This window comes from Ursus arctos, unplaced genomic scaffold (assembly GCF_023065955.2).
Source record: "Ursus arctos isolate Adak ecotype North America unplaced genomic scaffold, UrsArc2.0 scaffold_1, whole genome shotgun sequence".
Lineage (NCBI taxonomy): Eukaryota > Metazoa > Chordata > Mammalia > Carnivora > Ursidae > Ursus > Ursus arctos.
In genome coordinates this window covers 88,242,581-88,386,759 of record NW_026622763.1, presented here as the reverse complement: position 1 = coordinate 88,386,759, position 144,179 = coordinate 88,242,581, and the positions used below count along the sequence as shown (strand labels likewise).

The following is a 144,179-nucleotide window of genomic DNA, read 5'->3' as shown; positions in this document are numbered from 1 at the left end:
GCTTCATTACCCACTTTTGTATGTTTTATGAAGTTTTTTTTAAAGAAGAAAGAAAAACTCTTTACATTGACTTGGAAATTTTCCTCTAACTTGAACCTAATAATTTACCTTTTGTAAGTTCACAGTCCACTTCTCAAGCATCGGAAGCCACATCCAAATTCGTTATCAAATTGTTGTCCCTGAGCATAAACTTTCCTCAACTTGGTGCCTTTGTTCAAGTAGGTTTTCTTTCCTGGAACGCTCTTCTCTCTTAACTTCACTTATTTGACTTCATTTGCTGAGCCCGGGTCCCCTCTTCTATAAAATGATGGTGTTAGACCAGATAAACTTCCAACAACTCTTCTCTGTGTTGAGGGAGCTTCGTGGACGACTCACTCCTACAGAAGAAAGATTGACTTAGGAATAAGGGACTGAGGACCCAACTAGCCACAGCCTGCGTTAGGACTGATAAACACCTGCAATATCACGTTGCTTGGGGATGCTTGGATCAAATGAGGTTTCCCTCCTTTCTTATATTTCATAATTATTAACTTCTTAGAAACATCTCCCAAATGAAAGCTGTTTTAAATAGCCTCTGAAGTCTACTTAGCAGTACATCAGATGATTTCATGGAATGAGTGTGCCTTGGGGAGAGAAGTAGTTAGAGACGATCAGATCCTAGGGACTGGCGACAGGAATTTGGCTCAAGAGCGTGCAACTCTATGAAGCACAGAAAGGAAGAAGGCCTAACTTGACTTTAGCTTTTCACATATTACTTCAGGACTATTCCCCCTGTTTCTAATGACTTAGAGGAGACATTTTTGTTGCATGGATTTCCATTATTAAATGTTAACTAAAATTATTTGAAGAATAAAAACTCCAAACAGCCACCGAATTTAACAAAAGAGCAAGATTTTTTTCCTTTTTTAAAATAGATGTTCTTATTCTCTGATTATAAAAGTCACACACATTTTACTTGTTATAGTTCTATGATAATTAGAGAACATACCCTTTAACGATTACTCTTTTCCAAAATGTTCTTAGAGAATGAACCAAATGACTTCTGGTATATATCTCTGTCCCTTTTTGATGAAAAGTACCTCTCCTTACCCACACACTGGGGTAAGCACTAACAACAGGCATGTTTGTGCTCTGTGAGCTTGTCTGATACTAAACACAATCAATTGGACCAGGAGATAAGGTTGTGTCCACCAGGATTCTATAATTGGGACTGAAATTAATTAGTCAGTCTGGATGGGTGATGTAGCAATATTAAATGTGAATTAGAACATGTTTGGTTGATAGTAACAGAAATGAAAATTCAGATGTGTTTAAACAACATATAAATAACTTACTAGCTCATAACCTTAGAAGTCTAGAGGGATGATGTTTACTGCATGGCTGGATATAGGTGTTCAAATGACATCTTCAGGACTGAGTTTCTCCAATTCTGAGTTTGTTTTCTTTGGGTTGTCTTCATTCCCAGGCAACCTTTTTCACTAGAGAGGAAGTTACCCACCAGGAGCTTCATACCTATATGCTACCATTTTAGCAACCCTATAAGAAAGTACAATTGCTAACCAGTTCTATAAAAATTCTCAGGAAAGATTTCAGTGGCTTAGTTTGGATTGTGAGTCCATGAACCAAGAGCAAAGGCTAAGGTATTTCAATGCTCTGATTACCCAGAGCCAAGTCGAAATCCCACACTTGAGGTCAGCTATGCCTGAAAATCATGGATGGAAAGTGGAGAAGGAATGGTTCTTCAGAGGAAAGTCAAGGTGTTTTATCTCCTCATAGCATTATGTATTGGAAAAAGAGGTGATTGTTAATTGGTTAATTGGATATTGGTTAATTGGTCTATGGACTCGCCATTTAGGGCCAGTCTTGGATTGGTCAGTTCTTGAATAGGAAATATATAAGCAAAAGGTTCTTAGCAGAATGGGTGGACTGGATGGCTATAAACCTAGGCTTTTTGTGATCTAAATGGCTGTGATGCTTTCCCAATCTTCTGACTGGAGGTCGAACCTTGCTGATTGGTCATTGTTCATCTTGACATGGGTTTTGTTGGAAGGGAATGACTAAGGAATTTGGGCTAATCAAATTATGCTGAAAAACATATATAGCATATAAATCTTTCCTTTGATATAGCATACCAAAACTTGATTTACCAATTTCCTGGGTTAAGTCTCATGCATGGGGAACAAGTCTGTTTATCCAATATAACATGGTAGCTTATTGATCCAGTGGCCTTATTGGTTTGTTTGCTTGTTGCTATGGTCTGAATGTTTATGTCCTCCCAAAATTCATATGCTTAAATCCTAATGCCCCGTGTAATGGTATTTGGAGGTGATTAGGACCCACCCTCATAAATGAGATTAATTCCTTATAAGAGACCAGAGAGAGATTTCTAGTCCCTTCCACTATGTGAGAACACAATAAGAAATTGGCAGTCTGCAATGTAGAAGAGGGTTTTCACCAGAATCCAACCACACTGGCACCCTGATCTTAGACTTTCAGCCTCCAGAACTGTGAGAAATAAATTCTTTTGTTTATGAGTCACCCAGTCTGTGGTGTTTTGTTACGGCAGCCTGAATGGACTAGACACCTCTTTACTTACCTTTGAAGAAAATGAAATTATACCGACCTAGTATTTGCCAAAAAGCAAATGTGTGGATTGCCTCTAGTACCAGTCACTGTCCAAAGAAGCAGTTTCTTATTTCTACAAAATAAAAACTCTTTTTGGTAAATTTGAAATAATTTAGAATGAATGCAGACCCTTGAACAACATGGGGGTTAGGGGTAGCACTTCCCACGTAGTCAAAAATCCACATATAATTTTGACTCCCCAAAACCTTTACTAATATCCTACTGTTGACCAGAAGCCTTACTGATAACATAAACAGTCAATTACAACATATCTTGTATGTTACATATATTATATACTGTATTTTTACAATAAAGTAAGCTAGAGAAAAGAAAATGTTTTTAAGAAAGTCATAAGGAAGAGAAAATATATTAACAGTACTGTACTGTATTTATGGGGGAAAAATCCACATATAAGTGGACCCACACAGTTCAAACTCATGTTGTTCATGTTCAAGGGTCAACTGTATTAAAACTCAATTTAATTCCATTCAAGTCAAGCTTCATCTCCTTTATAAATCCTTTCTTGATCACTCTACCTGTATGAATTTCCTTCCATCTTCTTTTCCTCCAATAATATTATTAAATGTGTTACTCATTGAGCAACTGTTATGTGCCAGGCACTGTGCTAAATATTTTTCATTGACAGATGATCTAATTTAACCCACTCAACAAGTAGGTTATTGAAGATGATGCATATTTCCCAGAAACAGAGAGGCAAAAAAAAGTTGTCCACTATGACATAATTAGTGATCAAGCCTAGCTTTGAACCCAGTCAGCTTGATTCCTGAGCCCACACCTTCAGCCACTTCCCTGTACAACCTCTCACAGCACTTTAGGCTATGCCCTTAACCTACAGCCCAGTGCCCGGCACATAGAAGGCACTCAATAAATGGTTGTCATTGTTTTCTTTATTATTACATTACAATGTTAGGTTCTCAAAAAAACGTCCTGTATTTTCTTCTCCCCATTGCACAGCCCCCTACAACTTGTGAGGCATGCATAACACTTCATGTGTTATTGAATTTAATCTATCAAATAGACCAGAAGTAGAAATCTGCCTAATATCATTAAGTCGACTAGTAGGAGTGATGCACACTTTTTGCAAATTTAGAAGCAGAGATCTTTTGTAATTTCTTCAGTTTCGCAAATGTACTAATTATTTCAACTCTTGGCTTTTTTTTTTTTTTACTGTTAGAATTGCTGTTATTAATTATTGCATACATGTTACCTCCATTGCTCAACTCTTCCAGTTCTTTTTTTTTTACGTTTTTATTTAAATTACAGTTAGTTAACATATAGTGTAATATTAGTTTCACCTGTACACCATAGTGACTCAACACTTCCATACAACACCTGGTGCTCATCACAGCAAGTGCGCTCTTTACTCCCCATCACCCATTTTACCCATCCCCCCACTCACTACCCCTCTGGTAACCATCAGTTTGTTCTTTATAGTTAAGAGTCTGTTTCTTGGTTTGTGTCTCTCTCTTTCTTTTTTTCCCTTTGCTTGTTTGTTTTCTTTCTTAAATTCCACATATGAGTGAAATTATATGGTATTTGTCTTTCTCGGACTGATTTATTTTGCTTAGCATAATGCTTTCTAGCTCTGTCTGTGTCTTTGCAAAAGTCAAGATTTCATTCCTCTTTATATGGGTAACATTCTTGGCTATTTTTTTTTAAGTGGTGCCAGGTAAAAAATATAGGATGGATTCTCTAGAACACATTCTCAGATTCTCATCAGATTTATTGTTATTTCATTTTATTTTATTTCCAGCTTCATCGAGATTTAACTGGCATACAATATTATGTAAGTTTAAGGGGTACAATGTAATGATTTGATTCACATACATATTACAAAATGAGAATTATTTTATTTTATTGAGATTAATTTTATTTTTATCATAACATTTTCCAACTATTTTTAATGCTGACTCATGAAACAATGAGTATTATTTTATAATTTAGAGTAGAACTAAGATTAAAATTGAACTGTGTTAGGAGAACACTGACTACATTTAATGCACTAGAAAAATCCTTCAAGATTTGTCATTTTTGAAAATACACCCCATCCTCTCATGGACATCTTGTACACGGAGAAAGATCCCAGGTCACAGATAACACAGTTATGGAAACTGAGGACTTTACATCCAAGACATTTGGGGTCATGTTTAATATATGTGGTAGGCAAAAGTCTAAAATTATTCCTTAAGATTCCCCACTCTAACAAGATGAGCCCCGATTAGTTACATTACATGTCAAAAGGGATTTTGCAGGTATCATTAAGGTCACTAATCAATTTTTTTTTAAAGATTTTTATTTATTTATTTGACAGAGACAGGCAGCGAGAGAGGGAACACAAGCAGGGGGAGTGGGAGAGGAAGAAGCAGGCTCCCAGCAGAGGATCCTGATGTGGGGCCTGATCCCAGAACGCCAGGATCACGCCCTGAGCCGAAGGCAGACGCCTAACGACTGCGCCACCCAGGCGCCCCAAGGTCACTAATCAATTGACTTTGGGTTAATTAAAATGATTATCTGGGCAGGCCTAATCAATCATGTGAGTCCTTTAAAAGAGAGTGCTTTCTCAGGCTGGTGGCAGAAGAAGTCAGAGATTTGAAGCACAAGGATTCAACACATCACTGCTGGCTTGAGGACGGAGGCGGACACATCCAAGGACCAAAGAGCAGCTTCTAGTTTCTGAGACCAGCACCTGGCAACAACCGCGAGGAACTGGATTCTACCAATAATCTGACTGAGCTTAGAAGCAGGATCTTCTCTAGAGCCTCCAAGAAAAATCCCTGCCCTACCTTGATTTAGGGCTTGTAAGACCATAAACAGAGAATCCTATCAAGTACACCCAGACTTCCGATCTACTGAATGGTGAGACAATGAGTATTATTTTAAGCTGCTAAATTTGTGGCAATTTGTATACAGCAATAGAAAACTAAGGCGGGCTTTTTTTTATTATTATTGGTTGACCCATATAAAATTGCCAATATTCACCAGTTTTTATCTACATACATAATGATCTCATTTGATTCAAACTAATATTTTTTGGATGTGTTTAATCTGATATTATTTGGCTGTTGGGTTCTTAGAGCCTTGACATCTTAGGAAGACAGACAAAAAAAATTAAAAAAATATATATATACACAAACTTTACTCATTCCCTATCCTTTACTCTCCAAAATGCACACATCAAAACATGTATGTATGTTGATCATTTCATCAGTCTTATACCAGAGAAAATGTCTCCTACCTCTAATTATGTTGTTTCTAACTACTGCTATTACCAATGTTGAGTCATAGTAAAGCTTTTGTCTGTTCTCAAATGTAATCTTCAAGTATTTGAGGTCAGAAACTGTATGTTTATTTCTGATATAATTTTTATTTTACATAATGCTCTCTTAATAAATGAACATTGCAATGTTCAGGTTTCCAATGATGACCCTCTGAAATTCAAAGGGTATATGACTCAGTTATGTAGAGTGATATGGGGGATTTTGTTTTGGCATGACCTTGGTGGGGGGGGGTGTTTTATAGTTTAGAACATAGGTTGAAACTTAATTTTTTTTTCTACAAAGTAAAAGAGCAGTTGAGGAATGTAGTTAAGTTCCTGTGCACAGAAACAGGACTCTAAGAACTGATGATTGAGCTGAAAATTCAACAAACCATCCATTCAAAATAGCTCATGAAAGCATTTAAGAACAAAAAGGGGCAGAAATATCTTCATTGGCAGAAAGAATCCCAGCAATTGTGCTTTCTTTACAAAACATGTATTTTTCTTTACTCTTTACATATGTGAACCAAAAGACTCAAAAGGTGAACTCCGGGCCATTAGATACAATGGTTTGTTGCCACAGTAAGGATTTTGAGAAGAGTAAAGACCAAACAGCTCCTCCTAGTTGTCACTGAGGGTGTGGCATTTGTTATCAAATCAGGAAATGTTTTGTGGAAGCTTAACTCTGAGATGCAATAAAGAAAGTAGTCATGTGTTCTGACCATTGTTGCCTCGATGTCTCTAAATCAATGTTGCTCCATCCACCTAGATAAAAAGAAGCTGTGGTTAATTTATAAAACTTATGGCCAATACAGTAGAATCCATCTCCTTAGCAAATCCTCAGGACCATACTTCCAAATTAATAGTGTCCATTCTTTGGGCAGATTTCATTCATGAGTTTCCTCTTAAAATTTTTAGAATCTGCCAGGTAATTGCACCAACAAAATTTTGATCATTTACCGTATTATTTAAGGGTTATACATAGAAACTATTTTCAGAAGTAATAAAGGAATACTAAATAGAATAAGATACTTTACACTTAGAAGAATCTTTTTTAATCTGTTAGAAAATAGATATGATTCTCAATACTTTAATTTGTGAAAATTCATTTCCAATGATTCTCTTCTTCCCCTAGCTATTTTAAATGTTTCTGATTCTTTACTATTACTGTAGGCAGAGGCATGTGGTTAGTTTTTGTATATTCTGTTAACTAATATAACAGGGAAAAAAAACTCTGAAAGAGCTGACATCATTACGTATTTCAGTAGCTGTTACAGAATATTGGAATTGGAAGAGAATTTGGAAGTCACCCAACATGATATAAGCATGAATGATTCTCCTTCAAGTACCATCACCGAGTGATTGTACAGCCTTTTTGCGACCACGGCAGCCCATTTCAGTCTTGGATAGCTCTTACCATTGAGAAGTTCATCCTTATGTTGAAATAAAATCTTTACCTCCCTATAATTTCTCTCCATTGTCGTGAAAGTCAAACTGTACTTAAGATTGTAGCTATTTTGTTCTTAACTTGCTAGTTATTATTTCATTATAGGTCTTTATCTAGTCACTGAAAATTCTGGCCAACACACTCATTCGATCAAACTACATTCTACATTGTACACTGACATATATTTCCACAGAAGCAATTCCCACAAGTAGGATTTTAATTTCCAAGTGGTATAGTCTTCAACATTGTCTCTGAAGCCATTTCATTCTTGAAATTCATGCAAAACCATTTCTCAAGTTTCTTCTGAAACACTCACATGAACTCAGATTGTGAAAATGAGTTATAGTGCCTTTGAAGTCAAGGGTGTTTTAATTCCTCCAAATAGAAATGTTAAAACTAAAATGTCAGAGTAAGCCATAGTAATGCTAACACATTTAATATTGAAGATAAATGTTAAACATGTGCACACATTTCTTTGCAAAGAGCATCGGCAAATGTAGAACCAAGAGTGGTTCATTATGGACAAATCTACCTGGAAAGTTACATTAAATTGCTTTACATGCCATATCTTGGCATTCTCTAAGATTTTTTTTAAAAATCACAAAGGTTTATTTCTAGAGAATGTAGCTAGTAATGACCGTGGCTGTAGATTTAGAAAAGAAGCTTCTTTACCCTATTCCTGATGATTTTCCATAGGCACGGTCATTGTAACTCTGGTTGACTTTTTCTCATTTTATCTCTCCTCTGGAGAAGTGAAGTGACTTACTGAATCGGTAAATTTGGAAAGAATAGCCAGGCAAGCCAGCTGAACTCTGCACTCCTTTTACCCCTAGGTGTGGAGCCTGGTCATTGAGATCTTTATTGCTTCTCTGTTCCTCCATGCATCTGGTCTTGCTGGGACAGTCACATGCCCTCTGTGGGTCACTCCAGTCCCGTGGGGCCTTCAAGGGGCAGATGAGCCTCCCTAATTCCAGGCACCGTTAGCAGGGCCATGTCAGTCCCATCGTGAATCACTTCCTCCAACTTAGCCCTCATTGGCCATCTCTTCAGGATGCAGGCAGGGAAGAGATGGCTGTTTTATGAGCTGCACTGCCCACCTCCAGGGACCCCAAGAAGAGGAAATCATGAAGTAGAGTAACAAAGACTTTCTGATGACTCAAACAGAGTGGAGAAACGAAGTTTTTATTCTTGCTAGAGATAAAGCTTTATTTCTTCACCTTTTCTCTTACTTAGAAACAAAGCAAGTCGGGATGCAAGCCCATATTCCTTGCTAAAATATATATTTCAATATTCTGGGCATATGTAAAATATGTTAATGAATACTTAGCAAGTATAAATATGTCCTTATTTTATATTCAGCCATTGTTGAAAGTGAAGTTAAAAAATTGTAATTGATAAGAACTGCTTTGTAACAATGTAATTGTTTAACCCAGGAGTAAGAAATGATCTAATTCAACACATTACTTTTACATATAAGGAAACTGAGGACCAGAGAGGTTTTTTTTTTTTCCTTAAGTGTAATCAAGGTGACACAGATATATGTACTGATAAATCAAGGACCAGAGTGCCAATTATATAAAACTGCCAATTGATAAATATGAAACCAAAAGCAACCTTAAATGCCACTCTGCAGACCACTCTTAATGGATCTTTGCAATATACTAATGACGTAGACAGACCCAATTTTATCCAGTTTTTACAAAAGAGGGTGATTCAGTAATAAAAATCAGTACTTCTCTTGAAATCATAAGGCAAATGAAGAATAAAATTAATAACCTAATTTTTATCAGTGCTTTCTATACCAGATTACGCATACTTAACATTTGACAGTTCATCACATATTGAGTAATTACACATTGAGATATATACCTTGTATATATACAAAATGTTGCGTTAATTTTCAACACAAAAGCATTTTCCTCTTAGGGTAACAAGGACCTTTAGACTAGGCTGCCAGGACCATAGATTCTTAATCACATTCCCCAGCAAATAAAAATGAAAACAGTTAAGGCAAGCATTAAGCAAATTATATATAACAATGGGCCTTCAACACGTTTGGTTTTTTGTTTTGTTTTGGTTTGGTTTTTTGCTGTTGTCACTATTAATGACATCTTGTAACTCAAGCTTTAGGGAGCAGCAAGCTCTCCCATCTCACCAAAACTGAGCAAGCTTTCCGCCACATCCCCAGCTTGGTCGTGAACAATAAATAATGTGCCCGTTTTCACTCACATTGTTTTATGCGCTATGAAGTCATTTGAACCTTACGGTCTTCTTTCACATCAGCAATTCTGACAGCAGACTTTTCTTTGATTTTCGCTGCTTAGGCAAGAGTCCAATATTGAAGCGGTAACGCGAAAGCATAAAAATGAATCAAGAAAACTGAAGTGTCATTTGGGAGAATGGAAAAAAAGAAATACAGCATCGCAAATCAAAACAGATCGAGGGCCTAAAATCAGTGGGTGAGCAAACCTTTCTCTGTGGCTGTGAGAACTGACTTACCCAGGAATTGTCACCTCTGGCTTGCGGGCGCTTCACTGTCTAACCTCCCGTTGGGAGGCTCTGGGCTCCGTTCAGCACTCCAGGAGGAGTGGGGAAAGGATACAAAGGAATGTGAGGACCCCCTGCCCTTTTGGGGTTTATACTTTGGTTGGGGCCCGAAAACTAACCAGCTAAAATAACCAGACCACAATTTCAGCGTAAAATCTCTTAAATAACTTCCACTCAATCCATGCACCACGGTTAACCTGCGCTCTGCTTTCTCTCCGTAGAACTTAACGGTGATGCCGCGCATGCTCAAAGCCCATGGTCCTGTCCAGCATGCCGATGCTCTTCTCCCATCAGCTGGGTTGTGTATTTACCAGGGGTCAGTTGTCAGGTACCAAACTGTTTATTCCACTTGTACTTGTCTTTATAATCACGCAATTTCAAAATACTTTTGAACCTTTGCAATCGAAGTGTGAAAAGAGCATTTTCCTTGAAAACTAATTTGAATTCCTTGGGAAAGACATAATAAAGTGGATAATTTCAAATACTGTTTTTGAATTGGGTGTGGGCAAGACAACTTAAAAAATTAGAAGAAATAGTATAGTAATCTGGAAAGATACTTCACTCAGATGGTCTACATCAAGGGTCAGCAAACTTTTCCCTAAAGTGACAAATAATAAATGTTTTCAGTTTTGCGGTTCATATGGTCTCTCTTGCTGCGTAACTCTGTCACTGTAGCAAGAAAGCAGCCATAGACAATATTATAAAAAAATGGGCATGGCAGTATTCCAGTAAAATTTCACTTAGGAACACTGAAATTTGAATTTCGTATAATTGTCTCATACCATAAAACAGTATTCTTTTGGTTTTTCAACCATTTAAAATCTAAAACCTGTTTTTAGCTTACAGGCTGCACAAAAACAAAAGATGGGCTAGATCTGGCCCCTAAGTTTGCTGATTTCTGGGTTAGGTTAGGTATCTTAAAAAAAAAAAAAGACAGGAATTTGGGATTGTTGCATGAAAAGGCATATGCATTTTGTTTTTAGTGCTTATTTAATTTCATTTAATGCAGTATAGCTATGGTAAATTTTGAATACTTTTAATAGGTATACATTAGATCATCAGCACATTCTAGAAAGAATTACAAGTCCTCCCTTCGGATTTCTGATTTAGTGTTTACCATCCCTTCGTTGTTCAAACGTCCTCTTGGTCAGGACATGTTGAGGTATCTGAGCTCTAGGAACAAGCCTTTTGTTTCCTTCCCAAGGAGCTGAAATAAATCTTATTTGCCAAAGACAGTTTGCAGCTTGGGTTGTGGAATTCTCTTGCTTGTCCTGCCCTCTCATTGTCCTTCCAACTTGGAAAGCTACTGAATCAGAGAAAGTACAACATCTATCTCCAGAACGAGAATAATTAAGAACATTCAGTTTAAATCAAGTGTCTTGACAGTTCTTTTTCCTTATTATTTTGCATTTTTATAATTATTATATTTTTATCAAGATAATTAGTACAAAGTTAATAATGAAAAACAGCTGTTCTTACCCCATCACTCCCCATCTTTCCTTCCTCCATCACTTACCCACTCCCTTAAACACACTTTCTTTTCTCTCATCTTCCCAAGTCCACCATAATTTCTAGTAAAATCAATAGTCAGAGTTTCTGCTACCCTAGTTCTTTAATTTGAGTGTTACTTCTTGCTCTCTGAACGCCCATGCATATATAAATACTTTTTTTATTCATACAATAAATCTCTTCTCTCTCTACAATCACTGATTTTCAGGTTTTCCTTTATTTTGTTTTTCATTTTCTTCTATTTCTTGCACTGTCACTCATCCAAATCTTTTTGTTTTGTCTTCTGTAAGTCCTTTCTGATCTTTCTTCATGCCAGAGGTTTTCCTTAAATGTTTTGTGACCTTCGGCTGTCTATTTGGATTTAGAATTGAGGCACCAAAGATCTAATTGGAAACCGTGCCTGTGATGGAGCTTACTGACCAACTGGCATCACTGTAGGTGACTCGGTTGGCGTCTGACTATTTCATTATATCTACAGATCACCCTTTCCAAAGAGACTCAGTCCAGACAGAAATTCTCCCATCTGCCACATGGAGAGTAAACATGTAGACTTGCAGTCAATCCTCCTGTTTCAGCCCTGGGTTTCGCCTCTACCAATCTTCCTGCCTCTGTGCTCGGTATTTCTGGCCCCATCTACACAGTCAGTCAGATTCCTGGCTCCTGCCTTGATGAGGTGAGGGAGGGGTGGATGGGTCCTTGGCTGGTGGAATAGGCGAGAGATTGAAGAGGGTGTCAAGCTCCTGCTTACAGAGAGACGTTCAGATCCTTCTCAGTCCTTCTTTTCTTCCCCACCTTCAGAGGTATCCGGCTCAGCTACTCACTGACAAGGGTTCTTGAATGTGTCTTGAATATAAATCAGCTTCCTTCTTATTGGCTTACAGCCATTTATTCTCTGACTTTAATTATCACTTCTCCATCTGCTTTCTTTCTTCCAAAATGTTGCTGATTTCTTTTATCTGCTGTCTTCATTTTAGTCTCTTTATTCTTGTGGTTTTTTACTGTTTTTCTCTCTGAAATATCCTACGAGCCCAGTTTTAGGAGTGTGTACAGGAAGTGCATGTGCTCTGCCTACCATGTTTTACTAATGTGCATTTTGAGTGTTACCAAAATGCCCTTTGAAAAGAATGCACCAATTTACACTTCCCAAATCTGTGCACAGGCATACCTTTTTTCAAATAACACACTTGCCAATAGTATATGAATCAAACTTTCTCATCCCTGCCCATTTGTTATTAAATTTTATGTTCCTTAAGAGTCAGACCTGTATCTTACCTGTTTTTGTCTCCTACACACAATGTTTGGCACAGAAACATCTACGGGAAAGAGCATGGACCAAAAAGTCAACAATCCCAGTCCTTCAGTGACTACGAATCTGCCTTTGGCCACGTTATGTCATTCCTCTAGAGCTCTGGCTATTAATCTGAATTCAATGCTGCATTCTTCTTAGCATTAATACTCTAGGTGTATGCCTTAGTTTGCTAGGGCTGCACTCACAAAGCACACACACACACACACACACACACACACACACAACCTGAGTGGCTCAAACAACAGATAGTTATGGTCTCCCAGTTCTAGAAGTCCAAGATAAAGGTGTCACAGGGTTTGTTCCTTCTGAGGGCTGAGAGAGAAGAATCTGTTCCAGGCCTCTCCTCTAGCTTCTCGTGGGTTGACGGCCATCTTTGGCATTTCTTGGCTTATAGGTGCATCCCCCCCATCTCTGCCTTCTTTTTCACATGGCATTCTCCCTGTGTACGTCCATCTTAAATTTTCCCTTTTCACAAGGACACCAATCGTATTGGACTAGGGCCTACCCTAATGACCTCGTTTTTAACTTGATTACCTCTGTAAAGACCCTATTTCCAAACAAGGTCACATTCTGAGGTACTAGGTGTTAAGACTTCAACATTTGAATTTGGAAGGAAACTATTCAACCCATAATAGTGTTCTAGGCAAATGCTCAAAAATATCTGATGGATGACCCAAATCTAGTACTTACAAATAAATGGGAAAATATCAGACGAGTTTATCATAGGAGCTAAAATTCTCCGTGTACATATGGATAGCCAGAAAAAGGGAAAAAACTGAAGCTGATGTGCAAACAGCAATGCAAAGTAAACCAAGCCCACGCGGTCACCAGCAATGGGGCGACTCAACTCCTGGCCATGTAAGGAAGACTGACACAGACCTCCCCATATTGGCTAATGTGGAATTGGGCTACTAGGAAAAGATGATCAACCACACAGAGGCTTAAAGAATAAAGGAATGCATTTCTTTCTCATGCAACAGTCTCAGTATGAATGGTCCAGGTCAGCGGCAAAGCTCTGCTCTTCCTGATGATTCAGGTCCCAACCTACTCCCAAGAAATTTTCTTCATCTGCATGGTAAAAGCTGGATGTCTTCCATGCCTGCATTTTCAGCTGGGGGGAAGGAATAAAAGAATCTGGAGGAGGTATGCCCATTGAATTAAGTCCCAGACCCCACAGTAGGAACACGTCACTTCTCACATTCCACTGGCGAGAACTATTTCCATTGCAATTCCTAACTGCAAAGGAGGCTGTAAAATGTAGTCTAGTTGTGCACAAAGGGACTGACTGTGGAAGAAGAGAATGGATCTGGGTGGACAGTCTCCACCATATTCCTTATAGAACCTCAAATAATAGAAATACACTTATTTGTTTTTAAAGATTTTATTTATTCACTTGAGAGAGAGAGAGCATGCAAGATAGAGAGAGCAAGCAAGCACCAACTGGGGGAGAGGCAGAGGGAGAGGGAGAAGCAGACTCCCGCTGAGCAGGGAGCCTCACGCAGGGCTCCATCCCAGGACCCCCAGATCATGACCTGAGCCGAAGACAGATGCTCAACCATTGGAGCCACCCAGGCACCCCAAAATTTAAAAAGTCTTTTTAGTAAGAGTGAATTCAATGCCTACCATCAAAGAGTTTACAGTGCTATTGGGGAGAAAAGAATCCATGTAAACTTATTTTTTAAGGAGCCATGACAGTATGCGAGTCTACATGGAAAAGAATATAAGCATAATCAACATGAGAAGAAAAATATCAGATTAGGCTAGAATAATCAAAGGAGGCCTATAATTATTATCATTGCCACTAATAATCATTATTTTCTTACTGGTTTTCTCACTTGCGCATAGAGGTAACAGTCACCAGTAACAACTCCACACAGAACACAATTTATATCACCTTCTTTACACACTAATTATATTAAATGATAATAGATGCCGAGATTATCTACCAGTTAGCTTAATAACCATTTAATTCAACACCTAGGGAAGCCATGGTTATAGCGTTTGCTTCCTGTGGTGTCTTTTCCATGGATTTGCGCTTAGACTTTCTTTCAATTTCACTCTTTGACATCATGTTCCAAGAGAAATAAAATTTTTTTCAAAGAGCAAACTGGTAGAAAAGGAAATAATATCTTATAAGCTAAAAGGAAATGTTAAGACAATAGTAAAAGAATCTGTATAATAGAAAACTGTCAAAAGTAATACTTATATTGGGCACGAAATAAAAGAGACACAAAACTATGTAAAAATGCACAGTAGAACTCCAAGTTATATTTGAAGGAAGGCATAGTATTTTTTTTCAACTTATTGATTAATATATTTAAAATATCTGAAAACTGAAGAGGACTCCCACTTCCAGCTAACATAGGATCATAGGAAACAAATTTACAATCTCACTTGAAATAAACAAACAAAAAGTGGGGGGAGAGAGAGATTGAGAGAAAGAGAGAGAGAAAAAGTATATGAAACCATGGTCTTCAAGACACTGGGCATCAGGCAACAAGGGACAGTGACCTTTAAGAGACCCAAAACAGAGGGTCCCTCTCCCTCTGCCCCTCCCCCTGCTTGTGCACTCACACTTTCTCTCCCTCTCAAATAAATAGATCTTTTAAAAAAGAAGAAACACACAATGAAAGGACAAAGACTTTCATAAGTAAAGGAGAATACCTTCTAATTTGATCAGATAGTGTGCCTAAATTGAAAAACTCACTTCCTCAGAGAGGTTAGAAAGTATCAGAACAAACTTGATGTTCTAATTATAATTCATACTTAGTATTGCTCCCTTCTAAACTGAAATGAATGTATAATTTGGGTCTATAAACATTTGTATTATTTTGCTTTGAAATTTAATTGGACAAAGAAAATGGGAAGATTAATTGAATGTGTAAGTGGATAAGCTATCAGGAATCTTTCTAGAATTGTGTGCAATCGACAAAAATGTGACCAATATGCTGTAAAAAACAGAGGATAAACTATCAGGTATCTTTAAGATGAGCTGTAACTGATCACACAGAGCTGACAAAGACATTATAATGACTTTAATTTCCAAGTTAACCTAAAAATTAATGGATTCTCTAGTTTTTTAATGATGAGTAAATTGAAAAATCAACAGAACATTATGGGATTTTCAAAACATTTTACGAAAAATTGTGTTCCTAAATATCATGTTGTATTCTACAGTTAAAGATATGACAGACTATTGCTTATTTCTGATGAAAGGCATAAATGATTACTGATCCATCAGGTCTGCCCAAGAAAGTTTTGTTTCCGCATAAGGAATTTATGTACACTAAATACTTTTTAAAGATTTTATTTATTTATTTGACACAGAGAAAGAGAGTACAAGCAGGGGCAGCCGCAGGCAAAGGGAGTGGGAGAGGGAGAAGCAGGCTTCTGCGGAGCAAAGAGCCTGGTGTGGGGCTCGATCCCTGACCCTGGGATCATGACCTGAGCTGAAGGCAGATGCTTAACAGACTGAGCCAGCCAGGTGCCCCATATGTACACTAAATATTGATAAGACTTTGGAGGTTTTTGCTCACAGAAGTAGAGCAATCCGCATAAGCTTTCCTTGACTTTACAAGCTCTCAGCTAAATTATTTCAGTACCTAAAATGAATTCAAAAGCAAAACTCATCTTTCCACACATGAAAAATGTGTAAAACTCTTGAGCTTTTACATATATGACATTTGTAGATTCATGAGGGACTTTTAAAGATAAATTTCTGTTTCTGATGTGGTAGGGCTTTTGATTTCAACTTCTTTGTATAAACAGATTACTTGGCGGATAAATCAAATTATTTCCAAGGGAGTCAAGAAGTTACGACATGTATACTTAAAAATAAAATCCTGTTTTCTTTTCTTTATAATTGTATAATCATTAGATCATTTGTTCCAATCATGAGAGCATTCTGCTCTGGGAAAGATAGAGTAGTTGAGGGGCACATATTTACCAGAGAGAGAGAGAGACCAAAAAAAAAAAAAAAAAGGTGAAGACATGGGAAAGACAGGGAGAAAGCACTGAGTCATATTATTTGCTAAGTTTGGAAAAGAATTCATGTGCCCTAAATCTATTTGGCTATAATTTACAACTTAGCCCATAGCTTATGTGAACTATTCATGTCATTGTTAGATACTGTTGGAATCTGTATCGTCAGAGCTCACCAGGAAACAGAATTCAATGATTTCCCCTGAAAGGTGTTGGCGAAGGTCCTGGTAAAGAGGTGTGGGCACAGCCAAGGGATAAGGGGGGGTTGGAGACTCCCAGGGACCAGTAAGGTGTGAAGTTTTGTCACTTCTAGAGTTGCCATCATAGGAGGGAGCCAGTGACAGCTGGAGCCTCAGAGAACAGTCTGGGAGGAGATGTGGTTCCAGTGTCCCCCCCGTTTTCTTTTTAGTTATTAGCTCTACCTCAAGCTCTGACCTCCCTGGAAAAATTAAATCTAATTCAAATTCTACCTAATGAAATAAATTAACAATGAAGAAATAAAACTTTATCAGGTAGGGTTGAGTTGTTAGGGTTTTTTTTCTTTTAACCCCTACCCACACCTCAAGAACCAGTTTTTACCCTCTTGGGGACACTATTGCCTCCTCTGAGAATGTTCTAGAGAGAGAGGCAGCTGCCACCTGAGCTGTGGCCCTGTAGCAGGGAGCAGGCTTCAAAAGAAGCACCCTGACCTCTCTGTCCTGCTCTCCAGCGAGCAGAGGGTTCTGCCAACGGTCAGCCCCCAGGTGCAGAGGAAGGCAGTGAAGAGCACAGCATGGAGATCTGGGGGAACTAAAAAAAAGTTACCATCCAAGAATGTTTCCTAAAACTTATATGAAGCAAATCTCTTTGGGAGAAGCCTAGGGCGTCCTGGCCAAGAACATGGATTTTGTGTCAAGAAGACATTGATTGAGGTTCCAGCCTTGTCCCTCTCTTACTGCACAAGCTTAAGGACCATCTTCAAACTCTCGAAGCCTCAGAGAGAAAAACGGGGCTATTTATATCTATTTCTGGCAGTTGCTTTGACAGTAAACTACAATAACATACGCAGAGCACTTAGTAATGTGACCGGCTGGATAAATAATCGCGAAATGTGAATTCGAGAGCGCTTCTCATCTGCCCTTCTTCCCTTTCATCCCCAGGTGCCAAGTACTTAACCAACGGTGCCTGGTGCTCCGTGCTGGGCACCCAGAGTAAACTCGACAGAGCTTCTGCCCCACCACGCTCGCGGTCCAGTGGAGTCCGACGTAACCGTCCTCCACGTGCGACTCAGAATATCAGAACACAGACCGTTTGAAGGAAATTGGTTCACAAAAGAATGGCCCTGGATGCCACAGGTGACGTATCAGGAGCAGCGTTGTGTTTGACATCTTCTGAAGAAATGAGTCTCAGGCTGAAGAAATCATCCACTAAATTCTTGAGCCAAGGGCTTGACCCATACCTTTGTGCCACAGGGAGGGTAAGTGATACCACAATTTCAACAAGGCTGGTGATTCAGAAAACATCATTCAAAGCCTCAGACCCTTGTCTGTAAGAGGGAGTGAGTGGAGGACAGTATTTACCTCAGAGGGTTGTTGATGGTTAAATGAAAAAAAAATGCATATAAAAAGCACTTAGGATGGGGTCTGGCTCAGAGTAAGTGCTTAATGAAATCTAGCCATTTAAATATATTTCTCTTCAGGTGCTAGAATCTTTATGACCTGATGCAGGCACTTCAGCTTGCCTTCATTTTCCATGTTTGACCCAGTAATGATTTCAGAATTTTCTTTCTTTTTTTTCCCAAGGTTTTGTTTTTAAGTAATCTCTACACCCAACATGAGGCTCAAACTCACACCCCCAGATCAAGAATCACACACTTTTCTAACTGAGCCAGCCAGGCGCCCCAAGGTAGTAATGATTTTAAATATCTATTGCATCTCAATAAAATTTTCATAGTTAATGAGAGTTTCTTAAATTTATCCAGAAAATGGTTCGGCATAGATTTAGAGAGAAATATACTTTCACTTTTATAATTCAGTTACATCTCTTTAATGTATTATAACTAATTAAGCAATAAAAAAAAGTCGATAGGAAGAGCATCTATTGACTACCTATATCACAGTATTGTGTTGTTGGCTTGAAAGTTTATTTCAGAGATAATGCGTACAGCAATTTTTAAGCATCTGACACAACCTTCACGATTAGCCGCATATGAGATACTGAAAGTATATGAATGTATAAGGACAGAAAATAATTTAAATAGTGGAAATCCTTTAAGTTTTTAAAAAATATTTTAAGTTTGTAAAAAAAATTTTCAGCCTTTCAAAACAAACCTTTAGGGACACCTGGGTGGCTCAGTCGGCTAAGCAGCTGACTTTGGCTCAGGTCATGGTCTCAGGGTCCTGGGAATCCCTGTTTCGCGGGGAGTCTGCTTCTCCCTCACCCTGCTCTTGTGTTCTTGCTTGCTCTCTCTCCCTCCCTCTCAAATAAATAAATAAAATCTTTTAAAAAACCCAACCAAAACACAACCCTTAAAGCCACCAACATAAAATAAAATAAAACTGGAAAAAGGAGCAACATACAAAAATTAAAAATTTCCCAGAAACTGTTACCTATCTTGGGATGCTGAAATGTCCTCTATCATATTTTCGGTGAAGTGTTCTAGTTGCACTAGTTAGCTGCATCTTACTGGATGAATTAGATTCTTTTGCAAAGCCTTTTGGGAGTTTCTCTAATGAGAAAAGAGTACTCCTGTTAAAAAACAAAGGGCGTAGATGAAGGCTTTTCAAAGTGCTGATCAAATAATAAAGTAACTTAAAATATAAATAAAATGCTTATTAAGTGGAAACTGGCTGGCTTTCAAGGCATAAATTAAAGCCCTTATCACGTATTCTTCCCAGGTTGTAGGTGCCCTGTCAATTGCAGACAAACTGCTCATTCTACCCATGAGAGCCGCTCATGGGGCAGTTTATTTTTCCTTCTCACACCTGTGTTTAATGAGTAGCAGTTTTGCAAGCTTGGCCATTTTCAAGGGAAGAAGATGGGTAGGATTTCATGGTGAAAAAACACAATCAAGAAACAAAACTGCTGCAACTTACCTCCATTCCGCCTTCCTATAGAAAACCATGAAATAGAAAAAGACACTATGGTCTCTGAGGGCAGAGAGTTCCAAAGGTCACTAGTCAATGGCCTCCTTCTAACCAGCCGCAAAGAGATTAAGAACAGGATAAAAGCCAAAGGTTTTCAGAAAAAAAACAGCCTATCTGCCTTTAAAGTAAACTTTGGGTCAAGGAGTTATTTCTTATCAGGGGTAAGACTTTTTTTTTCAAAAGGCAAGGGTTTTGACTAGGAAGGGTAGTGTCTACAATATATTACTCTTAAAGGAAACTCATTTTCACTTGGAGAAAAATTGCCTTTTAAAATTTATCCCTTAAATTGTTTTAATTTCAATCGTCTTTAAATGACTGGATCTGATAAATTCTTTTTGTGCTTCACCATAATCTTCAGCTAATGAAGTCAATTCAGCTCAGATTTCCATAACTGCTCATAATCCTCAGTAAACTCTCAAAACAAAACATCTAAATAACAACTCCGCCCCTCCCCCACACAAACACACGTGTGCCTTTTTGTTACTGAAATTTTAAGTTGTTCTAAATTCTAGGAAAATCCTATCACCATGCCATTTCCATGGAGAAACAAGGCACAATTGTAAGTGAGGATTTGGTCTGTCTCCTAACATACATGTCATCACACAAATACTGGGCTTCCTAAGGAGTTTCAGGTATCGAGGAAAGAATCCGCTACTTATTAAAGGCAAACGCTCTCAGAAAAACGAAGAAATGAGGCTGCCTTGTGTGTGCTGCAGCCTCTTGGGCGTATGTTTTTGAAACAAAATCATAAGGGGTACAAGTAAAAAGAACAAAGAAACACGACTTTTGAGCCAATTTTTTAAAACACAACGTTGTTGAGGTGTAATTTACATAGCACAAAATTTCACCCACTTGAAGTGTACAACCCCATGATTTTTAGTAATTTTACCAAGTTGTGCAGTTACCATCACACTCTAATTTTAGAACATTTATTTTCATCACCCCAGGAAGATTTCTTGTGCCCATTTACGGTGAATTCGTGGGCCCAGCCCCAGCCTCAGACACCTGTGAATTTACTTTTTGTCTCTTTCGTCACACTTCCTTTTCCAAACCAAGAGGAGAAAAAGAAATCCAAGGATATGTCCTACAAGTAGAAGGACACTGCTTACTGAAAAACCCACCCTGTCAAAATAGTCCCCAGAATTCTTAAGAAATGCAAGGGAATCTTGGACCCCAGGCGTATCAGTCGAATTAGAACAGAGTCAGTGAGGTCTTCAATATTTAATTATCTCTCCAGTTAGAGATAATAGACTTACATTGTTACAAGGGATTTCGATAATGAAAGAATACCAAAGTAACCCTTGTTATCTTCACTAAGGAAATGTCTGTCTGCAACGGGTAAGAAAAATAACAAAAAATTTCAAGTAAAAGGGTAAACTTCCAAACATTCCTATAAAATCCAGTCAAATGTTTGTGTATTTTTGCTTATAATTTATAAGAGAAATGCTAGTTCCTTAAACAAATTATTTTTCAATGGGATTGAATATAAAAGTTTCTTCTGAAATGTAAGGTAGTCCTTTTTCCTTGGAGCTCTCATATGTATATTATTCGAATGTATTTTGAGTACAGTAAATATATCAAACTATCATGGTTTTTGTTGACAAAATATTTTTCTAACCACTTATTTCCTTCCCCTAGAATCTATGTATTTTAAGAAAGCTTTAGCTTCAGGTTTATCTTGCTTACATCCTGATTTCCAGGTATCCTTCCCTCTGGCTTCCCAGAAATTTGCTAGGAATTTTACAAGGGGCCCTTTTATATTTGAAAGAGAAAACTGGTTTGTCAAATGATGATGAGAAATAAAAAAAAAAATAATAATAATAAAAAAAAAAACCCTCTAACCCAGACAGGACTCTAAATTTGGGGAAATCCACAGCACTCTCTCAACTTGAAATGTTGGTCACAAAGATTACTCATGAAGTTATTTTATACTACTTGTAAGAAACTGATATTTGCTGTGGGTTGTTTTTTTTTTTTTTTTTTTTTAATCTGTGCGTTACTAAAAACAAATGTTAGTTTTGTGTCTTTGATGTGTTGGGCATTTTATAGACCATAGAGTTCTTTACCCTGTGGCAGTTACTGGTGGTGGAACTTTTGGAGAAAACAAGTACTTGCAGAAATAAACATTTTGCCAGTAGCTTTCATAAGTTCTCAAAGCAAACAAGACGTCTGTACCACTAACGTAACTGGAAGGCAGAGCTTTGAGTTGGGGTCTCATGGGAGTAGCTGAAGAAAATTGTGGAGTCCTCCTTTTGAAGATCTTTTAAAGCAAGTGTAACTTGTGTTTGTCTGAAAACAGACTGATGTGATGAGTTGCTAAATGCTCTGAGTCTGCTCAGATTCCCTTTCAACCCTCTGCATTTTAGGGAAAGAGGGAGAAACCTTAAATGGGAACTTTCCACATTCTTGGAATACATAACAATTGAGGTATTTAAAAAAAAAAAATTGGCAGCAGGGCCTGGGGGAAGGGCATTGTGATGAAACTGATGTCTACCAAACGAAAATGCCAAATAAAAGCCAGGAAGGGGCTATGGGAAGGAAGCCTGTAAATGGTCTTTTCTTGGCTTTTAGTGAGTCAAACAAGATCTCTGCTTTGTGTGTAACGGTCATGGTGAACGTGGGCAACGACATAAAGACCTTTCTCTCTCCATGGCCGGTCCAACCTTCCAGGTTTCAGATCGTCCACAACCGATTTCACTTTGAGTGGAAACAGGCACCCCATCCCCAGGAAAGAAAGACTCCTGCACATTTTAAAAAGCAAACTGCTGCTTTGTCCTTCCAAAAAGAAAACTGAATTTTCTGAATTCTCTGAATTTCCCCCAGATCCTCCAAGCACCCCGTAGAACTTAGTAGAAGCTCATTAAAAAATCGCTTTCCCCCCAGTTCCCCAGCTAGCCCTTCCTCAGACCCGGGGAGGTACAGTGTTCAGAAGGGGAGAGGTCTTGAACGGGAAACTATTAAGGCAAAGAAAGTGAGTCCCAAGTCAGTGCACATCAGACCAAAGAAAGGGAACAGAAGGAAAGCCAGCCCCGCCCTGGGACTGCTAAGTCTACATTCCTACAGCTGCAAGGTGGTGGCTACTTTATGGTTTTTCCTCCCCCCCAAAAAAAAATTACACTCCAGTGAACAGACTTTTTTTCCAGAAGTGACGCAATTCCTCAACTCCCCGAGCCCCCAGTAAAAAAGGAAAGGAAAGGAAAGCTTGGGGGGGGGGGGTGTCTTGCAAACCCCTTCGCCTAGCACAACTCCAGCCCCTCCCTTTCCTCCCAGTCTACCCCTTTCCAGCCGCTTCCCATCCCTCCCCCTCAGCCCCAAGAAAGTTTGACAACCGCAAAGGAAACCGAAAAAAAAGTTCTCTAGCCCCAATCCTGGCGGGCGATCAGCATCTCTTTTGTTCGCGGCGAACCCACAGTCCCCCTGACGTCACCGGGAGCCCGAGCCAATCCGCGCGCGGTCGGCGGCGGCGGCGGCGGCCCGAGGGTGGGGGGAGCCCTGCCGTCCCTCCTCCGCGGCGCCCAGGGCCTCGCGGGGGGCGGGAGGGGACCGTCCCATATAAACCCCGGAGCTCGAGGCTCGGCCGCCCGCGCCGGCTGCTCTTTGCTGGGGGAGGAGAGGGAGCCCCAGGCGCGAGCGCGGGAGAGGGGACCTGCAGCCACAACTTCTCTCGTCCTCTCCTTCCCCTCTGTCCCTCCAGCTGTCCCCTTCCCCGTCCCCTGGCCCCAACTTTCTTGGGGGTATCAACTCGCAGGAGGCACTGGAAGGGAGTTCTCCCGCAGGTTGCAAAGGGAGCCAAACTTGGTGGCAGTTTGCCTTCTGGTGAGGGCGTCTCTCCCCGCACCGTCTCAAGATGCTCAGGGGTCCGGGGCCCCGGCTGCTGCTGCTGGCCGTCCTGTCCCTGGGGATAGCGGTGCCCTCCACCGGAGCGTCGAAGAGCAAGAGGCAGGCTCAGCAAATCGTGCAGCCCCAGACCCCAGGGGCTGTCAGCCAGAGCAAGCGTGAGTACTGACTGCGAGCTGAAACAGGCTGTCGCGGGGATGGGACCTAAAGCCAGCCAAAGTTCGGCTGAAGTTTTGAGCGCGCGCGTGTGCGGCGTGTGTGCACGCCTTAATGAGAGCAACCGGCCGAGGACACAAAAGGCTTGTGGTTGGAGCAGGCTGGTTTCGAGGGCTCTAGAATAAACTAATGCATTGGAGGACAGGGGTTTTGCGATGTCCCACCGCGCTCTTGTCAACTCTACATATTCAAGTCTTCCTCCTATGCACTCAACCAAACTTGCCTTTAAAGAGGGAAATGATGTATGCCCTTAAATTTTCCATTTGGGATTAGTGTGGCTTTTACGCTTCTGATTTTTTTTGTTACTAAATAATTGGTTAAATATTTTTTTTTAATGGGGGTAGGAGAAGGGTGGCTAGATAGCTATGTGGTTGCTAACGAACTTGAAAGAGATGTAATTGGTTCACAGTGCTTTGGGGACCCTTCAGGATACTTCTCCAAGAACAGAGACCAGAATTCCTCTTCCAGTTTTTCAAAGACACACCCTCCCTTAGCCTTGGCTAAAGGAGACTGCTTAAAGTCCTTCTTGATTTATTCCCCACTCCCCAAAAAAGCATTGAAGGTCCTCGCATATTTTAAAACGTAATTCCAGGTATCTGCTTTCCAAAATGTTTCCATTCCTTTCATGTAGACCCCTGGCCAGATGGAAATGACATCATTGTATGTAACATTTAGCTATGTTAAAAGAAAACAAAGAGGAATACCTAAACATCTATGTGTACAAATTGTGGTTAACATTTTAGATAGCTAATTTCTATGTATTTTCGTGGAATATTGCTTTTAATTCTGATGACTAACTTATTTTTCTATGTTTGTTGCTTAGTCTCATCGATTTAGTTGTGCAAGAAAATTCCATACTTTGGAAAAAAGAGGGGATGCAGATGTAATCACTTTTTTCTTCGATCATTTATAGCTGGTTGTTACGACAACGGGAAACACTATCAGATAAATCAACAGTGGGAGCGCACCTACCTGGGAAATGCCTTGGTTTGTACCTGTTACGGCGGGAGCCGAGGCTTTAACTGCGAGAGCAAACCTGAACGTAAGTGGTGGGAGCCTGGCAGTTAGTATCTTTTGATATATGGAGAACCGGTGCCTGTTAATTAAACTTCGTATTGGTAATAAATTTTCCCAATAGAATTATCTGTCGTTTCCTCTTTAAAAACTGTTAATGACTGCTTCTTTTCTCCTTTTACATGTTACTTCTACCTTTTAAACAAAAGAACCAATGTGTCCCAAAGTAGTTCCTAGAGTCTTTTTTGTTTGTTTTATTGTCCCAAAGTTGTTGATGAGAAAATGGAAGATTTTGTGTTCTCCCTCCAAAAAATTTGCATATAAAATTTTAATTTATTAGAAAGGAATTTCAGATCTTACACTCTAAGATTATGGGCCAGGAAACTCTTTGGGCACTATACTGTAAAGTGATTTGTCTGCCGCAAAAAAAAAAACCCACTAACCACTGACTTCAAAGTGCCCTTTCTTTTAGGACCATTGTTCTGTTTCTCTTGTAAATTATAGCAACTCCAACAGAGGAGCACTGATGAAGCTAGAATGGAAATCTGTAGGATTAAGAAACGACATGCCTGCTGGGCGGTGGGGCTCTTCAAATTGTTTGCTTTTCATGTGGACCTTGGTTTGACTATCTGAGTCAGAGATCAGAATCTGAAGCCGTCCTTCACAGTCTAGGCAGTCCTAAAGTAGGACTGAAGATGGCTTTTTCCTGAGGGCCTGAGGATCCTTTCCAATAGAAATTCAATTACCGAAAAGTGGAGAACCGGTCAAAATTCAAAAGCTGAGCTTTATTAAAGCCTGGGGTAGACTCTAGATCTCCTGTTTTAATTTGTTACACAGTTGGTTGTACCGTGCTACTCAGAATGGAAGACTGAGTGTTTCTTTGGATGGAATGAGTGGAATAGAAAAGCTTTTACATATGTGAGGCTCACATGGACTTTCCTTCTCTCCTCAGCTGAAGAGACTTGCTTTGACAAGTACACGGGGAACACCTACCGCGTGGGTGACACTTATGAGCGCCCTAAAGACTCCATGATCTGGGACTGTACCTGCATCGGAGCCGGGCGAGGGCGGATAAGCTGCACCATTGCAAGTAAGAAAGACATTCCGTAAAATGATGCAAAAATACCGTGTGTGTGAATTTCTCCATTATCTTCGATGTCACTCTCTGTTATACATGACTGGTTTACTCCCAGGGGGCCAGTCGCTCTTCTGTGGTCACCCAGCTCGTTGCCATGCTTCTAGAAGATGGCTCTGTGCACGGGTGGAAACAGTTAGTCTGTGTGGACTTAGGGGTACCGAGGGGATCTCTGGAGTTCCACTGCAGTAAGACAAGCTCAGGAGAGTTGTCCGTTTTATATTACCTAGGCGTCTTCTCCAAGCCAGACTGATTAAGTGATTATCTGCAGTGATTAGGAAGCTGGTCTCGAAGAGTGAATTAGCCATTGTGTGGTCTGCTTGTGTTTGTGAGGCAGAGACCTGTTGCAGCTCATGGATACACTCTGGTTTCTTTGTAACCTACAGTTTTTACCCAGGAAGCAAATCTCTCTATCGCCAGTGGTACTATGGAATGATGAGCCTTCTAGTGTTTCCAAGGACCTTTGGGGACTGTCTCTCTTTGGGGACTGTTGACTCTCATCAATTCTAGTTTAGCCAAGGCAATCCGTCCACTGTGATTCACTGGAATACCAATAGGCTCTATTAACAAGGCATTTCATTTGTTTAATCCATCCTTTAAGACTCAGTTACTTGAAAGGCTTCTGTCCAAAAGAACAAACCAGTCCCTTGTGAACAGACCCAATCAGCTTTTCCCATACTTAACATTAGGGTTTATTCAAGGTTATTGGCAGTCTTAACGAGTCAGTGGTCCACAGTGTTGATAGTCTAGTGGGCATCCAGCCTTTGGATGTGCCACGGTGTTTAGCAGCTTAGAAGGGTACCCAGATTTCCTTACCTGAGAGACGTCTATTTGATTTCCACCAATATGACATTTTTATCCTCAGGTAAAACATGGGCCCTCCCACTCCAGAAAGCTGGAAAGCTATGCCCGATGTGAGGTGGCCTTTTCATTCAGTCAGGCTTAACCCGCTATGGTTGTGGGGAGGTCATGCCTGCCAGCCTTTCTTTTCTGTTTTAGGACCCAATTTCCTGTGATCTCTCCAAGGAACCAGGATTTATGACCTCTTCTTTGACATTCAGTTTTCTGTGTGATTTCCCATCATGCTTACAAGACATTAATTGAATGACCCAAAGTGACCAGCGCTGTTAACTTTCCCCTGCCTCTGATGGGAAAGCTGTTCTCTGTGTCCTTACTTTGGCTAACTTAAGTACCTACTTAGTACATGGGTGGGGCATGAGAACTTCTCTTTTCTCTTTTTTTCTTTTCTTTTCTTTTCTTTTCTTTTCTTTTCTTTTCTTTTCTTTTCTTTCTTTTCTCTATTCTCTGTCTCTGTCTCTAACATTTGCTTTTTGTCGTGAACAGACCGTTGCCATGAAGGGGGTCAATCCTACAAGATTGGTGACACCTGGAGGAGACCGCATGAGACTGGTGGTTACATGTTAGAGTGTGTATGTCTCGGCAACGGGAAAGGAGAATGGACCTGCAAGCCCATAGGTGTGTGGCTCTGAGGGATGAGTGAGAGGTGGGGAGGCATGGTCACAATGTTGAGGTGAACGAAAAGCCATGCAACGCTAACACAAGATCCGAATTCCAATTCAAAAAAGAATGAAATAGAAATTTTATTTCAAATACTGAAGTAGTTTATAATCCTGAAGGATTAGGATTCTTAGTAGTCCTAAAGTCCTGAAGGAATCAGATCAGAAAGTACTAAGCACTGATGGAAGTCTTAATTTTGTTTCAAAAGCACAAGATAGAACTGAAAGATTTATAAAAAAGTCATTCCTTTTGTCTAATATCTGGTCTCAGATTTCTCCTTGGTCAAGATGTAAATTAGTTAAAAGAAAAAACAATGACGCTTTTTAAAAACATTTATTTATTTATCTGAGAGAGAGAGGGAGAGAGAGAGTGCGTGTGCGCACACATGGCGGGGAGGGGCAGAGGGAGAGGCCGACTCCCCGCTGAGCAAGGAACCCAATTCAGGGCTCGACCCCAGGACCCTGGGATCATGACCTGAGCTGAAGGCAGACCCTTAACCAACTGAGCCACCCAGGCGGCCCAACAATGGTGCTTTTGACATACTTCTTTATTGGAACATGCTGGACAGAAACAATATTGTGTGTCCCCTGTCACACCTTGGTGACTTCTTTTCTTCAAAATAAAAATTTTTGAGCTTCTTTTGGCCGCGATCTTCAGCTGGACTCTATAAATACAAATCTAAGTTTCTACCAGTAACTTCTACTCTGTTTACTTCTTGTTTGGAAATTCAAAGGCTTTTGTTTTGTGTTGTAGCTGTTTTTACAGGAATCAAAGTTTTGACAGCTTCCTTGTCTTTTTTCCCCCCGCATTCATAGTTAAGATTGGAATTGTGCAAGTCTCCCACAGAGGAACACGTACATAGATGGCTTTCACTCCGGTAGTGGTGTGAACAGTGGTCCTCAGAGAATGTACACAGTCCGTGGACTTATTAGGAGAACAGGATTCCTGCCTGCCAGCTCGGCTTGAGCTTTCTTTCGCTTTGGTTACTTACTATGTGCTTAGTTACAGGGCGTGCCTCTCTTTTTGAACAGAGTACCACTTAAAAAAAAATGCGGCTGGATTTTTGCTTACACAATATACTTTAAATTACAAGGAGACTGCACAAAATAACCCTTTTTTTTTTCCCTGTTTTTCGTCCAAATTTCCCTTCAGCTGAGAAATGTTTTGATCACGCTGCTGGGACTTCCTACGTTGTTGGAGAGACCTGGGAAAAGCCATATCAAGGCTGGATGATGGTGGATTGTACTTGTCTGGGAGAAGGCAGTGGACGTATCACCTGCACTTCTAGAAGTATGTTTTAGCTCGTTATACTCAAGATGAGACCAGGTATTGTTTTCTGGATTCCTAGAGAGACTTGTAATGTGATGTCACTTGGCGCACACCCAATATGCCAGCAGGCTTTGGTAACATTTGGATGTCGAGAAAAATCCCACAATCAACTTATTCTGCTTCTTCAAGGAAAAGGAAAAAATTTAATAAGGTCTTAGGCTAACAGCTACTAAGAAGGAACCCAAATATTCATTTAAAGGGCAAATGTACTGTGGACCTGAAGATTAGTTGCAAATGTTTAATCTAAATTATCATTGAGGTATTTTCCAAGTATCAGGAGCAAAGAAATCATTAAAATAACATGCAAACACCTCTTTGGGCATGGAGATGCTATTGACATAAAATGGAGCAAAGCTCTAAAGTCTTAGGTCTCGTTCTATGTTTGAAATTTAAATAAGGCATATTCATCGGCAAAACTGATGAAAATAAAAAGTACTTATAGGTTAAAATTATGTGTCTCCTGGGGTTAAGGACAGTGTCTCTTATCCAAAGCTCCTACAGGCTTATTAGTGCCATAAAAAAGCTGGCCCCTTGTACCCCTTCTGCTCCTTCCAAGATTACCTTTAGGCCCCACTTGCTGCCTTGGGAACTCAAGGCTCCTTTTCTGAACTTTCAAACCAATAGCAACTATAGAATTTATTAAAGTAAAACAGCCATTGACAATTGGTGTTGTAAGTAATTCCTAAATCAAATCTAAATATATTGGGCCTGTTTCCTTTATCTAATTTAAAGTGTTTAGCCATCTTAAAATGTTCATCATCCAAATTTGAATTCTTTGTTAATAAAAAAAGTAAGTCTTTCACAGAAAGTGATAATAATTCTGACAGTCTTTCCCAGAAACTTGCTGGTTCATTAGCTCTTTTGCATTTAAAAAGTTATTATGATTGTCAGACTTTTAAGACCTTGGTGGTGATGACTCAAACCCTCATCTATCATTTAAAGCTCTTCTAATAACAAGTCTGAGAAAAGTTCCTCAAAGAAAAGTCGTTCATTCAGTGACATTTTGTAAGTCCCCACTGTGTACAGGATGGCATAGGAACACAAAACTGAACTGGACATTAGCCTAGCCTCCAAAGAGCACTTAGTGAGTAGGTCAGGGAGATGAGAAAGGCTTGTACATAATTATCCACAAAGTACAATATTAAGGGCTTCAAGACAAATACTGAGAATAGTTCTAGGGGAGGTCAGGGAAAACCGTCCTTTTAGCTGGGCATTTGGGGAAAGCTGTAAGCAGCTGTCATATCTTCATCCAGACCTCCATTCTGGTAGCAGATCAATGTAGGTGTATTTGTGTGGACTTACGTCAACCACCTAATTATTTTCTCTCATCCAGTGTAGTGACTTTCTGATTCATACACCAATCAGATCCTCTCTTCTCTCATTGTAGCATATGGGCAAAACTGGATTAGGACTGAAACAATCTATCTGCCAGATAATTGAACACATAGACTGATGGCAGTTTAGTTACAAATTATAAAATTCCATTTTTCCAGGGACGGTTAACACCGAGCAATTCAAAAGAAGCCATTTTATTGGTGATTTTAAGTAGGTGTGTGTTGGGGAAGGAGAGAAGAGAACATTTTAATCAAAGAAGTTGGTAGTCCCCTGAATTTTCTTACATAACAATTGAAGAAAGAGACCCTGCTATCTTTTCATAGCTTCTTTGGGGCAGTTGGGGAGAACTTTTGAAACCTACTTGCTTCCCTATTGTTTCTTATTTTCTAGATAAGGTCCCTTTGTCAAAAGGCTGGGTCATATACAGTAATTATCAGGAGAAATCGGGGCGAGCCTGTGAAGGAAAGAGAGGGAAAAATAGAAAGCCAGAGAATGAATTTGATCAAAGGACCAATGTCAAAACAACTTAAAAAAAATTAACAAATGAAAAATGATGAAAAAGTATTTTGGCAAACAGGGAGGGTCGGATAAGACTAAATCAGACAAAACTACACATCTCCCTTTCTGCTGGAACAGATGGAATCCCATCTTTCAGAAGGTCGATGCCTGTGACATCAGAGCCCCACATAAACATATCACCAAAGAATAGCTGACCAAACTTTAAACTAGGACCTTTTTGGGTTGCTCTGGCACCTTTTCCCAGTGTGACCTGCTTTGCATATTTAAATGCTTCCTTTCTGATACAGACAGATGCAACGATCAGGACACCAGGACATCCTACCGAATTGGAGACACGTGGAGCAAGAAGGATAATCGGGGAAACCTGCTCCAGTGCATCTGCACCGGCAACGGCAGAGGGGAGTGGAAGTGTGAAAGGCACGCGTCTGTGCAGACCACGTCCACCGGTGAGGCGCAGAGCGAGCGGGGCCGGAAACAGGAAGGCATTTCAAAAAATATTTCTGCAAATCCATCTTTCTTTTGACGTGCCATTTGAGTATGAGTTGCTATTTGAGGATGAGTCGCCGGGTTTCTGCTAATAGTCTGAATTCATTTACAGATTGTTGGTCGTTAAGACGTTGTTTAGTACCAGGTTTTAAATTCAAATAACAATGAAATAAAAATAGGTCTTGGGGGGAAAAAGCAGTTTTAGCCCCAAGAGATTAAACTAACCTTTAAGGAAATACTAATATTATAAAACCTACACAATTTATATAGAGCTGTATATGCGTCCATATACATCCCATGCAGATGCATTTTTAATACCTAAAGGGAATTTTAATGGAAATGAAAGAGTTATGATGAGTTACATGACTACTTGATTCCTCTGCTAGGACAAGGGAAAAAAACGACATTTGTTCTTTTTCAAAATGGAATATATTTCCTTGTCCTGACATTCAGCTCTCTTTATAGCGGAAACAATCCTTTATGTGTGGTTTCCATGCTCCAGCAAACTTTGTTGCATTCCATAAAATAATGCACAATCATTTTCTTCATGTATTGGCATTCACAGTTTGAGAAATTCAGAGGAGGCCTAGAGATGAGAATGAATGACACAATGTCTAAGCATTTAAAACAAAACAAAAAAAGAAGTTTTCATTATTTGTAGTACAAGAATAAGATCTTTGCGTTGTAGCTTGTTCTGTAAGAGTCTGAGGACAGAAATATGACGACCGAGGGTGTGTGCTTGTTACCCTTCTTGATATGGTCTCATCAGGTTTCGCTACATAATGTACTAGCATTGTTGCTTAGCCTTTTATCCATCAGTCATTTAGCTAAAAATATTAATTGTTTGATTAGATTTTTCTCCTTTTGATGAGTTTTCGTCTTGTTCCGAGCATTCCCGGAGGGAAACAAGATTAGATTGATAGTATCTTTGAGTTTTTTGATTATTATCAGTGAAATTACTGCCAACCAAGAAAAGAAACAATTTCAAATATCAATCTCCTGAAATAGTTTAAGAGGGTAGTTGGGGTTTAACGAGGTAAAGATTCAATAGATGTTGTCTATTTTTATTAATATTATGAATAATATAAGGAAAAGGTTCTGTTATTCAAAAAAGTTCGAGAAACATTGGGATAAACAAACTGGAACCTCCTTGTGTAGGATCTTTGTGTTCCTTTGCATCGTGACTCCTCAGTGGAGTATGTAAGTAGAGATGCCGTCTCCCCAGTGTGGGACCTTGGGACCCGTGGTCTGGGAAGTGTCTTTGGGTTCTCGTGTCGAGCTGCACTTAGGTAGCTGCTGAATTCGGTCTACCAGTTATCCTGGCATCAGTTCTGACTCTTCTTCTGTGGGCCTGGCCTTTGCAAGAAGAGATTTCCAAAAGCTTAAAGACAAGATCAACATATCCTGTTGTCTTACTCTGAAAGGAAAGTTGTGTGAGGAGCATTGATTGGTTTTAGAAACACACACACAAATTCCCAGATAATCCGGGGGAGAAACAAAATGTGGAAGGAGGGGCAACTTTTGGAGAATTCCAGGGCATTCTCTGATGAGTTCACAGTTAGACAGATGACCACAGGTCTGCTACAGAGTGGTAGGCGCCTCTCAAAAACAATATCAGGAAGAGAGATGTCCAGTGATATTGAACTTACGGAAGCTGCTAAGAGAGCGAGAGTGAGGTAGACCCTTCCAGAAGGGAGAGGCACGAAGACAGCACAGGGTACGTGAGGGAATGAGGAGATGAGGCATAGAACAAGGAAGGAAGTGGAAGGAACTTAGGTGTGGAGGATTATGAAGGAGTGGACTATGAGTTTCCTGGAGTGAGTGAGGAATTGTTGAGGGCATCTGCTCTGTTGAGTGACAGGATAACATCTGTGATTCAGAAAAAATCCCAGTAGCTCCAGATGAGCTGGAACATGGAGACCATTTGGAGGCCTCATACACATTATTTCCTAGGCCGAGTGTAGAAGCTAATACAGAAAGGGAGGGGCATTTCTTTCCAGTTCCAGTTGGTAATACCATGGATTTCAGAGTGATCTGTATGGGACCTGAAGATCCCGAGTCCAGAAGGGGCTAGTTGTTTTCTCTTATCCAGCTTTATGACTGTCCTTTTTCATGCCCTTAGGATCCGGCCCCTTCACAGATGTCCGAACGGCCATCTACCAGCCCCAGCCTCACCCCCAGCCTGCTGCGTACGGTCACTGTGTCACAGACAGTGGTGTGGTTTACGTCGTGGGGATGCAGTGGCTGAAGACACAAGGAAATAAGCAAATGCTTTGCACTTGCCTGGGCAATGGAGTCAGCTGCCAAGAGACAGGTCTGTGTCATCTTCTCAAAAAACTAGTACTGATAACTTTTGGTTACTTAAGTTTTTAAAGGCAATACATTCATTTACAAAAAAAAAAAAAAAAAAAGAAAGAAAGAAACAATAGAACAAACCAGAAAAGCTTATAATCTTTCCATCCTGTGATAACAACCAGGTTAGGCATTTCATATATTTTCTTCTAATCTTTTTAATCTATGTGTTTTCTTTCCTGTAGTGGGAATTCAACTGCGATATATTATCTTTCTTTGTCTAAAATGTTGTTACAAGAGGGTTGCCTTCTGAATAGCAAATCAACCATATTTTAGACTCTAAATCGCCAATTTCTGAGCTTTGCAGTGTAAACTTCTCTCAATAACCTAATGCATTTTCTCTGGGCTACAAGGTGGTAATAAGGATAACAGTAACAATCGGTACACTTGACGTTTCCCCTAGAATAACCTCATGTGTTAGTTATTAAGGCACCAACAGAGTCGTCTATATCCCTCCAGTAGGCCTTGAGCAGCATTCTTAATGAACCCATATTGATATACCTTCACAAATGGGGCAACTGAGGCATGGCAGCCGAGGTGGCAACAAAGGACATGGGCAAAAGAACTCAGGCATCCATCTATGCGCAAAAGACAGGTTTCCTGAGTAATACATTTTGACTGACATTAACTAGGCGACGATCTCTCCTGGCAGCTTGAGGGCACGTACTCCGTCTCAACCAAGCTAGAAAGAAACAGCTCCTGGTGGGAGAGAAATGCAGCCTTATTTACCGAGACCCTTTTGCTTATGCTTGTAGCTGTCACCCAGACTTACGGTGGCAATTCCAACGGGGAGCCCTGTGTCCTGCCGTTCACCTACAACGGCAGAACTTTCTACTCCTGCACCACGGAAGGGCGACAGGACGGCCACCTGTGGTGCAGCACCACCTCCAATTACGAGCAAGACCAGAAATACTCCTTCTGCACAGACCATACCGGTGAGTCTTCCCAGGGGAAAACCCAGCAGTGAGAAAAAGCCATTTCTCAGCTCCGTTTTCATTTGCCAGCCTCCTAGCCACTCATCTTGAGGCTACCGCAGAAGCAGCACTTTTGTCCCATCTGGACCCAAGAGACGTGAAGCTAACTTAGCCGCTGAAGATCCTTCCGTGTTCCCCAGGCCCCTTGGGAAATGACACCAAAGAGAAAGCCCTCCAGTTCAATTATTTTTGACACAGCTGGGGTTAGGATGTGATTAAAGATACGGGTATATTAAAATCCGTAGGCAATCCCGCAGGGCTCAAGAAACCGCAGGATGGACGCCTGAGAGCTTTTGCAGCTCTTCTGCTCAAAACGATGTTTTATTCAAAGCAGCCATTTGATCTTTTCTTTTTTGGCTGGGAAAATGAGAGTGAAATTGGACTTAAGTCCATTTTAAAGGTGAAGGTGAACACGCCAAGGAGCTTGCCGCTCTGTGACCGGGGGTCCTGTATTCGGGGTAGACTCCCTGTGAATTGGCTACAGAAACCCGGCTCGCTCGGAGCCTCCCTGTCGTAACGCCCGCCGTTCGCTGAGGAGCTCCGTTGTAATATTCGTCTTCCTATTTGTGTCCTCTCCTGGGCAGTTTTGGTTCAGACTCGAGGTGGGAATTCCAATGGTGCCTTGTGCCACTTCCCCTTCCTGTACAACAACCACAACTACACGGACTGTACTTCTGAGGGCAGGAGAGACAACATGAAGTGGTGTGGAACCACGCCGAACTATGACGCTGACCAGAAGTTTGGCTTCTGCCCCATGGCTGGTAAGATGAAGCCCTGTAGACACCCATTTATGGAGTAAGACAGAATAGTGCCCAGTTTCCTCCCAGTTCACCCAGTCTTAATTTTCAGACAGCACAAAACTTCATAAGATATACTCACTATGTAAGTATATATATATTATTATATATACATATATAATATATACAATGTATATAGTATGTAATTATTTATGTAATTTAAAAATCCTTTTGATATAATTTAATGTCCAAAAATATATAAATCCATTAAAAATACTTTTTAAAATATCTGGAAATGCAAATTTTTCACAGGTTTGTCATTTGTAAGGAGCACACAACTGAGTAGTGTAAACCGTTTCATGTGTAACGGCTATAGACACAGACCTACAATATTTACACAAAACTGCGGTTCGACTACAGTAAACTCTATCACTTCCAAAATACCAAAATGTCCCAAACTCTGTGTTTTCTGACAAGTATGGAATCTTTTATGGTTTCAAGGGGGATCTAGTTGGTATGAATGGTGAAAGGGGAGCCAATACCTTTTGTGTTCAAATTTCAGGAACCCCATAGATTACATTTGATCTTCTGTTTGTAGAACCAAGAGCCATGCGCTATCATCAAGTGTCCGTATAAGGCGATAAAACCCAAGAACACTACTTAAACTCACTTTCATCTCTTTCAACAAAAGAGATTGTTGGGTTTAGAAGAAAACCATGCTTTTGCTTGCAATTCTCTACACGAACACATAGTTTCCCTTTGGGATAGAATACACTGGATCTAGAAAACGTTATGGGGCAGTCATAAACATTAGTCTTCTAGAATAATGCAGACCTGTTGTGTGAATGTGTAGGTATTATCATGGTTTAACGTCCCCCCACCTTTCCTGCAATGATTCCCCACAGCATACTTCACCTTTCGACTAGGTTTGCTCTCTCTGGGACTCAAAACTCTACCCATGCCCAGAGCAGCACTGAGACTTCTCTGAGGCATGCCAGACTGCTTCCCAAGTGAGAGTTCTTAGGCTAACCACGCTGGACTGATAATACCATGTATGTTTTTAGACACTGTGGTCATTTCTCCATCCATTTCCATACAGCCCACGAGGAAATCTGCACAACCAATGAAGGGGTCATGTATCGCATTGGAGATCAGTGGGACAAACAGCATGATATGGGCCACATGATGAGGTGCACGTGCGTTGGGAATGGTCGTGGAGAATGGACTTGTGTTGCCTACTCCCAACTCCGAGGTATGCTTGCTCATTAATGAGAACATTCGAGAGGAAAAATAGTGCAGAGAGGACCAAGTTTGTAGGTGAAAATGCACTTTACCAAAAGCAGGAGACGAAGTATGCAATGCCACGCCACTGGTCTCCTGTGCACGCTTAGTTCTCATGTCAGGCAGCCAGTGGAGAAGAGTTGGCAGAGCGATTCTAAAATTCTGAAGCATCCCTAGGATGTAAGTACTTAACGCTGAGGTGAGAAGATGACTCCAAAGGCTAGAACACAATGCTCTGGTCCTTTGAGCTTTTAGTTATCCCATTGGAGTCATGTCTAGAAAAGATTGGATAATTTCTGTAAAGAAAAGAGACTTTGCTGGTTTTTAAAAATATTTTTTTTATTTATTTGAGAAAGAGAGAGAGACAGAGCACAAGTGGAGGGAGAGGCACAGGGAGAGGGAGAAGCAGACTCCCCACGGAGCTGGGAGCCTGACTCCAGGCTCCATCCAAGCACCCTGAGATCCTGACCTGAGCTGAGGGCAGACGCTTAACCAACTGGGCCACCCAGGTGCCCGAGACTTCGCTGTTCTAAGATCAGATCCTTGCAGATCCAAACTGAAGGTGGCAAACTGAGAGACCTATTTCTTTTGCGCAGCTCAATTTTTCTCCTTTGGATCCTGGCATATAGTATAGGGAGGGCGATTTATTAAAACCATTTTAGTACTTCTGTTTCTTTGATTTGAAAACTAAGACTTAGGTGGAACTCTGAGCTAATAAAAAGTTCATGTAACTGGTATGTTGACATTGGCCTGAACGTGTTCTCCTTTTGTGGGTAACACACTCCAGTAATAATAATTCCATATGATGTTGCAGAACTGAAAGGAACCCTAGAAAGACATACAGACCAACTCTTCACTTTCCAGATGAAAAAGCTGAGAGACTCAAAGGGGGAGAGTCATTTTCTCAGGATCTCTCAGAGAGTTAGGAACAGAGTTGGCCTAATTTTCTTTTTAATTTCACAAATGCCACAGATGTTATTTTATTTCCCAAATCCAAGAGTCTCCCCACCCCAGCCGGTACAGAAGTCAGACTGTCACGCCATGCTGGGGGCCGTATAAGTATGTTTGATCTTCCTCCCTATTTCTCAGCGCAAGCAGAGATCTGGAGGACATTATCAACCAAGCAAGAACTTGTCCAAAAGTAAAACACGCATTTGTTCAAAAATTGCCTGTCCACAGGAAGGCATATTTTACCACAGTCTGTAGTTGCATGTACTATGACCTCTGATACTTAAGTTTGTAAGAAAGAGTTTATGAAAGAATTATTTTTTCCAAAAATTGTATTCCTGACCAAGCTTTGAAAAAGTGTTCATTCTATGCTAGTAGAAAAGTTATTTTAGTGGGAAGTGCTGATAATTTAGTGGAAAAAACTGTATGCTTTGAAATGCATGGTATTTTGGGGGCACCTGGTGGCTCAGTCGGTTAAGCATCCCACTCTCAATTTCGGCTCAGGTCATGATCTCAGGGTCATAAATTTGAACGCCAGGTCTGGCTCCACGCTCAGCATGGAGTCTGCTTGAGATTCTTTTTCTCCCTCTGCCCCTCCCCCAGCTTGCACATGCTCTCTCTCTAAAATAAAGCAATCAATCTTAAAAAAAAAAAAAGCGTGGCATTTTTTAATTTCATCATGAAACTTAAAAAAGCTTTCCACCATCCAACTGTTTCCTAAACAGATCAGTGCATTGTTGACGACATCACTTACAACGTGAACGACACATTCCACAAGCGTCACGAAGAGGGACACATGCTGAATTGTACCTGCTTTGGTCAGGGCCGGGGCAGATGGAAGTGCGATCCCATTGGTAATTAGCCCTCACGTCTCTAGATGGTTTTGGCTGCTGCGACTAGTTAACAGGCTTCAGATAAGGAGAGCTATTTTATATGACGTCATTGAAGTTGACTCCAGACTTTGATCAGTGGCTTGCAGAGAGCTTTGTAAAATCTTTTCTCTAATCATGACCCTGTATATCAACTTGATATTGGTAATTATCTATAGTTATTGAGTTTGGTAACCCATGCAGGTTTATTTTGATGGAATAGGTTTAGTTCTCTGGTGCTGAATCATAAAGAGAATCCATGTTATGAAAGAGAACCTTCCTTTGCTGACTGTGCAGATGTCATGCCAGTAAACACCTCCTTCCAAATACTTTATTTTTCTTGGCTGCCCTTTATAATAGATCTAAGCAAATAGCGAAGGTTGAGCCTTCACAGAGTTGTGGGCCAGTTTTAAGGTAACCCATTAATATTCCTTTACTAAAAGAGACCTGCTGCTCACTAAGAAAACAAACTGATCAGTTGAGTTTGTTTGACCTGAGAGGATCAAAGCTGAGACAGAAGCCTGAGAGGTCTTTCCAGAAACTGCGCAGCAAGTATTGATAGTTAAAATCTAGGTCATCCATTTACATATGTAAAATTAAGCCCTCAAAATGTAAAGAGGTATATAAAGTGGTACTTTGTTCTTACTATTCAAATGGTAAATCAGTTGCGTTAATGTAGGCAAAATACAACATCTAACTGAGTTTTCTCAGATTGCTATTCAGAATGTCAGTTTGTACTGACATCTAAATCATACAGTTTTTATTTAGAAATACTGTCTTTCTAGAAGACGAAACATTTCTTCCAATGGGTACTTATTTACTGCTAGTTGTCCTGTAAGGTAAAAGGAGCAAAATATTTTGTAACCACATATATTTGTAAGGACAGTTGCAAGCTTCCATTAAAACTGAGAATGTATGCTCCCTTGCTCCAGCACACTGACATTCAGTTTGTAGCTCTCCATCTTCAATGCTGCTTCTTTCACTTTGTATTTTAGACCAATGCCAGGACTCAGAAACCCGCACATTTTATCAAATTGGAGACTCCTGGGAGAAGTACGTGCATGGAGTCAGGTACCAGTGCTATTGCTATGGCCGTGGCATTGGGGAGTGGCATTGCCAGCCTTTGCAGACCTATCCAGGTAAGTGGCTGGATTAACACCAACTGACAGCTTCTCACTGAGTGGTAAAAACTGGACAGCATCATTATTTTTAATACTCTGATCCCTGCTCTCTCTTTCCCGTCTTTTTTTCCGATCACGATTTAATAATCAGATTTTTGACTCAAATGTTTTTCCTTTCTCCCCCAGTCAAGTAAAAGATGTGTGGGGCTGGGAAAATGTGCCTGTGTCAGTTGGTTTCTGAACACAGCAGAGCATTCCCTTAGGTTAAAACACTCGGGCTAATTTGATCTCCCGTCTGCACATGGAAATAGAAACCATGCAGTGAGCTACTCTGGGAGCGAAGCGTTGGGGTTTTATGGCATGGCTCTTGACAGAGAGGTTGCATAGAGAGATGACATGAAATATAGTGTAGGGTATGCGTGGTCACTCAGCACTTCAGCCAGGGCCTCTTTGTGTCAAAATTTTCATTTGTTTGATCAGTTGGAGTTTAGAACAAAGTCTTCTGGGTCAAGAGTTGAGTAATTTGGTCAATTTTCTGCCCACGCAGTTCAAATACTCCCAAATGATTATTGCTGGGGTTTTTTGTTTTTTGGGTTTTTTTTTCAGGTCACAGGACATAATGCCTAGCTGTAGGTGTGATTAACTCATTTTAGAAAGAAACCAATTTTTTAAAAATTTAATTGTAATAAAACACGGTGAATTATGAAGGTCTCGTCTTTAGGTACAAGTTATTGGAGCAACTACTGAGGTCCAAAGCCTCCTAGACCTCCGCTAACTTTTAGACTTGAAACATGGTGCACATTTAGAAACGAAAACAAGTTTTCAGAGCATTGGAAACTGTCTCTGACAGAAATGAAGATTAAGTAAACTAAATCCCTCCATAGTGTAGTAAGAGATTCACTATCGTAGAGAACCAGGTATGGAACAATTTGGCTAAAGGTAGAGTTTGCCAAAGACGTGGGTCCTGGCTGTACGTGTGCTGTGAAAGAGATTCGCACCAAGCTCCACTCATCATTTTCTCATCTGTAAAATGGGGAGATTAAAGCTGATTACCTTTAAATTTCCTTCTAGCACTAACCATCTAACGATCTCTGATCCTAAATACTAACCACCCAGATACACTCTTCCACAAACTTGGAAGAAACCCGCCTCTCCCCAACCTTCAGTCACTGTCAGGGCTGTCGAAGGTGACCTTGCCTTCACAGGCTCACAGCACAAATTAACCTGGCTCTTAAATTGTATTTCATAGTGGATTTGGGTGTAGGAATCACTTAAAATAATTTTTTTTTGTTTAATAATTTTTTAAAACCTGATTGCAGAAAAACCTTAAGTTCAGAAATTTTATAATTAGTTTTATTCTTTAATGAGGCAACTAAAAGACTGAAACTTTTAAAGAAACGCTCTCTCGTTTCTATGTTTAGGATTGTTATTGGTGTGGCAGTTTGTCGAAAATCGTCCTCAATGATTTAGAGAGAAATTTTTTTCTCACTCTTTTAAAAGCAGCCTGTTCACAAAGCCGCTCCCTGGAAGCCCTTAGGTGGACGTGACGGGGTGCAATCTAGATGGGAAGGAAGGAAGCCTTCTGCTTTGGGGTTTTACAAGTTGACTTTGATCCTACTTTTTAAAAAGGCTCAGAGGAATGCCCAGTGAACGTAGAGGAGGAGATTTAGAGAGGGGGTTGGTGTTTGCCCTCAGTACGAGGTTGGGCGCTTATCTCCGTGTCTGGTTTGCTCAATGGTTCATGCCTAGCACACGGGGCTTCCTGAGTGTGGGAAGGGTAAAGGAGCCTCAGACGACCAGTAGACTGTCTCGGAGCCTTGCCCTGTGGGCTCCTCCTACAGAGGATCTGGTGGAGTTGTTCAAACTAACAGAAGATAAGAGGCATTTGGTTTGTCAATAAACAGCTAGGAAAGCACAGATCTCAGCAAATAAAAGAGAGAAAAAAAGGACCGAGTCACAAACTCATAAATATTTGACTTCCCCAGGGTCGTCATTTATGGAAATGGTTCATTTCAGCCTTACTTTAAACTGGTTTTCCAAGTATACAAACCATGTCATATTTTCACTTAATTGTTGTATGGTTAACCTGATCAGACTAAGAGCGGGAGTCAAGTTTTTACAATGGTAACTGCTAGTATATACCAGTTAGGTTAATTTTAGTTTTATCAAATCTCACTGACGTAAATGATGTCAGAATTTTCAGATTTCCTGTCTTCGGATCATATGTAGATTAAGGTAGAGTGGTCATCAGAATTGAGTTGACCTCACCGATGATGGACAACGGTCACTTTTGTCTCTGAACAAAAATTGACTAAATGCATGAAATCCACACTGCTGTTCAGTGCAGCCCCCTTAAGGGTGGGCTATGGTACAAGCGTAAATTTCAAAACCTATAATCTTGAACCAGTGCTTGAAGTTTTAGAAAGAAAAGAAACTTTTGTAGTTCTGCTCCATCATGGAGGTAAAAACCCACCAAGTTACCTTTTCCTTTTTCCACTCTCCTCCTCATGGACCCAAGAACATGATTAGGGTTAAAGGTGAGCAGGAAAGGAAGTCTGTATTGTCTGTCTAAAACTTCATAGACGTTTTACCATCATAAACTTTTGCTTTTAATTAAAGGCTGTTTTTTTTTTGTTTTTGTTTTTGTTTTTTTAAGGAGCAGTTTTAAGTTCCCAGTAAAATTGAGAGGAAGGTACAGAGCTTTCCCATCTAGCCCCCGCCCCTCACATGCACAGCCTCCCCTGTTTCGGACAGACCCCACCAGAGTGGTGCATTTGTTGCAATCGAGAAATCTGCATCGACACCGTTTTCACCCAAAGTCTATGGTTTACGTTAAGGATCACTCTTGGTGTTGTACATGCTGTGGCGTCATAAACTTCTTCCTCCCTCGAAATCGTGATTGCCACACTAAGTAAAATGCACATCAGGTGTCTCTTTACTTAAGGAAATTATAGTAGGACTTCTTTAGAAGATCAATATTTAAACAACCTTGCGCCAATTATTGAAAATAACTTAAGGACGTGATATTCCTGTATTTACTCATGTTCACAGAGGTCACATCGCTGACATTTTGCTTCATTATTTGTCTTATTTATGTAAATTTATTAAATGAAATAAATGTAAGTGTACTTATTTATATCTGTGAGGATCTTCATGAACAGAAGGGGTAATTTAGAAAGTGACATGCAATTAACTTCTGCCAATCGATTAAAACAAACATCCTGCCACGTTCTGTGAAATAGACACTACTTTAGAATGGACAACTGAGGATTTTATGCCTGGATTTTGGTATTTATCTGGCTTAGAAATATGTGCATTAAATGAAATTAAGATTCAGAGAATATTTGTTAGTCACCAGCCACTTTGAATTATTCCCAGTGTGGAAGTGAGTGTATTATTCTAAACTTCTGAGTCTACACAGATATGCAAGTTTTGTATTTGTTCTGCTATAGAAAACTTTGTTTTCAGAGAGAATTGAACAGCAAAGATAACAATTAAGTTTGAAAATCACTATTTTTTTTTTCTAAGAGCTTTCAGAAAACTTAACTCTGTTAACAATCCGGTGAAATGCTTTATGAAACTTGCAAAATGTTGTACTTTTTTTTTTTTTTTATTTTTGCTAGAGTGGCAGTTAGAAATTCTTGGAAAGGTTATGACAAGGAACTTTATTTTTATTTCTAATAAGTAGAACATTGATTAACATCGTAAAAAAAGGCAATGCTTAGGAAAAAGATGGTGTTCTGTTCTACAAGCTTAAATTCTCTAGCTATTTCATTATTATCCTAAATGGAGTCTACACTATTAAGAAATTAATTCCACTTCCCTTATATGGTTTTTTCTTAAAAAAAAAAAAAAAAGGAAGAAGAAGAACCAAAACCACACTTCAAATTTTGTTGGAAACAGTCATATATCAAGATGTGGAAATACTGAATTTGGTATATACTTCAAAATGCCCTTTCAGTTGGTAACTGGTTTTGAAAAAAAAAAAAAAAGTTTGATCTCTTATCATTTGAGCACTCAATGGTAGAATTTTAGAGTATACTTATTGAGTAAAACAAAAACTAAACCTTTCCTCCTAACTAATAGGATGCTTAGGCTTATCAGAAATAAAATTGAGTCTTGGGGCATCTGGCTGCTCAGTCAAAAGACCATGCAACTCTTGATCTTGGGGTCATGAGTTTGAGCCCCACGTTGAGTAGAGAGATTACTTAAATTAAAAAAAAAAAAAAAGAAATATAACTGAGTCTGTAATTCTTCATCTAGGATTCTACCCCATTTAGAAATATGTGTGTTTTACATCATGTCGTATGGCCTTTGGAATGTTCTCTTCTTTGTGGGCAGATGCATTCTTGATGACAGCCTTCACAGAGGAGAATTTGCTTTAAAGAAGCTTAGCATGATAAATAAATAGAGTTTAGGTTCTGTGTCACTTTATTTGGGTTAGGATAGTTTCGCAATTTTCTCAAAATTCTTACTTTGAAAATGGAGAGGAAAGGAAACTGAGAGGCATTTTTCAAATTTTATTTGCTATAAACAAGTTCTATTTGCTTTTCTCATGTGAGGGACAGTGATCTATTGACTAAGAAAGGATTTTGTTGCATTGATTGCTAAGGTCAGGATGTAAAAACGTAATCCCAGAATTTTTTTTTTTTTTTTTACTCTACTTGCATTTACTGGTAAGTAAAACCGTCTTTTAATGATGGCCATCCATGTGCACTAACTTTTAAGCTGAAGTAAGTGAATACCCAAGATCACCAAATCTCACACTTTCATTTTCAGGCACAACTGGTCCCGTCCAAGTAATCATCACTGAGACCCCCAGTCAACCCAATTCTCACCCCATTCAGTGGAATGCACCAGAACCATCTCACATTTCCAAGTACATTCTCAGATGGAAGCCTGTGAGTATCCCACTCAGAAACTGACCACACTGAGGCTACCGAAATTAACACATTCTAAACATTTCTTTTCCCAGCTGTTGAGCCAACAGATCTGATTAACTATCCATGATGTGACATACAGATTTAGCTTTTTTGGTATTTAGAAGGATTTAGAAAGATTTATTATTTAGAAAGATCTTCTTAACAAGGACTTAGAAATGATAATGCCTGAAACAATTCTTCCCCAATATGGGAAGAGAATCTAAAGGTTTCATATGTCTTCCTACTCTGAGGAAAACAATTACTGGCATCATTTCCATGATTTGAAAAATTAATATTTAGCTCTTTGGGTTCACTTTAATAAGGGAACACTTCTTAAAATATTACTTTTGATCCTCTGAAGTTATTTAGATAAAAGGGGAAAAGATGGTGCAAAGGAAGAATACATGAGGAATGACGGTTTGTTTAAAATGTGAACCTTGTGATTTTCTAATAAGAGCCATCTAGAAATTGAAGAAATCATACAGAGGAAGATATTGGTCTAGTAAGCTTTAGTGTTTCTTATCCTTCAAACCTGCCTGCTCTACCTCCAAAATTCATGACTCGAAACTTGAGAAACAGCATTTTAGACACAGGAGGAAAATGCCCACTTTTAGTCATAGCTATTAAATTCTAGCAATTAAAAACAAAATGATGGGCACCTGGATGGCTCAATTGGTTGAGCATCTGCCTTCAGCTCGGGTCCTGATCAGCAGGGAGCCTTCTCCAGGTCTCTCTGCCCCTCCCCTGCTGCTCCTATTCTCTCTGTCTCTCATAAATAAATAAAAAATAAATAAATAAATAAATAAATAAATAAATAAATAAATAACAAAATGAAAAATTTGACTGACTCATGCAGTTGTATTTAAACTCTTGGGGAAAAATTCAAGCTGTGAGATCTTTTTTTTTAGTATACTCAGTACTCTTTTCTATAGTATGTGGAACAGCCATTTCCAGAACTTTGTATCTAGTAGATGTTTGTCAATGGGATCACTATATTTTCCCCTGAAAACCTTCTTGTCTTTCATCATTTCATCTCATTACGAATTTTATTTACTTTAAAGCTAACTCTGAGGTGTTATGTGAAATGTCTGTAATAAGGAACATTTACAGAGAGATATAGTGTATATTGAATTGGAAAATCTTCAAAGAAGCTGCAATGATGAATTTCTTTGAGATTTTTAACGATTAAGAATTTTCAGGTTTTTCCTCAATGGATGTTACCCGAGAGTTTGTTTTTGAGTATTTTCTTCTGATAGCTAACTGTCTAGAAAAGTTACATTGAATGAAAGATTTATCATTAAATCTGAGCTAATCGTGATGACTAATTGCAGTTTTTTTTTCCAGGGTATTTGAGTTAAAATTCAAATTTAAAATATACAAGGATCCGTTTCGTTGATTTCAAAAATATAAATGGACACTTGAGTATTTGAATTATTGAGGAACTGGTTGATTGGATAATTTAAAAAACTCACCGGGTATTAAAAATATATTTTGACTTAGTTTAGAATATTTACACTTAAAAGGACCTCATCTTGTTTGAAGTACGGCCGTTTCTTTTCCACACATTTTATTGCAATGAGTTTTGTGATCCATGACATGTTAATGAAGTTGGACGGGATGTGAAAATATAAACTGGAATCAAAGATTAAATAAACTGAAATCACATTCTTCTGCAGTCTTGCCCAAAGTTGGGAACTGCTTTTGATGGGGTAATTCATATCCAAGAATGAGTCATACAGCCAGACCAGCGGAACCTTATATGTGATGGTCCCAGGAACTGAGTCACAAAGCAGTATTATACTTTAGACTATTTCTGCAAGGCAAGAAATTTGTATCCTACTAAGTGAAAGACTATATGGCCTTTTCCCACTTCCAGGAAGAATTATCTCTGTTCATTGTAGAAATTTAAAAAATGGAAGAGGCAAAACTTGGGTTCATCATTAGTCTGGCAAAAAGGAAGGTGCCCAGCACCTGTGACTGTGTGACCTAGGGCATGTCACATAATGCTGTTTCTTCACCTGTAAAACGAGGGCAATTATACCATTAACTTGGAGGAAAGCAGAGATGAAGTTTAAATGAGTGAATGCAAGTAAAACAGCACAGAGCATGGCACACAGTGAGCTACCAGTAAATATTATCTATAATAATAATTATTATTAATATTAAACTCTGCTGCAAGTCCCTGTTCTGATTCCAGTTTTCCATGATTCTTCTCCACAAGGGAGCTGCCGAGGTCCCTTGTTCTTTGACTCAAGATCATTTCTGAATGTCCACCCTTGTGAATACTGACATGGTTTCTTTTCTTTGAAATCTTCAGAAAAATTCTCCAGGCCGTTGGAGGGAGGCCACCATTCCCGGCCACTTGAATTCGTACACCATCAAAGGCCTGACGCCAGGTGTGGTATATGAGGGGCAGCTCATCAGTGTCCAGCACTACGGCCACAAAGAGGTGACACGCTTCGACTTCACCACCACCAGCACCAGCCCCCCGGTGACCAGTACGTACACATGGCTGTGCCCGTGTTCCTCAGCCCAAGTCCTCTTCTAACATGGATAGCACCAACAGTTTGTTTTAAGTGGTGCTCTGTAGACGACAGTAGTAAATGTTCTCCATGGCTGAAGGCCCCCTTCCCCCTTTCTGTGACTCTCTAGGCAACACCGTGACAGGAGAGACGACACCCCTTTCTCCCGTTGTGGCCACTTCTGAATCTGTGACTGAAATCACGGCTAGCAGCTTTGTGGTCTCATGGGTGTCGGCCTCAGACACTGTGTCAGGATTCCGTGTGGAATACGAGCTGAGTGAGGAGGGCGATGAACCGCAGTATCTCGGTAAGCTAAATGCGCCGTCATGACAGCTTTGGAACGAACTAGTTGATGGCTCGGGCGGGACGAACTTCCACTGTGAGGAAGGGAAAGAGCTGAGCTTTCTAGAACTGAGCTGGGTTTTTCCTGGGCCATGCTCACATTTTCCTGGTCCCTGATATGAGCTGCATTACCCATTTGCCTGGGCACGGTCTATACAACCATAGTGTTTTCTCTCTCTCTCTCTCTCTCTCTTTTTTAAAATAATTTTTTAAAGTCGATTTTATTTATTTATTTATTTATTTATTTATTTATTTATTTATTTATTTAAGAGAGTGCAGGGAGGGGAGCAGAGGGAGAGGGACAAGCAGATTCCACACTGAGTGCAGGGCCCTACGTGGGCCTTGATCTCAGGACCCTGAAATCATGACCTGAGCCAAAATTGAGTCAGATGCTCAACGGACTGAGCCACCCAGGAGCTCCTAGTGTTTTCTTTAGGGAAGTGATTGCCAGTTTGAGGACCACAGCAGAAAATGTTAGCCTTTGGGGGTGCACGGTACCCTCATTCATGCTTTTTCAAATTCTCATGGTTAGGGGCCTTTTAAAAACTTTATTATAGCATAATATATCATAGGCATAGAGCTTTTTTTTTTTTAATGAATTTTTATAAAGTGAACACACCCATGTGGCCAGCACCCAGATCGAGAAAAAGAATATCCCTCCTACCCCATCGTCCCCTGCCCATAACCATCACCCTGCCTTCTAACTACAGAGAGCTATTTTTAGAAATTGGGGGTAGATTATAAAAATTGTATATCTTTAGAGAAAAAATTTAGAAAAATGGTAAGCAAAAGAAAAATTATCCCATAATGCATTGATAATTATTGATTACCCATTAGTACATTTCCTTCTAGACTTGCCCCCTTCCCTTATGAATATATAGTTTTAAAAAATATCCCTCTTATAGGCTGTGGAGTGATTTCAGGGATTGGTTTGCTCTGACTGGTAACCTTTCCTTTATATTTTAAAGATCTCCCAAGCACGGCCACTTCCGTGAATATCCCTGACCTGCTTCCTGGCCGAAAATACATTGTGAATGTCTATCAGATATCTGAAGAAGGAGAGCAGAGTCTGATCCTGTCTACCTCGCAGACAACAGGTACATGCGTACTACGTGCTGTGAAGAGAATCTTTTTTCTGTAGAACAGGCCTCGAGCAATAGTTCCTGACTGTTTTCCTCGTTTGCTCCTTTCTTTTTCTCTTAGCGCCTGATGCTCCTCCCGACCCTGCTGTAGACCGAGTTGATGACACCTCGATTGTTGTTCGCTGGAGCAGACCCCAGGCGCCCATCACAGGTGAGGTTGGCCTCCTTCTTGGCTGCCATGTTAATCTTGATGGCGCTGGTGGTGGGGGAGCCAATTCTGATCTGTGGACAGGGCTACCACTTCACTCTCTTACGTGACTCTAGACCAGAGTAGAGGTGTGTGTGTGTGTGTGTGTGTGTGCGCATGATGATAATTCAAATGTGATTATTTTCAAGTCTTATAGCTCGACTTTCTTACAGAATATTTCCCATCATGTCCATTTTATTGACCCCCTACACACACACACACACACACACACACACACGCACAACCTCTAAAGCCAGCTCACTGACTTATTAAACCAGGTATTTCTGAGGTCGAAGAGGGGTAATTTTTCTGAAAACCTCACTCTAAGACTTCGTCTTAAAGAGGTAGCTCAGTTGCCTTCTTAGCTCATTAAGCTCCTCAGCTGCCTCTGAAGTTTCTGAAAGACACAGACAGTGCTAGACCATCTCCGCTCAAGGTGGTTCATTAATTGCTTTCACTGCCCAGAGCTCAAAGAGAAGAAATCGTTTTAACATGAAGATTTTCACCTCATGGCATCTCTAATAGACATTTATTAAGGATATCAGGTCTTCAAGGATGACATTTATTATTAAAAAGGATTGCACGGCTGCTCTTATTTTATCTTTGTACTGAATCGTCCTTATAAGAAGTGGCAACATCTAAAGAGTCAGAAAGCGTCACTAGTTCTTAACTAATCAAGCAAGATGCTAAGGGCTTTTCTGAGAAGAGGGATTTATGACTCATTAAACCTCTGTTTCATAAAACAGCGTGGCTAATTTTTTCCCCTTCAATCTGCAGGGTACAGAATAGTGTATTCGCCATCAGTAGAAGGTAGCAGCACAGAACTCAACCTTCCTGAAACCGCCAACTCGGTCACCCTCAGTGACTTGCAGCCCGGCGTTCAATATAACATCACTATCTATGCGGTAGAAGAAAACCAGGAAAGTACTCCTGTTTTCATCCAACAAGAAACCACTGGCGTCCCGCGTTCAGGTACCTTCAAGACTCCTCCTGGGATATCCTATCTCTTAGGGCTTACCAGGGTAACACGTTTAACCTGGCTTTTGTTGGAGGACTAAGACTGCCCTTGGACTGTGCCCATTTCATTAGCCTGCTGGGGCAAACCAGAAGTGTAAGATGAAAGAATGATTATTTCTGTGGGAAGATTGTTTTGTCTCTGTCAACAGTCCGTATATGCAAGAAATCTTATAGATTAGTTTATCCCTCAACTTAAGAAATTTGGCTGAAATGTCCACACTAGAAACGCACTTATCAAAGCTGGCTATTGGCCTTCCTGATTAAAAACTGGCACATAAAGCCTTCATATTTCCCCCCAGAAACTTCAGTGTCTGTTCATCTGTTGCTTTTAAGTCTTACAAAATGGGTCAGTAAAATGCAAACCACATTTTTTCTGTTGTCACAATTAGGGTTTTTTTTTTTTAATTTTATTTTTCATGTGTTTATTTTAAACTCCTTGATAGGACACTTAATACATTGGAAACTTATCTGCTTCACTACACATTTTAGGTAAAACAAAATAAAAAGCTTCAAATGTCATATGTAAGCAGGATGACTGAACCATGAAAATATAAGCAAAAACACATATTCTCTGGTGAGGAGACAAAACTTAGCATTGCTTTGGAATAAGAGGCACCCCGATTTTCCTTATACACATCCGGGAAATGGGCTTAAAAACAATACTCTTCAGCAGGAGTTGTGAATGACCGGTTGGCTCTTGTCTGTTAGATAAAGTTCCCCCTCCCCGGGACCTGCAGTTTGTGGAAGTGACGGACGTGAAGATCACCATCATGTGGACACCCCCTGAGAGTGCAGTGACTGGCTACCGCGTGGACGTGATCCCCGTCAACCTGCCTGGGGAACACGGGCAGAGGCTGCCCGTCAACAGGAACTCCTTTGCAGAAGTCACCGGCCTGTCTCCCGGGGTCACCTATCTCTTCAAAGTCTTCGCTGTGAACCAAGGGCGGGAGAGCAAGCCTTTGACGGCAGAACAAGCAACCAGTAGGTCCTGCTCCTGACTATCTCCACCCCAAATTCTCCACCTGGACTTCCAGTCGGTGGTGAATGTAGAGCAAACCGTTAACTCCTAGGGGTACAGTTACAGATGGGGAAATACCCAGTGGATAAGGGAAGCGTGGTGGACATAAAGCACATTACACTTTGAAACAAAACCGAGACCAGCTCTGTGGATACTAAATGGTGATCCATTTCTGAAATACACGTACCCATGTAATGGCACCGAAAGAGGGGAACTTAAGAGAACCTGATTTTCTTTGCTGACAGAGACATGGATTGTAAATTTGAGGATATTTTCTGTAAACTGAAAATATCTAGATCAATACAAATGTACACTCTTAACCCTTTTATGGCAGAATTATTATATATAGGAATTGCTGAAACAGTTATAGCATATAAAGTCACAGGGCCTCTGCTCAATTCTTTACAAGCAATGTGCTTATGTTTCCTACTCTTTTTGGTATAATGAAAAAAGGTCTTCTTATCTGCATTGGATTCATGAAGAAATTAGAGCTCATAGAAACTTCTGCAGTTTGAAAGTCCCAGAACTAGGAAGCAATGGAGCTGGAACATGGACTTCGGCCATTGTGACTCCATGTCCCATTCTTTCAGTTATTATACTTGACTCCCTCGTAAGCATTTCCTTCATCTGAAAAGGGTTTTAATTTACTGCAGGGAAAGTGCTAGTTATCACCCTCAAGAAAACTCACGGTTTGTGTGATTCTTTCTGATAGTGCGCACTCACCCGTGTCCTGCCATGATTCTGACAGATATGCTTTAATTATTATCTAATACGGATCATGCGAAAATCACTTTTATTTCTCTAGCAAAGGACTATTCATTCAACACGCGCAGACAATATTCTTTATGTTCCTTGCATAGGTTTCATCTTGCCCTTGTTTTATTGGGTTTGTCTCTCATGTTTTAACCTGTTTGGTTCAGAGCGCGTTGTGGCATTCACAAGTGGGTTTTTTTGTTATTGTTTCTGTTTTGATAATGCTATCTCTATAATGTTAGTATAATTTCAGAGGGTGATGGGAAAGTCATGCTGGAAATTTCCACCTTCCTCAGGATCAAAGTCAAGCATAAAAAAAAAAAAACAACCATTTCTCATGATTGACACCATTTTGCAAAGTTCCGTGTAACACTCCATCTCATAATGGCGCCACATTTCCAAGGCTTTGAGTTTTACTTAGTTTCAACCTTAAGAAAGGTTTAGAAAATTCAGTCAAGCTTTCGAGTTTTGGTATGATCGTTACTGAGGGTCAAATATTTCTTGATGTGCGTCATCTTTTTTTCTAGAATTGGATGCTCCCACTAACCTCCGGTTTACCAATGAAACTGACTCGACCGTCTTGGTGACCTGGACTCCACCTCGGGCCCGGATAGCCGGGTACCGACTGACCGTGGGCCCGACCCGGGGAGGCCAGCCCAAGAAGTACAACGTGGGGCCCTCGGCCTCACAGTACCCCCTGAGGAATCTGCAGCCTGCGTCCGAGTACACCGCATCCCTCGTAGCTGTCAAAGGCAACCAGCAGAGCCCCAAAGCCACTGGAGTCTTCACCACTCGTAAGCCAAAGTTGGAACGTCTTATCTTAGTGATGTCGTAGGTTCTTACTGATGTTTATATTCTCCGTGCTTCCTCTGATTTTTAAAAAGGTAACTTTTAAAAAACCGTAGTACAAGGTTTAAATAAAAAGGAAGATTTAAAGCAGTGCTACTCAAAGTGTGGTCATGGACCAGGCCCTTGATCCGTGTGTTTGTTATTGGACACTAAGGAGCTTGTGCCAGAATAGAAATCATGAAGCACACTATTCAGTTCAGTTGATCGTTTTCTGAAGCAAGATGTCCTTGATGAAGGTTAAATTACAGATGTTGCCAAGCATCTTATTTCGTCAGGGACCATGTTGAGGAACATGGTTTAAAGCACCCAGTTATTTGAGAGTCTAATGCTGTTGTAGGAAACGAATTTACCAAACCCCAGTTAAGGCAAGAAACAAAACTAGCACGGATGTCTACGTCCTGCTACTTTAGGTGTTGAGTGATAGCAGTTTACGTGTAGAATGAAAACATTTACCAACTGAATGGAAACCAACAGAACAAGAAGCTAAGGAAAGGATTTCTTTATGAGACTGTAGCAAATTAAAGTATTTCTGCAGAACAGAGTTAAGTTTTTTTTTTTTTCTTTTCATCCTTCTTAAATGACTCTCGAAGTTCCACAGAGGGAAGGAGACTGACAGTTTTTGGCCACGTCTGTCCTTTTTTGCTCAACACTTTATGGGAAGTGGCCTTAAATCTCCTACCTATCTACATCACAATAAAGACCTGTATTCATAAACTAAGTCCTATTAAAAACATTCTCATTTACATTACAAAGAACGATGAGACCCCTAATTTCTAGCTGAGCATCAGCTGTTATTTTTAACTCGCCATCTTGAATTATAGAGGCACCCAACACTTTTCAACATATATTACAACTATGAACTAGTTCGCATTTTTCCAAAAGTGTTTAAAAATATAGGTGAAAGAAGTCTTCAAAAAGTGAAAATAAGTTTAACTGTAAATAACTATAGAATTTACTTCCCAAGGAAAATTCTCTACAAACTTTTCCCAGTAGGAATTCATAATTTACCAAAACTGTATTTCCACTTAAATTTGGTGTAGGATTTTTAGCTGGTGAAGTCTTTTTCCTAAGTAACTGCTAATTATAAGCAAGTAAAATCTTGCTTTTCGTTTGTAAATTAACCTCTAAATTTTGCCATTTTATGTTACATGTTACTAAGATACTCTAGAATCTATTAATGTGAAATCAGTGTCTTTGTATTTCTTGTAAATATATATTTCTTATAGGGCCCTTCATGAATTAGAACGGAGATTTCAGTAGATTTAGCCTTTTACTGACCACATGTAATTCTACAAATGATCATTTTTACTTTTTCATTCCTTAACATGAGACCTATTTTATGTAGTTTCTTTTGTTGGATAGAGTGCCCATAAAAGAAAAAGCATAGTGGCAATAATTCAGTATTGTTAAGTAAGTAACAATTAAGTACGGTGAGTCAGTGTGGACTATTTCAAGCACTTTTGCAGACTTCGATACATTGGCCATATTACGTTGATGCTCTGCACGGTATATTTCTATAAAATACAATTCTATTTGAGTTAAAGTACTGATTGTCAAAACTGATTTTACTGGATAAAGGTTAACATAGTGCTTGCACACAGTCTACCTTCAAAAACTGCTCAGTGAATAGATGATTGAGGGAAGAATGAGAACGAAAACAGTTCAACCAAGCAAAGCTTCAATTTAAATAAACCTACTTAAGAAGGCAGTTCCACAACTTCATTTGAACTTGAAGTACTCTCTGAGGCTGTAAACATCAGGACGGCTTGCATATTTTTGCAATCGCTGTATGTTTCTGTAGCTCTTCACTGTCTTACCACGCTTAATTCTGGGAATAACGTTTCTGGATTTTATAACTCGTGCTAAATTCTGAAAAGCAAATGTGAGGGTGGAGTGGTGGGGGGGGGTGGGCTGTTTCTGGGGAAAATACAGCTTACTCCTTTATAAATAGGGCAAATTTTATTTCTTTAACAGCCAGGCTGTGCTTCACCTAACGAAACCTGCCAGAACCCATAACTCATACTTACAGTCACATCCTTTGTTTGACATCAGTTTGTGGGTTTGTGGTTTGGAGATTTTCCTGTAATGGTCTTCCCAGGCAGAGAGCATCATCTTAAACTTGGGAAGATTCTAGCTGGCTGGCTCAAGCAATAGAAAACACCCAGTCTTCAAGCCCAAGACAGTTGAAGAGAATGTAATTTGTGAAAAAGTTGTGGCTTCCACAGATGTTCTGTGCAAGAAACTGCTTGCTCTCTGGATCATTTTTTGTGGCCATTAATGTGGTCCCACAGGGCAAGCCACGGCATTTTGGCGAAGTCAGCAGCAGCCAAGTGGTGTATGATTTCAGAGACTCTGGGAAGGGATCATGGGTCACCCGTCCTGGTTTTCCCGAAGACACCATTGAAATAATAACGTAGTTAGGAAGCAGCTCACTAAACCTGTAGAACTTCAGGGCAGCCATTAGAGCGGCCATTACAGAGTAGCCCACACACGTATTTTATTTTTTTTCCACAGAGTATTTTCAAAACAATTTTTAAAAATCACACATTCAAGTCCAGCCTGGAAACAAATGGGAGAATTGCAGCGGTGCCCAAATCCCCACATGGTTGAAGGGAAAACAAGTGACTGGAGCTGAGGAGTGAGCAGGGTCTTAAGATTCTTCTAATCTCCATTGTGTACCTCCGGAGGATAACTGTCTCTCCGGCCATTCATAATTTAGCATAAATGCATTTAATAGGTTTTTTTTTTTCTTTCCCCAGTGGACACAGAATTTGGTTGGCACATAAAAAGGAAGGAATTATGAAGGCACCAAACATGTGATCCAGGCTGGCAACACACTCAAAGCCCTTAATTTGACTCACCCTGTTCAGATGTCTTGGCTTCTCAGACCTCACCAGCAACCAGTTATTGAAATGCTTATTCCCTTATTACCAGATTTAGTTGTCCAGCTGATTATATTTTAGCGATTCTAAATCTGTAATAAGATTTGTTGACAGTTGAAAATGTCTGTCTTAAGTGCGTGTACACATACTTTTTTTTCTTCTTTTCTTACTTTTTTTAAAGTAATACTTTCACTGAGAGAAATAACAGCGAGGTCAGGATGCTAGGAGACGCAAAATTAAATTGTTATAATTCTTAATTCCAGTGGCAGAGTACTAAATTTTTGTAATAGGATTCTCCTAGATGGATAATCACATATTTAAGGAATCTTTAGAATTTATAAGTACGTCCATGGTGGCAGATTTTGTTTAACTTTCATATGGCATTTCTCATTGCAACCAAAAATAATTGACCATTGTTACAGAATAACTCAGCATAGAGCTATTTTCAGATCACATTCTATAATTTAACAATTGTTCTCAAATTAATGATTTAAAAAGCAGAATGATAATCAATTTGTGGTGACCAGTTTTACATTTCAAATGGGATTTTATACTGACTGTAGAGGGAAATTTATTGTCATAAAACTCAAATCCCAAACTCGATGAAAAGACACAAATCAAAGAATCCAAGGACTCCAAAGTGTCTTCGGAGGTCATTTAGGCCCTTGTTACTGAAGTATGATTCATGGCCTGGCAGCATTGGCATCGCAGAAATGCAAACTCTAGCCCCACATTGGCCCTGCGTTTTAGCCAGGTGTCAGACAATTTGTGAGGCACATGAAAGATTGGGAAGCACTGACCTCCTCCAAATTCCCACCCAGTGAAGGCTATGACATTCAGGATCCACTAGCTGGGTAAACTGAGGCTCTCTGTACGTTCTGTGCCATCGTCTGTGATTCCAAGATTTGAACACATGCATTGATTCTCTTTCACAGTGCAACCTCTGAGTTCCATTCCACCTTACAACACGGAGGTCACCGAGACCACCATTGTGATCACATGGACACCTGCTCCAAGGATTGGTTTTAAGGTAAGTTGTGGATATTCCTAATCTCTTGTGATACAGCCCTGAAATGCCCTCCTGTTTCTGGATGTGGTAGAAACAGGGTGTCTGGGAGTCAGGAGACCTGGGTTTTGTTAGCTGCCTCTGTCTGTGCCTCTCTCACTGCATCGTCCAGGTATAACATGACCATTACCTCACTGAATTGCTGGAAGGATGGACCGAGGGAGGCCGTGGGAGTGCTTTGCAAAGGATAAAACATTAGTATGGAACTGTTGCTGTGATCTGATTTTCTCTATCCTTTCCCCCAGGGAACTGCATTTTAAAATATATAGGGAAATGCCTTTTGTTGTGTTGTTGTAAATGGGTGTCAACAAGTTCACGAAAACCAATTTAGGGGGACCAATTAAACTCAGAGTCACTTAAAAATCACATTTCCATCCAATCAGTTTCATCTCCACTTGTTCAAAGCCCCTTGGGTGAATCTCTTAATAGAAGTTAAGATTAAGGTCTTCCCTGTAGATATCTGGATTCATGTTCTTTAAAGTAATGATATTAGGGAAGTGATGAATGCAAATGAATATGTTTAAAAGAATTCCTTTCTTTGGCAGTTAGAGTGTGGGGAGAGAAATATTTATTATAATTGGAAATCAAGACTAAATCCCCATGATTGCTTGTTTAAAAAAATACACCAAAGGTCACTTCTTTTTTGAAATATGCAAATGGCCATATTGATGATTATGCTACTTATATATAGAGAAGCCCTTTTTGAAGCTTGCTGTTTTAAATTTCCCTTAATCGTGTCATTCTGACTTTCAGAAGGCTTATAACCTACAAAGGACGTCTCTAGAGTTGAACACTGTTTGATGAGACAATATTACTTAGGTTTTGAAATAAAATATTAAAAAATTGAAAATTATGGGCACATTCACTTTAATTCTTCTTTTATAATATATTGTCCTGCAGTTTAAGCTATGAACATACTTCTTCAAAAGGAATGTTTCTGAAGTACAAAATGTTAAAGCGGCTGCTACCTTTAAGTTGAATGTTCATAACTCATTAAAGAGAGTGCTGGAGGATTTCTTCCAGCAACAAAGACAATAGAAATGAACTGCCATGTGGCCCAAAGCCGCTGTGTACTTCTGGTTTGTATCTGGAGATTATTGATCAAGCAAAACAGCATGTAATGACATTTTTCCGTGACAAGCCAATGTAATGCAGTTCTGGAAGTCACCTCTCCCACTTTGGCCCCCCAGTCCAAGGAACTTCCCGCTAAAGTGTCTAGTAGAGCTAAAGGCAGACCCCAACTTATCCCCTAATAAAAGCACAGTGTGCAGTGTGCACAGGTGTTCATGTTATCTACAGCATATCCACAACCTTTCTGCAGAAATCCAGCTCTGGAAATACTTGTCCTTGGTGTTTATTTGGCTTTCCTTCTTCTAGCTGGGTGTACGACCAAGCCAGGGAGGGGAAGCACCGCGAGAAGTGACTTCAGAATCAGGAAGCATCGTTGTGTCCGGCCTGACTCCAGGCGTGGAATACGTGTACACCATCTCAGTCCTGAGGGATGGGCAAGAGAGAGATGCTCCGATTGTAAAGAAAGTAGTGACACGTAAGAGGAGTTCTTTGCCTCGTTTAGTTAAACCTGGTCTGATTTTTAAAAATAGCTTTTAAAAATCACTTTTTGCTCCTGATAATGGCACAAGGTGAAGATCCCATCCCTATATCTTATCAGCTATTGCTAAATTTGGAGCAGCAAGTTCAACGCATCTCATATATTCTGTGCCATCAGAACTGTTCTTTCCACATCAAAAATATTTATGAACTGGCAAGACAGGAAGAATTTCAATAGCATTGCAAAATTGTTAACTGTAAAAAGAAATGCTCTCAGAGAATCGCTGTCCACCATGGTTTCAGAGTGTAACTTCTATATTTTTACTGATTCTTGAAAAGAAGGAAGGGAGGGGAAAGGGAGAAGGAGAAAGAAAGAAAGAAAGAAAGAAAGAAAGAAAGAAAGAAAGAAAGAAAGAAAGAAAGAAGAAGAAGGAAGGAAGGAAGGAAGGAAGGAAGGAAGGAAGGAAGGAAGGAAGGAAGGAAAGAGAGGAAAAAAGAAAGAAGAAAACTTTCCACAGGTCAAGTGCTTGGTGTTAGCTTTAACTTTTAATTTAAAATTTTGTTCTGCATAGCATTGTCTCCACCAACAAACTTGCACCTGGAGGCAAACCCTGACACTGGAGTGCTTACCGTCTCCTGGGAGAGGAGCACCACACCAGGTAAGCCTGGTTTGTATCAAAGGGCAAGGCGTTGGTGACCACTCCCCTGTTCCAAGAGTTTCTTTAAACCGAGGATATTAATACCTGCCTCAAAGGGTCATTGTGGCACTGAATAACAGGAGAGTCCTCAATAAATGCCAAGTCTTCCTCCTTTCCCCTTTGTGGGTCCATCACTGGAGTCCAGTTTAATGTGCCCTGCGTCACAGATGCTCTGTGCAGTAACTTCCTCCTTTCTGTTTTAATTAGACATTACTGGTTATAGAATTACCACCACCCCTCTAAATGGACAACAGGGATACTCTTTGGAAGAAGTGGTCCATGCAGATCAGAGCTCTTGCACCTTTGAAAACCTGAGTCCTGGCCTGGAGTACAATGTCAGTGTTTACACTATCAAAGATGACAAGGAAAGTGTCCCTATCTCTGATACCATCATCCCAGGTAATGGAAAAATAAGCTGTTATCGTAAGAGTGGCAGTTTCAGTGAGAGGGGGGATTAAGATCTTAATCCCCAGGTGGTTGAGGGTGTCAAGTACATTTGGGATTTAGTTCTGACCTCCCAACCACACTCTCCAAAACCAGGAGGTCAAAGCAGCTGTTTGGACAAATGCTTGCTGTTAACACCGCTTTCCTGTCTGCTTCACCAGGATGCTCTTTGTGGCGATGGGGATGTAATGGACTGGCCACCATGGCATTAACTCTGTACTGTCCGCTCACGTGGAAATATTACTAAAACGATGTCATGTGTCTGTCCTCGGTACTGACAGGCTAAAAGTAATATGGTAAATGCATCCCATCGGCACATTTGTCCCTGATTTTACAGTCCGTATCAATTTTGAACAGCTGTCTGTAAAATCGTACCTGTCTCCATATGTGAACATCGACACAGCACTTGGTTGACATGTTCAATTCTTCATCTTGCAGTTTCAAATCCTTCCTTTATAAAACTGAAAATAAAAGAGAGAAGGAAAGCCACACCTTCGGGTGTTCTTTCTCACGGACTGAAAGACAACATTGAGAAGACCTATCTAGGGATAGGTTTGTTATTTGTCCAAAATTGGATTGTGACAGAATGAAAGCATTGGACAAATTGTGTTCTCCTTTGCACTATTCGGTAGAATGCTTTTACTAATGCTGATTAAATAACTTTGATTATGAATTAAACAAAATATTGGCAGTGGTCTTGGACTCAAGTCTATCTGTCTTCCTCCTGAATGTGCTTTTCAATGGCACATTTCACACCATACTTTCATAATGCATTAGCACCATGGCCATAATGTTGTCTTGAGTTTTTCTATAGGAAAAGAAAGAAAAACTCACCAACCGATTTTTTTTTTTTTAACCTTCTTCATGCAAGCTCTGTTTTCCTACTAAAAAAAGTTTTGGCTTTTTTTTTTTTAAGCATTGTTGATACTTATTACGGATATTATGTCTAGGTTCTAAGAATGGTTTTGACATCCTTAACAGGCCTATAATTTTTAAGAACCTGAGAGGTTCAACTCTACTGTTTAGAGATACTTTTCAAATGCAAGAAAATCCCCAAGAATATTGTAACCTGTTTTATTCTCCCAAGGAAACAAACTATATTCATGATGCTTAGGACATCTTTTCAGAACTTTGGGAAAAGATCGCATATTACCATCATTGCTTTAACATTCTGTCAAGTTTGCCACTAGTAACCTGACGTACACTGCTTTATTTTTTCCTCTTTTTTGCCTCTATCTTCCTTTTGCCCCCCTCCCTTGCTTTGTAACTCAATAGAGGTGCCCCAACTCACTGACCTAAGCTTTGTTGATATAACCGATTCAAGCATCGGCCTGAGGTGGACCCCGCTAAACTCTTCCACCATTATTGGGTACCGCATCACAGTAGTTGCGGCAGGAGAAGGTATCCCTATTTTTGAAGATTTTGTGGACTCCTCAGTAGGATACTACACAGTTACAGGGCTGGAGCCGGGCATTGACTATGACATCAGCGTTATCACTCTCATTAATGGCGGAGAGAGTGCCCCTACTACACTGACACAGCAAACGGGTGAATTTTGAAAACTTCTGTGTTTGAGACATGGATGGTGTTGCATGCTGCCACCAGTCACTCTGGTTAAAGATGGACGTTTCATGGGAAAAGCCAGCAATTTGCCAGCCATTAAGAGAGGAAGGGTGGGTTGGGGCAGGTAAGGAATTGGATGGATATGCTAAACTGATTGGTTGAAAGCATATGCATGTGGTCTTAAATACATTTTCATTTAAACCACACATGTGCAGAAAGCGAGGGAGAGCGGATCTGTTCGATACAAAATGGGAAAGTTGAGATGAGTTTGTAGACCCGGGGTTTCTTTTTAAACACATCTTAATGAATACGAAATTGTGTAATGAGCACCAGTTAATAAGAAAGGTACTTCCAAAATGTACCATTATGCTTTTCTTTCTACTCTTTGATAAACCACCGTGTTCCTTCTTTGTAGTTGACTAAAAGCCCAGTCAAATTTAGGGTGGATTGGAAGGGGGTTGTTTTGACATAGGAGGAAAAGAAACTTTGGAGCGCAGTGGATTGCCTTGCCATGGCTAGGTAAAGAAACTCCTCTTTAACCAGTCTGGGGCTGAGCATGCAACATTACAAAGGTTCTCTGCCCTGCATGGTAAGAACATGCCGAGAACCAATCTGCATGAACCTTTTCACTTGTAGGTAGAATTCACGGAGCGGGATTGTAGCGATGCCAGTAGCTGTAGTCATCTCGTGTCAGGGGAAATTTAGGACCCTCTTGTCTTTTTGTCTGTGTGCATGTGTTTCTTTGGAAAGTACCGCTGTGTTTCTCTTTGCTGTGTGGCAACTTAAGCCTCTTCAGCCTGGGATAAAATAACTGTCAGTGGTATTAATAATGTACTTAAAATCCACATATTTGAAAGTAGATGCAAATTTTTCTTTGATATGTACTGATGGCAGAAAGGTTAAAGGGGCCTAACAGTACTGTGTGTAGTGTTTATTTTTAACAGTAGTGACTGTGATTTAGATTAGATTTAGATTAGACTATTTGCATGATGATGACTCATTTCCTTTATGCATGAAATACGGTTTTTACCTTTCCAGCTATTTTTGTTAGCTTTAATTTTAAAATTCCCTTAACCTGGTCTTCCTTATTTGAAACCAGCTGTCCCTCCTCCCACTGACCTGCGATTCACCAATGTTGGTCCAGACACTATGCGTGTCACCTGGGCCCCACCTCCATCCATTGAACTGACCAACCTCCTGGTGCGCTACTCACCTGTGAAAAATGAGGAAGATGTTGCAGAGCTGTCAATCTCTCCTTCGGACAATGCAGTGGTCTTAACAAGTAAGCACTCAACCGTATCTGTTCAATAAATACTAAGCTAGAGCCCCAGGAGAGAATTCCAAGTTCTCAGGGAGAGGCAACTAAGATCAAGACAGCTGCAACAAGGCTATAAGCTAAACTCCAAATTGGATGTGCAGCTCTGTACCTTTGAAAGATGTCATGTTTATTGCTGTTTTCATGTATGTATCTCCGAAATCTACAACTTTTTAAAGATCACAGTAGAAAAACACCAGCAGCGAACTTCGAAGACTTCAAACACATTCTGCTACTAGATGAGCACGGAAAAAGAAACGAATGTGAAGAGAAAATGTAGGACTAAATCTAAATGTTTGGAGGGAGAAACAATGGGGATTGAAAATAATGTCACCATACCTGTTTTATTCTCATTTTTTAAAGAAGTGTCGGAGCAGGTAATCTCTAGCGTTTGAAAGCGTAGAAATGGTGACTTGTTAGGGTCGATCAGGACACTGTTTTGAAGAAAGAGCCCAGAAGTGTAACTGGTACTTCAGAAAGAATCTGTTGGCAGGGTTTCTCTGAAGGCTGAGGACCTAGAAAAACAGCAACCATTTATGGAAATTGTGTCTTTCTAGATCCTACCTTTTTGAAATAGACATCGTTGGTTAAAGAAAATAGAAGGAGGCTGAGACATGGTGCTGTGATTCCTGTCCATGTCCCTTCTCATCCTTCTCACTGGAATAGTAACACGTGAGAGCAGCATAGGTTTCCACACAGAGAAAGAGCTCACATGTAGGTACAGTACCAAAGGAAGGTCTGAATACTTCCTTTATGTTGCAAACATATTTGAGAGCAGGAAGGGCAGCTCAACATGACCGTAGTCTCGGCTTCTCATTTCATGGCTGAGGGTGAGAACATCCTTCTATATGCATATCAACAGGGCTATAATTTCTGTTCTGGGGTGCTCTGAAATCAGTAGTTACAGCACCACTCAGTATAGCCCCTGCTTCAGGACCACTGGCTGCCCCACCAAGTGGTCTCATGTTCATCATGTGTTCTAGATCCTGCTCTGGATGGCAAGGTAGCCATCCCTCCCCAGAGAAGCCATTATTACTCAGTTTTATAGATGAAGCAACCGAGGTCTTTGGTGGTTAAGCAGATTCCCCCTGGGCAAGCAGGAATAAGGAACGTGGGGTCTGAGCAGCTAAGCCTTGCAGGGGCCTCTACAGAAATGATGTGGAGGGGAATGGGGTCTACCGAGTAAGAATTCAAAGATTAGAAACCTTGCTCTATACTTTTTTGGGGACCTCAAAACGAGAGAAGAGGATACTCAGGAAAGTGTATGTAATTTTTTAAAGTATTTTGTTCTTACTTTAATGTGGCAGAAACAATCACTTTCCCCATGGACTATGACTCTTTTCCAGTAAAGGTTAATTATTAAGACCACTGGTCTTGGCCTGGGTCAAATCCTTTATGATCTCAGGCAAGTATGTCAAAGAAGACAGCTTCTCTGTGCCTCCATTTTCTCATGTGTAAAATGGGGACAGTCGTAAACCAGAGTTTTGGAGGTGATGGACACATTCATTGTCATGAATGTGGTAATGATTTCACATGTTCATACATATGCCGAAACCTGTCAAAACTGTACACTTTAAATATTTGCAGTTTATTGTATGGCTGTAAGTCTGCTTTAAATAGTAGGAAACTACTTCCTAGGGTTGTTGGTGATGAGTCAATGATAATCCACAGTGCCATGGTCATTATTATCACATGCCCTCAACAGACGTAATATTAAGTGGATGACAGAGATCATACTACGTGGCAGCAACCATCTTATCGCAGATCTGGCTGAATCATACTCTCAGAAGAGCATCTGAGGGTGGGGCTTAGAGATGTTAGAGGGCAAGCTGACCTTTCCTTATTAACTCATTACAGCGTACCTCCAGGTAGCAACATTCACATCAGTGTAAGTAGGTTACGGGACTCAGTTTTTGTGTATATTGTTTTATACACTGAAATAGTCCTGAGGGTGCTTTACTTTTTCATGCTTTCGAGCATAATTTAAAAATAAGTCCCCCTTGCCTCCTCAGATCTCCTGCCTGGCACAGAGTATTTGGTCAGTGTCTCCAGTGTGTACGAACAGCATGAGAGCATACCTCTTAGAGGAAGACAGAAAACAGGTGAGTTATGTCAGCAGCATGCTGATCAAATAGCTTTTACCTGCCAATTTTAAATAGCAGAATGGAATGCTGCTTCTAAAAATACATCTCCATTTTTGTGGTGGTAGTGGTGCTTATAGCCTTGTCATTACTTTTTGATCACTGGTCTTAAAAATTAAATGACACTTCTGCAAGTATTACCCTGACTTTCAGTCACTAAGATTATACTCTCAGCTTCCAGAAAGGACTCAAAATAGTCCAGAAACATTGCTGTCTCTCCTTTTAAAAAATCTCCCAAGAATAATATAATCTCGGTTATTTAGAGATGGTGAACATTCCTTCTCATTAGGCAGCTCCTTCTAAGACTGACCCAACGCTGTCATTGTCATGGAAGCCTTTTCTCTCCTTTGCTAAGCCAACAAGTTTATCTCTTTTTTCTGCTTGATGAAATATCCATTTGCTATGTAAAGAAGTTGAATTGAATCCCATAATATTACATTTCTTCTTTAATATGAGGGCTTCTATTAATTTTTCCCTTTTAAAAAAGTGTGATGTGGTGTATCCATTAATTATAGTCTGCTTGGTTCCAAAAATTTGTGATATCTCAATTTATTATTACTAAAATAAAAATGTTCTGGAAGGCCCAGAGAGATTAAGTGATTTGAATTTGAGATAAACTAAATTCTTATTAATTTTTCTGCAGTACACTGAATTTTCAATTCATGAGGATTTATGTGCATTATAATATCTCCAGGATGATGTCTTATTTTAGTTTTTGAGAGTTTTATGTTTGGCATTACTACCCTGTTGACCTATCAATTTCCTCTTGAGTGCAGAAAGCTTCTTTGAGAACCAAATACTTAACTTGAGAGTGGGCATATCTTGCCTTATTTTGAGAGACACACTTACAGAATAGAAACATAGAATACTTGAACACTGAAGCATTTGAAAATAATTCCCAAAATATCTTAAACACCTGTCTTCCAAAGTGATACAGAAACCTTTGGTAACAACATGTATAAACCACTCGGATTACTTAGTGAAAGAAAAAAGAAAAGAAAGCTTGACATGGCCATTTGGAACTGGGTCAGTTTATGATTTTGAAATTTATGTGTCACTTAGAATAAGTGCATCACGACCTGACGTTTATGGCAATCTGTTGTGCTAATGAGAAAGGCCAGAAACACTGGCTGTGTGTTACCTCCCTACATTCTTCCTTACCTCCTAAACTGGTGATGTCTTTTTTTTTCTTCTGGGTGGAAACAACAGGTCTTGATTCCCCATCTGGCATTGACTTCTCTGATATCACTGCCAACTCTTTCACTGTGCATTGGATCGCTCCTCGAGCCACCATCACTGGCTACCGGATCCGCCATCATCCTGAGCACACTGGTGGGAGACCTCGGGAAGATCGAGTGCCCCCGTCTCGGAATTCCATCACCCTCACCAATCTCAGTCCGGGCACAGAATATGTGGTCAGCATTGTTGCTCTGAATGGCAGAGAAGAAAGTCCTCCCTTGATTGGCCAACAGTCAACAGGTAACTTGTTTTCTGGTCTGCAAAGAAACTCAGAGTACTTTCTGGGCAGGTGGTATCTCCTGGGAAACAACTTTATGTTGTCTGAGTCATCATCTCCTAAAAAAATAGATTGTGGTTATGAGGCATGGAGAGAGAAGTGAGAGAATATGTAGAGAAAATCTCCTTCTTAGACTCTATTGAAGATAATTTTTTTTTATCATAAAAAATTTCTTACTGGATATAGGTATTTATGCATTTCTAATACCCAAAGTTTTATTCAAAATATTAAGAAAATCCCGGGGCGCCTGGGTGGCACAGCGGTTAAGCGTCTGCCTTTGGCTCAGGGCGTGATCCTGGTGTTATGGGATCGAGCCCCACATCAGGCTCTTCTGCTATGAGCCTGCTTCTTCCTCTCCCACTCCCCCTGCTTGTGTTTCCTCTCTCGCTGGCTGTCTCTATCTCTGTCAAATAAATAAATAAAATCTTTAAAAAAAAAAAAAAAAAAAAACAAAATATTAAGAAAATCCCTGTTTCAGAGTTCCCTTAAAAACAGAATTATTTTCATGAGATAGTGTCAGTATTTTTAGGAGATACATGCTGAGGTACTTTATTGGAGAAGTAGCATCGTGATACCTGTACCTCGATCTCATATGGCTTAACAAAAAGAGAAAGACACAGAAAGAGAGACAAGCACATGTGGCAAATGTGACCAATAAACAAATGCCCGAGAGAAGGGAATATAAGTGTTCATTATATTATGTTTGTAACTTCTCTGTTTTAATTTTTTTAAGTAGTCTCCACGCCCAGCGTGGAGCTCAAACTCATGACCCTGAGATCAAGACCTGAGCTGAGATCAAGTTGGACGCTTACCCGACTGAGACCCTCTAGGCGCCCCTGTTTTAAAATTTTTCAAAATAAAAAGTTGAAGGAAAAAAATGCTTCAATAAATTTGTAATAGTCATTTTATCATAATTTGAATTGCCTCCTTAACCCCTTCCCTTGAATGGTGCATAATTTTTAATTCTGCTAATTTTGCATCATATTTACATTATTATATGTAGGAATTATAAAGGCAGTTATCTGAAAAATGAGCAGAGTGAATCTGGGCATCGTTTGAAAGTTATAGATGTGGAAACTTTCCCTTGTTTTCCTAGTTTCTGATGTTCCAAGGGACCTGGAAGTCATTGCCGCAACCCCCACCAGCGTGCTGATCAGCTGGGACGCTCCTGCTGTCACTGTGAGATATTACAGGATCACCTATGGAGAAACAGGTGCGTCAGTAAAATGCTATTTCACTGCGATCAAGTCAGATTCTGTCGTGGGTGACCTCAAAGCCCAAGGGCGGGTGAATATTTAAAGAGACTTTAGCAAGTCCATTCAGTGGGAGCCTTGTCTCTTCCAAGAACATGTGAAAAAATCTGTATGTTCTAATTGGTGGCGAAACCAAGATATAATATAATACTACTAAAGGAGGAATAGTAGAGCTGAGGAAGAAAGAATTACAAATTCACAAATAAATTATCAGTGGTGAAATAATAAGTGATTTGTATTTTTTTTCACTTTCCTATATTTTCAAAATTTTATTTAACATGAATGTATTACATTAATATTTTGAAAAAGGAACACAATATATGCCATCCTGTGTTGAGGACTTACCTTTTCTCCTAATGTCAATCCACAACTCAGTGACATTTTAAAGTGGAATGTTAAAATAGCATTAACTGCCATTTTCTCCCAATTTTTACACACTTACTAAGGGTTCACCACATGCATACATAAATACGTTCCTGTGGGGGCCCTATTAATAATACTCTTTTAAAGGGAATGATCAAAGTTGTGACTAAACGCTGTCTTATGTGTTAATGTCGTGACTCAGCAATCCCCAACTATTTCTCAGCCCCTCACGCTTCGAACTAACCTGTTTTCACACAGGAGGAAACAGCCCTGTCCAGGACTTCACTGTGCCTGGGAGCAAGTCCACAGCTACCATCAGCGGCCTTAAACCTGGAGTAGACTACACCATCACCGTGTACGCTGTCACTGGCCGTGGAGACAGCCCCGCAAGCAGCAAGCCGGTTTCCATTGACTATCGAACAGGTACTGACTCCTCCTGTGCGGAGACGGATAGGTTTGCAGTGTGCAACCAAGGTGTTTTCCTCATTGGGGGATTGCTCTTCTTTTTTAATAAGATGAGGCAACACAGACAGCTAACAGAGGTTTGAGCCAGATATTCAAGCTGCACCGCAAAGGGCAGAGATTTTGTCTATTTTGTTAATGGAGCTGTTCCATGTGCCTACAATAGAGACAGACAGAAGGGGTGTTCAGTAAGTATTTGTTAATGAATGAATGAATGAGCTGATAAGGTAAGAAGACAAACACCTACCTGGAATATAGTTTCTTTGTGAATGAAACAGCCATCTTGAAAATAGGTTATGGTATCTAGACGCCTGCCCCACCTCCCAAAGGCAATCTCAGTGTTTCTGCAAAAGAAACACCAGGGAGTTGTTAATAGTAATAAGAGATCTTTCTGTGCCTACCAGGACTGGAAACAAGACTTGTCCATTCTTGTCCCCCATGGACTGGAGCGTCACTGGTTTCTCCTTGTTTTTATTTGTAGAAATTGACAAACCATCCCAGATGCAAGTGACTGATGTTCAGGACAACAGCATTAGTGTCAGGTGGCTGCCTTCAAGTTCCCCTGTTACTGGTTACAGAGTGACCACTACTCCCAAAAACGGCCCAGGACCATCAAAAACGAAAACTGCAGGTCCAGGTAAGAATAACCAGCATCTCGCATACATCAGGATAAACAGAAGAGGGCCACACGGTATGCTTTTTAAAATGCACGGCCACCTAGGTCTGAGTACTGTACATTTTCATTTCATATGTCGGAGTTTCCCCGTTTGTGAATTCAGGGCTTGAGATTGTTACAGACTCCCTCCGCAGCAGAATTTTTAGGAGAAGTGCATTTGATTTTCCATGCATGGTTCTGTTTGGTGGTATGGACATCTTGCACTATTAGACCTCTCTTTGTGGTTTTATTTAGTCATGTACACCAAGGAGAGTGATGGCCTAGCTTTTTAAGATCCTTTTAGCTCTTGTTTTTGTTTTGATATCAAATCCTGGTAAAATTAGGATCCTAAGGCAAAATCTTAAAGTCAAACTCGTTTTCATTTTTTCCAAGAGCAGCATCATTCATTGTTGGAGACATCATATTAAATTTTAGAGTGTATCCCTTAGTCTGACTTCTCTCCAGTATGGCAATTTGTATTAGCAATGAACATATCTGTCCAAGAGAAATCATATCTGACTCATCCATGTCTTCATGGTTATTCTACAAATGAAAAATCCAAGCCACCAGGCATTTATTACCAAACTCGGACAGTCACTTAGCTGGCCTTACAGTGGACAGCACAGATGCTGTATTTGCTTTTCACTCTCTTTGCAGATCAAACAGAAATGACCATTGAAGGTTTGCAGCCCACAGTGGAGTATGTGGTTAGTGTCTATGCTCAGAATCGAAATGGAGAGAGTCAGCCTCTGGTTCAAACCGCAGTAACGAGTACGTAAAGAATTCTTCTTTCCCATTTTCAAAGTCAGTTTTGTTCCTAGGCATCTGAATGCCCTCCTCATGTCTTTTGCAATTACACCTAGAGAAAGCCAACTCGGTTAGTTTGTTATCTTGAGCTGAGCCCTTTACAAACATTTTTCCTTCTTGGTGCCAAGCAATGAACATCTAGGGAAAGATCATCGTGGTTGCTGTGCTTTGAATTTCTTTTGCTCAAATGGCCTCAGCAAAACCTTATTTGCCTATAGCAAACCTACAAAATATTTTGCCTGGACCTTCTTTTCTACGACTGGATGGTAAAGTTGATTGCAGCATGCTTCATGAAGCCATTACTTTTGGAGCATTTGGAAAACTGTCTGGAGCAGCATTTTAATGTAAATGGTAGAGAGGGGAAGAGAAGAGTTAAAGAAAGATTATAATAATCTGAATCTGACATTGAAAATCAACCTTACCATTTCCAAGGTATAGAAAATCCAGGTCTATGAGACTAACATCACACTGCAAAAACGAATCTTGGTAGAATATTGTAAAATTAATATAAATAAATCCTCATTGTGGGGACATTTTGCAAGGTGTCTATGTGTCTCACATAGACCTACGTCTTAATAAGTGATGTAACATTAAATCTTTTCTAAACCAAAAAAAAACTTAATCAAGTGTCAAGTAATTTTCCATTTGATAGTGGGTTAATTGGAATTGAATTCATCAGAGAAAATGGTATCTGCAGGACTGCTTTGCACGTTATAAAAATGCTTATTTCACAACTTGCTTTTCACATAACCTCTTACCATTAATTTGCCTAACAGACATTGATCGCCCTAAAGGACTGGCATTCACTGATGTGGATGTCGATTCCATCAAAATTGCTTGGGAAAGCCCACAGGGGCAAGTTTCCAGGTACAGGGTGACCTACTCGAGCCCTGAGGATGGAATCCATGAGCTATTCCCCGCACCTGATGGTGAAGAAGACACCGCAGAGCTGCAAGGCCTCAGGCCGGGTTCTGAGTACACAGTCAGTGTGGTTGCCTTGCACGATGATATGGAGAGCCAGCCCCTGATTGGAACCCAGTCCACAGGTATATCGTTAACTGCACCACAGGGTGCTCACGGGCGCGGCGGCTTTACGCCCTGCTGAATGAGTTACACTTTATCGGGCTATTGAGTCCCTGTAAGGGGGTTAAAAAAAAAAAAAAAGCAGCCTCTCTATTAGGAAAGACCCTCTTTAGAAAGGAATCGTCATAAACAATAAAGTTTAGGTGATATTCAGATACAGTCTAATAAAGGGAGGTTTTAGAGTGGCTTGGCTTGTAAATAAGGCCATAAAGTGAGACATTTGAAGATGATACTAAAATTGTGGATTATTCCTGAAACCCTGACTCCCTGTGGTTACACTCACTGTGCATGAAGGAAAGAAGTTTGGCATCCTAGAACTTACTCTAAAAAAGGAATCCAAACTGGGCCATTTCCTGGCAGCGTGATTCTGAGAACGCGTAGGTAAGACCTTCCTTCTCTGGTTAGATATCAGGTGCTGGGTGTGTGATTTGCTTAAAGGATTGAGAATCAGACACATAGGAAACAGGTTTAGGGCAAATGCTTTCCACAATACTTTATCCGCCTGCGCTTTGTTTCTGAAGCAGAGTGGAATGCTAAATTTGTGTCCTTGTGACAGCATCAACCCTGGGGGTGACTATCTGTGTTATTGCTCTTTGCTTCTCTTTTCTGCTTCTGTTGTGAGCCAATTTTCTTCTTATGCTGCACCACAGAGAATACTTCAAATTTAGCAGCACTAGCTGCTGTGGGGTTCAAATAAAGAGGATAAAAACATAATTCTATCTTTTGGGGGATGGACTACTCTGTGAAATGTTCTTCCATACAGAGATCATTTATCTAGGAAAAGGGCTATTGCTCATCTTTCCATACAAATGGAAAATCAATCCTAATGGCCAATAAACCATCCTGATGTTTTGTTTTTGTTTTTATTTTTTAAGGGAAAGCAAAAAAAAAAAAAAAAAAAAAAAAAGACTTCTAAAACCTCAAGTCTCTTAGACTTCTGGCATTTACCCAAGTGCCTCCAGTGATTCTGAGAATTGGTGGATATAAAACACATTTTTTCAGCAAACATTTTCTTTATTTTGTATCCTTTCTTGTACTTTCTCATACTGAATCTTTGCTTCACCAGGCAACCCACCTAACCCAACAAGCACAATCTATTCTACTTCTTGGAATTCACTTTATTTTCCCTCTTCCCCAGTTCCTATAAGATAACCTCTAACCAATGACCATCCCGACAGCCATTCCTGCACCAGCTGACCTGAAGTTCACTCAGGTTACTCCAACAAGCCTGACCGCCCAGTGGACGGCACCCAATGTTCAGCTCACAGGATATCGAGTGCGGGTGACCCCCAAGGAGAAGACTGGACCAATGAAAGAAATCAACCTTGCTCCTGACAGCTCATCTGTGGTTGTGTCAGGACTCATGGTAAGAAGTGCCCTTTTTCACTGGAATAAAGTACAGTTGGCCTTGGAACAACGTGGTTTTGAACTGTGTGGGTCCACTTCTAGATGCTGATTTTTTTCTATAGTACAGGACTATAAATGCATTTTCTCTTTTTTAGATTTTATCAATAACGTTTTCCTTTCTCTAGCTTACTTTATTGTAAGAATACAGTATACAATACAAATAACATACGAAGTTTGTGGTAATCAACTATTTATCAGCAAGGCTTGTGGTCAACAGTACAACTTTTACTAGCTAAGCTTTTGGGGATTCAAAAGTTATAAGCAGACTTTCAGCTGTGCAGGGGGTTGGCACCCCAACCCCCATTGTTCAAGGATCAACTGTAGTCATCTCTTTCACAGTTTCAGGTTGTGGAAATAAAATATTGTAATAAATCTAATTGTGTTCTTCGCCTCTGCCACCAAATAATTTATTGTTATTTTGTGTCAAATAGAATTCTCTATATTGACTTAAACTCTTCCAGATGACTGTCTGGAATGGACTTTTATAAATAGTGTTGGATTTTGCACAACTCTTTAAATATATATGCATTTTGTTTATTATAAAAAGGTTTTATGTGTGTATGTGTGTGTGGGGGGGGCAATTTATATGTCCATAGGCTGAATGTATAAATCCACTTTGGTTATGCATTATCTGAGCTCTGTTACCTTGACAAGGAATATTCTCCAGTTTGTACCAACCTACCTGACCCTCCCTTCATTGAAACATTTTTAATCCTTTAGACACGCATGTGGAAAACTAGCCAGGAATCTAGGAAATAGATGTACTTCTTAACATAAGGCCAATTTCAGGAGAAATGACAGAAGGAGAGTTCAGAGATAGAATAGAGCATTCTCTCTGCCTCTCCATGATCAGACAAATTCATGATTGGCACCTGTCAGATCATAAAGGAGAAAAACAGGCTAATACCCACTTTCCCCATTTTGGATCAGCTCAGCGTAAGTATGTAAGTTATAGCTTCCTTGGTGTTAACCCCTAAGCACATTTTTAAATTCATAAAATGTACATGTGTTTTTGATCATCTGTAGGTAGGAATGAAATTCATCTAGGAATTTATAATGCTGTGGGTTTTGCTACGTTATTTTTTCTTTTATAACCATTGTGTCCTTCTAATGCTGTAGTGAAAACACCTGTGCTTTAGAAGATCACGTTGCTGAAGTCTACTGTGTCTTTCTTTCTAGGTGTCCACCAAATACGAAGTGAGTGTCTATGCCCTTAAGGACACTCTGACAAGCAGACCGGCTCAGGGAGTCGTCACTACTCTGGAGAGTGAGTAATCCAGGTTTTTCGTATAAACCAACATTCTCCATAAATGGTAAATGATCTTCTAGATCACCAAGTTAATAGAAGGATTCCCAGCTTGGAAACTGATTTGCTTGCCCTTCTCTTGTTGACTTACTATTGTCACCTTTTATGCCCCCCAGAAAGCGGTATACAGGCACATCAGTGGAATCACTCCAAAGTGTTACCATGTTAGTGTTATGAACTGGGACTGACACCTAGTTTATGCTCTACTTGTTGGAACTTGTTTTCATCATGTTTGGGGAGGACACCCTGCTTCTACTGTACTTTAACAGTACAGTCAGCACTGGACGAAATTGGGCCCAGATTCTGGTTCTGTGCCACATCAATGATTTATGTATGCTCTTTCAGAAATCACATGGGATATTTAAGTTTCCTCATCTATAAAATAGGGATGCCTTTGATACGTTGAGAGGGGAAAAAATGAAGCCCTATAAAAAAGTTCAAAGTACTAACAATGCATATATATATTATTGGTGGCTGGCCATATCATTGTAACTCCTACTACACTTACTTTATGTTAAAATAAATTAATAATTTTCACACTTATTGGGGTATTTGCAGATACTATAAAGGCAGACTTGGGAACCACTGGTAGTATCTGTAAAGGTTTTTGGTTAAAAAAAAAAAAGGTATGTGAGGTGAGTCTTTTCATATTTTTTAATTACTGTCAACCTTTCTTTCTGGATGCCACAGGAGAAAATCTATACATTATTAGTTATATGTAGAAATGGATATATTTGGTGTCTAATAAAAAAACATTTTAAAATATCAAAACCTTACGGAAATGAGTCAGCCAGGCACTAATCTCTAGTTGTGGTTTGTGTAGATGTCAGCCCTCCAAGAAGGGCCCGTGTGACAGATGCTACCGAGACCACCATCACCATTAGCTGGAGAACCAAGACTGAGACAATCACTGGCTTCCAAGTTGATGCCATCCCAGCAAACGGCCAGACTCCAATTCAGAGAACCATCAAGCCAGATGTCCGAAGCTACACCATCACAGGTCCGGGAACTCACTGTACTGACTGTGATTGTTGGGTGCTATTCACAACATACACTAGCTTATCAGTTACTCTACCAGTTACCACTACCAGTTACTCTACCACTACCAGTTACTCTACCACCGATTAAATTTGTTGTCAATGTTGTACAATAATCCAGCTATAATTTTTAAAAACCTACTTTCATACTATAATTCGAAATAGTTGCATTCTGTGAATGCCTGATTTCGTCTAATGTTTACCAGAGAAATGGCGTAAGTTCCATTTATTAAATTTAATCTTTCATCAATGTACCCTTTCTTACAAAAAAAAATGTAACATAATGCTTAAAACCAAAAGAAACTCAATAGTGGCATATAGTTCTTAACATTAACTTAGATTATAAAACAATTAAATTTTAAAATTAAATAAAGATCCAAGTTGGAGTCAGAGAATGTTTGCTATCTGGATCAATTTAGGTCTTTTGAGATTTAAAATTCTGATTCCAGTTACCAGTGACTGATTACAATAAAGGGGAAACACACTCAGGTGTTTGCCCCTCATTCTCTAAGATGTCTACTTCTTCTTTTTTTTTTTTTTTTAAGATTTATTTATTTATTTTAGAGAGAAAGAGAGAAGGAGAAGGGGGGAGGGGCAGCAGGAGAGAGAGAATCCCAAGCAGACTCCACACTAAGCGTGCAGCCCCACAGTGGGGCTCGATCTCATGACCTGAGATCATGACCCGAGCCAAAACCAAGAGTCGGACGTTCAACTGGCTGCACCACCTGGGCCCCCTCTCCAAGACAGCTACTTTTAACATAGCATTTTTTAATTTTAAAGTTTACTTTAGCCAGTATCTTTGTATGCATCAGTGATTTTCTTTTGAGATAATGTTTCTCATTAACAGTTAACACTCATGCCAGGCTCTAATTTATTGCCCAAATGTGGACCACTTCTGTGGTCTGTGTACGTACGGGATGGTAGAGGAACCATGAAAATTACAGATGAGTTTGAAAATGTTCCTAATAAATTAAAATCAGATAAAAAGCATCTCTTCACAAATCGCAGGTTTACAGCCCGGCACGGACTACAAGATCTACTTGTATACCCTGAATGACAATGCCCGGAGCTCCCCCGTGGTCATTGATGCCTCCACTGGTAACTACTTTTTTACAGAAGAAATGCCACCGACTTATATGTGATTGGTCATGTGAACGTAAGAAACAAAAATGAGGCTGACAGAGAATCATTTTTATAGTCATCAGAGCTCTCAGATTCTCTTGAGTCTGTTTCTAAGGGTGGGAAAAAAGTTTGGGAGTAATTTCCCTGGTTATTCACTTTTTAGAGACTTAATCTTGTTTTCTTTTAGCCATTGATGCACCATCGAACCTGCGTTTCCTGGCCACCACACCCAACTCCTTGCTGGTATCATGGCAGCCGCCCCGTGCCAAGATTACTGGTTACATCATCAAGTATGAGAAGCCTGGGTCCCCTCCCAGAGAAGTGGTCCCTCGTCCCCGCCCTGGTGTCACAGAGGCTACTATCACCGGTATGGCTGCCTCCCCGTTGTCATCTTCCTCCAGACTCTCTAGGACACACAAAGTGCCTAGCAGATTCCAACTGTGTCTTTGATGCTGTATCATGAGAACAAGAAGCCCCATTTCTGACAACTTCAAAAAGCATCTTCTATTGAGGAGCTGTAGAGCTCAGTACATCTCCAAAGACATGAATTCATGAAAATACAGTAATTCTAATACTGTCATGATGGCATAAATAGAATCTTTTCATTGGCTGTATGTTTGCCAGATACTTGTAAGTCCTGTCCTAGAAAAACCATTCTTCAAAACTACCTAGCTAATTGTGATCCTGTCCTTCCACTAGCTCTCTAACGATTTAATGATCTTACAGGCCTTGCCAGAGTGCCACATGCCACCGCCGTCATTACCCAGGTTCACAGAGTGGGTCTTGAGGCAAAGTGATTCCCCACCACCCATGCTGGAGAGCATGCGTGGAATGGGGAATAAGCGTTGTCCATTTCAGTGGGAAAGATCATAAGCCTCTGGTATTATTTTTGTCCAGGAGATTAAATTTTTCAACTCTGTACAGTATATCATCTGGACTTGAAAATCCTATGGAACACAGAGACACCAGAAAGAGACAGTGCTTTTTTAGAAATTTCGGGGGCAGGAAAATAGAATCACTTATGGACGGAGTTGAATTGGATACTTCCTACAGGAACCACACGAAGATTGGCCACTCTCTCCTATAGAGTACTTAGCTATAGTCTAACTTTTCATTGATCCTGCCACTGAGGACCATCTGGTTATTAGGCCCTAAGTAGATTCCTGTATACAATCTGCAGTGATCTCTCCCAAATGTATATCCCACTGGCGGTGTACGATGCTGATGGATTTTCTTGAATTCAAAGTGCAAATAAGACCACACGTTAAAAGAATACCCACAAAATGTTAGCATAAAAGTGCTTTCTCAGGTGTCAGATTTGGTAGGAAAGTTATTAATTTACCAAGTGGCCATCATATGTGGAGTATTTGGGTTTTGTGGGAAAAAAGTAAAGCCGATTTTGACTTTCAGGAGGCCACAGGCCAGCTAGAGAGAGGACGCTTGCTTCCCAATAGCATCTCCTGGTAAGATCAACTCCCATTCGACTAGCTGAGCCCACAGACATAACGTGATGATCTGTCCTTCCATCAGGTCTGGAACCAGGCACCGAGTACACCATCCAGGTCATTGCCCTCAAGAACAACCAGAAGAGTGAGCCTCTGATTGGAAGGAAAAAGACAGGTAAAGGGCGCCTTCTGGGTAATAGGAAGATAATCAAGACAAAACTAATCAGAAGTGATCAGTTTTGCAGTGAAAAGGTTCTCCAGGTTTTGATACCTTTCTCATGGAAATTTTTTCTTAAACAGCTTAGCATATATATGTTGTGCTCTTTGATAGCACAAATAACCTAATGTAATCTGTAGCCTTCCGTTTTATTTATTTTTTTTAGCCAATCAATATAAAGCCTTTTATTCACCTTTAAAAAATCTAAGCCAGATATTAAAATGTAGAAACCAGGTTGCTATGATGCTATTCTTCTATACCTTCCATTAATGTTAAAAAAAAAAAAAAAGTAAGGAAAGTAATCCCATTATCTTTATTTATTATTTGGTTTCTGAAACTTGAACTAAATAATCTTACTTTTTCATTTAATTTCAGTTTAATTTGAAGAAAATTCTATATTTACACTAATAGAATTTTATAAATAAACATGTATGTATTTTTATCTATCTTTACCATTTCAATTCATGAAAAACTGGAATTCTCCTACTTCAGATGCTGAAACAATTAGTCTGGATGCTAGTCCTTATAACATGATTCTCAAATGAAGAAAAGAAGAAAAAAGCCTACACATTTCAGTTCCATTAGGCTTAATTTGAGCAGAAATAGCTTCTATGGGGCTTAGCGGTTCAAAGCTTTGTGTGTATGATAAATTCATACTAATGCTTTTTTCATTCTAAACTATAAAGAAACCTTTGAGAAAAATCTTAAAGATTTCTTTTTTGGAAAAAGTGTCTTGTGATCTAAGAACTGCTAATGTTCTAGGGGCTTTGATCAGATTGATAAACAGTCATTGTTGCCTGGATTGGTAATGACTACTGCTGCTACTTTTGGGAGCTTAACACGCTTTGCTTTTTTGGCTCTAACCTCTCTTGGCTAGATGAGCTTCCCCAACTGGTAACCCTTCCACACCCAAATCTTCACGGACCAGAGATCTTGGATGTTCCCTCCACAGTTCAAAAGACCCCTTTCATCACCAACCCTGGGTATGACACTGGAAACGGTATTCAGCTTCCTGGCACTTCTGGTCAGCAGCCCAGTGTTGGGCAACAAATGATCTTTGAGGAGCATGGTTTTAGGCGCACCACACCGCCCACAACGGCTACCCCTGTAAGGCATAGGCCAAGACCATATCCGCCGAATGTAAATGAGGAGATCCAAGTTGGTCACGTCCCCAGGGGAGACGTTGACCATCACCTCTACCCTCACGTCATGGGACTCAATCCAAATGCCTCTACAGGACAAGAAGCTCTCTCTCAGACAACCATCTCTTGGACCCCATTCCAAGAAAGCTCTGAGTATATCATTTCATGTCATCCAGTTGGCATTGATGAAGAACCTTTACAGGTAATTGATTTTCCCCTTACTTCTGGGCAGCCTAGAAATAAGTGAGCTAGGTAACTGAAGTGACCAGGGCTCTCACATAAAGATTCTAGGGCCTCTTAGAAAGGTAGCACGCTTAAGCCCTGGTTTTTCTTTTTTAAATCTCAATATGGCGGTACTTTGGGGGTTGTTACCAGAGAGTAGCATCAGCTTTTCTTTAGTAGAGAGAATAAAATCATTTGTATTATTCTCACGCATTTGAGGCTCCTTAGTAATATAGACAAAGAAATGATCTGAGAAAAGAGAGATAAATATTCTGCTTGAACTTAACATTTGTGCAGGAAGGGCTAAAATGCCATCCTTGGGATGCCTGGCTGGCTCAGTTGGAAGGGCATGTGGCTCTTGATCTCAGGGTTGTGAGTTTGAGCTTCACGTTGGGTATAGAGATGGCTTAAAAATAAAATCTTTAAAAATAAATAAATAAAAAATAAATAAGAATGAAATGCCATCGTTATAGTCTGCCCTTGAAGAATCCCATTGTCTACAGTACGTCCAAGGAAAAAGAACTTACGTGAAGTTGTGCACATCGGCTGTTATAAGTGACTGAGTCTCTAAAACTTTTATTCTTTAATTCGTCTTGCTGGTACCAGTTTTTAGTGGGTTCTTATTTTTAGAAAGTGGCAGAATTTAACCAAAAAAAGAAAAAAAAAACAAAACCTGACTACACTGTGAAAGATTTATGAGCTTAGAAACGTGAGTTTGAGGATTTGCCCAGATGCGTTAGGGACCCCATGTCAGGGTCACATGCCACCTTGCAGAGGATAAGTCTATCTCCCACACAGCGCAGTGTCCATTCCAGGGCAATGCCTTTTAAACCATGTGAGAAGGACATGGCCGGGGGATTCTGGGGGGGCTTGCACAGACCTGCAATCCCAGCAGGTTGAACAGGAGGCTGTTGAATTACTGAGGGCTCCTGGTAACTGTGGAGCACATAGGGTAGATTCTTGGCAGGAAAATTTGGCAGATTGGAAAGATGGCCCCTCACCCAAGTTCCGCTTCTCTCCACGGCTGGTTTGGGACTTTTACACCCTTCTTCTTTGTCTCCCTTTGCTTTATTTACATAGTGCAGGTTACTGGTAAGAGAATAGGGGAAGTCAGGTCAATTCCTCACCATAATGCTTTCTCCCTCACTTTGGATGTGCTGATGATTGCAGTTCCGAGTTCCTGGAACTTCTGCTAGTGCCACGCTGACAGGCCTCACCAGAGGGGCCACCTACAACATCATAGTGGAGGCCCTGAAAGACCAGAAGAGGCACAAGGTTCGGGAGGAGGTTGTTACCGTGGGCAACTCTGGTATGTGAATGTCTGGTTACTCAGGTGCAGCTTCCCCTCTGGACCACTCCAAAGACACTTTTTGTCTCGACAGTTCCTTTGCTGCTCTTGTCTTTTAACTTCAGGAAGTGATGCCATGAAGTAAATGAGCACCTTTAAATTTAGTTATTCTTCCCTCATAGTATTTACTTTCTCTGTAAAATAGTCTCAGGCACTGATATGATAATAGACCTGGAAGGGACCTCAAGCATGATTTAGTCCAACATTCTGACTCCCTGCTAGCGAGCGTCTGAGTTGATACAGGGCACAGGTCTCCCGATCTCTTTTCCTGGACCCTCTGCTCCTCACCACGTTGCTGTCCTCTTGCGTGATTTTTAAGTACCGAAACGGACTACCTATAAAGCAAATTCCCTATCTGCAAACATTCGTGACTGCTGGGTTTTGTTCCTGATGTAAAATGCTACCAACATAGCCCATTTCTGTTCAAAGAGCTATTTTATTCCAATGTTATTTCAATTTCTTTTTCTAATTATATAACCCCAAAGCCAGACTAGAAGTGAAATGATCACTGACTCCTCTTTGTAGCACCTGCAAAGTCCTTTTAAACTTGTAGTGAATCACCTGGCTTTTCAACCTGTATCAGCTGAAGGTTCACCAAGGAACACGGGATAGGGAATCATCAACACCATGAAGCTTCAATCTTCCCACCGGAGGGGTCTCCATCCCCCAGCAGTAGGGAGTGCTAAATTCTGTCTCTGTCAAGTGACAGGCTTTATTCCTAGGGTCGGTCACTGAATGCAGGATTGCAGATGACCGTGCTATCTTACATGAATAAATACCGGTGAATTTGAGCGGTTGGCTATTTGGTGGGGGTATCCTACTGTGCTTGTTGTGGTATGTAGCCATGGTAATGCGTGCCTTCTGTCTTTTGTGGTATTACTAGTAGAACGCCATATGAAAGGAATTTTCAAAAGCACAAAGACTTTTCCACATCATTTTTTTTTTTTAAAGATTCCATCTCTATAACTTAAGTCAGGTGGAATTTTAACTGGTGGCTGTTTTTAGGAGGGTTCCTGTAAGCCCTAGTAACCCTTTAGGTTCCTTTCATTTTCCTTTCTGACCCCGTATCTCCAGCAGCAATATTCTGCATTCTAGCCAGGTTCTCTGGGCTTTCAGACATGTCAGACTTCTTAGTTTCTCCCAAACTCTATTTTCTTCCAGGGCAATGCTTTTCAAACTATTACACACTTCAAATATCTATTGCTTTTGAGCTTTTGATTTTTTGTACTGTAAAAAAGAAATATACACAGTGGGATTCAAAGTCACAGAAATTAGTTTATGTCATTTTTAGAGAACATTGGAAGCATACTTTGGTTGCATAGATTACTTTAAGCTTTCTCAAAACATAAAGACCGATATATTAAGCAACATGAAGAGACTCCATTACTTGGTTTCTCTTATTTGGAACACTTGATTTTAATGATAAAGTGAAACTGTCCTACTACTGTCATACTAATGTACAAAATCTAGCTATGATGCAAAAAATGCAATAATAAAAGTGAATATTGCATTATAATGGTATATAAAAATGGCTAAGACTTTTGCATTAAAACCAAAGGATGCTAATAATTATTCTTTACTTGGTGAGCACTTTCTAAGTGCTGGCAATGGACCAATGCTTTGAATTCATGATATCCGCGTGATCTTTACAAGATCCTGAGCAGGTAGGTATATTATTATGATTTACCCCATATCATAGAGGACGGAAGTAAGGCAGAGAAATGCAGAATAACTAGGTTAAGGTCACTCAGGTTCTGATGGAGAGACATTCCAGCCTTTGCATCCCATTCGAGTTCTTAACTAGCTTAAAAATGCCTCAAGATATGTTCCATGTGCTATAGACTAGTTTCACCAGAAATGATGATTTTTTTTTTTTTAGTAATGATGGCAAAATGAAAGACGGGCTCCTTTTACGGTGCTTGTGGCAAGGGTCCCCTGGCAACAGCTAAGCATTGTTTGTTAGAGCAACTGATGAATTGGTAAAACAGATGAATGTTTCTTAATGCTGCTGGGATTTCTGTTTTAGATTAACTCATCATAACAATAATTCAGTTTTCTTCTTATGGTTCAAATCACCATTAAGATTTTTTTTTTCTTTTTCCTCCTTTTCTTCATGTAGTCGACCAAGGCCTAAACCAACCTACAGATGACTCATGCTTCGACCCCTACACGGTTTCCCATTATGCCATTGGAGAGGAGTGGGAGCGGTTGTCTGAATCTGGCTTTAAGCTCTCGTGCCAGTGCTTAGGCTTTGGCAGTGGTCATTTCAGATGTGACTCATCTAGTGAGTAGCTTGCTTTGTCCATCTCCTCTAGTTCCATGCATTCGCACAAGGTGCCAGGGAAGCATGTTTGGCAGACACAGGCTCTTCCAAACATGAAGCAAATGAGGGGAGACTGCTTGACTCAAAGTAACATTTTGCATCATAAAGAATGATGGGAAATTTTACTTGTTGAATATTGCTTCATTTCAAGGGTTCTGTGTCAATCCGACTATTAATTAAAAATGCATTTGTGACGGTAATGATTTTTTTAAATTTTCTGTTAAGATAATAAAGTCAAACTCTCTGGAGCCAAGTCTAATGAAACGTAAGTATCAGAGACACAAAGGAATCCCAAATCTCTTTTAGTCTTTAATGTTGAATGAGCTCAGAGGTGAACATTTATACGCACACTCTTTCAACACAAACCAAACATACACATATCATAATATATACGCACTCTCATATTACACGTATGCATACACACGTCAGGTAGCTTGAATCTTGCCAAGTAATGTAGAGAGTAGCGATAATCATCTATAGATAATTAAGAATCAACTTCAATGGAAAAATATTTGATTTTCAAACTGTAAAAAGATCTTAACATTTTTAATGATATTTTCAGTTAATTTGATCCTTAGGATAACTTATGCTTTGAGATTTAACATTAGAATTTATAAAACTTTCATTTATGCTTTGTTTTTAGGGGATGTGATTATTATTGACAATTGGTTTATTTTTATAGGTGTTACCCATTATGGGTTATAAACAAGCCTTCTACAGACATATCCCAAAATTATAATTGGGGAAATACAACATACAGATTTTTAAAAGATTTTCACACTAAAATGTAAAATGGTTTAATTCAGACTAAAATATGGAGACAACTAATTTTTTCAAATGCAGACTACTGTGTTTGACCATCTGAAAATGGAAAGATGGAACAGATGTGTCCTATGTCATTTAGGAGTTGGAAGTTTTAACATTTGGCATCAGTTAGGTGCTTTTTCATTTCTGAAACTGAATTATGTTAAGTTTGTATATTTATCACCTAGGTAAGTACTTGGGCACAATGGCGGGAACAGAGCTATAAAGTGATTTATGTGATTCTCTGGCTCAACTGACATATTCTTTGCTTAGATGTCATAATTGTCAAATAACTTTTAAAGTTTAGGAACGAAAAAAAAATTTTAAGGAATGGCTGACTTGTTATACAAACTTCTGAAGTGTGTTTTATTTTAGTAAAAACCTTGGAGATTAAAAAGTCCTCTTTTATGGATAGCAGTTAAAGACATATAACTGCGACTTTAAGATATTCCTCAGAACCAGTTTTATCTGTTGGGATAATAACCAGTGATTTATCATTTTGTTGGTTTTTACTTTGTTTTAATACACAGGTTTATTCCTTTATTCTTTCCATTTACAAGAAACAGGTTAGGGCATGTAGAAGCCAGCTGAGCTCTGTTGGTTAATAGAACTACTTTGTATCCAGGTTCTCTGCAAATCCAAAAAGTGACTTGTCCTCTATGATCCATTCCCAAAAGACTGTGTAAATCCCACTTTGGTTTCCATAATGTTAAACTTTAATAGTGAGAATGCAAATGAAGGTCCCCGACTATTCTTGTGACATGATTATGGTAGAATGAATTGCATCTTAAAATACCCTAGAAAATGTTAAATGATAAAGATAATATTTTTAAATCCAACCAAAAAGTGGTCTGTCATGGAGATCATGACCCTCAACTTTTCTTGCCACTCCTTCCAGGTACCTGGCTTTTAAAATCCCATGACATGTCCCGGAGCACTGTCTTGAGAGTCAGAACACATTGATAACTCTTTGCCTCTGATTTTCCCCACCCCACAGAATGGTGCCATGATAACGGTGTGAACTACAAGATTGGAGAGAAGTGGGATCGTCAGGGGGAAAATGGCCAGATGATGAGCTGCACATGTCTTGGAAATGGAAAAGGAGAATTCAAGTGTGATCCTCGTACGTTCGTTGCCACAGATCATTTTTAGTGTCTTATTAAGCACTCCCACTTTTATTACTGAGTTGTAACTCTCATTCACAGAAATGATTGGAGACTTTAGGTCTCCTTGAGGAGTGAACTGTGGGTTAGTTAATCTTTTGATTTGGGAAAGTGGAGACAAGCTTCAAAAATGAGCCATGATTTAACATTATTACAGGACACGTTAGCATTTTTCCGACCTGAGTATTTTGACCATAATCTGCAGTGAAATATTACAAGAAAGCTTTATGGGTCTCAACTTTTAAAATATGAACCTTTTCCAGTGTATCAGATTTAGTTTTTGGAAGTGCTTCCCTAAGATCTATACAGCAGTACCTCTGTTACCAAGGGGTCCCATAAATGTGTGGGATTTTGGCTGTGAGGATGCACAGTTTGGAGAGAACCAGAACTCACCCCTATATATAAAAGTGAAGTCGGTATTTTTCTCAGTCTTACATGAGCTTCTGACTTGTGTCTCCACGTAGATGAGGCCACATGTTATGATGATGGGAAGACATACCACGTGGGAGAACAGTGGCAGAAGGAATATCTTGGTGCCATTTGCTCCTGCACATGCTTTGGAGGCCAGCGGGTAAGGCCAGCCTCCCTGTAATTGTGATAAGAGAAAGGGGAGACTCCTGCACCGGTGGTTGAGAGGTCAGCTTCCTGTGTGTGTGCTGTACACCGAGGTGTGGTAATGCCCCTTATGAAAGTTGAAATACCTCATTTCCTGTTGGCGGCTCTGTGCCAGCTTTGCTCTACACCCCTTCCCAGCTCTCCCCTTCCATGGCAGCTGCAGCCCCTCTCACACCTACTCTTCTCAGGCTGTCTCTGTTCTTCAGCAGCTTAAGTGTTAAATGCTGGGTAGCATTGGGCCTCTAGACCCGTGCTGATGGATGGGTGTCCCCGTGGCATTGTTGTTAAGATCTGAGAAAGGATCCTAGAAAATACCCTTTCTCAGTCCAGTAATAGATTCCTGCTACAGATCTAGCACTGTGTTTAAGGAATATGGGACAGAGGGAATGAGGAACGGTCCTGGCTCTTAAGGATAGAATTGGAGACATTAAGTTAGCATACATTGGAAGTCAAGGTAATTCAGTGAGTTTCTTAGTGGGTCTGACAGATAGTTTCAAGGTAGGCTGGAATCAGCAAGAGAGGTTCCATGGAAAAGCGAAACATACACTGGCTGGAGTTTGGGATGTTTAAAATAGGTTGAGGGAAGAGGAGGAAGCAGAGAGACCAGAGTAAGCATACCAGCTGGGTTGGGAAGGAGCTGGAATATGTGGGTTCCAGTGAGCCAGCCCTCTGCCTGGTGTCTTGTGGTAACAGATCAGATGAGAAGAAGTAGGGAGCCACTTATGGAATGGCCTGGAAGTCCATTATTTAAGCCAGAAGTTCTCAATGATTTCTGATCTGTGCTCTACTTCACTATCATAAAAAAAAAATGCTGTGCTTTCCTCTAATATTGTTTGAAATTTCAGAATAAATGACTCGTGTAACTCAAAAACAAGAGAACATAACATTCCTTTGTTTTCAATGAAAACATACCCTCTCCAACAGCTCCTCACATTCTGATACATGGAGACCATGCTCCCCACCCCAGGGTAAGATTCACTGGCTGATGCCTTTTGCATTAGCCAATTGTAGATACCCACGAAGAAAGGGAGCATGATGGAAAGTAGTTTTTAGGAAGGTTAGTCCTGCAGCAGGGAAGGGTCTTCAGGGCTCTGGCTCTGCCCCCACCTGAGGACATGGGGCGGCCCATGGAAACTACTCTGATCTCCTTGCATCCCTACTGGTTAGGTGGGGAGGGAGAGGCTTCCCATTCTGATAGAAGCTATGGAGGTGCTCTTTCTGTCTCTCATTAACACTTATAAAGACCGCGATGGTAGAACATTTCTGGTAAGTGACTGGTGTAGAAATGTGTGCTGGAAAGTGAATTTGTAGAATGTGGTCTCACTTCAGCATCTCCTCCGTATTTATGCACACGAGACCTCTCATTTGTGACACCTGTTCTGTTCTAAAGAAGGTGCTAAATGAAACACTTAGGACAGCAGCGGAAACTGTTACACTGTTCTGTGAAAGCAAGATTCAGTGACTCTGTAAGTAGGTATTTACCTGTGTTGTATTAGGTGTGATGGAGAATATGCTTTTAAATGGAGAAATATGTCTGGAATATTTAAGTGACAGTATAAGAAAGAAAGTGGCTATATTTTTTAAGGTTCTTTTGGTTGTAAGAGGAAAGCTCCACTCAGGTTGATTAAGGCAAAAAAAAAAAAGAGACTCACATAACTGAAGAGTCCAGGATCTCCCAGCTTCAGGACCGCTCCAACAGTGGCATTCAGAGTCTCTCACTCTCTCATATGCTTTGTTCCTTTGTATTGGCTTTGTTTTCCAGAAGCTCCTGCTGATAGTGAGAACGATGACCTCTGTCAGCTCCGTGTTTATTCCCTATAGGCTTAGGAGCAACAGTGAAAGAGAACACATTTCCTCACATTTCTAGCAAAAATCTCAGGGAGAAGTCTTGGTGGTCCCGCTCAGTCCCGCTCCCATCTCTTCTCCCGAGTCTGGCCAGATGAAAGTCTACAAGGTACACTGGCCGTGGCAATGTAAGAAGGAAGGGACAGCAGAAGGAGCATGGCCAGGCGTCGCTCAGCTCAGTGGCAGTTCCAGATCCACCAGCGCTTCACTGTGTGGCTCTCCCACTCGCTCCAAGCAAGATTGTCTTTGGGGCTGAGTTTCCTGTAAAATGAAGGTGTTTGTCCCTGTGATCTCAACTCCCTTGTAAAAAGCTCTAGGATTCTGGGGAAACTTCTTTGTGTCTTTGAGTACAGAAAGCGTACTTGCGAAGTTGGGACTGGAACAAGCCTTAGCAGATGGGTGGGGTTTGAATGGGAAGAGAAGGGAGGACATTTCAGGAAAAGCATAAATAGACAGGGGTGATCAGAAGATATGAGTAATAAGCCAAAATGTATTCTGCAAGTTATAAATGCATAAAATCAGCATCAGGGCTTCCTTTGTGGTTAACTACTCATACATTGCCAACGGGTAAGACTTGAAATTCTTCTTTAACGCAAGCACTAATGGTGATGCTCTCAGGTGATTGTAAACCCTGTTTGACTTCATGCCTGTGTTTTCTCAGGGCTGGCGCTGTGACAACTGCCGCAGACCAGGGGCTGAACCCGGTCACGAAGGCTCCACTGGCCACTACAACCAGTACTCGCAAAGATACCATCAGAGAACTAACACTGTACGTGCACCCACACCTTGAGTGTTTCTCCCCTAAACCCGGTTAGGTACCTAGGTACCTTTCTGTAGGTTCCTTTCTTGTGAATGAACCAAGTGTTCTTTATTGTTAAAAACATCGTTTAAATGCCTTGAGTAGAAGACTATACCCTGTAACATAATTCAGGTTCAAATTTATCAAGACTCTTGAATATCTATGTCCTATTACCCAGTATACTGCTAAGTTCTTGAAGCTAGAAATAGTCTCCTATCTGTAAGTAGGTGTCATAAAAACCTCCCCACTTTTTTTCGATATACTTTATAGGATATTTTTGTAAATTTTTCTTCTATTTTAACAATGCTTTTTTTTTTTCTTTTTCTATTTTAACAGAATGTCAACTGCCCAATTGAGTGCTTCATGCCTTTAGATGTACAGGCTGACAGAGAAGATTCCCGAGAGTAAACTTTTCAACCCAGAGGAACAAGCATGGATCTCTGTCAAGGTCCACCAAAACTGGAGTGATGTTAGCAGAACCCATCTTAGAGTGTTTCTTTCTTAAGCCCTTTGCTCTGGAGTAACTTCTCCAGCTTCAGCTCAACTCACAGCTTCTCCAAGCATCACCCTGGGAGTGTTTTGAGACTTTTCTCATAAATGGAGGCAGTACATTGCCTGTTCTGCTCCGAAGTATTCAATACTGCTCAGTATTTTAAATGAAATGATTCTTACTTGTGATTTGGTTTGGGATCGATAGGGAAGCACAGGCACCAACCAACATAAAAATGCGTTGAAATGATATCCTCAAAATTTTGAGTAGGAAAGTTACCCAAACACTTCTGCTTCCACTTAACTGGCCTGCAATGTTGTAAGAACGGCATGTCCTTGTTACTGTGATATTTAAAATATCCACAGTATTCACCTTTTCCAAATGATTCTAGTAATATCTTTCTCTTATCTGTTATTTATCAATTTTTCCCAGTATTTTTATATGGAAAAAATTGTACTGAAGACATTTAGTATGCAGTTGATAAGAGGAATTTGGTATAATTATGGTTGGTGATTATTTTTTATACTGTATGTGCCAAAGCTTTACTACTGTGGAAAGACAACCGTTTAATAAAAGATTTACATTCCACAACTTGAATGTCGTGGCTTCTTTTTTGCATAAAGAAATTTGGGGCAAAAGAAGAATCCCCATGAATGTTCCTTTTCAATTCAGCAAACATTTGAAAACCTATGTATGATGTGTATAGCTCTCTCCTTCTTGGAGACTTAAGTACAAAATTTTCCAAGTCTGTCACTACAAAAACAGATTCATTCTCGTCATTTCATCTCTTCGGTAATGGAGCTAGGTTCATATTTCTGCTTTCCCAGATTTTGGTGGACTCAAATATTTGTTGAACTTGCTAGCCAGCTCTTCAGACGTGGGACTGAAAGAACATTTTGTTGTTCTTTTCCAAACATCATTCCTCCTCCCTTCCTTCTTCCCTTCACTGAATAGACACCTATTCAAAGAGGTTACATTCAAGGAAGAAAAAAAGATGACAGAGATGTTAAAAGTACTTGTATAGCACATCTTAGCAGAGCTTTGTCTTAGGGGAAGGGTGCGATACAAGGACCTCAACCCCACCCCTCTTGATTCCCGCCAGCTGACACTTTCAGGGCACTCAGCAGAACAGAGTTTGCAAAACTCCTGATCTACAAAGGACATCTCCTTTTTTTTTTTTTTTTTAAGATTTTATTTATTTATTTGACAGAGAGAGAGACAGCCAGCGAGAGAGGGAACACAAGCAGGGGGAGTGGGAGAGAAAGAAGCAGGCTCATAGCGGAGGAGCCCGATGTGGGGCCCGACCCCATAATGCCAGGATCACGCCCTGAGCCGAAGGCAGACGCCCAACCGCTGTGCCACCCAGGCGCCCCAGGACATCTCCTTTTCAATTTAACTTTGGGGAAACAACAAAACTTTGAGATTAAATCTGGCATCTAGAATAGTAAATAATGGCACTGGAAATAGTTGGTTTTTAATTAGTAAAAAATTAGCAATTCATAATATACAATATTTTTATACATTATTGTGTAATGGAAGAAAATATTTCAATAAATACCTGTCAATGAATATTAAGACTAACTATAGAAAGAGATTTCCTCAGGATTCATTTGTTTAAAAAAAGAAGAAATCTCGTATTTGAATGGATTTACAGTTTACAAAATGCCCTGACATTTAGTGTCTCATTGGGAGGAGCTTTTGCAGCCTAATTTTATAAAGAATGCAGCTCAGATTAGTTTTCCTTAGCAAGACAAAAATCCAAACTTCAGATTTCTGCTTAACATTCCTAATCATTCAGCTTTAATTAGACCAGTAATGACCAAAACAGCAGCAGCTTGTATATGTTAAAAAAAAAAAAAAGGAAAGATAAATCGCAGAAGAAACAGATCATGGTGATATTATATGACCGTCTCACATATGTGTCATCACTGATCACCGAAGAGAAAATGTGATTCAATATAAATCTACACAGCGTGCAGTGGGAAGTCCCACCGAAGACGCAGGCCTGAGAGCAAGCAGGCTGGTCTTCATAGGTGAAGGGGAGGCCCAGGTAACATGCGGGTGAAGGTCTACACCTCAACTCCATCTTGCTTTAAAAGTCTTCATATTTTAAAACATAAGGAAAAGAACAGCTATCAGTTGAGAATGTGCTTCAAACCACTTGCCTATCTGCAAGCCTGAAACTCTTCCTAAATGTCAGTTTAAGTAAATCCACTTGGACTGTATTAATTAAATGAATAGCAGGCCCTTCTGACAATTTATAAACGAAATGTAAAAGACACAAGCTCCACATTTAAGACTTAAGAATACCACTTTTTGCAGAATGTCTGCTACATTCTCAAAAGCAGTATATTAATCTTACAAATTAAACTTTCAATAGTGAATCAGTAACTACATTTAAATAATAAGAACAAATTAAACAAGTTTAAATGGACTTTTATGTTTCAGCATCAAAATGCAAGAATGGTAAAACCTTCTTTTTTACTATTTCTCAGTAAAATCATTCAAACATGAGAACCAAGATGATTTCCAAAGTTCTTTTACAGTTTTTACGGACTCATGATACTTCTCCTGAGAATTCTTAAACAGGCCAGATTGAAAAGACATAATTGAAAGACCAATCTCGATTCAGGCAAGAAATTGCCAATTCAAGAAAAAATCAGGCAAAACTAGTAAATATATCAGATTTTAAAAAGACAAATTGTAGATTTGAAGCTTTACTTTGCCTTGCTGCATTTGATTTGAAACAAAACTTATTGTGTATTTATATTGTTTTCAGCTCTAATGGCCTAAGTGAATGACGCAAATTGGCGTGCATAATAATATCACTGTAAGTCTGTGAGGCACACTTTCTAAGGTGGTGAATGAAGAAATGATCAGGTGGAAATTACGAGTATAGGAAATGACTTTTCTATTTAATTCTATTTCCATTGAAATTTCTATTCCATTTCTAGTTGCATGAAACTCATTAAAGTGATTAAGAAACATCACATCAGCACATTTAAATGCTGAAATTGCTTCCTATTCAGTAAATTCCCATTACTGGGGTAGGGAAAGTGGCAGGCTACAATTAAAAAATCCCATTTTCAGGAGATACATTTCAACCATTAAAAAAAAAAAAAAGAAAAAGGAGAAGAAGACCACTCTTGGGACTTCTCATGTTTGGGAGCATTTAAAGACAACCATAAAGGCTGATAAGCAGAAGCAGCACAAAGATGACCAGGCACTGTCGTGGCTTTTTCAGACTAAGAAAATTCTTGTAAAAGAGTATATGGTGCTCATATTTGAAATGAGAGTTACTGTGATTGCCACATTGTCTCACTCAGTATCTTCGTTAAAATAAAAGATTAATTTGAATTGCAAACAAAAAGGAAGGAAAGAAAATACAGCAATAAAAGAGCAGAGAAATGGTGCTTCAGCTGAAAGCCAAAAACAGAAATTCCTTTTTTAACATTCCTCAGTAGAGTCAGGTACGAGATATTAAAGCATGTTTTACATTTCCTTGAATTCATTTTTACTTACTCTTTAGAGACATGTGGGTTTCAACAATCTTAGGAGCCAAATTTGTCTGTAAAATAGCTCTGGTGTGGAGCCCCGAAGACTCACAATTAGTACTGCTTGGAGGCTGCGGGAGGCAGCGAGTGGTGGATCGGCAGCACCCTGGGCGCACTGGTGCTGGAATCCCACGTCCTGCATGCTGCCCACCACAGTGGGCCCCTCGTACATAAAATACAACAAAGGCCAAGGATTCTCCCTTGGCCTTCTTTTCTCTTTTTGCATTACGGTACTTTGGAAACTGCCATCCATTTTGTTCCAGAAGGAAACATGGCCTCTGTCAGCAAACCACTGGACAGGACTTTACAATGAAATCTACTGATCTGTGTAATTCAGCATTAGTTCTAAGATTCTGAGCCAAGCGCTGAAAGCTGTATTTGACTCAAACACATGCCGCTTTGGTGGAGAAATTGAAACCCTCATACATTGCTGGTGGAAAAGTAAAATGGTCCAGCTGCTGTGGAAAACAGTTTGGTGGTTCTCCAAAAAGTTAGCCCCAGAACTGCCATAGGACCCAGCAATTCCACTCCTAGGTATGTGCACGAGAGAACTGAAAACATATGTTTACATAAAAACTTGTACACACACGTTCATCACACCATTATTCGTAATAGCCAAAAGGTGGAAACAACCCAAATGTTTAACTGATGACTAAACAAAATGTGATATATCCATACAATGGAATACTATTTGACTGTTTAAAGGAATGAAGTTCTTGAAACACACTACAACATGAACCTTAAAAACACTATGGTAAGTGAAAGAAGTCGGGCACAAAAGGCCACATTATCATATGAGTCCATTTATATGAAGTGTCCAGAATAGGCAAACTAACAGAGAAAGTAGATTAATGGTTACGAAGGGCAGGGGGAAGGAACAGAGAATAACTGCTCATGGGGATGGGCTTCGTTTTGGGTGATGAAAATGTTCCAGAATTAGGCAGTGGTGATGGTGATAAAAATTTGTGAATATACACCTCTTAAAAAATCACTGACTTGTAACTTTGAAATTGTTAAAATGGTAAATTTTATGTATGTGAATCTTATTTCAATAAAAAGAAGAAAATGCCACTTTACTTACAGAAAGTCTCTGTAATATCCTTTTGTTTAATGGTAAGTGAGGTGTGGGGAAACAGTAGATGAAGGGTTGAAAGAACTCAGAAATCTTCTGGCTACCTATTCAGAAACTGAAAAAAATCTTCCATAAACATACCTTTACTTAAGCAATTTCTGCACATTAATATCATCCTCCACTACCTTCCATGCTTCCATATACACAAAAGCATTATGAATAACTAGCATTGATTTTAAAGATTTATTTATTTATTTGAAAGAGAGCACAAGCAGAAGGGGCAGGGAGAGGGAGAGAGCATGAACCCTGACACGGGCTTCGATCTCACAACCATGAGATCATGACCTGAGCCAAAATCAAGAGTCAGACGCCCAACCTATCTGTGCCAGACAGGCAACCCTAGCATTTTTTACAAATGGTATTTTTTATATGTTCCGGATGGTGTTCTAAGTGTTCTAACACACGTTGTCTCATCTACTCGTCACAACCCTACAAGGTGGGTACTGTTATCAGCATCAGCTTACAAACAGAAAGTGAGGGAGAGGCTGGGTGAACAGCCTGACATCACGCAGCTCCTAAGTAGCAGAGCGGAGACTTGAACCTGACAAACTAGTTTCATGTGGTTTTAACCGGAAGTGCTTTTAACTGAGAGCTACTCACCCTCTCCAGGAGCAAATCCGTCCCTATTTTACAGCTGAGGAAACAAACTGCAAGAGGTCAAATGACATGCCCGAGATCACCCAACTGGTGAGAGGCAAAACAAGTTAGTGATTATCATAAAAGGCACAAGGTAGTTTTCTGGAGGGAAAAATGGGAAAACATAATCCAGAAGAGGCATATCAGTGGGTACGGGAGCTGCCAGCAAAATTATTTTTCTTGACCTGGCTAGTGGCGACATAGGTGTTTGTTTACAAATCATTCTTTAAACTGTAGGTGTTTTATGCACTTTCCACAGGCATGATTTATTATAATTTCTTTTTAAAAATGAATTTGTGCCTAGCAGACCACATTGCATACAGTTTATATCTGAGGAGAGAGAAACTCAGGAGAAATGCCAAGAGGTATGTGAAGTAAAGGTTAACAGAAACCTTGGAAAGCTTGTCTTAAAAAACAACAACAACGACAACAACAAAACCTAAGAGAAAATGTCTCTATCCCAGAATTGAAAAGGCTAGGAATTGACATTATGGGAGTTTGGGTGGGTGGGAATGGGGAAATGTTCATTAAACAGGTAGAAGTTCTTATTACGGGAGAAATATAGCTAACAATTTAAAGCAATAGTACAAACGGAATAAAAATGGTTCAAACTTAAAAGGACGGTAGAAATAGGGTCCAAATATATCAGTAATTGAAATGAATATAAATGACCTGAATGCTTTTGCATTTTGGTTGGCAAACTGCATTAAAACAAAAACAGATTCCAGATATATCTGCACCTAAAGCATAGAGCACCAAAGAGTGAAAAGTATTAGACATACATAAACCAAAGAAGAGCCAGTCTAGCTATGTTCATATTAGATAAAATAACTTATTTTATCCAAGACAAAAATTGTTAGTAGGATTGGAGTTAGTACATAAAATCACTATGAAAAATAGTACCTTAATGCATGCAAGCACTTTTTTAGCTTCAAATATGCATGAAGCACATTGATAAATCTGCAGAGAGAAACTGGTAAACTCATCTTCGCAGAGGGAGGTTTCGATCCATCTTTCTCTACTGTTGATAGATCAAACTTAAAAATAAAATCATTAAACTACAACTATCAGTTTACAAGAAATAAAGGAACAGAGACACAAATGAAATAAAATGCCATTACAGGAATCCAGTAACAAAATTCAGAATATTGGAAACTCTATGGAACCAAAAACCTGGTATCTTCAATAATTGACTGCAAAAAAATAAAAATAAAAAAGGAGGAACCACTCAACTAAGTGACTTGAGATGAGCCAAACGCAATGTGTGTCTCAGGCTTGGCTCTTATTACCAACAAACTCAGGGGGGAAAAAGCCAATGTGGAAGATCTGGAGAGTAACTGGGTATTTGATATTAATAACCGTTATGCCTTTCAGTGTGATACTTGAAGTATGGTTACATATTTTTTTAACAAACTTTTTTTTTCTAATACTTGGATTTACAGAAGAAATTGCGAAGGTGGTACAGAGTTCCCATGTGCCCTACACCAAGTTTCTCCTTTTATCATCATTTGTTACAACTAATGAATCAACATTGATCCATAATAACAACTTCACTGGGGCTTTTTTACTTGGTGTCCTTTCTCTCTTCAAGCGGTCTATCCTGGAGACATTACATTAGTCAACAGGTCTCTTTAGTCTCCTCTAGACTGAGGTTTTCAGATTTCCCTTGTTTTTCATGATCTTGACAGTTTTTAGTCCCAGTATTTTGTAGAATGTCCTTAAATTGGGAGTTGCCTGATGTTTCTCCTATGACTAAACTGGGGTTGTAGATTTTTGGAAAGAAGACCACAGAGGTAAAGTGCTACTCCCATTTGGAGGTACAGACATCAATGTGACATGCTTGTTTAACCCTCATCACGTGGCTAAGGTGCTGTAGGTCAGGTCTCTCCACTGTAGTTATCCTTTATCCCCCTTTCCATGCCACACACTTTGGAAAGAAGTCACTATGCGCAGCCCACACTTAAGGGGTGGGGAGTTATGCTCATCTTCTTGAGAAGTGGAATACCCATATAAATTACTTAAAATTCTGCACAGATTTATTCTCCATTTATTTATTCAATCATTCATTAGGTCAGCCATGAACTCAGATAGTTCATAGATTGGGTTATAAGCCAACACTACATTACTTCATTGCTCAAATGATTCCAGCTTTGGCTATTGGGAATTCTTTTAGTTGGCTCCTATCCTTTGACATACTCCCATCATGTTTGCTTTTAAAGTACTTCCTTACCTTCCGGCACTGTAAGGTGCTCCAGGCATCTCATCTTATATTATTTCCTGCCCCAGTCCTAAAGTCAGCTATTCCTCCAAGGAGTCCTGAATCCTTTTATTGGAGTGCCATTAGAAACCAAGAACTTGGCACTAGGTATGCTCATTGCTACCGGGGTATCATTATTTCTCGGCTCTTTCAGCAGATAGGTATTATTATATATTTTAAAGAGTAAATATATTACTTCAAAAATTTCTTTGAGAGTTACTTTAACTGAAATATTTAGAGGAAATACCCATATCGTGCTTCACAATAATCAGTGTTGCGGAGGGTAAGTGGGGAAACGGTAGATAAAACTAGTGATCATGAATTGTACTTGGATGACAGGTACAGTTTAACTAATTTGTCTCCATCCCAAAACTTCCATTAAAAATACCCTTTAAAATTTCAGAAAAATATTACTACGTGCCAACAACCTTGAAAACTTAGACAAAATGGTCAAATTTCCTAGGAGAAAAAAATATACTTTGCTAGAATTGACTTAGAAAAGAAATGGAAACAGTGACTAGAAATTTCCCTATGATATTCCTATCTATTTCTGATTCTCTTAAGGATAGAGCAGATTGTATTGGATTAACCCTCCTACAGACAGTTATGAACATGGGACAAAAATGTTACAAAATCTATGTGAAACCACTGGAGAGCAACAAAAGGTGGTGGAAACCAGACAGAATCAACCTTCAAAGGGAAAGGAGAGATGTAAAATCTCCACAAATTGATCTATGGATTCAATGCAATTCCAATCAACACCCCAACAATTTTTTTTTGTAGAAATAGACTAGTTAGTTCTAAAGTTTATATGGAAATGCCAAAGCCCTGGAATAGCCAAACAAGTTTTATAAGGGACAAAGATGAAGGACTCCCGTTATCTGATTTCATAAAAAGCTACAATTTTCAAGACAGCATGGTATTGGCTTTAGGACAAACATAACTACGAACGGAACAGAGTCCAGAAACAGACCTGTCGCAAGTAACGGTTAACTGAGTGAACAGGCAATCCAACAGTTTTTTCAAATGATGGTGAAACACTGGGATAAATATATGGCAAGAAAAGTAAAACTTGACCCATACATCACGCTAAAATTCAAACAGATCTCAAAATTTTGCTTAGAAAGGAGACAACCTTTTTAGAACTCTGACTAAAAGAAAAGCTACATGAGCGGAATCCCCTGTGAGAAAACCATAGATGCTTATGCTATCTAACTCTAGGGTCTGCTCAGTTTCTCTGGCTTGTTTGATGATTTTTAGATGTTTCACACAGGCAATGTTTTGGGATGAGTTGAGCTCCAGGAGGCAGGCATGTTCCTGTATTTCTTACACACAAATATTTGTGGGTAATGTTTGTCATGCTAGAGAGCCTGTAACTTTAAGAAATTAAATACAACCAAAAGCTATGGATCCAAGATGACTACAACTTAATGTTTTATTTTTAAAAAAAGATATTGTCAGAATGTCACATGTGATTTTTCACTACACATAAGCAAACCATAAAATACTGTGCAATGAAATCAGTGATGAAAGAGCCGAAGATTCGTATGAGCAAGGATTATTCCCAGTTCATCGCAAGCCTCAATCACAACTTTGTCAGCAGCAGAACCAGAAGGAGCAGCAATGTAGGCCACACCACTCTGAGGGAAGAAGAGATACTGACTTTCAAAACACAATTTTAGGTGAAGACATGCAAAAATCAAAATCCCCTCTAGAAAGCATAAGCTAATGATTCACAGTGCAGACTGATTCACTCAGTCAAAACAGGAAAGTAATACGATTTGGGTTATTCATACATCAAATGGAAAAGTAAAATAATTAAATATCACTGATATACCACACTGCCATAACTTGGATACAGAATTCACAGAAACTAAACAGAAGTAGGATTTCTGAAGTAGTTTTTTTTGTTTTTTTTTTTTAATATTTATTTGTCCGAGAGAGAGAGAGAGAGAGAGAGAGAGAGAGACGAGGGAGAGAAAGAGGGAACACACAAGCAGGGAGGAGGGGCACAGGGAGAGGGAGAAGCAGACCCCCTGCTAAGCAAGGAGCCTGATGTGGGGCTGGATTCCATGGTCCTGGGTTCATGACCTGAGCCAAAGGCAGAAGCTTAACCAACTGAGCAACCCAGGCATCCCTGAAATAGTTTTTACATAATAATCAATTCTATGCAAATGCACATCAATTCCATACTTACCCTTTTAGCTCTGTCTACATTATCCCTAAAAGGAAAAAAGGCATCAGAGCTGACAGAAACTTCACTAAGTTTGTCAACCCATTCCTTCTTCTCTGCTTCAGTTAATAATTCAGGCACTTCCTCAAACAATGCCTTCCACTTTATCAAATCTTCATCCTAAGAGTAGAGGGTGGAGAGAGGAGAAAGGTTTTGGACATGATCTTTAGTACTTTCTGATGCAAATCAGAATGCCAGAAAGCAGTTGGGCATTTCTCCCAGGATTTAATTACAATGGCTCATTCCAGTTTACATCTCTAGAATCTTTTTTTTTTTAATGCTTTTAACATTTCATTAAGAAAAGTAATTCTAAGTGTACCAAATAAAGATTATACCATTTACTTTGTAAATCAGTTTATTTTAAATATATTTTGTTTTTTAATCTCTGCCTAAGTGAGATCTACTTTATATCCCTGTGTCAAAAGCAAGCAAATGGATGATGATGGATGTTCTAGAACTGTATTTACATAGCCTTAAGTCTACACTCAGTCTTAACAGATGAATCAAGGTATGATTCATGGTATTCATATTTCAAAAAAGGTGCTTCCATTTTGGATGATTTTTTGGCTTAAACAAGGTACTTTTAACCTCTTGTTCACACACATATAAAGCTTCTCCCAGAACTATGAGCTGGATTTTGCTAGATAATATCAAACAGTTAAATACAAATATTAAAGTAAAAAAAGAAAGGCTTATGAGTTAAGTACTTTATGGTTATAAGGCACACTCTTCAATGATACTTATTATGTCATGGATTCCTGTCCCTGAATTTGTAGACAAGATAGTGTGGTCAACTCACCCCCTCAGAAGACCATCGAGAGTCTGATTACCAGACTTCTCTCTTTTGTTTTCCATACAGGATCAAGCACTTGCTATGTCCAAAAATGGGGCTAAATTCTGTATTTTTGGCAGGCTACTTGTTAGCTGTAATTTTATTGCTCTCATATGCCTTCTTTAAAACTGAAGACATTAAAGAATACGAAACGTAACAAAAATATACAGAGTTGTTAAAGGCACTGGTAGAAAATGTTGGAGGAGAAGACCGTGATTACCCGCTACCAGATAATTTGTATTTCATGTTGAATACACACGTATCACGTAGCAAGCATCATGCTTGGCACTGTGACAGAAACCTCAGGATAGGTGACAAAAGAGTCCCTGCCATCAAAAGCTTAAAATCAACAGGGGAAGTACAAACAAAACTAAACCAATGGTTATAATTTAAAGACAGGGAAGGTCTGTGGTGTCAGAAAGGGATGAAGAACTGTGAACAAAGTTCAAGTCAAGACAATGAAGAACTGTTAAGAAATTCAGAATTACAATTTTAGACAACATAAAACTTCAAGAAAAATACCATTTTCTCTCAGCAGTGATGAAGGTAGTCCGTTACAGAAAAAAGTGAGTATACCAGTATACTCTACCCAGAAACCCAATGACAAGACTTTTACCTCGCCAATGGTTCCAGTAACATACTGATCAATGGCATTGGAGATTTCTGCTCTCTTCACTCCAGTTTTAAACTTCATTGAAAGAACCTGTGGATGATGTCTAAGCCACCAATAGTTTGCCTTATCCCCTGCAAGGCGGGTGCAGTGTATTCGGGACTGCTGTCCTGCTCCAATGCCGATAACCTGAAGAACATGAACATTAAGATCAATCTCTTCCAACATGTTTTTCTTAACAGATCTTTTGTGTACAGTCCCTAAAATCCATCAATTTTGTGGAAAAAATATCAGCCAAATTACAAAAAAATTTTAAGTCATTAAAAAGTAAAGGCAGAAGTTTATAACTACTATTTATACATTTTTTTCTCTTCAGTGACATTTGAAGTATGGCTACTAATACTCTGGAAGTTTCTAGAACTCCTGGAAATCAGTAGTGAAGCACAATTTTACTCGAACTTCTTAGAACCTGAGTCAAAGGAGACCAGTAGCCACAATCTCCCAAGTTTTCATTATTAGAGACAAGCAATCTTTTAACAATTGACAATCAGCTAAAATTCTGAATTTCAAAGAGTCTTCCAGGTCACACGCTAATTAATATCCACACTTTCCCTCCCCCACTTACGGGCCAAATAATTTAACAAATGCTAAGAGAAGAGCTCAAGACACTGTGAAAAAGGCTCCCAATGCTGCTGAAAGCTATGGCAAAGCCAGAACCAGGTCAGTCCAGGTTAGGAGAGGCCCCAGTGATGAGCTGGCTCGGTTCTGCATTCTATGGCTCAGTGCACTAGGAAACAAGTTAAATATCTTGCTTAATTAACGTCAGCAACAAATGTTCAATATCTTGATTATGGTAGTGGTCACGTAACTACATAATTTGGGAAAACTGTTCAAAACTCGACACTTAAAAAGAGTGAATTTTATTGCATATAAATTATGTCTCAGTAAACTAGATTTTAAAAGATCACATTAAGTTGCAGTCTACAGATTCTCGGTGAAGTAACCTTAGAAATACATGTGAAAATACCCAACAAGCTGCAAAAACATGGAAAAACGGGTGGCAGTACCATTCTTTACTCTCTCTTCACTGGACACCAATCAGGAGGAAGAGAGTTAGAATAAACTAGTGTTATAGCAGCTATTAGAGTCCCACTAATCCAAATGTGTCAACTCAGTCTGAGCAAGAAGCAATACGACCAATTTTAATATATTGATCCAAAGATAGTTTGTTATTATCATTAGCTTTAACAGTCCCCTATGTTACTGAGTAAATACTGACAAACCCAGAAGAGAAAAACTGGGCAGATTTTCTTTTCCAAGCAGTATAGGACCTGAGAGATGAGTATCATTTTGTAAAACACTCTGCCCCGAGTGGGTCTGAGAGCTTGGTTACCTGACCATTCTTGGCATAGCACACGGAGTTAGACTGCGTGTACTTCACAGCAATGGTGGCTACAATGAGGTCTCTGAGCGCAGACTCTGGCAACTGAAAAAACACAGGATGGTCAATTGCATCAGACTTTTGTAACTCCGTTTAACTTTAAGCATCTTACATGTTATTTATCTTAACAGACCTGTAATGTAGTTGTATCTCTCAAAGGACAGAATGAAATGAACTGTTCTTTGGAAACTGTGCTTTACTGAAAAAAACAATCAACATTCAACATACTTGCTGTGGAACTCAGCAGTGCCTAATGCATCACAGACTCAGACTAATGCCATTTGCAGCGACTCAGGCTTAAGCCCATGTACATAACACACTAGTTACAAAATACCATATCCGCCCCAAACTGACAAATAATACCTTCTCAACCACAGAACCAAGAAACATGTATGGAAACACGATAAAATTTATGTTCAGAAAAAACACAAAATAATTTTCGCAGGCATTACAAACAATTGTGATGTCCATACACAGCCAAGGCTGTTCAGGAAAAAACAAATTAGGATCATTTTCTGCTCTGTCTAGAAATTCTACGTAGAAACTATTCAAAAATACTGTGAACTACCAGTCCAAACAGAATAAAACAAATACAAACTGAAAAGAAGGATAATCTATATAGCTATGCTAAGTGGACAAAGGCTATAAAAGCAGCAGCTAACTGATCAATTAGCAAAGTGAAAACCTGATAAATTAGACTTCATCAAAATTAAAACTTCTGTTCTTCAAAAGACCCTGTATTAAGAGGATAAAAAGATAAGCTACAGACTGGGAGAAAATATCTGCAAACCACATATCCAAAAAAGAACTAGTATCTAAAATATGTAAAGACCTCTCAAAACTCAGTGACAAAAGCAATCTAATTAGAAAACGGGCAAAACACATGAAGAGACATATCACTAAAAAGGATATACAGATGGCAAATAAATATGAAAAAAATACCCATCATTAGCCTTTAGAAAATGCTAACTAAAATCACGAGATACTGCCACATACCTAACTAAAGAAAAGTGACAACACTAACAGCTAGTAAGGACGCAGAGACCTGGGTCACCCATCTGTTGCTGGCGTAAAATGTGAAATGGCACAGGCTCTCTGGACAACAGTTTGGCAGTTTAAAAAACAAAATATGCAACTACGATGCTACCCAGCAGCCATCAATTACACTCCTGGGTCTCTGTAAGAGAGAAATGAAAGCTTATATTCACATAAAAACCCATTCATGAAAGTACACTGAATGAAAATTATAAAAGAGGGAACAAATTAGATGTTACCCAAGGATTAAGGAGGGAATGGAGGGACGAAGGAAATGAGTGTGATTGTAAGAGGGCAACACGAGGGACCCTCATGGTCATGGAAATGTTCTGTGCCTGGACTATCATTATCATGGTCATGATACTGTACTGTAGTTTTGCAAGACATTACCACCAGGGGAAATGGGGCAAAGGGTACACGAGAATTCTTTTTTTTCCCCCGTCGGGTAAGATTGTCCTCTTCAACTGAGCGCACAGCTTCGGGAGGGACGCACATGGAGCGGTGAGGGAGGAAGGGGACACCTGCCTAGCCAGCCAGATCAGCCGAATCAACCCTGGCGGTCAATGGGGTGACAGATGTCGCAGCCAGAACGCCCTCACATCCGGCACACGAGAATTCTTAACAGTGCGTGTGAACCTGCAATTTTCATTTTTATCTCAAAATTAAAGGCTCAATTAAAAAACATTGTTAGAATTTCTTAAGAATTTATTATTCTAAGATAGTATTAATGTAGTATATCCTTATCTGTATCTGCTGTTTGAGACACTAACTGTACATTTTATTCTTTTAGTTCTAAGAAAAATTAATAACATAAACCAGCTTTCCTACAGGTCTGCCTTGAAATGCAACCCTGGTATTCTGAGTTAGGATGGAGGAATTCAAGACACTTCAAGTGGGGGATGGGGTGGGGGTTGGAGTAAGGGACACAAATAGTTAAAACAAATTAAAGCATTATTTAAGAAAAATGGAAGAGGAAATAACTCAAGCATGTTCACTAATGCTTAATACATACTCCTTCTGCTTCTCCCACTGTTCTAAGACCTAAAAGGATTTTGAGCTTGACATGTTAACAAAACACTGCTTTAAAAGAAGGGAATCTAAAAGATAAAACCATCAGTCTTACGCTTGAGCTTCCAAATTTCTAATTAAAAATACATATGAAACAAGTAGAGAAGAATTTAGATAAAAGATGAATTAAAAACATACCTCACTCCTTGTAAAAAACATCCAAGTTAGCACAGCTAGGCGCACAAAACTTATCAAATACTGCTAAATTATTAATCAGTCCAATACCTATAAACCTACAAGGAAAACTTACAAAAGTAAGAGCCTCAATAGTTAGGCAGAGCTGTCAACATAGGTACCATGTAATCTAGGTCAATACTGTTTCAGTATTTTAAAAGATCCACTAACCAGCCAGATTAATAAAGTGTTCAAAAAAAAAAAAGGGGGGCCTCATATTACTGTGAGCTTATATACAGTAAGTAACGTTGGTACAAAACACTGCTTCCATCTGGAAATCACAGTACCTTACAGCTTGACCAAAGGAGTAGACTGCAACAAATTTTTTTTTTTAAAGATTTTATTTATTTATTTGACAGACAGCCAGTGTGAGAGGGAACACAAGCAGGGGCAGTGGGAGAGGAAGAAGCAGGCTCCCAGCAGAGGAGCCTGATACAGGGCTCGATCCCAGAACGCTGGGATCACTTCCTGAGCCAAAGACAGACGCTTAACAACTGAGCCACCCAGGCGCCCCAGACTGCAACGAATTTAAAGGTATTTCTACACATGATGCCTACCATGTTTATTTACTTCAGGGCACCATTAATTTTCAAAAATAGATATTCTAAGAATATTAAATCAACAAAGATCACGTCTTCATCACCATATACTTATTAACAGATTGAACTATTCCGATAAAGGTTTTAAAGCTTGTTTTCAGCAATTCTACTTAAAGATGATGAAAACGAAGTCAGACCTGGGAACAACTGCACCTCCTCATTTTCTATTTCTGTTACAGGAATGACTTGTTAAGAGACTAAACCTTTTCTAGGAACAAAGAGAAAAGCTCAACGCCAAGGTAGTAAAATAGCAAGTAACGAGACACAAAGACCCCAATGATAAAGGAAGCAGGAAGAAATGAGTGTCACCATCTATGCTTTTCGACGCAAGGCATTTTCCAAGCTGCAAGACAATAAGCTAAATGGTAAAGGAACTGAGCACCACTCCTGGAGGTGTTAGAGGCCTAAGTGGCAAAAATGGAGTTCAGAGTACATCAGGGGAAAGTGACACTAACAGACACTGGTGCTTTCAGCAGAATAGGGGTGAACCAGGGGCGCCTGGGTGGCTCAGTTGTTAAGCATGGGCCTTCGGCTCAGGGCGTGATCCTGGCGTTCTGGGATGGAGCCCCGCATCAGGCTCCTCCACTGGCAGCCTGCTTCTTCCTCTCCCACTCCCCCTGCTTGTGTTCCCTCTCTCGCTGGCTGTCTCTATCTCTGTCAAATAAATAAATAAAATCTTCAAAAAAAAAAAAAAAAGGGGTGAACCATAAACAGACCAGTCCTCACAAAGACTTAAGCCCAAATTCAAATCACCTTAATTCCTGCCAGATAAAGATGATCTGACTGCCGCCTAATCTGCCTACCAAGAGTAGAAGTCAACCATTTCTGGAGAAAAAAAAGAAAACACCATCCAGACACTCAAAATACCTCTAGTTTTCTCACATTCAATGCCCGGCATTCAATCAAAAATACCAGACATACCAGCAGAAAAGACCACAAAACAATGTAGCTATACATCTGTAGTACTGGGGGGAGGGGGGGAGCCAATGTTAGAACCAGCAAAAAATCCTTCAAAACTGAAGGTCAATTAAGAGATTTCAGAAAAGAAATACTAGCTCATCCATTTCCATATTACGTAACCTTGGGTAAATTTCTTTGCCATATGTCACAATTTTGTGATCTTTACAACAGAGATGATAGTAGTCTGCCATCCCCAAGTCCCCACATAGAGTGCTATGCATTTTAAATGACAGAATACATGTAAATATGTGAAAAAAAAGTCACACTATCATCCTAGGAATATGTCCTTCCTAAAAATGACAAACAGCCCAAGAGCAAAAACCTGACCACATGAAAACGCTGATCACAGCACTGAAAATGGAAACAAAATATCTATCAGAGTATATCTATACATGGATTGCCATGTGGCCTTTCAGATGAAGGTAGAGATCTATTATTTGTTGATATAGAAACATATTTGTAGCTTAGTGCATGGAAAAAAGGCAAGTTATAGAACAGAATTGTGAAAGACATGATCCCACTTAGGCATAATTAAAGATAAATACCTCTAAGTATGTACATACACACAGAAGCTTCTAATACTTATTTGATAACTCAAAGATGAGCTAGACATTTGCAGATCAACCAGTTTTAAATATGGGCCTTAATAAATGCATAAGCTTATAAATATTAAAAACAGACTTACTGAATTACTAGCATTCACAGTTCAGATATTTTCAAACTTACATCTTTATTCTTGGTCACAATGTTGCTAAATAATGTCCTGTCAATGACACCATTATTTCTCTTCTGACTTAAACGAAGACCAAAGAGAGTTCGTACTTCATTTTCATCTGGATTGTAAGACTGATCCATCTAAAATAGAAATTAAGAGCCAAAAGTAATATATCTACAACCTTCAACGTTTTTCACGTAATTCACATACAAAAAAAATCATAGCAAGGTTATATGAACTTTTTCTAACTTAAGCATGTGTAAGACCACTTCAATAAAGGTATAATAGAATGGCCAAGCACTAATATTTTGTTCTAAAAAATAATTTTATAGGTTTACAACCCTGTGGTGTTTCATAACAAACATATTAAAACCAATGATTCCGGTGACAGCATTTTTGGTTATAATAACTGAAAGCACTGTCTGTTTCTTTCTTTTGGAAGATAGCAGATAAAAACAGATTTGCTAAAAAAAAAAAACAAAAAACAGGTAGTGGCATAAAAAATAAATTCTACTTTTCCCTTCTTTCTAATAATCTATTACAAAATACAGAGCTAACACTTGAATTAAATATTTAAAAGGGGGGAAGCAACATTTGGAGTCTAGGTCTTTGTTATTTGACATACTTTTTTTTTTTTTTTTTTTAAGTAATCTCTATGGCCCAGTGTGGGGCTTGAATTCACAACCTGAGATCAAGAGTCACCTGCTCTACTAACTGAGCCAGGCAGGCATCCTGGGAATATATGTCATTTGTTGCTATCTTCTGCTCACAAATTTTGAACTGAAAAGATATTATGACATGAGAATAATCTGCATAAGACCACTCTCTCCCGGGACGCCTGGGTGGCTCAGTCGGTTAAGTGTCTGCCTTCAGCTCAGGTCATGATCCCAGGGTCCTGGGATCGAGTCCCACATTGGACTGCTCAGTGGGGAGTCTGCTTCTCCCTCTACTTGTGCTCTCTCTCCCTTTCTCTGACAAATAAATAAAATCTAAAAAAAAAAAAAAACTTTAAAATATTATAAAAAACAAAAACAAAAACAAACCACTCTCTCCCTATTTTCCTAGACTTGACAGTATCTCTTCATTTATCCTTCGAATAATCTTTGACTTAGAAAGCACTGGTATCTATAACTTACAAGCAAGTCCTCATATTAATTCTTCCTAAATTGTACGTTCTTGAATTCCAAAATGTTCCTTTTTCCTCTGTATTATCAAATTTCTAAAATTGGGATATGCCCTCCCTATTAAATGATGTCAAAAGAAACTTGTCACAAGCCAGATAGAAGAATAAAGTTGTTTCATAGTTATAATTATGTGTCCATGTGCAAACTCGGCTAAACTCTCATTTTGGGGAAGTCCCGATGTAGTCTTTTGACATCTTCAACTGTGACACTGTGAGGTGCTGAAGAGGTCACGATGATGAGTTCAAGGTTTGGAAAACATTCTCCATGACGATACACAAAACTATTAAATAGAGCCATAAGTACTTAATACCCTTAAAAAAGAGCACTAGATTAAGAAACTGAAGAATACAGCACCAGCTGACTGAACGGCTGAACGTACAATGAAAGGCCTTAATGAAAAAGTATGTATATTTAATGTAATATTTTTTTCTTCTTTCCTTGAAAAGCTGGCATGGAATCTGTGGTGTATCATATAATTAATGGTATCTTACAATGAAGGCTATACACTTAGAACTTCCATTGTATGGAGTTAGGATTCCACAAATTTTTTGACATCAGTGCTTTCTGTAAAACAACATTATGAATTTTTATTTTAATTCAAATAACTCTTTGCTTTATCCATGTACAATCTTAGACTATGAGCTAGTTTTCCTAATAGATAAGAACTTGTAAAAATGAGTACGGATAAATCTCAACAATTAGAAAAAGAGACAAAGAATACGGTCAGAGACTTCATAAAAAGGAGTTAAAAATACTTTTAACTATGAAAAAATGTTCACTCCATACATAATGGGAAATTAAGCTGTAATGAGATGCCATTTTTATCTATCATACTGTTAAGATGAAAAAGTTAAAGAACACAATGATGGCAAAGGTATTAGGAAATCAGCACACTTCATATTCCCAATAAGACATAAAATTTGTTGGAACAACCTCAAAGATGAGCAGGACCTATCAAAACTACCAATATACACCGGCTGCGACCCAGTCCTAATTCACTGCAGGGTGTCTGCAGTAGCTAAAGATTGGTGACTGGTTACATAAGCTATGTAGACATGGGGCAAACTTTCAAGACGGTGAAACTATGTGCCTTTGTATGAGTGGGAAAAAAACAACAAAAAAAGAAAAAGAAATACAAATATTTGCTGAAAAGTATCAACTATTTCAGGAAGGATGAGCAAGAAATTTAAAATATTAGTTACTTTTAAAGACATAACAGAGTAGCAAAAGGGAAGGATAGGGAGACTTTTCATCAAATACCAATACTTTTTAAATAGGAAACCATGTGTATATATTAACTACTTTCTTAAAAATTTAAAATTTAAGAGTAAAGAAGCTCTCCTCATCTAAAACCCCAAAATTAACAGTTAAGAAAAAGAAAACTGTAGGATTAAGAATTAAAGAAACCTCAGTAAAAAAAGATAAATTAAAAGGTTGTCATCATAAAGGAAAGACTAAATATGGGAAAATAGAAACACAAAATAAAAGAGTAAATTACTGTTTTAAACATGAATTAAACTAACCTGAAGAACACAGTAGCTCCCATTTTTCTTTTTAGAAAGTATTTTCAAAGCTTCATCTTCATATCCTGGGGCAACAATACCATCAGATACCTATAAATATATTAAAAATTAATTTCTACTTTCAAAAATTAGGGAACACTTCTTAACCAATCTAAACACAAGTATCCATCTTAATGCAGCAGCATTTTCTCGTTTCTACCTCCAACAGATAATGCTAATACCTATACTCGGAAGAGTTAAGCCTATATTAGAATACAGCTTTGTATAGCTAACCTTATTTCATTTGCTATCCTTCCAGGGTTTCTGGTTGTTTCAGTTTTAACTAAGAATATACAAACAATTCACTCTAATATATGTACCTTAGGAAGAAACATTTCTCACTATTCTGTTCATGGAGTAGTGTTTGCACCAGAAAAAGCATGTTCTACTGCCTACTCCGCCAGTATCAGGCAAAATGACCTTAAGCAAAGCAAGTTCCACAAGAGCAAGACACGGGGATCAGATTACATCTCTGCTAATAACCTTAGGCAAGGCAAGTACCTCAACACCAAGTCAAAGGGATCAGATTTAACATCTCTGAAAGATAGAAAAGTCATAGTTCATACTACAAAGCCTTGTGCTACAACATAAAACTGCAGCAGGTCAGCTCCACTGTGGGTGGGGATGGTAGGGGTCATGGGAAGAATCCCTAAAGCAACTAAATATCATCAAGCCCATGTAGCCTTCATTTCTACCTATTTGTTTTCCCTCCAAGCTAATCTACCTGCTTTTTTCTTTCTGTCTCCCCACCCCCAAATGCCACCTTTCTGGAGTGCTTGCTTGGTTTTCAACTGATGGGGTTAGTTTTTCAGAGTAGTTTATAATCTTCCCCTACACATCTCTTATTATAGACCTACAAAGGTTTACAGTAAGGTTCATTATTACATTTCCAAGACAGCAACCCCTGCTCTTTAGAAACAATAATTTTGGCATTAAGATAATGACTACTAGAGAATAAAAAAAGACTAAATGTATAAATTAAAACATAATAGCAAAATATGCATTTGAAACATTCACTAAATCCCAAAATTACAATTCAGTCAAGGATTCATGTTCCACATAAATTATAAACATTCTAAATGATAAACATAACTAATTTACAGATGGTGTTAATATTATAAGTTATGCTTTCAATGAATGAATACTAGGAATAAATAGAGCTTTCCTCAGTTATGAACGGATCAATACTCGAGAAGATAATGTTCACTAACCTCTCTGGAGATAATTTTGGCAGTAGGGACATCACAGACATCAGATAATGCAACAAAATCACCAAATGAAGACATCCTATCAGCCCCTATAAATAAAAATTAAAATGAGGTACCACAAATATCCCTACGCAGAAAAAGATGTTTAAAAAAACCCAACGTGATCACATAAAATCCATTTCTCTAAACAGAACTTTATTGTTTTTGTAAGATCTAAATAAAAGATTAATAAGTCATTTAATTGAAATAATCATAACAAAGTATTCTTTAATTTCACCCTCTAGACAAACTTCTAAAAGGGCCTGATAGCAAATATTTTTTTAAGTTTTGCAGGCACATGGTCTGTTATACCTACTCAGCTCTGCAGTTGTAGAAATCAGCCACATGAACAAAGGGACACGGCCCTGTTCCAATCAAACTATATTTACAAAAACAGGTGGCAGGCTGGATTTATTTAGCGCATGCCCTAGTATGCTAACCCCTACGGCAGAAGGTCAGTTGTGCCATCAAGTTTTTCGATGATCTTCTGAAAATGTTACAATAATATTCACAAGTTATTAACTTTATGAATTATTCATTAGACATATATAAAATACAACTCTAACCATATTCAGTATAGTTAAAATAACCATATAATTTTAGTCATATATCAAACAATATAAATGCATTCAATAGCCTAATGTGAAATTAGATGCACCAAATTACAATTGTGTTTCCATTTATTACATGAAAATAGGAACACACACTTTAATAAACAAATTTATTCCAAGGCATTCATATAGTCATTCTTAAGTATTAATAAAAAACAAATTAAAGATAATTTGAAATCTGAAACAAAGGATATTACTACTTAGGATAAAATATTTTTTCTCTTTTAAGAACAAACAAATAAACAAGAACCCTACTACTGTTCTGACCTCTTGCTCTTGCATATGCAGTTGATACGGGTGTAAGGGTTTTATACAGATCATAGACCATGCAGACTTTGGCCTCATCTTCACTGAGTGGAATTCCAACAGCAGCACCTGGTACAGAAAACCATAAAATAAACCTCCAAGTCTCAAGTTACTACTTATCCGCTCCTAAATCAAGACCACATTTTTCTTAACATCTAGTCTATGCAGCATAATTTCTAGTGCCTGCGCCAAATTAAATAAACATCTGGCCAGATAATTAAACACCAAAAAATACAGTTGCAGGGGAGGTCGGGGGGGGGGGGGGGAGCTTCTGGAAGCAACTACTGTCTGAGTCTGCCAGTACCATGCATGTGTACAAAGCTAGTTTACTTCATTAAGGACTCTCTCTCCACCCTGCCGGATACCACATACCATTTATTTCTTCCCTGTTTACATCAATTTAATATCAAATAAACATCAAAGAACTATGTATTAGAGTTGACTTAGACATAGAAGCAAAAAGGTATCTCATACAATGATTATAAGAAGTTACACATAAGGTGTCAAGAACTTCTTTATGTCTACTCAGCTCCATTTTCAACCATGTGGAAAAATATTTAGTCAAATGGCATTAAGCCATTTTATTTTTTACACATTTCCACTGCAAAAAAGTGATTCCCTGATCCTATCTCACAGTAATGTTATACAATTTCATATATGTAAATAACATAGTGTTATTACAAGATTTTGTAACATTACTATACTGAAATTATTAACAGACTCCACAAAAGTGGTCTGAGACTTTAGAAAATGTCTATATTCACATTAGAACATATCAATTCTTTCTAAAATCAAAAAGAAGGCATTTTGAACAGATTCAGAGCATTCCAGACAATAGCGCTTTACCTGCCGGGCTGACATGTTTGAAAGAGGAAGCGGCAGGAATGCCTAAAGCTTCTTTGAGTTCCTTCACCAGCTGCCAGGCATTCAAAGCATCACACAAGTTTATAAATCCAGGGGCTCCATTTAGAACTACATATAGAAACATATATAACATATTATTCAAGCAGGATCAATAAAATCAGATATACGTACATTTCTGAAAAAATAACATATGTCAAGGCTGCACAAATATGTTTTCAGAAAAATATAATTAAGAGGCAAATACATATACACAAACATAAAAGAACTTGATGAAAAAAGAATAAAACACTAGAGCCTAAGACTGCCTCACCAAAAACAAAAAACCATACAAAAACACACACACTCTCTCTCACATACATATGCTACTGGAGAAACCAACTCCAGCCAATCTAGAAATAAACCAACACAGAATTCAGTAACGGGTGAAAGAATGACAAGACCAGTGATCGTCAGGGATCCAACGCAGCATAGAACTAAGATAACACAATCATGGCAATTACAGAGACTACTGGTAGAAAATCTACGTTATAAACCTTGCCAATATAAGAATATTATTATAAACCAATGCAAGAGAAGTCGCTGGGAGAAAATAAGGGGAAAAAAATGAGTTGGATTTTTCATCTTTTATACCAGACTCAGTAGGCTCTGTCTAAAGCTGAAACACAGTTAAAAAGATTCCAACTTCCAAGTTTCTCATTGCCTATTTTCTTAACAATGGCAGGATTTTTTTAGGAGCTACTATCTCTTGTGAATAAATTATAAACTCCACACACACAAAAAATGGGGGCTATTAATTAAAAACAAATTTATAATTGCATTTCCTTTGTGTTATCTTGGGTGGTACATACTTTTAAAAATAAACTTCGACAAATATCTACGGAGTGCCCACCACAATGTTAGGCACTATTCTAGGTACTGGGGATATTATCAATGAACAAACCGGTCCCTCCCACATAGAGCTTACAGGGGAGACATAGAAGAAACAAAATAGGCAATTAATAGTAAACAATAAGAAAAAATATTAGGTACTTATACAAATGAGTTGAAAATATGTCCACAGAAAAATCTGTACTTAAATGTTTTTAGCAGCTTTATTTTTTTTTTTTTAAAGATTTTATTTATTTATTTAACAGAGATAGAGACAGCCAGCGAGAGAGGGAACACAAGCAGGGGAGTGGGAGAGGAAGAAGCAGGCTCATAGCAGAGGAGCCTGATGTGGGGCTCAATCCCAGAACGCCGGGATCACGCCCTGAGCTGAAGGCAGACGCTTAACCGCTGTGCCACCCAGGCGCCCCAGGAGCTTTATTCTTAACTGTCAAAACTGTCTATTTCTGATGTCCTTCAAGAGGTGAATGGATAAACTAACTAGGGTATATCCATACACAATGGATTATTATTAAACAGCAAAAAGAAAAGAGCTCTCAAGCTATCAAAACCATGGAGGAACCTTAAATGCATATTGCTAAATGAAACAAGCCAGCGTGAAAAGGCTATATACTGTATGATTCCAAACTTATGACGCTATGGAAACCGTAAAAATATAAGTGGCTGCAGAAATCAGGGAGGTAGAATGCAGGGAACTTTTAAGTGGTGAAGCTATTCTGCACAATACAGTCAAAATGGATACATGACATTACACATGTCAAATCCCGAAGAATATACAACACAAAGAGTGAGTCCTAATGTAAACAATGGACTTTAGTTAATGAGTCACTACTGGTTCATCAATTTTAATTAATGTACCATACTAATGCAAGATATTAAAAGCGGAAATTGGGAAGAGGAGATCCAGAGGGAGGGAATGTCTAGAAACTCACTGTACTTTCTAAGAAATTTTTCTGTAAATCTAAAACTATTTTATAAAATAGGGGCGCCTGGGTGGCGCAGTCATTGAGCATCTGCCTTTGGCTCAGGGCGTGATCCCAGCGTTCTGGGATTGAGCCCCACATCAGGCTCCTGTGCTAGGAGCCTGCTTCTTCCTCTCCCATTCCCCCTGCTTGTGTTCCCTCTCTCGCTGGCTGTCTCTGTCAAAAAAAAAAAAAAAAAAAAACTTAAAAAAAAAAACTACTTTATAAAATAAAGTCTATTATAAAAAAACAAGGGGGTGCCTAGGTGGCTCAGTCAGTTAAATGTCCAACTCTTCTTTTTAAATTTTTTACTTAAATTCAATTTAATTAACATATACTGTATTATTCTCAGAGACAGAATTTAGTGATTCATCGGGTGCATAGAAACCCAGTACTCATTACTTCGAGTGCCCTCCTTAATGCCCATCACCCAGTTATACCATCCCCCTAGCCCACCTCCCCTTCAGTAATCCTGTTTCCTATAGTTAAGAGTCTCTTACAGTTTGCCTCTCTGTTTTTGTCTTATTTTATTTTTCCTTCCCTTCCTCTATGTTCATCTGTTTTGTTTCTTAAATTCCACATGAATAAAGTCATATGGTATTTGTCTTTCTCTAGCTGACTTATTTTGTTTAGCATAATACCCTCCAGTTCCATCCATGTCGTTGAAAATGGCAAGATTTCGTTCCTTTTATGACTGAGTAATATTCCATTGTGTGTATATAGTGTCTAACTCATGATTTCAGCTCAGGTCATGATCTCAGGGTCATGGGATTGAGCCCTGGGTCGGGCTCTGCATTCAGCGGGGAATCTGCTTCTCTCTCTCTCTCTCTGCCCCTCCCCGCAACTTGCGTGCCCTTTCTCTTTCTAAAAAAACTGAGTAAGTCTTAAAAAAAAAAAAAAAGTACCTAAGAAACAGTTCCTTTGACCAACACCAATGAAAGAGCTTTGAAAATGAAAAATATGGGAACTGAAAGTACATGGAAGTATTTCTTGAATCTAAATGGGAAACATTATAAGGAGGAAATAACATGATAAAACAGTAAAATTTCCTGTTTTAAGAAATTCTAAAAGTAAAAATTCATGCAAAATGTCAAGTTTCTAACTATTCATTCAATAAATACTTAGGGAACACGCCAAGCTATATTCTAAGTACTGAGAATGCAGCAATGAACAAACAAGAAGCAATGGACAAAGACTGACAAGGTTTCTGCTCTCAGGGGAAGATGACTAAATGAGAGATGACTAAAACATAAATAAATGCAGGAAAATAGTGCTGTGATAAAAGTGTGACAGGCAGCTACCTCAGTCTGGGTGATCAGAGAAAGCTTCCCTGAGGAGGTGACTTTAAGGTGAGATCTGAATCACAAGCGAGTGAGACCTTGAAGACCAGAGCAAAGGCCACAGACACTGGGCCTGCTGACCAAAAGGAAAACAGGCCCTGGGGAGTAGCAGATAGGAGATGGTTATCAAAGAAGTAGACCAGTCAGATAACAGGGTCTGCAGGGCATGCACAGACATATAAGTGGGAGGGAAAGCCAATGAATGGTCTCAAATAGGGCGTAACATCATCTGATTTACATGCTTACGACTACTCTGCTGTGAATAGAAAAGACAGACAAAGCAGAGAGCAGTAAGATTACTGCAGACTGGAGTGCCTGGGTGGCTCAGTTGGCTGAGTGTCTGCCTTGGGTTCAGGTCCTGATCTCACGTTCCCGGGATTGAGCCCCGAATGGGGCTCCTTGCTCAGTGGGAGCCTGCCTCTCCCTCTGCCTGCCACTCCCTGCCGTTCCTCTTGCTTGTACTCCCGCTCTGTGTCAAATACATAAAATCTTAAAAAAACAGATTACTGCAGTCTGGGAGACTTTTGGGGTCACTGTGGGGGCTTCATAGTGTTAGAAAAGATCCAAAATATGTCTGAAGTAGAGTAATAACAGAACTTGATCCAATGAATGAGAAGGGGAAAGAAAGGAGTATTTCAGATTCTTCTCAAATCTCTGACACTGCTCCCTGCTCCTCCTCTCCCTCAGTTGCCAAAAGTAGAAGAGACAGGAGTACCTGCATCTTCCTACCACCAAATGTACCAATCAATGTGCTCTGTGTTTGCCTTCCCAATACATGAAGAAAGCTGTCCATGCTGTCACCAAAGGCCAGACCTCCTACCGATGCTTGGGACTTCAAGGCCTTCATACCCACAACTCTCTCCCCTGCCATCTGCCCCCATCTACCCCTCTCCCAGACAGTAGGACATGTTCTAATGCCCTCCTCAAGAGTAAAATGGAACAAAAGAGTGAAAAGTCTCTTTTAATTCTACAGATACATGGAAGTCCTAATTAACTTTCCTGTTCAAAGAATTATCTTTATTATTGTTATTTCCTAATCTCACATTCCTAATTTGGCCCACTTTAGTGGGGCTTCCAGATCCATCATTCCAAGGAAATTGTTCTTGCAAAAATTTTTCAAACAGTTGCTTTTCTGTTCTCAGCAGCATTGAAACCCTGCAGGTTTTCCAGCCTTGTTTTCCTCTCCTGGTTCCTCCACTGCTTAACCTCTTCTGCGAAATTCATCCTGCCTGTTCTACATCTCCAAAATCATCTATATGCCAAAGACATTCCAAACTGTATCTCCAACCTGATCTCTCTCCGGAAACCCTAATTATCTCAACAGTTTTTGCTCACAAGTCCACCTGGCACCTCAAACTTCAGGTGGCTATGAAAGGCATTATGTAATTTACTTTATCTTCTCAATGTTGAAGCAAATCAGATACAATAAAGAGAAAGACACACACACCCCCAGACACAGCAAACTGACACGTAACACACAGCCTTTACCTGTGATGGGAAGCTTGGGCTTCAGCGTGTATAACTGGGCAGGAGTTTGATGAGGGTTCATTCCATACCTCAAAGGCATCTGAGATATTCCTTTACTATACTGTCTCCTGAAGTAATCTGAAATTGCTTCATCATATTGTGCCGTATGAGTGAAAGCCTGCAAAAGTGTAAGTTTTGTGAAACACCAGCAGCACTAACAAAAGTGGGAACAAGAGGGTTTTAGGTAGCACACAACAAACTACACTCCTTGCCCACACACAACTGCAGGAAAAACACCCAGTGACACTAAAAACACAATGAATCATTCTCTTTCCGGGTCTCTTTCAATCTTTTTGACCTCTGTAATACTTGGGTCTCTTCATTTACAGGAAAAGGATAGCAGCTCCAAGGAGACCTAGTGAAAATTGAATACCATTTGGTTTGGCAAACACTGCACTGGATAAAAGCACATCCCTACCTTCAAGGCTAACTGGCGTCTAGTCTCCAAGGAGGTGTCTTTGCTGTCGGAGCTCTTCATCTCTGTGGACACAGCCGCGTAGTCCTCGGGTTCACACACTACTGTCACTCGAGCATGGTTTTTGGCTGCTGCTCTCAGTAGGGTTACTCCACCTTGAGAGAACAAAAGACAATTTGTATTTCCATGTAAGTTTAACCTCCTTCAAATAAAGTCACTGTACTCATACTTCTAATTTTTGACTTAAAAAGTAAAAAAACATACCCCAGATGAATCTCTATACCAAGAAATAGCTTAGAAAATATAGGGGAATTACAATCACCCCAGAACACAGTCTGGGAGCAGTAATGATTTTCTGCTCCCTCAATGTTCTGATTCTCGGTGAACATCAAAACAAAATCTATTTTAAAATATAAACAGTGTTTGGGGTGTGGGCGTGGCTCACTTGGTTAAGCATCCAACTCTTATGGCTCAGGTCATGATCTCAGGGTTGTGAGATCAAGCCCCATGTCAGGCTCTGGGCTCAGCGTGGGGTCTGCTGCTCACTCACTCTCTCTCTCTCATATAAATACATAAAATCTTTAAGAAAAAGAAAAAAGTAAATAGTCCAAAAATAAATAAATAAAATGTAAGTAATCCTCCCTTATCAGTCTTCAAATATGGTTTTGCTAACTTACCAATATCAATCTGCTCAACAGCCTGTTCAACAGTTACATCTGGAGAAGCCACTGTCTTCACAAAGGGATACAGATTACAGACGACAACTCTAAACCAAAAAGGAATTTAGCTATTGTTAGAAACACAAACTTTATGGGGTTTACATATAAGTCAGTCACTAGCTTTAACATGATCAAAGAGTCTAACGATCTAAAATATAAACTATAATCCTAGCATTTTAGAATTCTAAAAAATATATTGAAATGTCAGGAGCTCCCACTGTTGCATAACATCGTAAATAAAAGTGGCTTTGGTCAGTAGGTGCTCTCAAAACATTATTTCCTCCAAATCATACTGCAATGTTGCTGCCTGGGTAAACTTAACTACCCATTATATAATCTGGCCATCAAAAAAACACATTTTAAAAAAATTTTAATAGAAATGCAAAATATAAGGCTACAGATAACATCTTCATTTTGGAATATAATCAGTTTTATCTATAACACTCAATTTTAGATTCTATTTCCAATGGGTCATGTACAATGATGAAAAATGACAGACCATTCTAAGGGTGAAATATTTGTTTCTTCGCTTGTTTTGTCTTCAGAGAGATCGTATACAATGATGTTAATAGGAAGTCCGAAAGAATAATTTAAAATAGAGAACTAATCTGAAATTAACAACCAGTAGAGTTCCACACCTAAGCCTGCAATGTGAAGAGCTCTGTGGGCAGGTTCACACCCAGTGAAATAAGCACAACTGGTAAAAACTAATTAAAAAAAGAAAAACAGAAGAGGGTGAACACTTCCCAATGCCTATAACCCTGATACCAAAACCAAAATGTCACAAGAAAAATTTAGACCAGTATCTTATGAATACCGACACAAAAATCCTCAACAAAATACTTGCAAACGGAAACCAACAAATATAAAAAGAGGCATACACTATATGGTTTACCCTAGGAATGTAAGGTTGGTTTAACATCTAAAAACCAGTTAATGTAAGAGCCCATTTCAATAACACAAAGGACAAAAACCACCTGAGCGCCTTAACAGACGCACAAAAAACATCTGACAAAACTGAACATCCACTCATGACAAAAACACTCAACAAATTAATAGAAGAGAACTTGCTCAACATGATAAAAGGTATTTAAGAAAAACCCCAAACCCACAGCTAACATTATATTTATTTAAAGGTGAAAGACTAAACGCTTTCCCCTAAGATCAGGAGCAAGACAAGAATGTCTACTCTTACCACTGTACTAGAAGTTCTAGACAGGTCAATTAACAAAGAAAATTAAATAAAAAGCATCAAGATTGGAAAGGAAAAAGTAAAACTATCTCTATTAGCAGATGACATGATCTTGTATATAGAAAATCCTAAGGGATTTAACAAAAAAAACTATTAGCACTGAGTTCAGCAAGGTTATAGAACGTATAATTTTAATTTACATACAATAGCAACGAACAACCCGAAGGGAAATCAAGAAAACAATTTTACTAACAGTGGCATCAAAAACAACAAAAAAATGTTTAAGAATAAATTTAACAAAAGCATAAGACATGTATATTAAAAAGTACAAAACACTGCTAGAAGAATAAATTAAAGAAAATCTAAACAAATGGAAAGGCATCCCAGTTTATGGACTAGAAGACTTAATATTAGGATGGCAAACCAACTCCCCCCCCAAAATTGATATACAGATTCAACACAATCCTTAGGAAACTCCAACTCTGTTTTTTGCAGAAATGGGCAAGCTGATCCTAAAATTCACACAGAAATGCAAAGCACCCTGAATACCCAAAACAATTTTGAAAAAGAAGTTGGAGGACTCACATTTCCCAATTTCAGTATTTGCCACAAAGATATAATAATGATATAAATATTACTGAATGTGCCAAGACCATTCAATGGGTGAAAGAAGTTTTTTCAACAAATGATGCTGGGACAACTGGACAGCCACATTCAGAAGAATGAAGTCGGACACCGAACTCACACCCATGTATAAAAAGTAACTTAAAAAAATCAAAGACCTAAGCAAAAGAGCTACAACTAAAAAACTCTTACATCTTTACCATCTTGGATTATGCTTCTTAGATATAACACCAACAGCATAGGCAACAAAGAAAAATAGATAAAATGGACATTACCAAAATTTAAAGGTTTTATGATGGTCAAAGGACGCCATAAAGAAAGTAAAGACAATCCATAGAATGGGACAAAATGAACTCTTACAATAATAAAATGAGAACTAACAATAAAAAAATGGGCAAAGGATTAGAACACACATTTCTCCAAAGGTATATAATCGGCCAATGAGCATATGATAGGATGCTCAACATCACTAGGAAATGTCAGTAGTATCACAATGACATGCCAGCCATCATGGGTAAAAGATGTTGGTGGGGATGTGGAGAAACTTCCTACACTCCTGCAGGGAATGTAAAATGATGCAGCACTTTGGGAAATAGTCTGGCAGCTTCTGGAAACGTTAAACATACTTAACCAGATGACCAATGAAATCCAGTCCTAGATGTATAACCAAGAAAAATGAAAATATAGGTCTACACAAAAACTTGTACATGAATGCTCATGGTTGCACTGTTCCTAGGATCCAAAATGTGGAAACAATCCAAATGCCCATCAGCTGATGAACTGATAAATAAAATGGGATATATCCATACAATGGGTTATTTTTCAGTAATAATAATAATAAAAAAAAACGAAGTGCTGAGACATACTAGAACATGGATGAAACTTGAGAACATGTTAAGAAGTCAGTCAGAAAGGACCACACATTATATGATTCTATTGGTATGAAATGCTGTGTATACCTAAATCCATAAAGACAGAAAAGACTACAGTTGCATAGGGCTAGAGGTTTTAGGGGAAATGAAGAATGAATGCTAATGGGTATGGGTTTTTTTGGGGGGGATGAAGAATATATTCTAATATTAACTGTGGAGATGGCTGCACAATTCTGAATATACTAAATATTACTGAATTGTAGATTTTAATTTGGGAAATTATATGGTATATGGGTTATATCTCAATGGAGTTACATACATTGAAAAGAAATAGTGTGTATTTTTATGCAAATAATTACACTGCTAACATGTACCAACATTTAGGTCACAACTTCCTTAAAAAATAAAGTTGTTTTTTTTTTTTAGTTTAAGTATGAATTTTGGTAATATAAACTTGGCAAAATTATATATGCTTATGTATGTAAAATGTCACACAGAAAGTATTCAATAAATGTTTATAGTGAGTGAATAGGAAACTAAACCTAATGTTAATCTTGGTCTTAAAGGGAGGGCACCAGGTTTGGCATACTTATTCTTTGATCCTTAATGTATTAAAATTTTAACACCCAAATTTTACCTTATAAGACTGAAATCAAGTCTGGCCATGTCAGCATTATCTTCTGGGATATTACGAGCCAAGATTCCTAATTTAACAAAGTTAAAGTAAGTTTAACAAAGTAAATGTTCAAAAAACACATCAGAATAAGATACTTCTTTCCAATATGGTCCCACCAATCAAATTAAAGCCTCTAATACTGCCTAATCAAGAAGACAAAATAGAGAGTTAAAAATTTAGAGTATATTTAAAAAGCTCTTGTACCAGTTCCTCATCACCCCTTTCTTTCTCTCTTTTTTTAAAATTTTTTATTTTCAAGTAATCTCTATACCCAACATGGGTCTTGAACTCACAACTCCAAGATCAAGAGCCATATACTCCACCAAGTCAGCCAGGTGCCCCCCTTACTCACCCTTTCTTAAGCAACAAAATGTAAAAGAATTTTCACATAACTGCTACCAGTTCCATTAATCTATGTACTCCCATAAGTAAATGGCTTATCTGATGATCCTCCTCAGCCTAACAGCCTTTTATTCTGCTGAATTTTACTTTAACTGGTAAATTAGCAATATATCTGTTTCTTACCATTTTTGGTTGATACATAATTTGCAGTCTCAGATGAGCAAACTAAAGCACTTTGAAAAAGAATTCTTTTAAAAGTCAGTTACAAGGGCACCTGGGTAGCTCAGTCGGTTGAAAGTCCGACTTGTGATTTCAGCTCAGGTTATGATCTCAGGGTCCTGGAACTGAGCTCCTTGTCTGGCTCAGGCTCCTCGGGCAGTTGGCTTGGGAATTCTCTCCCTCCCTCTGCCCCTCCCCACACTCAAGCACACATGTGCCTGTTCTCTCTCTCAAATAAATAAATAAATCTTAAAAAAAAAAAAAAGTCAGTTACACTGTGATACTTCATTCTAAGTTTGGATTGTAATAAAAGTCTTTTCACACATGAAACGGAAACATTTTCATTAACTCCAGCAGAAAATATCACTCTAAATTAGTTCTCAGGTCAGGACTAATAGTGAGCAGAGGAAAACAATATGAATCCATCAAATAAAGCAAACCAGATTTTAAATAGGTTCTAACGTATTATGAACTTTAGCAGCAAATGTGACAAAACCAATATAGACTCACAGATAATTTTCTGAGCTTATGACCTGCCTTTTTCCTCATTTATTCTACATAGTAATCAACCAAAATATCCCTGAAGACCACTGATTGTTTTAAATGGAAAGTACCAACCACTTACCAGCATGGACTGCAGGATGCAAGGTTTTCACACGCCCCCCTAACATTTCAGGAAACCCCGTCAGCTCAGAGACATCTCTGAAAATAGATGAAAAGCATATTGCTGTTTCTGCTGAACAGTCATTTTACACTATTCTAAAGCATCTTCCAACATTACATCTACTGTCCTCATTTGGGGGCATTTTCCAGAGCCTGAATGTTCAGAATTCAGAAACTGAATCATATACCATATATTAAATTGAGAAATAATTTAGCAGTATATACAAAAAGCACTAAAAATATCTTTATCTCAGAAACGGACTAAAGTAAAAACAAGCATTTAGCTTTATGATTAAACAAACGTTAAAGATGGCAAATCAAATGAGAGGGGAAATAAAGATTGTGTTTTAGTAAGGTGGTGTTAGTATTGGAATAATACTGGTTTAGCCCGTATAAAAATAAATTCCCCATGAATCAAAGGCTTGAGCATTTAAAAAAAATCACAGAACTACCAAAATTCAATACACGAGGAATGTGCTCAAAGCATTAAACAAAAGATCAACAGATGTGTCTATGAAAATGTTAAAAGTTTTACACAGAAAAAAAAAATTAAACTGGAAAAAATAATTGCAAAATATGACAAAGGGTCAAATGCAAGGCAATACTTAAATATCGATTCTGATCACCAAACTGGCATGAACTCCCCTGCCCCCAGCCTGATTTACAAGCAAATTTTAATGAGAGGGAAAAAATGCCAACAATGTTAGGTGAACAAAATCAAGAAGCAAAATTACCTTCTGTATAAGCTATGAAATATGTTTATAAAAAGACTGGAAGGAAGCACGTCAACATTTTAAACAGAATTATAAGCTATTTACTACCTTCTTTATTATTTTCTACACTTTTCCACTTTTTTTTTTTTAAAGATCTTATTTATTTAGTTGACAGAGGGAGACAGCCAGCGAGAGAGGGAACACAAGCATGGGGAGTGGGAGAGGAAGAAGCAGGCTCCCAGCGGAGCAGGGAGCCTGATGTGGGGCTCGATCACAGGACCCTGGGATCATGACCTGAGCCAAAGGCAGACGCTTAATGGCTGAGCCACCCAGGTACCCCTATATTTTTCACATTTTCTACAACCAACATACATTGCCTTTGCAGTACAAAAAAATAATAAATATTTTAAAGCAGCAAATTCCAATAGGATATAGAATTTCCTGGGTGGAGTCTCCTTTTAAGGGTCATTGGCAGATGACTGGTATCTGACCAAAGGCTCACATATTTCCAATAAACTGAAAACTGGTGACATCATGGTATCTAATTCAAAATTCCCTTTCCTGGCATTCAGGAAACACAATCCAGTTTCTCCAACAGAGGATGACTGCTAAAAACAAAGAAGGGAGATGTACTCTTAGCATGATAAACCATGTGGTGGAATTAAAAAGCTTGTTGTTCCTTTAGATTTCAGAATTTGCATGCAACAGGGGCAGTCTTCAAATAATTCTCTGCATGCTCACTGCTGTATAGTCACCAATTAAAATCCCATCAGCTTACGTTACACCTCCAGGTTAACTTCCTGGGATAAAATCTTGGCTCTGCATTTTATTAGCTGTGTTAGCTGTATGAACTTGGGCAAGTCATCTAATTTCTTTGTGCCTCAGTTTCCTTATTTATTAAAGGGAGATAATACTACCTGAACCAAAAAGTTGTTGTAAGGATTACATGAGTGTGTGTGCATAATATGTGTGAACAGTTTTACACTTTAATGGGAGAGAAATACATTTACATTCCCAATTTTTAAGAAATACATAGCTAAATGGGCGCCTGGGTGGCTCAGTCGTTAAGCGTCTGCCTTCGGCTCAGGGCGTGAGCCCAGAGTCCTGGGATCGAGACCTGCATCGGGCTCCCGGCTCCGCTGGGAGCCTGCTTCTTCTTCTCCCACTCCCCCTGCTTGTGTTCCCTCTCTCGCTGGCTGTCTGCTTCTGTCAACTAAATAAATAAAACCTTTAAAAAAAAAAAAAGGAAAGAAATACATAGCTACAATGGGTAAGTGAGGAGTGGGTAGAGGTGCAGATCAAACAAGACTAAACAGTTGATAAGTTTTTAAACAGGAATGGATACACAACAGGACGGCTAATTATATTCTTCTACTTAAGATTATGTCTGAAATAGCTCCATAATACAGTTTGGTGGAGGAAAAAAGGCTATAGGAGTTTGCTTAATTTGAAAGGTCCAACTACAACAGCATCCAACATGCTCCAAAAGAAAGAACAGTCTACATTTTGGATTCTCACCCTGCTGCTCTTCAGAAAAGGCTGAACTGTCTTTTATGATTCTTACAGGGGTCTTAGGAGAACATCAAAACTATGATGCAAAAAGACTTTGGAAAATATAAATCCTTTATTTAATAAATAAAGTAAGGCATTCTTGCCTTTTGAACTTGTCAAATTTAGGAAAGCTGTCTACTACCCATAGAAGGCAAAACTATACGATTAAAAAGGTAAAAATCTGACCCACTGGGCAAGCAGCAAAATTTTTGACATGGCAATAAAAGCAGACAGATCTTTCACTCCTTTTCTGAAACATATTTCAGGAGTGGGTATGTCCTTCCACCAAAGTCTCACTGCCATTCATTAGAGCTGTCCTATAGCCTTTTCCATTTTCTATTCCTCAGTGATTACTCCCTCTCCAACCAGAATGCCACCTCCTTGAGGTCAGGAATGGCAGCCTCATTTATCTTTTGCTCATTCCTTCTTCCCATCACTTAGCCAGGTAATGAACAGCTTGTGGATAAGGCAACGAATGACAGATTTGTGCCTTCAAATAATTAACAGAGATGGAAAGGGAACACAGGTAGACTTGAATCCTAACGCTGTCAACAGCTTCACTAATGACCCAATCAAAACAGATCATGTGACTCATATTAATTTGAGTTTTTCTTTAATAACAAATGGCCCGCCTAAATTAATGTGCCATAGAAGTGTAAGAAAGAGGGCTCTGAAATGGGGACTCCTGGGGTTCCAACCCTGAACTCCTCACTTAACTCTGTAAACTTGAGCACAAGTTACTACATCTCTCTGAGCCTCACTTTCCTCTTCTGTAACGGGGTAAGTGGTGTTGGAAGGGGGAAATGACGTCTTTTTACTCACTGTGCCCGGGGTGCATGACTTTCCAGTGAACCGGATCACACTACGTTCCGATTGTACTGAGCTTAAGAACTCAGTTGTGCCTTACCTGACTGCCAGCCCCGCATCCCTGAGAGCCTTTGCAGTCCCTCCGGAGGCGATCAGATCCAAACCAACAGCAGTTAGGTTTCTGGCAAATTCCACAAGGCCCGTTTTGTCAGAGACACTAAATAAGGCTGAAACAGAAGACGTTTTTCCTCATCACTAGCAGTACAAGACATTAAGTCCTTCAAGGGCTTGGGGGGGCAGGGGGTCGGCCGGTAGGGCAGTCACGAATCTCGAGGCCATCACGGCGGCCCACAGTAGCCAGGCCCAGCCCGGGGCCTCTCGGGGTCAGACACCCGCGAGCCGCTTTACCGCCAACAGGCCGTGGGGCTCGCAGTCACGCCGCGCAGCCGGGCGCCGCCATTGCGAACTCGGGACGCCGCGGGGCAGAGGGCCGCGAGCGGGGTTCCGGGAAGGCGCGTGAGGGGCTCACCGAGCTGGCTGGGTGCCATGGCTGCGGGCGGCGGGGTCTGGGCCGAGCGTGGGCAGTAGCGGCGACGCCACGTGCGGAGGGGCGCCGAGTGGCCAGGGCGCGCGCGCGGGCAGACAGCGGGGCGCGCGGGGCGGTCACCTGACCTGTCACGTGACCCAGTCGCCCCACCCGGAGCCCCGCCCTGTTCAATTTTTGGCTTGGAACTCGAAAGTCCGGGCGGAAGGGTTGGCGGGAGTGAGGTTACCGCTGGCTTTCCTAGGCCCGGAACTTGAAGGGATCGCCGCCCCAGTCTCACATTCTGAGCGTGACTTGTCCCTTTTCGCAAAGGTGAGGCGGCCGCAGGACCTCAGGGGCAAATTTCTGTTGCCCAGGGCAGCTTGTCCCCAGAGGCTGGAATGCAGCTAACAAGTGTCAAAATACTGGTATAGAAAACAAGAGCAACACCAGGAACAGTTTGTACAGCGGAGAAGGTAGAAAGCATCTTGGCAATCATCACTGCCATTTTAATAGACTAAAAAAATAATTAAATAAAACGAGGACCTGATAATTAAAGATTAAGCCCACAGTTCAGGTAATAGAGGCAAAACAAAGTGAAACTGACATTCATTTAAGTTTTTGATTCCACATTATGGAATAGCCCGAAATCTGCTTAAAGATGGTATCTTGCATCAGTAAATAATATTTGACTCAAGCCTGGTGAGAGGAATGATAATGGTTAAGGGGGAGGAGAGAACACCTTTCTCAATTCATTAAAAATAGGAAAAGCAAAACTGCACACTTGTTTCTTTTGAAAAAAACACTTTGCCACAAAATAAATACATATTGCTGTTTACGGACATTTTTAAAAATGTTCCTTATTAGAATTATATTACAAAATTGTACTTCTATCTTTTATTCTTAGTCTGGGGCTCGCAGCTGCAGAAAGGAGTCTATTTTCTTATTACTTGTGTGTTATTTGCGTTTTTCCTGTTACCCTCTGTAATTCTTACAGTCTCTTCTTTACTCCCCCAAATGAATACTTATTGGCTAGAATCAAGAGCTTTGTTTTATAACTTCTGAATATGTGAACTTCTTGCTCTGAATATTTCTCACATTTCTAAAAGAAATATTAAGGTTAACACAGTGTCTTCAGGTTGTGTTGGCCAACTTTGATTTTCCCTGCCCAGTCACCATTAGGTTTTTATGGAAAATAGCAGAGAAAGGAGAATATAATGCTGAGAATAGTGATAAGAGGAAAATAGTATTGGGGCATTGGATATTTTTCCTGCACGTGAATTTCAAATATTTAATTTAATAAATATTTATTGAGCCCTTTCTGCCTAAATGGCAGAAATACAGTGTCAGAAAGAAATAGATGAATATTACCTATTCACTGTCCTTAAGGGGCTCACGATGGAAAGTATAGAAACATAGGTACAATGAGAAAATATTGATATAAAAAAATATGATATTAAGCCGATTTTTATAGTGGTCTTTCAGAATGCTATCATATGTACTAAGAAAGAATGAACTGTGGGTTCCAGACCAAGACACAAGTTTTTCATATAAAGATGTTTACTAAATTGAATTCTGACGAATCCCTCCATAGTTTTAAAGTTCAGACCTGATAACTACGTTGTTAATGGCAAGATGAGTAAATGAATTTTTGGCTAGCTTTGTGATCTTGGCCACATCACTTCAACTTTAGGGACTGTAGTTGCCTTGTCTGTAATACGGACATAATGTTTGTTCTGCAGGCTTCTTCAGATTGTAAGAAGTAAATTAATCTGTTGAAAGTACAAACTGTAAAGTGACTGGTAAGGGTAATAAAGAACCTGTAATTTCCTTCATGGTTCATTCCCCTGATATAGTTGAATAAATGTGTATCTCTCTGGGCTTCAGAGTGTATCCTCCTTAAAAATGCTTGTCATCAGAAGTTAGTGTATTAGAAATGGAAGAAGCTCCCACAAAGACATGATGAATTTATCCCCCAAGGGTTTATCACTAGGATTACTGTTTCAGATAGAAAAGAACATGCATGCACTATAGTGATTACATTTTCATTTCTTCTCTTCTTAATTCACACCCCTCCCAAAGGAAACTTGAAGAGAGATCATCTTTTTATACAGTAGTTCCCCCTTATCTGTGGATTCACTTTCCGCAGTTTCAGTTATCCGTGGTCAACTGCTGCAGGGAAGCTGATGATCCTCCTCATGACGAATCAGCGGAAGGTCAATAGTAGACTAACTCTACATCACGGTTGCTACCTCATTGTCAGCATGTCCTCACGTAGGCATTTCATCATCTCGCATCATCACGAGGGTGAGTATAGTAAGATATTTTGAAAGATTGTGATTTATATAACTATTATAGCAGTATATTGTTATAATTGTTCTATTCTATTATTAGTTATTGTTGCTAATCTCTGACTGTGACTAATTTATAAATTTAACATTATTATCATTCTAATGTAGAGGAAAAAACATGTTATATACAGGGTTCGGTACTATCTGTGGTTTCAGGCATCCACCAGGTGTCTTGGAACGTTTCCCCTGGGAATAAGACGGGACTACTGTATCGAAAAATATTTAATATATTTATAAGTGATTTCAGTTCCTCAAGTGTGCTATAATCTGTTTGGCCTAGATGTTATTTGTTCTTTGGGTAAACTTATCCCTTTCTCCAAAAAGCCTCCATCTCATTACTAAATCTGGGATTTCCTACCAACCTCTAATGATTAGTAAAACTGCTCCTTTTTGGGCTAACTTATTCCAAGGGTTTATCTACTCATGTGGGTGTAGTTTGCCATGTGAAGCGATTCCCAGGATTTTGGATAATAGGATTAAGTATTGCCTACAAACTCCCTCTGTAATCTAAAGGTTAAAGTATTTTATGATGTATTAAGAAATTTGAAAATTTTCCTTGAAGGGTATGGAGCTGTTTGGAATTGTAAAGTTGGCAATGATACAAAGAACGAATTGATTATCTGGAAGCAGGAAAAGCAATTAGGAAGGTTTTGCATTAACAAACTCCTGACCAAAGACCTGAAAGCATGGAAAAGGAGAGATTTGTGTGAGACAAAATCAGTTAAAATCAGCATCACATGGAGAACAATTACATAAAGGAAATATGAAATGGAAAGAAATAAGGGAGACTCCATTGTTTCTAGCTTGGTCATTTGAGTAGCCAGCGAAACAAATAATTAACGTTAAAAAAATGAGAGAAAAACAGTTTCAGCATGTGTCTCTATTTATTTGAGGTCAGTATGAGAGTTTGGGTAGATAAATTTGAGTTTCTAAATGTTGACTTTGAAATATAAATAATGATGGACATCAAAATGAAAATAATACAGTAAGTTTTTGGAAATACAAATAAGGAATAGATATGAGGTTAAAGATAAACAAATTTGGAAAGTTAATGACACTGAAGTAGTAGTTTAAGCCTGAAAGAAGCCACCCTTGCTTAATTAGGCCCAGCAAACAGACTAAGTCAGAAGGCCAAAGAAAGGAAATTTGCTCAAGCAAGCATTTAATGCACTAGGAGTACTTGTGGATTTTAACTGCTTAGCCTTCATATAATTAATGCAGTAGCTGATAGTGTAATAAAAAAATGCTATTATAGCAAATGTTCATCTGATGAATATTTATCAACGATCCTATTCACTTATAGATTCACTAAAAAAATATTGACTGAGGCCCTAGTGTGCACAGGCTAGAGGGCCATGAGATTGCAAAGGTAAGCCAAACAGACCAAAAAGAAAAATCCCTGCCCTCATGGAGTTTATGTTCTCAGAGGAGAAGACAGTTAATAACAAAACAGATACATAAAATTTATAGGGTGCTAGATACAAAGATACTTCAGGGGAAAAAAAGCAGAATGAGAAGAGCATTTTGGACTAAGTCTTCAAGGAGAAGTAGCTCAAGATGTCATGAAAACCAAGGATAGAGTCAAAAAAAGCTGTCAACTATTTTAAATATTGTTGGAAGGCAATAAATAGACTAAAAGGTGATCATTATGACTAGTAGTGTTGTCATTAGCAAGGTTAATGGTGATGTTGGTAAGACCAGCTTCAGTAGAGTGGTGACAGCAGAAGCCAGGGTGAAGGAAGATTGCCAGGCAATGTTGAAAACCATTTGAAATTGGTGATCATGAATTTATGGAGACTGTTGAAATGTATGATTTTTCTCCAGCAGCTTGGAAGTCTTTATGCAGACACAAAGAAGTTAGATGGTTCAGTTCATCCAGGATTGGGGTTTTGCCAGGAGGGTGAGAAAAGAACAAGAGTCAGAGGACTTTGGTATTTTGGCAAGTGTGATTTACTTGATAGGCTGTGAAATCTAAGCTGGTCAGGGGGAGAAGTAAAGAAAAGAGGAAGGCTTTAGCAGGTCAAATGTGCAGATGAAGAATAGTTATTAGTTGTGGCAAGCTGGAAGGATGGAAAGAAGCACTGTTTTAGAGAATGGGTTTTTAAGGGTGGAGCAGTTTTGGTTGTTGACCATATTCAGAGTGTGGTCATATGAGTGGGAAGTTGAGTAGAGTATAGAGAGAAGCTAATTCGGGTGCCCAGGACTTTGCCAGTTTTTGTCTGTTTTTCTTTGGTACTTGTAAATAGTGTTAACTTCTACCTTCTAAAGTATTTTGATTTGGAAAATAAATTATGTGGTCCAAATGGAATTTTTATAATTTTGATATTATTTGTATAAAATATAACTCAGCATAGAATATCAATTTTAGGGGCGCCTGGGTGGTGCAGTCAGTTAAGCGTCCAACTCTTTGTTTCAGCTCAGGTCATGAAATCAAGCCCTGCATCAGGCTCTGAGGGGAGAGTCTGTTTGAGACTCTCTCTCCCTCTTCCTCTGCCCCTCCCCACCACGCACTCATTTGTGCTCTTGCACTGCTCTCTCTTTCTCTCTCTCAAAATAAAATAAATCTTTTAAAAAAGAATATCAATTTTAATATATTTAAATATGAATTTATTAAAGGTAATTATAATGGAGGTATAAAGGTAAATTATAAATTCACGAATTCCTATTACATTTAACATAGGTATCTTTTTCATTTTGGCAATAACTTTGGCTCCCCTGGGTATTTAAGGTACTTGAAATTAAAGCCAAATTATCACAATTTTGCACTTCTTATAGTTAAGAATTTAGACTAGAATCGTCAATGGATGCTGAAACCGAAAATGGGGCTCCAGCTACCGTGCAGATAACGAACATTCTGGGCAAAGATTTACAAAAAAGGCCTTTTGCTTTGGTTTTTATTCTGAGGTTCCTTTTCCAGTCATCTACCAATTAGATCAGTCTCCAGCTGGGATTAGGGCTCTTCCTTGTCAGTGCCCCTATCCTATTCTTCCTAGGCATAACTGCCTGGATTTTCAAATATTTGCTAATATCTTGGTCTTTCTGGCCAGCGTTGCCCAACTGTTGAATTCCTCTGCCACTTATATTAGATCACTTGTGTCCCCATTTGTCAGAACTAGGTTTGGAGATTACTACTTAGCCCCAGCCTCCATTATATTTCACCCTTGACTAAATAACCACATCAGTATTTTGTAGTTTTTAGAGCTTTCTCAGCAACTGGACCCCTGCTACCCTACTTCAAATGATAAAATGTCATAATAAATTAATCCCAAGATAGAAAAAGATAGCTCTTCACTACTAAAGGCTTTCTTTATCACTGTGTCCCCAGATCAATGATTCTTTCCCTTCCTCTAATCCCAGAGCTTACTTTAATGATAACACCTTTACATTGTACTGTATTTATGTTTATAAAGCTGTCTATGTCATTATATTTTATGGGCAGAGACTATGTTTTATTTTTCCGTATTTAGCTGAATGCCTAATATGATAACTAGTAGATAACAGACATTAACTTTAGAGGCTCAAAATATCTGGCTCTACTACTTTCTCTCAGTCCTTGTCACCTCAAATTCATAAACGCCATCCTTACTTACAGAGATTTTGGCACCAGGCTCACAGTATTCCCTTCCACCTCAACCTCTATGATTATTTTGGTAACATCACTGTCCCCATCAGTGACCCATTTAATACTGTGGTCTTTCACTTCCTCAACTCCATGTGTAAAAAAAAAAAAATCTCAAAAACTTTAAATTGGTACCAATCTGTGGCAAATTTCCTTAGAATTGTCCTTGAGAAACTCCTACTAACATATTATTAGAACTGGTATTCCAATATGAATTTTACTTAATAATAACATTATATTTAGATCGATCAAAATTTATTGTCCAAGTCAGACCTGACAATCTTTGCCTTTTGAGTTGGTTGTTTATCCCATATACATTTAACATTATTGCTAATATATTTGAATTTGTGTCTGCAGCTTTACTGTTTTCTAGTCTTGTGTCCCTTTTTGTTTTGTTCTTTTTAATTTTTTAAATTTAAAAATTTTAAATTTAAATTCAATTAACTAACATATAATCTATTATTAGTTTCAGAGGTAGAGTTCAGTGATTCATCAGTCTTACATAATACCTAGCGCTTATTACATCACGTGCCCTCCTTAATGTCCATCACCCAGTAACCCCATCCCCTCACCCCCTTCTGCTCCAGCAACCCTCAGTTTGTTTCCTATGATTAAGAGTCTCTTATGGTTTGTCTGTCTCTCTTCTTGTTTTACTTTTCCCCTCTATTTCCCTATGATCCTTTGTTTTGTTTCTTAAATTCCTCATGAATGAGATCATATGATAATTGTCTTTCTTTGATTGACTTATTTTGCTTAGCATAATATCCTGTAGTTCCATTCGCATCGTTGCAAATGGCATGATTTTATTTTGGTTTTTTTTTTTGATGGCTAAGTAATATTCCATTGTGTATATATATATATATATACCACATTTTTTTTATCCATTCATCTTTCGATGAACATTTCAGCTCTTTCCAAAGTTTGGCTATTGTGGACATTGATGCTATAAACACTGGGGTGCAGGTGCCCCTTTGGATCATTACATTTGTATCTTTGGGGTAAATCCCTAGTAGTGTAATTGCTGGGTTGTATTTTTAACTTTTCTTTTCTTTTTTTTTTTTTTTTACGTTCAATTAGCCAACATATAGTACATCATTAGTTTTTGATGTAGTATTTAACAATTTATTAGTTAGGTATAACACCCAGTGCTCTATTTTCAACTTTTTGAGGAACCTCTTTGTTATTGTCTAGAGGGGCTGCACCAGCTTGCATTCCCACCAACAGTGTAAGAGGGTTCCGCTTTCTCTGCATCTTCACCAATATCTGCTGTTTCCTGATTTAATTTTAGCCAATCTGAGTGGTGTGAGGTGGTATCTCATTGTGGTTTTGATCTGTATTTCCCTGGTGGCTAGGGATATTGAGCATTTTTTCATGTGTCTGTTGGGCCATTTGGATGTCTTCTTTGGAGAAATGTCTGTTCATATCTTCTGCTCATTTCTTGATTGGATTGTTTGTTCTTAAGGTGTTGGGTTCGATAAGTTCTTTATAGATTTTGGATACTAGCCCTTTATCGGATAAGATATTTGCAAATATCTTCTCCTGTTCTGTCGGTTGTCTTTTGGTTTTGTTGACTATTTCCTTTGCTGTGCAAAAGCTTTTTATCTTGATGAAGATGCAATAGTTCATTTTTGCCTTTGTTTTCCTTGCCTTTGGAGACTTGTCTAGCAAGAAGATGCCACGGACGAGGTCACAGAGGTTGCTGCCTGTGTTCTCCTCTAGGATTTTGATGGATTCTTGTCTCACATTTAGGTCTTTCATCCATTTTGAGTTTATTTTCTGCATATGGTATAAGAAAATGGTCCAGTTTCATTCTTCTGCATGTGGCTGTCCAATTTTCCCAACACCATTTGTTGAAGAGACTATCTTTTTTGCATTGGATATTCTTTCCTGCTTTGTCTAAAATTAGTTGAGCATAGAGCTGAGGGTCCATTTCTGGGTTCTCTATTCTGTTCCATTGATCTAAGTGTCTGTTTTTGTGCCAATACCATACTCTCTTGATGATTCCAGGTTTGTAATAGAGCTTGAAGTCCAGAATTGTGATGCCAACAATTATGATGTTGGTTTTCTTTTTCATCATTCCTTTGGCTAATTGGGGTCTTTTCTGGTTCCACACAAATTTTAGGATTATTTGTTCCAGCTCTGTGAAAAGAGTTGATGGTATTTTGATAGGGATTGAGTTGAATGTGTAGATTGCTCTAGGTACCATAGGTATTTTAACAATATTTGTCCTTCTAATCCATGAGCATGGAAGGTTTTCCTTTTTTTGTGTGTGTCTTCCTCAATTTCTTTCTTGAGTGTCCTATATGTTCTATAGTTTTCTGAGTACAGAAAACTCTTTTGCCTCTTTGGTTAGATTTATTCCTAGGTATCTTGTGGTTTTGGGTGCAATTGTAAATGGGATTGACTCCTTAATTTCTGTTTCTTCTGTCTCGTTGTTAGTGTATAGAAATGCAACTGATTTCTCTGCATTGATTTTTATATCCTGCCACTTTGCCGAGTTCCTGTATGAGTTCTAACCATTTTGGAGTGGAGTCTTTTAGGTTTTCCACATAGAGTATCATGTCATCTGCAGAGAGTGAGAGTTTAACTTCTTCTTTGCCAATTCCGATACCTTTTATTTCTTTTTGTTGTCTGATTGCTGAAGCTAGGACTTCTAGTACTATGTTTAAAAACAGTGGTGGTATCCTATGAATTTGCTGAATTCTTGTATCAGTTCTAGCGATTTTTCATGGAGCCTTTTGGGTTTTCTATGTAGAGTATCATGTCATCTGCAAATAGTGAAAGTTTGACTTCCTCCTTGCTGATTTGGATGCCTTTTATTTCTTTTTGTTGTCTGATTGCTGAGGCTAGGATTTCCAGTACTATGTTAAATAACAGTGGTGATAGTGGACATCCCTACCCTTTTCCTGACCTTAGGGGAAAAGCTGTCAGTTTTGCCCCCTTGAGAATGATATTCGCTGTGGGCTTTTCTTTTTTTTTTTTTTAAATTTTATTTATTTATTCGACAGGATAGAGACAGCCAGCCAGAGAGGGAACACAAGCAGGGGGAGTGGGAGAGGAAGAAGCAGGCTCATAGCGGAGGAGCCTGATGTGGGGCTCGATCCCATAACGCCGGGATTACGCCCTGAGCCGAAGGCAGACGCTTAACCGCTGTGCCACCCAGGCGCCCCTCGCTGTGGGCTTTTCATTTATGCTTTTATAATATTGAGGTATATTCCCTCCCTGCACTGTAAAGAGTTTTAATCAAGGATGCTTTACTTTGTCAAATGCTTTTTCTGCATCTGTTGAGAGGATCGTATGGTTCTTGTCCTTCCTTTTATTTAGGTAGTCTATCACATTGATTGATCTGCAGGTGTTGAACCACCCTTGCAACCCAGGAATAAATCCCACTTGGTCGTAATGAATAATCCTTTTAATGTGCTGTTGGATCCTATTAGCTAGTATCTTGGTTGTTTTGTTCTTTTCAGATGTCTTCTTTGGGATTAACTGGGTATTTTCTAACCTACCATTTTAATTCCTTTATTGATTTTTAACTATATTTTTGAGTTATATTTCTTAGTAGTTGCTCTAAGAATTACAATATATATCTTAATTTATCAGAATATATTTGAGATTTATACTAACTTAATTCCAGTGTGATACAGAAAACTTGCTCCACTGTAGTTCCATTTCTTGTTACAAATCCAACAGTACAGTGTTATAATTATTGTTTTATATAATCATATGTCTTTTGAAAAAATCAAGAAAAGAAAAAATATATTAACCAAGTTTTTATGTTAACATTCTTAACCAATTCCCATACTCTTCATGTCTTCTTGTGGATTTGAGTCACTGTATAATGTCACTTCCTTGCTCCACTCTAGTTTCCTTCTTTCCATTGTGTGCTGCTATTGTTAAATATATGTCTATATGCTATAATCCCCTAAATTCATGTTTATATAAACTTATATAAGCTATAAATCCCCATATTCAATTTTATAGGTATTATTTTGTGCTATTGTTTTTAAAAATCAATTAAGAGGGAAAAAGAGAAGACATGAAATTATGCTATCTTCTGTAGTTGCTATCTAATTGTCTTTATTGGCACTGTTGTTTCATGTAGATTCACATTACAGTCTAATGTCACTTCCTTTCTGTTTGAAGAACTTCAGTTAGTCTTTCTTGCAAGATAGGTCTGCTAGCAGCAAATTTTTTCAGTCTCTGTTTATCTGGAAATATCTTGCTTTCTGCCTTAGTTTTCAAGATGGTTTGCTACATGTAGGATTCTTGCTTGACAGCTTTTTTTTCTTTTTCTTTTTCCTTTAAGTAGTTTGACTATGTCATCACACTGCCTTCTGGTTTCCATTTTTTTTTATTAGAAGTCAGCTATGAATATTATTGAATTCCCTTGTACATGATGAATTATTTTCTTTTACTGCTTTCAAGATTTTCTCTTTGCTTTGGATTTTAACATTTTACTACAATATGCCTTGTTGTGGATGTCTTTGGTTTTATCCTACCTAGAGTTTATTGAACTTCTTAGATTTGTAAATTAATTTTTTAAAAATCAAATTTGGGAAGTTTTCAAACATTGTTTCTTCAAATATTTGTTTCTGTCCTTCTTTCTCTTTCTTCCCCTTCCAGTAGTCCCATTATGCTTATGTTGGTGTACTTACTGGTATCCCATATTTTTCTGAGACTCTTCATTTTTCTTCATTCTCTTTTCTTTCTACTCTTGAAATTGTTTAATCTGTCAGAATCTATCTTCAAGTTCACACACTCTTTCTCTGTCAGGTCAAATCTACTCTTGACCCCCTCTAGTGAATATTTCATTTCCTTTATTATATTTTTTAATTCTAGAGTTTCAGTTAATTGTTTTTTAATAATCTATATCTTTTATTGATATTCTTAATTCAACACATTGTTGTCATTGTACTTTCCTTTAATTGTTTAACTATGATTTCCTATAGTTCTGTGAACATATTTATAGTAACTACTTTGAAGTTTTGTCTGCTAAATTCAAAACTTGAGCTTATGTAAAAGGCAATTTTTACCAACTTTTTTTTTTAAAGAAGTAGGACACTTGAGAGTGAACATTATTGTTATTTAATAATTACAGTCAGACAAAATGCATGAAATTTCATGGTTCTGGTAAAATTGGGATGTATGGTTATACTTAACAGAATGTAATGTGACACCTTAAAAACTTAACAAATTGAGACTCCATGTTTCTTCCTAAATTTCTATATCCGGAAATGATGCATTTTTGAGACACATAAATTCTTTTTTCAGAAAGGAAGACATAAGTTTAGGAGCTTGACTTGATATAAGGACCTTGATACTTTCTATTGGAGAAAATTTTTAAAACCCCATTAGAAAGTTTGTTTAAAGACAATGTGTGGCAGACGCTTAATTGCCTATGCAAAATTTTATTCCCCCACCTTACTTATTGCTGGCAGATCTCCAATTTTATTCCAATTTACCCCTTTCAGAGGACCAGAAATACTTACAAAAGAAGCTGTTTGTTGTAATATTGTTTTCCTTGGCAATGATAGGTATATGGGTGCACATATGACCATTTTTTAGATAATGAGACATAGTAGAAGAAGGTCTATGGTAGGGCCTCTGGAAAACTCTTCTTATGTATTAAAAAGAGGGTCATGGACAAAGCAACCCCATTTCTGTTGGATATGATTCTTAAAACTGTGGCAACCATCTTTTAACTATCTCTTCTAACTACAAGTTCTACTTTGAGGCTAAAGAAAGATGAGAAGAATCTGAGTTTTTGATACCATTTTGAAGCCTCTGAATTAGCCAAATCTTGAGCCACCCACTTTCAAATTCTTGGTATTTGAGTAATTAATTTCTTTTTATTGTTTAAGCCTGTTGGGATTTTGTCTCCTATACAAGTAGCTTAACACATCCTAAAAATTAAAAAAAAATTGTTTCAGAAAAAGACTAGCAAAAAAAATTGTTTCAGAAAAAGACTAGCAAAGACATCCCCACTTCATAGAGTGTATTGTTGATTATTTAACTGTGCCATCCTTTGCTGTCCAATATGGTAACCACTAGTCATATGTGACTGTTGAGCACTTGAAAAGTGCCCAATCTGAACTGAGAGTTCAGTAAGTATAAAATAAACATCATGTTTTAAAGACTTATAACAAAAATAATAAAAATACTAGGTATTTTTAATAATTTTAATTGATTACATGTTGAAATGACAATATTTATGACATACTGGGTTAAATAAAATACATTCTTAAAATTACTTTCACTTTTTTCTTTTTACTGTTTATAACGAAACTACTAGGAAATTTAAAGATATGTACTTCCCACTTTATTTTTATTGGACAGCACTAATCTAGACAGAATTCAAGAATTGTCATATCATTTGTCAACTGAGGTAAGGCACAGAATTCTTTGACATGCTTTATATTTGACACTTTACAAATACTATTTATATAGCAAGATTCAAATATAAATTGCAAATTTAGAAATTTTCTCAAGTGAGGAAAGTGGTACATTTGGTTTTGCCTGAGTTCTTAAAAGTTCCACTTAGGATTGATTATATAGAGCCTAGTTTATGTACATTCAAGATTTGGGTACCATATCCTACAGATGTATTCTTCATATCTTCCTCTTGTCTCTGAGATACTAAATAATATACAGGGACAAATACAAAATAATATACAGGGATCAGTTCTTTAGATCAGAAATGTATGTTCCTCTAACCCTAAAACCCTGGATTTTGGGTTCTATCATAGGGTATGTTTCTATCAACAGGAAAAGCTAAATTAAAACTTGATTTAAAAAATATCATTAAAAAAATAGAAATAGAACACAGCCTGATATAGACTCTCCTTATGTTCCTATATAAAACTCCAAGGAAGTGGGTGAACCTTGACCTTTCCCTCATGCTAAAAAGCAATATAATCACCATGTACAAGTTTTGTTTTATTTCAGGGTTGCTTGCCAATATGTCAGTTTTTAAATTTAGAAATAAAATTGTTGAATACGTACATAGATCTTAAAGTGTACATTTTGACTGAATACATAGGAAAGTAAATTTCTGTATTTTAAGGTTTTTATAAAACTCGTTTGCACTGATTTTTAAAAGAAATAATTCCTATGGATTTATATTAATTTTATATAACTTCTTTCAGCAAAATATGTTATACTGATTTTTAGCAATATATTTGTATATATCCCCATTACAAAAGTATAGCCATAGCAATGTTTACGTGTCATTATAAATAGATAGCTAATAATCATATGTTACATACTACATGCTGCACACTGCTCTCTATACTTCATATAGATCAATTCATTTAATCAGCTGTATTTTCTCAGAATTTATTCATAAAAATCAAATCTTTAATATTACATCATATTTTTAGCACCAAAAAACCAATATCCTTAGTGTTTGCAGAGAAAAGGTCAGTTTGCAAGGTTAAAGTAAAATCTTCAATCTAACACCTGGAAAAGTTCCATATAAAAATCAATAGCAAAAGAAAAATATTTTGGATCACTAGAAATAATAAGAGCATATTAACATACTTGGTTGCTTTTCTTGCAGAAAAAAAAAGCATGTAACCCTTCAAGAGTAGAGAAAAGACTCCATATGTGCAATTACAGACGAAATACGATTGTCATCTGTCATATGTCTCCTTTCCCTGCAAAGAATCTAGTTTAGGATTAAGATTAAATATCAAACCCAGAGAACACATGCAGCATCAATTTATCGTTGAACCTGGATGTCAAAAGAACTTCCAAGCAGAAGAATTATTTCAGAATAGCATCAGTATAATTTATTATTACTTTTTTTGGTCATTAAATGCAAAGGGATGATTTTTACATGTAAGTTTTGTGAAACCCAAATGTAATATGTTTGGGTTCCTTGATACCAAGTTTTCAAAAAGCATTTAAGAATGTGTCTCCTTCATTCGTTTTTTGAGAGGATAGCGATTCAACATGTGTATGATAGCAGGAGAGTACAGGGCAATGACTAGTTCCTTTAAATAACATAATAAAGAATAAACATGATTTTGGCTTTTAGGAAAAACTTTTAACTTGTTCTGGTTAAGAGTGAAAGGAAGCTAGAAAAGCTGTATTTAAATGAAATTATTAGTTTTAATTTTTAAGGATAATGCAAACTAGAAAGGGGCCAGAGGATAATGCAAACTAAAAAGGGGCCACACAACATAAATGTGTAATCACCAAAAATTCATGCTCACTAGGAAGTTAAGGGCAAGGAGATTGGAATGGATAAAAGGAGGCGATTTAGGTCATTTAAGCTTAACGAGGGCAGAGAAATGGGGATGTTCAAGAAAGCGCACTCACAGCAGAATACATAAACCATTTCCACTTAGATTATTCTCTACATATTCATGCAAGGAGTTCATGCAGTTCTACACACAGTATTCAGCATATCAAAAGAAAAGCATTTCCTCAAAGAGTAATGAAAGCGAAGATGATTTATTTCTAGACCAGTGCTTCCAGGAGAACATACCACCACTAGGGAGCAGTAGAGGTTGTTCCCTGGGTCATCAGCATCAACTCAGAATCTCAGTCAAAAATAGCCAACTACATTAGCGCAATGCTTTCCAGTCAACGAAGTGTTCTTATCATTCATTTCCATTATAACACAGTCAGGGATATCCTATCCTTACCCATTTTTCGGATGCAGAAAGGAAAGGCTTATAGAAGCTCAAGGTCACAGTGCCAGGAAGTAATAGAGTTGAAACTGCCTTTTCCTACCCCAAAATCTGTGCTGGTATCAATAGGGAATCATGAGCATGTGATAAAAGGCACCCTCCTGGGAGCATAAATTTCAGCCTAGAAAGGGGCAATCAATGAATGTTTCAATTCTAAGGTACACCTTCGATTTTATATCAGGTTTTTGTTGCTAGGTAGGAAGAAAAGTGTAACACTCCACATTAATTTTAAGTTGCATTTTAGTTTCAGAAGATTAAAATACAGAAAAAGAAAGTATGTTGTAAACTTACAGAAATAGTATATATAAATAGTTCAAGTTTATATATGTGTGTGTGTTCATATTTGTGTGTGTACGTGTTGATAACCTTTTAAAGAAAATGATAGTGGAACTGTACTCTCATTTTTGGGCTTGTCTTTCTAATTCTCCCTCTTCTTGTTTTGTACTAAAGTGTGTTTATCTTGTATATCACCTTAGGGCCAATTCTCACTTGAAATTTCGACGTGATCTTTACCAGATGATTCCTGATTTACTAATAAAGTTAGGGAAGGATATCCTTCCCTTCTCTAAAGCATTTATTCCTTTAAAATAGCAAAGTTCAATTTCAGGTTAGGTAATAGCAGTGGTTGGTGGCAAAATACAAGATATTTTGCTGGCGGTGGACTTTGCAGCACCTACACTATGAAGATACATTCTTCACCCTTACTTTGTATCCTTATGAAAGACCACCCCTTTTTTGCTTTACATGTATTTCCATCTGCCAGTGGTGACCAGACGATGTTTAGCATGCAGGAAATATGATTGCTCTGACACTCAGGGTTTTTAAAGGGCTGAGAAACCATGGGCTAAAGAAATGAAGGAATTAGATGAGATCATTTGAAAGATTTATACATTCAATACACATTCATAGAACACCTACTACGGGTCTTATACTAGGTTGGCATTAGGAACATTAAGATTAAGAAATAATTTTCAAGCAAAAAAAAAAGAAAAACCAACAAACTTTTCAATGTCACATGGTAAGATCAAGACAGTGCCAGTGTTATTCCAAACTGGGTGTCGGTAGCTCGGTAGAAGATCCTTCTTCCCAGCTTTCTTAAGTAAGGGAATAATAGTGAAATGCTGTTTAACAAATACCGCATTATCTCGATGATACACAGTTATTATGCAGAAAAACATGGAAATTGATAAAACTGGATTTGTGTAGTCAGCCTCCAAAATAGTCCCCAATGATGCCCATCTTCTGGTCTTCTCATCTTTGTGGCTCCCATCCCACCCTGAAGCAGGGTTGGTCTGTATGACCAATAACATACTGCAGAAGCGACGGGGAAGCTTCCATCTGGGATTCCCTCATTCTTTCTCTGTCTTGGATCACTCCCTTGGGTGAGGTTATCAGCCGTGTTATGAGCAGCCGTATTTAGAGGCCCAAGTGGTGAGGAGTTGACATGAGTTCTCCTTGTCCAGTTGCAGTCAGGCCTTCCAAGGACTGCAGCCTGGGCGGGCAGTTTGACCACACCCTTGTGAGAGACCCTGAGCCAGAACCACCCAGCTAAGCCACTGCTGGATTTCAGACTCAGAGGAACTACAAGGTTAAAAATGTTTGTTGTTTTAAGCTGCCAAATGTTGGGGTAATTCGTTACACAGTGTTGAAGTAACTTTCTAGGCCCAACATGGAGCTGCTCCTGCCTGGGGTGCCACATCAGCAAACCAAAAGTTAGATAACTTCTGTGTGCCTGGAAAGATTCCACTTAACTAAAACACAGTATTAACCAGTTCGCCAATCCACAAAGCTAACTCTGGGCTCTGTACTTACTTCCTTGTTTCTTCTCATTCTTTTTTTTTTTTTTTTTAAGATTTTTTTATTTATTTATTTGACAGAGATAGAGACAGCCAGTGAGAGAGGGAACACAAGCAGGGGGAGTGGGAGAGGAAGAAGCAGGCTCATAGCAGAGGAGCCTGATGTGGGGCTCGATCCCACAACGCCGGGATCACGCCCTGAGCTGAAGGCAGACGCTTAACCGCTGTGCCACCCAGGCACCCCTTGTTTCTTCTCATTCTAAACAAGGTTGACTATGTGGCCTCCTCAGCCAATCAGATGCTTTCTGTTTGTGTTTTCCGTGTACCTTATTCTATACAAGCTTCCTGCCTTCTGCCCTATTTTGCAGTTCTCCAGAAAGAGACTGTCTACTTCATGAAGTGTTAAATAAAGTTTATTTGTATTACCTAAATTGCCTTCCTTAATCATTTTTTAAACAGCTTTACATGACAAAGAACGAGATCCGAAACTGACTGCTACTGGCCTATGGGATGAAACATACAGGCAAGATTCCCACTGAACCCTCGAGGTTCACTGTTCCTCTCTTCCTTACAGAAGAGCCATGGGTGAGTCACTCTTAGATTTGAGCTCTGCTCCCTTGCGTGCAGCTCTCTGATGCAAATGGACGTTATATATATATGTATATATATATGTTCCCAGAAAGGTTCTGGAATCCTAGAAAGGTTCCACGGTACTTAAACTGGGAATCTGCAATGGGTGGCAGCCATTAAGGGAACTCACAAAGCTTGGAGGTAAGTTCACAGCATAAACCGCTGGGTGGCTTGAGAAAATAAGACAAGAAATTCAGACTGTTTTGACCAGCAAAATCAACATTTAACAGAAAAATATTGATTTTCAACACCTTTTTTCATTCTCCTCAAGAATGTCTTCCATAGTCTTTATATCTTAGTCAGTGGCATCTATATCCAACCACTTGCTTAGGTCAAACATTTTGAAGTCACCCTGAGTTTCTTTCTTATTCTCCTACCCCACAGCCAATCTGTCAATAAATCCCATCAACTACATCTTCAAAATGTATATAGAATTTGACCACTCTCTACTAACAGTAAGTAATTATCATCTCCCTCCTGGATTATTGCAACCGTCTTCTGTTTTTCTCACGTCTACCCCCTGCAGTCTATTCTCAACAGAGTAGCCAAAAAGAGTAATCCTTTTAAAAGCATATACAATCCTGGGGTGCCTGAGTGGCTCTGTCGGTGAAGTGTCTGACTCTTGATTTCAGCTCAGGTCACAATCTCAGAGTCCTGGGATCAAGTCCTACATCAGGCTCCACCCTCAATGGGGAGTCTGCTTGAGGATTCTTTCTCTCTGCCCCTCCCTACTCGTGCATGCTCTCTCTCTCTCAAATAAATAAATTTAAAAAAATGAAAGCATATATAATCCTGATTTAACATGGATCTAACTGCCAATGGCTTCCCTTCTCACTCCAAGTAAAAGGCAAAGCACTTATAATGACCTACAGACACTGTGCATCTGGCCCTTTACTTCCCTGTCATCTTCCACCATTCCCCCTCTTGTTCCTCTGCAACTACAGAGGAGTCTCCGCTGCTTCTTCAACTTTCCAGGCATGCGTCCACCTTCAAGGGTCATTCTCTCACCAACTTCACATCTCTTTTCATTGTTAGCTTTCCAGAGAAGCCATCCCTGACTATACCTTCCATTCGTTCTGTATATATAGATGTATTGAGTCCTTTCTGTGTGTTATGTCATGCTCTAGAACCTTGAGATACAATAGTGAATTAAATGGATGAAAATTCTTGCTTCATGGAGTAAGGGGAGGCAGCTGATAAGGAATGCACATAATAAAGACATAAATTTGACCTTAAGTCCTTTATCCACGAAAGCAGAACGCATGATAGAAGATCAAAGTGATACAAGTGCAATGACCAGGGCAGTCCTTACTAAGAGGAAAGACTGGAGGGAGAAGAAAGAGAGCTACTCAGGTGTTTGCAAATCCCCTTCACATCCTCCTATACTTTCTCCCCATTTCTTGCACAATTTCCTCTACATAGAGCCTTATCACCATCTCATATACTGTAAATTTCATATATAAATGAGAAGATGATTTTATTAACTTACTTTATGTTCCATAATGAAATAATGGAATAAAATTAGCCTCTGAGAAACCTCCGGAAGGAGCCTTTCTCATTTAAATGCATGTAAAATGTTGTTTGAAAAAATGTGATCTCTTTAGTAGAGAATAGCATTGCAAAAACTAAGTACCAAACAGATTTTTTAGGGAACCTGCTGCTTTTGATATGGAATCCTGTTGGACTTGGTGTAGGAAATCAAGCAATAAAAAATATCTGATAGATGGTAAGATTGTGTCATGATACTCAGAAAAGGATTCTCTCTCTCTCTCTTTGCTTTTGTCATATGGAACAGAAAAACAAAATTCTTCCTTATGTAAAGAGACCAACTAAAACTTGAGTCCTTAGATCCTGAGGGGGAGTACATTTTCTTAAAGCCACTGAAAGCCTGTGGCAAAGGAAGAAGGGCTGCGGGGGTTTTAACAGTCTTAGAACTCGTTTGATGACAGAATCCACAATCCCTGGATAAAGTAAGTCAGAGTGAGTTAAATAGAAGCCGAGGGTAGGTCAGCATCAGATGGAGCTCAAATTCATAATAACTGATGGACAGAGCAAAATCAATTTCTCAGTATAAGAGAAACCCTAACTATTAATATTGGTGAATGGATTATTAAAACTAAAGCATTCTGTGAAATTTTATGGTCAACATTCTTTATATTTTTCATTAGTTTGAAAAAAGAAGTCATTGGCTGTAGTCAGCTCCAGGTTTGATAGGTTTCTATAGACTATGCAGTATAATAAAGAATGCTATCAGCCTATGAAATTTGGGGGGGACAGTTGAGGTTATTTTGGGCTTGATGGATTTGTGCTACTTCATCCACATTCTTACCAAATGTTAGATCCCTCTTGTGACTAATGATACAGCATGAGTTTGTGAGACTAGCTTGATCGTTTGGGGATCAGATCTGAGGCCTTGGCCTCATTAACACAGTAACTAACAAGCTAAGCTAATTGGTCACACACCACAGTAACTTACCAAATGATTATTTATGAAACACCAAAGATAAAGTCTTGAAGTATATTTGTGACAAGCACAGCATTTTGGTTTACTTATATGATTTAAAAATAAGAGCAATAATAAACAGAATAGTATATCATAACTTCCAGGCATGAGGTTTACAATACTGAACAATTTCCCAAAAGAACATTTTGGAATTCTTTTGACCATAATCCCCCTTTTCTAATAAACTTAAAACTATCATGGTCCATCTGA

The 144,179-nt window shown here is 38.9% G+C and overlaps 2 protein-coding genes and 1 long non-coding RNA gene across 14 annotated transcripts; 2 read left to right on the top strand and 1 right to left on the bottom strand.

Annotated features, from left to right (window-relative positions):
• The first annotated feature begins 23,324 nt into the window (after nt 1-23,324).
• FN1 (fibronectin 1) lies at nt 23,325-87,915 on the top strand. 12 transcript variants are annotated; one of them, XM_026492010.4, is made up of 46 exons: nt 23,338-23,815; nt 24,787-24,915; nt 25,840-25,977; nt 27,367-27,498; nt 28,693-28,830; nt 31,011-31,169; nt 33,332-33,523; nt 34,317-34,496; nt 35,120-35,296; nt 36,372-36,524; nt 38,227-38,355; nt 39,366-39,509; nt 44,271-44,392; nt 46,731-46,911; nt 47,066-47,242; nt 48,246-48,374; nt 48,481-48,570; nt 49,384-49,578; nt 50,332-50,604; nt 51,922-52,188; nt 56,061-56,155; nt 57,569-57,737; nt 58,312-58,398; nt 58,645-58,836; nt 60,157-60,429; nt 61,544-61,726; nt 63,772-63,861; nt 65,110-65,379; nt 66,513-66,629; nt 67,291-67,455; nt 67,976-68,131; nt 68,807-68,920; nt 69,733-70,002; nt 71,218-71,405; nt 72,626-72,713; nt 73,576-73,752; nt 74,798-74,887; nt 75,099-75,278; nt 76,442-76,531; nt 77,451-77,917; nt 79,108-79,246; nt 81,405-81,569; nt 83,410-83,535; nt 84,040-84,146; nt 86,697-86,804; nt 87,171-87,915. In XM_026492010.4, exons 1-46 carry the CDS (start codon nt 23,668-23,670, stop codon nt 87,240-87,242), a joined length of 7,431 nt encoding a protein of 2,476 aa, XP_026347795.2. In that variant the 5' UTR covers nt 23,338-23,667; the 3' UTR covers nt 87,243-87,915. The 12 variants fall into 12 exon arrangements, with proteins under 12 accessions (XP_026347791.2, XP_026347788.2, XP_026347793.2 ...); XM_057304578.1 differs by having other exon boundaries at nt 23,376-23,815; nt 77,811-77,917; XM_057304577.1 differs by having other exon boundaries at nt 23,376-23,815; nt 77,526-77,917.
• An 8,398-nt stretch (nt 87,916-96,313) lies between these two features.
• ATIC (5-aminoimidazole-4-carboxamide ribonucleotide formyltransferase/IMP cyclohydrolase) lies at nt 96,314-124,531 on the bottom strand. Its single transcript, XM_026492014.4, has 16 exons — nt 124,381-124,531; nt 123,952-124,078; nt 120,743-120,819; nt 119,518-119,584; nt 116,151-116,239; nt 115,477-115,628; nt 115,020-115,176; nt 110,327-110,452; nt 109,442-109,549; nt 108,528-108,613; nt 107,278-107,367; nt 104,582-104,710; nt 99,972-100,064; nt 98,585-98,767; nt 97,101-97,256; nt 96,314-96,543 (listed from the first exon to the last, which is right to left on the bottom strand). The coding sequence occupies exons 1-16, from the start codon at nt 124,397-124,399 to the stop codon at nt 96,424-96,426; spliced, it is 1,779 nt and encodes a 592-aa protein (XP_026347799.1). The 5' UTR covers nt 124,400-124,531; the 3' UTR covers nt 96,314-96,423.
• A 60-nt stretch (nt 124,532-124,591) lies between these two features.
• On the top strand, nt 124,592-141,916 carry LOC123000677 (uncharacterized). The gene is made up of 4 exons (XR_006408821.3): nt 124,592-124,707; nt 126,457-126,681; nt 141,296-141,421; nt 141,851-141,916. It is a non-coding gene; the product is annotated as an uncharacterized LOC123000677 (long non-coding RNA).
• The last annotated feature ends 2,263 nt before the right edge of the window (nt 141,917-144,179 follow it).

What these genes read in the sequence shown, in the direction of transcription:
- ATIC (XM_026492014.4), bottom strand. An exon ending in GATGCGGGGCTGGCAGTCAG is followed by an intron (nt 120,820 to 123,951) that starts GTAAGGCACAAC and finishes ATCTATTTTCAG; the next exon opens with AGATGTCTCTGAGCTGACGG. An exon ending in CCAAAATTATCTCCAGAGAG is followed by an intron (nt 107,368 to 108,527) that starts GTTAGTGAACAT and finishes ATATATTTATAG; the next exon opens with GTATCTGATGGTATTGTTGC.
- FN1 (XM_026492010.4), top strand. Translation starts at nt 23,668, where the DNA reads ATGCTCAGGGGTCCGGGGCCCCGGCTGCTGCTGCTGGCCGTCCTGTCC. An exon ending in CTTCTGCACAGACCATACCG is followed by an intron (nt 34,497 to 35,119) that starts GTGAGTCTTCCC and finishes TCTCCTGGGCAG; the next exon opens with TTTTGGTTCAGACTCGAGGT. An exon ending in TGTAAAGAAAGTAGTGACAC is followed by an intron (nt 57,738 to 58,311) that starts GTAAGAGGAGTT and finishes TGTTCTGCATAG; the next exon opens with CATTGTCTCCACCAACAAAC.